The sequence below is a fragment of the Vipera berus genome (assembly GCF_964194415.1).
Source record: "Vipera berus genome assembly, chromosome: 10".
NCBI classification, from domain to species: domain Eukaryota; kingdom Metazoa; phylum Chordata; class Lepidosauria; order Squamata; family Viperidae; genus Vipera; species Vipera berus.
In genome coordinates, this window is record NC_138213.1 from 4,570,012 (window position 1) to 4,713,702 (window position 143,691).

At 41.2% G+C, this 143,691-nt stretch overlaps 4 protein-coding genes and 1 long non-coding RNA gene across 15 annotated transcripts; 2 read left to right on the forward strand and 3 right to left on the reverse strand.

The window, feature by feature from the left end:
* Positions 1–13,030: 13,030 nt before the first annotated feature.
* On the forward strand, positions 13,031–30,886 carry AKTIP (AKT interacting protein). 3 transcript variants are annotated; one of them, XM_081335953.1, is made up of 10 exons: positions 13,031–13,221; positions 19,538–19,655; positions 20,177–20,382; positions 22,667–22,731; positions 22,822–22,922; positions 25,275–25,363; positions 25,458–25,556; positions 25,908–26,015; positions 26,945–27,005; positions 27,715–30,886. In XM_081335953.1, the coding sequence occupies exons 2-10, from the start codon at positions 19,614–19,616 to the stop codon at positions 27,823–27,825; spliced, it is 882 nt and encodes a 293-aa protein (XP_081192079.1). In that variant the 5' UTR covers positions 13,031–13,221; positions 19,538–19,613; the 3' UTR covers positions 27,826–30,886. The 3 variants fall into 3 exon arrangements, with proteins under 3 accessions (XP_081192079.1, XP_081192081.1, XP_081192080.1); XM_081335955.1 differs by having other exon boundaries at positions 27,718–30,886; XM_081335954.1 differs by lacking the exon at positions 13,031–13,221 and adding an exon at positions 13,350–13,447.
* Positions 20,417–27,004, reverse strand: LOC308672783 (uncharacterized protein). Its single transcript, XM_081335956.1, has 4 exons — positions 26,850–27,004; positions 24,148–24,263; positions 23,101–23,155; positions 20,417–21,822 (listed from the first exon to the last, which is right to left on the reverse strand). Exons 1-4 carry the CDS (start codon positions 26,924–26,926, stop codon positions 21,693–21,695), a joined length of 378 nt encoding a protein of 125 aa, XP_081192082.1. The 5' UTR covers positions 26,927–27,004; the 3' UTR covers positions 20,417–21,692.
* An 86-nt stretch (positions 30,887–30,972) lies between the features above and the next one.
* On the reverse strand, positions 30,973–50,015 carry RBL2 (RB transcriptional corepressor like 2). 2 transcript variants are annotated; one of them, XM_081335952.1, is made up of 22 exons: positions 49,654–50,015; positions 45,439–45,569; positions 44,576–44,776; positions 43,741–43,805; positions 42,022–42,150; positions 41,235–41,395; positions 41,073–41,137; positions 40,696–40,882; positions 39,960–40,126; positions 39,452–39,561; positions 39,039–39,142; positions 37,728–37,865; positions 37,191–37,355; positions 36,913–37,024; positions 36,185–36,463; positions 35,652–35,920; positions 34,739–34,915; positions 34,569–34,640; positions 33,702–33,804; positions 32,665–32,870; positions 32,001–32,165; positions 30,973–31,453 (listed from the first exon to the last, which is right to left on the reverse strand). In XM_081335952.1, the coding sequence occupies exons 1-22, from the start codon at positions 49,960–49,962 to the stop codon at positions 31,283–31,285; spliced, it is 3,486 nt and encodes a 1,161-aa protein (XP_081192078.1). In that variant the 5' UTR covers positions 49,963–50,015; the 3' UTR covers positions 30,973–31,282. The 2 variants fall into 2 exon arrangements, with proteins under 2 accessions (XP_081192078.1, XP_081192077.1); XM_081335951.1 differs by having other exon boundaries at positions 40,696–40,912.
* A 1,407-nt stretch (positions 50,016–51,422) lies between these two features.
* On the reverse strand, positions 51,423–100,306 carry CHD9 (chromodomain helicase DNA binding protein 9). Of its 8 annotated transcripts, XM_081335753.1 has the most exons (42): positions 100,077–100,306; positions 94,756–94,853; positions 93,152–93,240; positions 90,462–92,038; positions 82,452–82,786; positions 79,526–79,637; positions 79,243–79,389; positions 79,012–79,080; positions 78,862–78,917; positions 78,245–78,362; positions 77,830–77,916; positions 77,212–77,349; positions 76,630–76,751; positions 76,157–76,400; positions 75,255–75,431; positions 74,216–74,359; positions 72,837–73,092; positions 72,221–72,431; positions 71,374–71,569; positions 71,107–71,274; positions 69,976–70,155; positions 69,381–69,491; positions 68,809–69,005; positions 68,124–68,323; positions 67,826–67,985; positions 66,981–67,070; positions 66,666–66,769; positions 66,465–66,582; positions 65,325–65,382; positions 64,326–64,368; positions 63,994–64,213; positions 63,689–63,891; positions 62,053–62,964; positions 60,236–60,399; positions 59,418–59,708; positions 58,265–58,433; positions 57,013–57,152; positions 56,418–56,639; positions 55,819–55,947; positions 55,287–55,391; positions 54,696–54,929; positions 54,350–54,604 (listed from the first exon to the last, which is right to left on the reverse strand). In XM_081335753.1, the coding sequence occupies exons 4-42, from the start codon at positions 91,869–91,871 to the stop codon at positions 54,578–54,580; spliced, it is 8,067 nt and encodes a 2,688-aa protein (XP_081191879.1). In that variant the 5' UTR covers positions 91,872–92,038; positions 93,152–93,240; positions 94,756–94,853; positions 100,077–100,306; the 3' UTR covers positions 54,350–54,577. The 8 variants fall into 8 exon arrangements, with proteins under 8 accessions (XP_081191878.1, XP_081191877.1, XP_081191876.1 ...); XM_081335752.1 differs by having other exon boundaries at positions 51,423–54,929; positions 58,265–58,406; positions 59,466–59,708; XM_081335751.1 differs by having other exon boundaries at positions 51,423–54,929; positions 59,466–59,708.
* Positions 100,307–116,467: 16,161 nt separating this feature from the next.
* On the forward strand, positions 116,468–129,695 carry LOC308672523. Its single transcript, XR_014027443.1, has 4 exons — positions 116,468–116,944; positions 126,135–126,263; positions 127,984–128,147; positions 128,418–129,695. It is a non-coding gene; the product is annotated as an uncharacterized lncRNA (long non-coding RNA).
* The last annotated feature ends 13,996 nt before the right edge of the window (positions 129,696–143,691 follow it).

Here is a 143,691-nt window from a genome sequence, read left to right on the forward strand (position 1 = left end):
TCTGGCTCAAACGCCTGTAATGTCAAATAAAAACGAACCCTGGAAGCCCTCGACAATCCACGTATGGCTTTGGACTTGTCACAATCTCTAATTTGAAATTCAGGTATTAAGAAAATTGGATCCTTTTTCGAAAAGAAAGGAAAAGAGGGACTTAATAAGCATTTTCATAATTAATCAGCAGGTTCTTTGCAAAGAAGAATGTAATGAACTTCTGGACGACAATAGCCTTAGATCTATGTATGCAAAAGCTAGGAGTTTTGAGCCCAAAATTTCTCTCGCTTCTTTGTGACTTGTTAATAATATGCAAGTTGGAAAACTCCCCAAAGAAGGAAGAAGGAAAAAAGCACTAATGAAGCAAATATCTTTTCTAAATAGCATTCTAAATAAGACAATCCCGGGCACCAAATCTTTATTTGGACCCACAACCTCAAGACCACCCATTGTTGCTAAACTGGCATTTTTGAGGGATATTTAATAATAAATGATTGGAGAATAAGCTTATTCACTATATTTAATTGTAATTACAAGCAGATGAAATGAGTTTTTCTTTTTCTTTTCCTTGGCTCCAACTCTTACCTTTCGGAACACAGCCCCCATCAGCCACCGATGGTCAAATATGTTCCTCTGCTTGGAAAAATAACCCAACTAAACCTTTTGAGCAAGCTTTATTTAAAGAATTTTTGTAGTTTGTGATTTCTCTTACCATCCTTCCCCACACTAGGGACAAAGGTTTATTTCCTTTTATGGATTCACATTATTTCAGCCATTTCAATATTAGAATCTTGGTCATCATAATCCCGATCAGCACAACCGGTGCTTTTGTTAAACCAGGTTGAATCCTGAAGCTTCTGAAATTGCTCCTCAAGCATAGAGCAGTTTTCTTTGAATCCATGAAGAGAAACGTGTTGCCTCGTTTTATAGAAGCGCTTAATGACCGCCTTGACCCAGTTGTCTGGTTGTGAAGTGGGAACACCAGAGAAACCAGGAAGGCCCCAAAAGAGACTTCTGTTTATTCAGCTCCTTTTGGTAGCCTAGATAGACCCAAGGAGTCAACGAAGAGTGAACTACATCAAGGCTTCTTCTGCATTGCTGAGGCATGCGTCACGCTATTCAGTTCAGCGTCAAGGTTTCCATCAGGATGCACAGCCAAGAACACACAATTGCTTGCCAACCCCTGGTCAGCATTATGGGAAACGTTGTGAGATTATGCTCTGGAGTCCCATGCTAAGTAGGACTGGCACCAGTCCCTGTTTTCTACAAGTCTTCACATTCCTCCCAAACCAGATGCAGCGGATGGATTATTTGACAAACAGTCTCTGAGAACAAGAACATCTTGCTACAAGATGTCTTAGTAACTCTGAAAGGACAATGTAAGAGAATAACAGAAGAGTTGGAAGGGACTTTGAAGATCTTCAAGTCCAATTCCCTGCTCAAGCAGGAAACCCTACATCATCCCGGATAAATGCTTGTCCAATCTCTTCTTGAAAATCCCCAGTGATGGAGCACCCACAACTTTTGGAGGCAAGCCATCAATTATTTGTTCTCACTGTCAGGAAATTCCTCCTTAGTTCTAGGTTGCTTTTCTCCTTGATTAGTTTCCATCTGTTGCTTCTTGCCCTGCCTTCAGGTGCTTTGGAGAATAGGTTGACCCCCCCTCTTCTTTGTGGCAGCCCCTGAGATATTAGAAGACTGCTATCATGTCACCCCTCATCCTCCTTTTCATTAAACTAGACATACCCAGTTCCTGCAACCAGTCTTCCTATATTTTAGCCTCCAATTCATAATCAACTTTGTTGCTCTTATGCCCACTGAAGTCAGTTGCATGATTGGACCTACTCCTGGATAACAATGCTTTCCCAGCGCTTTCTACCGCAGGGCAAGGCAACGCACATGTCATGTCTGCCTCCAATTTATCCCTTCAACAACATACCTGGGAAGTATGCTGGGCTGAGAGCAAGTGGCTGAGTTCACACAACAGCCTAGACAGAGATTCAACATGTTGTGAGAATACAGCCACTGGCTTAACATGTTGGATGAAGCAGCCATTAAACCATGTTTTATTTGCTTTGGGTAAGGCCTGATAGATGAACATTGTACAATGGAGTTTTGTTAACTCAGATTTATGATGAAAAGCATGATTTCATGGCTGAGAATGTTTTTTAACTGAAGCCTCTCTAGTTTTAGCTTCGCATCAATATCTAAATATTCCAATGGAGAAGGATGCACATGAGAGGAAGGGGAAAGAGAATGATCTTTATTTGAATGTCACTCTACAATCTTTACTTTCCTATTTAATGAAACTCAGGGCGGTGGTTTTACCTCTTCATTTTTTAAAACCAGCAAAAGCTGAAAGGTTATACTCAGGCCGCTGAGAATAAGCCTTGTAACGGCGTGACTTATTTCTGAGTGGACATGTAATAAAAATGGCTCGTGTAAATAAAAAAATGGAGTGCAGTGCCGGTGGTGACAATAAAGACAGGAAGATAGAGAGAAAGAGAGAGGTCATTTACAAATTTAGATCTTGGCAAGTTTTTGTTTTTGTTTTCTTGATCGCACATGAAATATGTAATGCACTGCTCTAAAGAATTAGCGCATGGCTCCATCTACAGTCTGGAATCAAATGCATGCACAGATCCCTTGTAGTCTGCTTGAAATTCCCAAATCAATATCTTGTCTATCTGTCTCTCATCATCTGTCATGTATCTGTCTTTCCATCCATCCATCCATCCATCCATCCATCCATATCTATCTATCTATCATCTATCTATCTATCTATCTATCTATCTATCTATCTATCTATCTATCTATCTATCTATCTATCTATCTATCTATCTATCATCTAGAAATAAGTCTTATCGCTCGTTTTCCAGGAAGTCCATTGAACTCAAGGTGGCTTATGAGCAAGTAAGCGCTGCTATTTATTGCCCAACAAAGCAGCTTTCTCTTACCCTGATTATTTTTTTCCATCCAGAGGGCTGAGAAAACTCTCTGAAGGATTCGTTTGGAAAGAAAGAAGGGAGAAGCATCAAGTTGCCCACAGCTAACGCTGACTTCAGATGAGGTTGATTCTGCAGACTCTCCAGAGGGTGAATAACTTTCTGAAAATTATGATCTTCCTGACCTCACAAAATTGATTCAATAGAAGAGAATATTTGTAGCTCGGGGTTGAAATGAGGGGTCCATGGTGCTGACTTTGTGTTTTTCTTGCAAATATTTCAGGACCCAAGGAGGTAACATCATCCGTGCCGGAAGGCTTTGGGCTTTCCTCTCTTTTTCCACGGACATGGCTTGCCCTGTCAGCGTTGATGGGAATCAAGGTTGCTTGATTACGCTGTTGTTTATCCAAATTGGTAGTTTGTTGTTCTGTTTTTTTTTAACATACCCACACACATCTCTGTCTAGAACTAAAGGGGATTCTCTTTGCAGGGAACATTAGTTTAGGAAAGGACTTTTCAAAATATTTATTTGAAGATGCAAAAACTCCCCTTCACCATAATTTATAGTTTACATAGGAATAAAATTACAATACTATAATTCTCTCTCTCTCACACACACACACACACACACAAACACATATTTTGATTTGTATCTCCTGGCATCTTTATTAAACACGATTTGCTTTTGAAACTAATAGCTATATTTCTATCTGTGGACCACCTACTGTACGTATACATTCATCTCCTGTCGTATCTCATCTTTCTAATATGCAGTGTTGCAGATTTTCAAACTCCCATCATTTTTAAAAAAAAAAAATAGGTAGGGCTTATTACAGGCGGAGAACTTTTAAAATCAAATTAAGCCACAGAGAAGACAGAGGCCTAAAGTCCTACAGTGATTTCAAAAATGAAAATGAAACATTCCCCCTGTACATTTTCGAAGTACAATAACACAAGTTGTAAAATTACCTCTGATTAATATCAAGCACACGTTTTAGGCGAGGCGATTTGATTATAATTTGATTACCTGACCTTGTAATTAAAGTTTATCAGGGTGTCCTGAGCCTCTATATATGTAATAGCTTATTTCAGCCCAGTAGGAAAAGCGACAGGAAATCTCAAGTCTCCAGTTTTGCATTTAAATAGGTGGAAAAATGTAGTAATAACGTGACAAACAGGTCTGAGTTTTTTTTGATCATTAATCGTGCTAAGCAATATTCATAAATTCAATTTTGAAGAAGTTGGATACTTTTTCTCCCCCTTTTATTAGTTTCGGGGTTATTAAATGAGATTGTTTCTGACTAATATATTTCTCGACTCAAACGGTAGCTCCCAGCTGTTATTCAAATCAAATAACATGCCCCTTACTTGTGCCTAGCACTCATAAATGCCAAGTTGTGATACATTTCTTGGTGATGGTCACGAATATTAAAGGAGGCAATAAAGCTTCTAATATCTCATAAGTAAGCTGATTTTTCTAAAGGACTGGAATCAGCCGCTGCGGGAAAGGCTGGAGGCATGGGGGACCTCTGGACTACAAGGCCTAAAACAAAGTCTTTCTCTTTTTCTTTCTCTCTTTTTCCTTTCTTCCTTCTTCTTCCTTCTCCTCCTCCTCCTCCTCCCTTTCTTCCTTCCTCTCATTCCTCCTCTTCCCCTCCTCCCATTTTTGCTTTTATCTCTGAACAACAATTTAGCTTACCATGATTTAAGAATAGGAAAATAATTTCAATGTTTGAACAGGAGGGAACAACTACAACTACAGTAGATTCTAACTTCAGACTGAAGGGAAAAAAGGAACAACAAAATAGACATGAAGACGGGTTTGGACAACGGGTGAAAAGCGTCACAGGGTGCAAGTGTTGTGTGAACCTCAGCCAAATATGGCTTGTTCCATAAACCATATTTAAAAACCTCATTGTGCAACATGTATCTTCATCCAAGACAGGAGGAGGAGGAGGAGATGATCATCTTTGCATAGGGTTTGAGATATATTGAGATAAATTTATCCAGCTGATTTCTATGGGACAATTGTAGAGAGGGAGTCTGTGCAGCTGAGTTTTTTAAAAAATTTATTTATTTGTAAAATCCATTGGCCACCCATCTTAATAAGGGCAACTCTTGAAAGCTTGCAATCTTAAAGAGCTGAACCGCTGGGTTCAGTGTTTCTCAACACCGGCCCCGCCATCCTTAGTCACCTTGGCAAAGATGTGAGCACGGCTGGCTGGGCAATCTGTTGCAAGTCTACGTATCTTAAAGTTCCAAGGTTGAGAAACATCCGTTGGGTTCTTAGCCTTTGTGAACATCAACGCAAACCAAGACTGGAGGAGAAGGCTACCTCCACCACACACCCAGGACCTCGGAGACTGCAAATAACGATTCGTGAGACATTTTCCCTCTCCTGTTATTTCACTTTATTTAGTTATTCAATTTACCTGTCACCCATCTCACAGCTGAGCGAGTCAGCGTCATTAAAAAAAAAAGGCAACATGAAACAATTAAAAATTTAAAGCCCTTTTATGACTTTTCCTGCCACGTTTGTTAAGTGAAGTTGTCACCCGGTTGTTAAGCGAATCTGGCTCCTCCATTGACTTTGCTCGACAGAAGGTCGCAAAAGGGGATCACATGACACACACCCCCAGGATGCTGCAACGGTTGCAAATGTGAGGCAGTTGTCCAGCATCCAAATGTAATTCATGTGACCGTGGGGATGCTGCAATGGTCGAAAATAAGTGCAACAAACGGTCATAAGTCACTTTTTTTTCCCAGGGCCCTGGTAACTTCGGTCACTAAATGAACTGTTGTAAGTCGTAAGGACGACGCATACCATTATGGTGAGGAAAGGCACAACTAAACAGCCAGCTGGAAGTTGGAATTTGGTGTTCCTGGGCGAAGAGCTGCTTTTTAGACATTCTGCTTAGGACTGGGCGTAAATTGGGCGCCTCTTTGCAACAAAAGGCTTGAAATGGGTCCCTTCTCCCCCCTAAAAAAGCTGCCTCACCCCCCAATTCCTTCAGTCTGCAGCGTCTCTTTTGTTTTCTTCTCCACTTCTTCATAAAAGATGTTGCTGATGGAAATGCGGAGCTGAGGGAGCTTAACCGTTATGTGCAATGACCTTTACTTTTCTTATTAATATATTATTGCCAGATCTGTACGACTCGCGAAGGCAGTTTGAAAATTCAGATGAAATGCCAACATGCCGTGGCGTCTTTCATCCAGGCCCTTCTCCCACCCACCCATCGACACTCCCCGTCACCCGGCTCGGGCATCTAGTGGTGGCAAACCTGGCGAATTAATATGTATCCTTTCTGTCTCTCTTTTCTCCCTCCCTCTCTCCCTCTCTCTCTCTCCTTTCTCTTTTATTGACTCGGCGAGGTTTGCCCAGGCAACTTGATCAAGAGTAACATTATCAAGAGCTTTGCAAGGCGCGCTTCTTTGTCATTTCCACACCCGTGTCGGCTCCACACTCGTCACTGTCAATCAAACCGCAATAAGACGCAGATGAGTTGCTCATTTGGTTTAATAAAATCTCCCTGCTTATTTGCAGTGCAGTCATTATGCCACATAATTGCCGCACCACCGAGGTGAACAGCAGCCAGTTGCCTGGGGATATGGGGAGGGGGGGGGAGAAATCTGCGATATGAAGGCGTTTGCTCCTGTTGTATCCCTCCCTAGTCACTCATATCCCTAAAATTAATATTGTATTTGAATCTGCTCCCCCCCCACACACACACATACACAGACACCCGTGCCGATGCAGGCTAACATTGTTATTACTTATTATTTGGACGTGAAGTCATTTATTTTGAATTGCCTTGGCAAGTCTGCCAAGCTCAATTGCATTCAGGAGGGCTCGGTGCCATTTTTAATGGCCGTTGGAAAGTGAGAATCCAGAATTAGGGAAAGAATTCTGTTCAGAAGTTAACCTGCCATGCCGTACCTAAGCCGGAGAAAATCAAAGCATCGGGCCTCTGTTATTGTGCTTCCATGGACACCATCTTAGGCTGAGTGGTCACTGGAGTTTGCAAAAGGAAACAAACTAAGATAATTCCTTTGCTTGAGAAGGGAACTTAAAGGTGCAATGTTGAAAAGAACAGGTGTCCAAGATGGTTGAGTAGGGAAATTAATTCACTGGTCTACAAAACTTGGTTTAAGTCAGGTTTGCACCATCTGCTAAGGAGAGCACCAAGGAATTCTCAAATTAAACCTTGGTTCATGGAAACAATCCTAGCATACTGACAGAAGCTAATACTCAACATATTAACAGTTATGGATGTCCCAGTGTAAAAAGGACAGGTGGAAATTGGAGCAAGTTTCTGAGTAGGACTACTAAGATGGTGAAACATCTGGAGAACAAGCCCAATGAGGAACAACAAAAGATTCGGCCTATCTCGTCAACCCCAAAATGACCAATTATAACAATTTTCAAATATCTAAAGCAGGCATGTCAAACTCGCGACGTCACGTGACGTCGCGCGGAGTATCGGAACTTTTTCCCATTGCCGAAAATGGGATGGGCGCGGTTTCTCTGTGACGCTCCGGCCCATGGGCCGGCAGTTTGACACCCCTGATCTAAAGGATTAGCCCATCAAAAGGCAAGACCAGATCCAATACATTAACACTGCAAGTAAGAAGCTGGGTCAACCATAAGGAGAACAGCTAGATCAAGTTGACATATGAAGCAGTCCATTCTCCTTTGTTGGAGAGTCTTCAACCAGAGGTTGGACGGTCATGTCAGAAACTCATATTGACAGAAGAGAATATTTGTAGCTCGGGATTGAACTGTGAGGTCCTTGGTGCTCTGTAAGTTTGTTTTCTTCAGATGTTTCATTGCCAAACTAGACAACAATTACCAGAGGTAGGTAACATCTGATGATGTTACCTAGTATGGTAATGAAACTTCTGCAAGAAACAACCAAGCTCAGAGAGCTCCAGGAACCCCACATGCCACATTGAGTCTTGCACTGAGCAAAGAGAATGAACTAGATGCCTTCTACTTTAAGATACCTTGCAACTAATTCTTTGCAAACAATTCCCACTGAAATCCAAATTACAGGAGTACCCTCACATTTTTAAATGTGACTTTTGGATACCTTTGCCCTCTGACCTTCTTCCCGAAAGGAATACTGAGCAAAACAACAACTCTAATTTGATCTAAATTTCATCAGCAAAGTAATTCAAGCAATGACATACTGGAGAGCATTTTATTCTTGCTTTTAACTTTAGCTTGCAAAGAGGAATGCTGCATTTGAAGTGTCGTAATATTAGAGCACAAGCATTTTGAAGAGAGAAGGAGGGGGAGGGAGGGAGGGGAGAGAGAGAGAGAGAGGGGGAGAGGGAGAGATGCTTCTTTATCATGAGATGAATATTATTTTTGTCCATAACAAATGTATGCAAATTGACCTGATAGACTGAAACTCAAATGATTAAGTGATTCATATTTCTTTAATTGGGATGAAGCCCCTTGTGGCTGCTTCAAACACAATCTTTTTCCAGACTTGGTTTTTCCCCCCTCCTATCTGTGTGAGAGCTGCTGAAACAAAGTCTATGTGAGTCGTTTTTTTACAGGGGTTCTGTTCTAACCATTTGGTTTCCTTGAAGGAAACACTTGCTTGTTCATCAAATCTTCATGCAGCATTTCTGCATCACACTGACTGCCTCGGGCAGTGTAACCTTTATTTATTTTTTTGCCCATTCAGATTAGCAAGAGGATGTCTGCTGAGAGCAAAATGAATATTAAACCCACTCTGAAAAGTTCCACCCAGAACCTTGATTTTTTTTAACAAAGAAGCTGATGCTTTTTTTTCCTGAAAAACTTCTAATACTTTATAAGGTTTGTCAACTGATTCGGATGCATCTTTGCTAATTAAGCAGAAGAGTTTAATAGATTAATTCATTGGCCGACATCTACATATCTGGTAACCTACAAACAGGACCGGTGCTTGGAGTCATATAACTGAGTTATTGTAAGCCGTAAGCCGGAAGTTCACTGAGTTTGAGGATAACATATTTTGCCTGTAAGACAGTGTGGTTTGGAAAAAGTTGATTGGGTGATGCACATTCACAGCTAGTTTTCATCTTCTTCTTCTTCTTCTTCTCCTCCTCCTCCTCCTCTTCTCTGTTTCTGATAGTAGCCGACATACCAGCAGATGGGCCGGGCTCTGAATATCTCCACATTCACACAGCATGTTGTTATCCACTAAGAGCCTCCACTTGAGCATGTTGGTTTTACACTTAGGCACTCTAACCATCAGCCTATCCAGGGTCCTCCAGGTAATATGAGAATTCAGATCCTTCAGCCAGATCCTCCTTTAATGTTATTCCTTGTTCGATGGTCTCCATCTTTGAATTCAATTTTGTTCTTGTGTACCCTCAAGAATGTCTGTTGGTGCCATAAAGCTGTTCCTAGCTCTTGGCTTGGGGGACATGTCCATTCAGAGGATGTTGGGGATCATTCTCTTGGTTTAGTTCTCTCTCGTTGACTTGGGGAATCAACCACACAACACAAACCGTGCTAGCGTGAGGAGACAGACAGTGGGATTTTTTACTAGAGTTTTGCATGCACAAGAAGAAACAAAGGAATGGAAGAATGCACGTCTTTTCTGCTTTCTCTGTTTTTTTTTAAAGGTCCTGTTAGCCCTTGACTTACAGTTGTTTGCTTAGCGACCGCTGAAAGTTATGACACTGAAAAAAAGTGATTTACAAATAGTTTTTGCATGTTGCAGCATCCCCATGTTATTTTAAGATCCAAATTTGAGCACGGCAACCGAGCATGTATTTACAACAGACGCCCGAAATTTACATTGCTAAGCGTGATAATCGTTAGGTGAGTTTTGCCCCATTTTATGAGCTTTCCTGCCATAGCTATTAAGTGAAGCACTGCAGTTGTTAAATTAGTAACACTGTTAAGTGAATCTGCCTTCCCCCTTGACTTTGCTTGTCAGAGGATCGCAAAAGGGGATCACATGACCCCGTCATAAATATGAATCAGTTGCTAAGCATCCAAATTTTGATTACGTGACCATGGGGATGCTGCAACAATCATAAGTGTGAAAAACAGTCATAAGTCACATTTTTCAGTGCCTTGTAACTTCGAAATATCACTAAATGAACATTTGTAATCAAGGAGTACCTGTGTTTGGAAGGACTACCCTTCCAAATCAAACCAAACTGGGTTCTTTGAATTGGTTTGACAATGGAATGTGATCCAAAGGGATATGCCAAATACATTTCTTTATCAAACTGAGCCTATTTTAGGTAAAGATCGGCTGCTTTAATGGAGGCAATTATTTTCTGCCAAGGAAAAACCGGTGGAGGCCTCCATCTAGTGGTGTCTTTTATTTCCCATCACGTATCAGAAAGTAATCAGGCTGGGATCTCGTAACTGGTACCCACCAGAGATCCGGGGCCTATAAGAGTAATGATTGGCAAGGCAATAAGTCTACTGATTTGTGGCAGTGGTCTACTGATGCAGTCTGAACGATAATGTGGTTTGATTAGCATGAGCTTAAATGTGTTTTTTGCCAATCCAAGCATGCATAAACTGTAAGCTGTGATACACTGTTGTGTCAACCAGGTTATTCAGCTTGTTCTAAAAATCTTGATTAAAGCACCTTATTGTTTAGGGCAATGTGTTTTTTTTAACTTTGGCAACTTGAAGACATGCGGACTTCAATTCCCAGAATTCCCTAGCCAGCTTTGCTAGATGAGGAATTCTGGGAGTTGAAACCAACACATCTTGAATTTGTCAAGGTTGAAAAAATACAGGTTTAGGGCAAAGAGCGACCTATAACAGCAGAAATGTAATTATGCAGCACCACATCACTAAGAAAGGCAGAAGAAAAGCACCTTTTTTATGTCTTTCTTCATAACAACTACTCAAAAAGCTTCATGTTGTTCTTGTTGTTAGCTGCGAAGTCGTGTCCGACCCATCGCGACCCCATGGACAACGTTCCTCCAGGCCTTCCTGTCCTCTAACCATCTTCTGGAGTCCATTTAGGCTCACGTCTACTGCTTCAGTGACTCCATCCAGCCACCTCATTCTCTGCCGTCCCCTTCTTCTCTTGCCCTCGATCTTTCCCAGCATTAGGCTTTTCTCCAGTGAGTCCTTCCTTCTCATTAGGTGGCCAAAGTATTTGAGTTTTAGCTTCAGGATCTGGCCTTCTAAAGAGCAGTCAGGGTTGATCTCCTCTAGGACTGACCGGTTTGATCGCCTTGCAGTCCAAGGGACTCGCAGGAGTCTTCATACTCCGACATAAGTCACCCAGACCCCATCGCACCACACAGTCAGCCATAGCATGGAAACAAACCTTATCATATGTCAAAGGAGTGTCAGAAATGGCGGCCAGAATTCTCTTAACTTCTGGGAATAATGGCGACCCACAAACCAACATCAACACTCTGACAAGAACTGTCCAGAACCAAAGTACAGAAATGAGAGAATAACAACGTAATCTGCAAGATCAAATGCAACAACTGCAACCCATTCTACGTTGGACAAACAGGACATCCGAGCCCAAGAAGCCACAAAGACTGACCAGCGGTCAATTGACGTGACCACAAATCCCTGATCTCGACTCACATCGACACCGAACGACGTTAGTTCGACGGAACAAAAACCGTTAGTCCTGTTACTACACCCATGCATGCGAATTTGTCGAAAGGCGATATTCAACGAACGATGGATCAACAAACACATCGATCTGCAACCAACCTACAGGTCTGTGAGAAGCGGGATCAATTGAGCAACCAACCGATGACAGCGCTGACCAGCAGCCAGCTCGCATGACCTCCAGGCAGGATGACCTCGGCACCAGGTGACCCTCACCTGGCGCAACCAGTCACATGACCAACTGACCCCCTAAGACCTATACAGGTATTCTTCGACTTACAATTCATTTAGTGACCATTGAAAGGTACGACGGCACTGATAAGTGGCTTAGGGCCATTTTTTTCACACTTTACGACCGTTGCGGTCACCTGATCAAAAATTCAGACGCTTGGCAACTGACTTGTATTTATGACAGTTGCAGGGTCACGCGATCCCCTTTTGCAACCTTCTAACTAGCCAAGTCAACAGGGGAAGCCGTATTGACTTCACAACCGTTACTAGCTCAACAGCTGCAGTGATTCACTTAAGAACTGTAAGAAAGGTCGTAAAATGGGGCTTAACAACTGACTTAACAACCGTCTCACTTAGCAATGAAAAATTTGGCCTCAATTGTGGCCATTAAGTCCAGAACAGACCCGTATTAGACATTAATGTGCTAGCTAGAATATCGTTCCCCTCAGAATCAGCACTTTGAACGCAGAAACGTTCTTTCTTCTTGGGGCCTGGTCTGGCATTTTCATTTTTTCCCCCTTAACCGTTTCTTCTTTCTTCCCCAGAGGTTCTTATAAAGCAGGGGTGTTCAAACTCGGCCCTTTTATGACTCATGGACTTCAACTCCCAGAATTCCTCAGCCAGGCATGCTAGCTGAGGAATTCTGGGAGTTGAAGTCCATGAATCATAAAAGGGCCGAGTTTGAAGATTCCTGTTATAAACTGTTGAGTTTCATCGGCCTGGCTCCTGTTTTATCGGCCGTGAAGAATAATTCTGAATAAATTGTGGCCGTAAGTCGGGGACCGCCTGCACACACAGAAGAGAACCGGGCCAAGACGCCACAAGCGCCGAGGAGGCTCCCCGGCCTGCTGAAGAAACGTTCCGAAATTAAAGAACGAGCCACCCTCACCCTCCACCGCCCCGGCTGCAGACATTTTCCCGCTATTTCGGAACGGGAATTAATTTGGAGGGGAGGGAATCCTTCAGGCGTGAGGAATAGGCTCCGCCAACCAGCGCCAAGGACGGTGGGATATGTAGTTCCATCCCGTCCGCCGAGTGAGGCAAAGCAGCTCCTCCTCTTCTGGTCCACCAATCAACGTCTCGCTCTGTTCAGCCCGAACGCTTTCATTGGCTAATCAGCCCTCTCTCCCTCCCCCCCCCAGCCTCTGGTAAGTCATTTCCCCGCGGTGGCACGATTGGTGGCCTTCTCTCCAAATGGGCGGCTGCGCCATCCAATGCGGATGCCCCGGTGGGCTACGCCCCTTAGCAACGGGGGCCGCGGCCTCCCCAAGCGCTGGTGGAGGCTGCCGCGGAAGTCACAAAAGCGGCTGTGACGAGGGGCGGGGCTGAAGCAGGCGCTGGCCAATCGCCGCGTCCCCTCCCCGCCAAAGAGCCTCGGCCGAGATCATCGGGAGCAGTCCAGATGGGGGTGGCGAGGCAGGCAGGGCGCCAGCGGGGCCGGTCGAGGTGAGTGTCGCGCCGCGGCGGCAGCGGCGATTTGGGGGAGGCCAGGCCGCGAGCGGGCGGGCGGGCGCCGGGGCGGCCTGCGCATGCGCGCTCCGGCTTGCGCGACGGCGCCCGGCGAGGGCCAAACTTCCCTCGCCCTTCCCTCGGGAGCGGGCGCGCGTTCGTTGGCGCTGACAGCCGGCCTGCGCGGATGCGGCGCCGAGGCTCTGCGCCCCCCGGGCTGAAGGTGCGCGGAGGGTCCCCGCCGGGGGGCTCGCGGCGGGCGGGAGAAGCGCCGGGCCCGGCTCGGCTGGCCGGCGTCTGGCAGGCTGCCCTTCGCCGGGTCGGGTTGCTGGCGTCCAGCTTCACCTGGCGGACTTCCAGGGTGGAGGAGCGGCGGCGGCAGGGCCTGTCTGCATGGGCAGACGGCAGTTCGCCCGGTGAAGCGCTGCCTGGCAAGGGAGGAGAAGGGCGGGGGTGGGGGGGGGGAAAGGGGTTCACCTGTTGAGCGTCTGCCTGCCCTGAGGGTGAGGCTCCTGCTGAACCTTCAGACGTTCGCCAGGCGAAGCTGCTGCTTCTCTGCCTTGACAGGAGCTGCTTGCCCCCCCTCTCTCTCTCTCGTGTGTGTGTCTGTGTGTATATATATATATATATGTATATGTATGTGTGTGTATATATACCGGTATCTATATCTGTCTCATGTATATGTATATGCATGTATATATAGTGTGTGTGTATGTATATATATACATATATAATATACATGTAGGTCTTGGCGTATATATACACATACATACACACACATACATACACATACACACACACACATACATACACACACACATACATACATGTATATATGTGTGTGTGTATGTATATATATGATACACACACACATATACCCACACACAGAGAAATACCCACACAGAGGATAAAAATATAATAGATATAAATAACATAATAACCACCCAGCATGTGTGTGTGTGTCTGTGTATGTATATGATGTGTATGTATTTATACACAACAACAACCTTGTTAGGTGGGTTAGGCTGAGGGAGAGAAACTCGCCCAAAGCCACACCGCCCAATCTACAGGGAATGTATTATTATAATATGGTTGTGAACTATTATTATGTTTCGGGGCATAGTCAGCCAAAATATTATGAGTAAACTGTAGCTAGGTTTACAATCTCAGGCTGCTGAAAACTTAGGAATTGAAGTCCTGACCCAGGACCTAAGACCTAGTAAGGTAGTGCCTAAGGGTATAAGAAGTTCTAAAAAAAGAGGTGTGGGGGGGGGGTTTGGGGGGGTTGTAGGTCCAATAAATTCAATTTTTTCAAATATTGAAGGAGTCCTTTAGCTAGTGCCTAGAGGACTGTAATCATGATGGGTATAACAGATTATTATGTCATAGTTGGTCACACAATCTGGATTTGGTGTTTTTTTTCCACCGAGGGAGTGTTGTTATATTTTTACCCACTTTCTAAATTAATTTTGATTTTATTTATTAAGAAAATGCATAGGGCTGCCCAACTCACTCACCCTACCAACAACCCTGTGAGGTGGGCTGAGCTGAGAGAGAGAGAGAGAGAGAGAGAGAGAGAGAGAGCGCAGCTGATCCAAAATCACCCAACTGGCTTTCGTGTTGACTGTCTCTTGGTTTCTAGCCAGCACCTTCATCGGTGTATTGTATGTTTGCCATCCGTTATAGGAGGGCAGGCAGGTTATTACGACCCTGCATGGCTAAAGGTGACTTCAGAAAAGGACCGTCTTTTTCCTTCCTATTAGTATAAAGAAGAAGTGTCAAATGTCACTTGAAGTTCAGAATGCCTTTCTTTTCCTTTGGTTTATATGTACAAGTTAGTCAGTCACTGGGTTTTAATCGTCTGTGGTTTATGGCCCTGCATTGTGACCTAGCCATGGTTAAAACATTACAGGGAGTGCAGAATTATTAGGCAAATGAGTATTTTGACCACATCATCCTCTTTATGCATGTTGTCTTACTCCAAGCTGTATAGGCTCGAAAGCCTACTACCAATTAAGCATATTAGGTGATGTGCATCTCTGTAATGAGAAGGGGTGTGGTCTAATGACATCAACACCCTGTATCAGGTGTGCATAATTATTAGGCAACTTCCTTTCCTTTGGCAAAATGGGTCAAAAGAAGGACTTGACAGGCTCAGAAAAGTCAAAAATAGTGAGATATCTTGCAGAGGGATGCAGCACTCTTAAAATTGCAAAGCTTCTGAAGCGTGATCATCGAACAATCAAGCGTTTCATTCAAAATAGTCAACAGGGTCGCAAGAAGCGTGTGGAGAAACCAAGGCGCAAAATAACTGCCCATGAACTGAGAAAAGTCAAGCGTGCAGCTGCCAAGATGCCACTTGCCACCAGTTTGGCCATATTTTAGAGCTGCAACATCACTGGAGTGCCCAAAAGCACAAGGTGTGCAATACTCAGAGACATGGCCAAGGTAAGAAAGGCTGAAAGACGACCACCACTGAACAAGACACACAAGCTGAAACGTCAAGACTGGGCCAAGAAATATCTCAAGACTGATTTTTCTAAGGTTTTATGGACTGATGAAATGAGAGTGAGTCTTGATGGGCCAGATGGATGGGCCCGTGGCTGGATTGGTAAAGGGCAGAGAGCTCCAGTCCGACTCAGACGCCAGCAAGGTGGAGGTGGAGTACTGGTTTGGGCTGGTATCATCAAAGATGAGCTTGTGGGGCCTTTTCGGGTTGAGGATGGAGTCAAGCTCAACTCCCAGTCCTACTGCCAGTTTCTGGAAGACACCTTCTTCAAGCAGTGGTACAGGAAGAAGTCTGCATCCTTCAAGAAAAACATGATTTTCATGCAGGACAATGCTCCATCACACGCGTCCAAGTACTCCACAGCGTGGCTGGCAAGAAAGGGTACAAAAGAAGGAAATCTAATGACATGGCCTCCTTGTTCACCTGATCTGAACCCCATTGAGAACCTGTGGTCCATCATCAAATGTGAGATTTACAAGGAGGGAAAACAGTACACCTCTCTGAACAGTGTCTGGGAGGCTGTGGTTGCTGCTGCACGCAATGTTGATGGTGAACAGATCAAAACACTGACAGAATCCATGGATGGCAGGCTTTTGAGTGTCCTTGCAAAGAAAGGTGGCTATATTGGTCACTGATTTGTTTTTGTTATGTTTTTGAATGTCAGAAATGTATATTTGTGAATGTTGAGATGTTATATTGGTTTCACTGGTAAAAATAAATAATTGAAATGGGTATATATTTGTTTTTTGTTAAGTTGCCTAATAATTATGCACAGTAATAGTCACCTGCACACACAGATATCCCCCTAAAATAGCTATAACTAAAAACAAACTAAAAACTACTTCCAAAAATATTCAGCTTTGATATTAATGAGTTTTTTGGGTTCATTGAGAACATGGTTGTTGTTCAATAATAAAATTAATCCTCACAAATACAACTTGCCTAATAATTCTGCACTCCCTGTATTTATGTATTACCTTTGTATCCTGCTGCAGTGCAAAGCCTCTTGGCGGCTTAAAAAGGTGATTTAGGGTTATTTTGATGCCCAGTGGTTAAATGAGGATGTTTATCTTTTGCCCATTAGGGATTTTCCACACTAATTCTGCTCCTGAGCTGGACTTTGTAAAAAAAAAAAAAAAGCATTTAACTCCGGTATACTTCTTTCAGGTTTTAGACACAAGAGGAGGAATGTTAGCAAACAGGTGGCAAACTTGAGATTAGAAACAAACAAAAAGATGCTGTGACATTAAACATTCAGCTAAACCAGCCTTTAACCATAGTTCCTACTGTTAAGGTATAAATCACCTTAGTAGAGGGCGAAGGACCGTGCTTCAGAGGATGCATGATGTGCATGAAGGAAATAAAACACGATGCATAATCTTACTAAATACCTTTTAATCACAAAAATATAAAAACAAACGTGCAGTGACACCTACTTTAAATCATATAATCTCCAGCTAATTGGGCTGATAGAATAGATATTTCTGGGACTGGCTGGTTAAAAAAGAGTGAGAACTGGTGCAAAGGGAGATGATTTCTTTAGAAGGTTTATAAAAGGCTTCGCCCCCATAGGCTTTTAGGGTTATACAGGTAGTCCTCAACTTATGGCCCCAATTGAGCCTGAAATTTATGTTTCTAAGTGAGACAGTTAAGTGAGTTCTGGGAATTGCTGCAGTTTGTTAAGTTAGTTAACCCGGTTGTTAAATGAATCTGGCTTCCTCATGGACTTTGCTTGTCAGAAGGTCGCAAAAGGGGATCGCATGACCCCGGGACACTGCGACCGTCATAAATATGAGTCAGTTGCCAAAGCGTCTGAATTTTGATCACGTGTCCAGCGGTTGCATGTATAAAAAAGAGTCTTAAGTCACTATTTTCAGTGCTGTTATAACCTTGAATGGTCCCTAAATCAGGGTTAGGCAACCTTGGCTCTTTTATGACTCGTGGACTTCAACTCCCAGAATTCCTGAGCCAGCATGGCTCAGTATGGAAACACTCCCTGTCCCCTCAGCATGGCTGGCTCGGGAATTCTGGGAGTTGCAGTCCACGAGTCATAAAAGAGCCCAGGTTGCCTACTCCTGCCCTAAATGAACTGTTGTAAGTCGAGGGTTTACCTGTATGGAGAGAAGGAGAAGGGTAAAAATTCCCGCTTAAGCATTATGGGAAACGACTTTTTTCGGCTTGAAGCTTCCTGTAAAACTGCGTCTTCCCGCAGCCAGCAGAAGAATTTCACATGTAGGAATGGATTACTAGCACGTAAAATCCAGTACATGCTTTGGCAAAGGTGCAGAGTTGATGAGATTGTATAAAGTTCAGCAACAGTTATTTTCTTATTTTCTCCCAGTGAATTTCCTGTAGGCATCTGGTTGGTTGCAGCAGAAAACCAAATAGATCTTTGGAATTTGGCCTTGCGCGGCTCTCCTTAAATCACTTCCTGATTTCTCGACTAAACGTGTTTATGACGGCTTCTCTGGATTCTTCTGCAAAGCCGTTCCTGGTTCTTGGCTGCCCCTGACATTGTCTATGACGTGGTAGGCCTTATGGACAGGAATTCTGTCTGCTAAGGCAAGGACTTTTCTTGGACATAAAGAATAAGCTCACTGCTTAATCATAACCCTAGGCTTGTAGTTCTGCATCTCTCTTTTTACAATAGATTTTTCCCCCCTCCTATTTCTGAACTCTTTCCTTGTTCTCTGTCGACTGCTTCATCCAGCACATTTCTGCTTCTATTTTGTGCGGCCGTCTTAAATTGGGTTGAAGTCGTGCACCTCCTTAAATTTCTTAATCAGATAATTTGAGGATGGAGGAACAAAAGTATCCACAGCCTTTCAGTGGCCATAGGAGCCACAGGAAGTTGTTAGGTGTTCAGAAAAAGGTGCGCTGGCATTTACAACGGAGTGGGCAGACTAGTCTAACCTGCTGTTTGTTCCTTAGCTGGCCTATTTTTGTTTCACGTGCTCTTTGGGTGAGATCACATCTCCTGAAGACGGTATTGGGTCCCTGATTTCTGAATAACACCTGGGAGAGGGCGGGGAAAACCACATTTATTTCTTTGTTATTAAAGATAATTAAGAATATGCTAGCAACAACAAAAAAAATTAGCCTCAACCAAATCTGCTGGAATCTGATTTCAGAAACCAGGATGTTAATGACTCTGTGATACTTCGAGTTCAGTCCATCCTGTAAACTAAGCAAAATCCTTGTAGCGTTTTTGCCATTCTGATACCCTTTTTTTTTTTACATTTTATAAATGGAGCTTCCTGTGACTCATGCAGGCAAGCATTGCCTTAGCATGCCAACCTCTAGCTAAGAACATCTGGAATTTCTCTGTAGCTTTCAGTTTAGCTCTATTATTATTTTTTTAAATGATGGGAATCAATTCTGAAAAAAAAACATCCATGAAAAGAAAAATGCTGGGCATTGGATACTGATCATACCTTTCCTGTAGTGTTATATACAGGCAGTCCTTGACTTATGGCCATGAATTATCTCCTTGACTTTATGTCTTTATCTCCTGTTCCAGATTGTTGCAAGGGTCCTTCCTTAGCTGGCCAATTTTTTCCAGCAACAACCTTGTTTCCAGCATATTTGTTATATTTCCAAAAAGGGATTTGGAATATGAGTTTGCCAAGAAAGCTAGTTGAGTTCTATTAATTCATATTCATAGGTTTGATGAGGTTTGTTCTGTGTGAAATATTGGAGAGTTAAAAGAGTTAAAACATATAAATACGTGGGTAATTACACTAATACCTCTCTTGATTAGAGCAAGAGGGAGCCGAGTCATTAACTTCACTTTCCTATTTCTAGGTCAGAAAGTAACTGTAGAAAATCGGACACTTGGGAAGTATAGTACAATTCCATCTGGTGTTTTGGGCTACACGTTATGAACCCTTTCTGGAGCATGTCTGCAAATTCTACACGCAAGGTAGAGTATGTGCTATTTTTTGTTGTTGTTGGTTTCATCTGTCCTGAGCGATAAACTTCACTAATTTTAAAAATTGTAATTCCCGTGTAATTAAGTAGAAGCATAATAATAAAAAAATAAGACTCTTCAATCCTATAATCCCAGAATGACCTTAAAGGAGAATTTGCTTATTTGTGCTTTTCCCATCCTTTAGAAGAGGGGTCTTCAGACTTGGCCCTTTTATGACTTGTGGACTTCTGCTTTAGAACTAGGCAAGAGTTATATTTTTTTTAAAGGATCTGAGAAAGCAGATAGATTGATAGTGACATTCTTATTAAAAGTCAACTCGGGGTGTCTTGTTTAGTTAACAGTCCTATATTTGGCTGTAGTTATTGAATTTGTTTGATCTAAGTCTTAGAATCGTTGGGACAAGCTGGATGCAAATCTGCTTAATCGCTACGGGAGTGAGTTTGAATGGGGTTTACTCCTGCTTTCTGGGTGCAAGTGGAGTTCAACTTTTCTGCTTTGCCTCCCTCCTGCAGAAACCGGAAACGGAAGAGAAGACTCTGGTTGGTGAGCTGAAGACTAGTCCTCCACGCTCCGCTCCCAAGAAACAGCTGCCTTCTATTCCCAAAAATGTCATGCCAATCAACAAGCCTGCTTCTCCTGCCCTGTCAGCTCAGTCTACGAATGGAACCCACGCCTCCTATGGACCTTTCTATTTGGAATATTCCCTGCTGGCAGAATAGTACGTCCGTCTTTCAAGGCAGCGTGCGGTTGTTGCTTGGTGGCTTAATTTGTAATAGGATCATTTTGTCTGGGAAGAAACACCCCATTGCTGAGTTTGCCTGTTGCAGTCGCTTTACTAGTGGGTGAATCAGGGCAATCCCGGGCCTTGATCTTCTCTCTCGAGCTGATGGGCAGATCTCTGAAGAGTTGGAAGACTTTCACGGAGCTCTTGAAAAGCCAGGGATCTGATAGATCAGCGATTGCTAATACTGTACTTTATTTTAGGGGTCCTCATCCGCTAGTTCAAGGCTGACAAAAGGAAAATTTCTCGTGCTGCCCTTAGCTTCCCAAGATGCAGTTGGATAATGGTTAGGTTGAATCTCTGTTTTGCATTCTGCGGGGTTGTGATCAAAAAAGGTGGAAGTGAGACAAGGCAAATGAGAGAGAGTGTCCTAGGCAGATCAAATCTGGCTCGGATCTCACTGCTCTCCCACCACGTCTGTTGGAAGGGCTGCAGGATTGGTGAGAGTTGGGCAGCATACAATTTTAATAATAATAACCAACTCTCTTTAGCCTCCAGTGGGCAGAAGTCAACTTCAGAAATGTCTCCTTTGAAAGTTGTATAGCAAATTTCCTTCATGTGTTAGATTTAACTTCCAGAATTCAGGGCAGCACAGGGAGAGGTCGGACTAGCTCAAAATTATGTTCTCCAGGAAGGGAAGGAGCGCGTGATCCGACTGGGAAAATCTCTTATAATTAAGGAAAATCCACATGGTCTTTTCTTTGATCATCTGCTAATCTATATCCTAAGTATGTGATTGAAAAAGAGAAGGAATTGATCAGCAGAAGTTCAAATCCCTTCTGAAAGGCGATTTCTGAATATGCCGCTAACAAAGAATGCATCAGGGTAATTTCCCCCCATGACATAAGTTCTTATACTTTTTATATAAATGAGTTTATTTTAAGATGGGCTGCCATGTAACAACAAACTAGGTGAAGGCTGCTCTCTGCTTTTGTTGTGTCTTTGTTGCTGCCATCGTTGGCTTAAGAAAGACTGCAAGTTGGCCCATTTTAAGAAATTTGTTTCCAGGTCAATGTATTCTTGGCTTAGCTTACAAAATTACTCATTAACCTATCTGAAAATTACGAGTTGGCCTATTGAGTCAATGTGAATCTATACAGGCCTTGACCCTGTGTGGTCAGTGAAAAAACTAAGTTTCTCAACTAGCTTTGTTCAGGCGAACAGACGTGCATTTTAGCTAATCAGAATCTTATTTATGGAATCTTTTTGTCTCCTTGGTCTGGCAAACTGTGCCCCTCCCGCTCCTGTTACTCGATGGCTGGGTCAGATTCTGCTGCTGTGCTGGGAACAGATCTCCCTCTTGTTCTCACAAATGCCCTCGTCAAGAAAGCATTGGGCGTCCTCTTCTCCAGCTGCAACAGGATTACGTGATGTAATCTGCTCCCAAAAGTTTAAAAAAAGAAATCAGAAATGTCATAAGTCATCCTTCTGTATCAGGCAAAGGGGTTACAAAGGACTTTGAAATTTGTTTGTCTCCTGCAACCGTTCTTGTTATGCCTCTGGTGTTTCGTGCAAAATATTATGGGCTGGGCAGGAAAACAAGATTTTCTCCTCTGTTCTCAGCTAAACGACAAAGGACCCCCTTTGTCTACAGAGTAGCTATGCTAAAACTCTTGTTCCTTCATGGAACTCAAGCTTGACCAGTATTGTTCATCAGAAGCAGACCTGGTTAGTCTTCAACAAGCCTGCAGGCTTTAGGAAAAACATCTATTTTTCTCTGTGGTCATTTTCATCCCTTATTCCCTTGCTGAACTTCAGATTTTCTTGGCACACCTGCTTTTTATGTTCACTTTGCTAGTCCTCAAAGCCGGACTCACAAAGTTTTACTATCTATCTCAGTTAATGCTTTGGGTAACTGGGCCCCTAGTGTTGAAAGTATATCCTGGTTAATAGTGCCCTCTGTAAATTTCTGTAGCAGTGTTTTCTCAGCATTGGCACCTTGAAAATATGTGGACTTCAACTCCCAGAATTCCCCCAACCAGCCTTGGGGATGTTGAAGTCCTGGGAGTTGAAATCCACACATTTTCACATTGCCAGCATTGAGAAATACCGCTCTAGATTTGCTTGTAGCAGATGAGCAGAATGTAACATCTCTGCCTTTGGCTTTTAGGAAGAAATTTCTTAAAGGGAAGTGCAAATAGTGGCTTTATTCCCATGAAGGTGTAGTTGAAAAAATTTCTTTTGAACGCCCTCCAAATCCTAATTGTGCTTTTTATTTCAGTACTTTAGTTGTGAAGCAAAAGCTGCCGGGAGTCTATGTTCAACCTTCTTACCAGTCCGCATTAAGTAAGTCTGACATTCCTGATCTGTTTCCCACTATACAGTGTTATTTCAGTGGCTCATTTTCCTAACTTTTTTTGTGTTTTTTTTGAACAGTGTGGTTTGGAGTAATATTCATAAGATCCGGGCTATACGAGGACGGTGTGTTTAAGTTTACAATCTACATCCCTGACAATTATCCTGATGGAGAATGCCCAGTAAGTAGCCCCTGTGGGATGAATCCTGAATATTACTTGAACGTGTCCCTGACCAGCCTCAATATTCATCTTGTCTCAGTTGAAAGCACAGGAAGAATCCTTGTGTTTATTGTGTTCTTTATTGACGGACAGTACCCTATCCTACTCTTCAGCCAAAGAAATGTCAAAATCGGCTTACCTCTGGCTCCTGAAAAGAACACCTCTCTCTGTGTTTCCGTGCTGAATGACACAGCCTAAAAGGAAAAAGGGATGCGGAGGGAAGAGGAGGAAAAATTAGGTGGCTTGGAGAGTAAAGTCGGGTAACAATTCTTAAAATGTAATCACAGCTTCTAAAGAAGCGGACTGGGAACTTTGTGGAGACTGGAGATGTGACAAGGGTAACTCTAAATCACTTGTGCGCCAATAAATGTTGGGTGGCATCTGAAGAAGGGAAAGTCTGGTGGAGCTGATCTTTCAGTAGAATAGATAAATAGGAGATAAGCAGTAGCCTTTCCAAGCTATAACTTTATTTAGGAAGCAGGCGAATAAACTACCAGCCACAAATATTTTCCTGTTTATAAAGCACTTGGCAATGCTCAGTAAGGGAGTGGGCTACACATACTCTACCTTACCTAAATAAATAATTAGATATTAGAGACACAGAGATAATGGCTTATCTAAGCTAGGCCATTTTTGTAAATTGGTGGCCGAGGTGGGATTTGAACCCGTGATCCTGTACATGAGCTGATGAATATCGTTAGGCTGCTATCCTATTAAAATCCTTAAGATTCCCAACCCAGAAACTTACTAGTTAATCCTTGCTGAGACTTAAAAGCATTCTCAGTTCAGGAATTTGTTCTGCATGCTAGCCTCAAAGTATTCATATAAAAATCTGTCCTTGTTTACTTGGCGCGTTCTCCATCTTAGGGTGGGCAAAAGGACAAATGTTGTTTTTCTGCATTTAATTATTAAGAGTCAGAAATCCTGGTGGATTTATTGTAGTCTGGCAAAAGATTCTGATATTCTCTGTCTTTTATCGTCAGATGGCATGAATTTTAAAACTCAGTTACCTGTAACAATTCTGGCTTTTCCGGTGGGGCCCAAGTCCAAACCCATTAATAAGAATATTTTGAAGTCACCCACAACAGATGGCAGCCATTTACCTTCCTTCTTGCATCGCGTAACAATGAAATGCATTATAGTTTTTTCCCCTTAGTTCCTGAGCTTACAGCACTGCCTTGTTTACCATTTCTGGGTTGACTCTGGCAGATCTCGAGGGACCAAGAAATCCAGCCAAACTTGGAGACGTTTATGGCAGCGAAGTTATTGTCAAAATGTCTTTCGCTTCCTGGAACTTCTTTGCTGGGAAAATTAAATACTTTTTAATTTAGAACAATACTGGGCGAGAACCAAGCCATATGTAAAACATGAATAACTTAAAAAATATAATTAGAAGAGTTTGGGACAATAACGCATCTAAACTTTTTTTAAAAAAATAATACTGTAACTCAACTTGTGACCGAATTATTGCATAGTCGTCTTGTGGAGCTAAACTTTTAAAGGTACTGAGTTTTTTAAAATATTTTTTGTCTTGTCTGCCTATCAATCATCTATCTATCTCTACCCCTCGTCTGTCTGTCTGTCTCTACCTACCTACCTACCTACCTACCTGCCTACCATCTATCTGAAAATAAGTCTTATCCCTCATTTTCCAGGAAATGAGGAATAAGACTTATTCTGGCTTATCATGCTGCACATCTCGCCCAAGACGACTCTAAAATATTCCTGCCTCTCTTCTCCACACCCTAAGGAAAATCCGGGATCCATTCCCAAACTCTTAAGAACTCCTCAAGTTTGTGTTTACTCACAAACCAGAAAAATACAATGTTGTGAATTTGATTGCAATCTGCTCAGAGTGCATTTGTCTAGGAAACTAGTTAATGCCTGACTTGGTTGCCCTTTAGTGAAAGGCAGCACAATAGCCTGCTGAGAAATTTTAGTCTCTAGGGTTGACATTGATTGATTGGTTATACATGCCATCAAGCTGTTCTTGACTCTTAGTAAGCACATGGACAGATTTTCTCTTTGATGAAGGTTGACGGTTCCACTAACCTGGCCTTTCAAATCTTCCAACAGCACATTTCTTAAAGGCTCAAAAAAAAAACAGTCCAAAAGGGCTCTTAACAGCCAGTGTGCAACATGACCCTTGCACCTAATAATTGTTTATTGTGTCATGCACACAAGAATCTTTCTTCTGGTGAAGGAAGGAAATGTTTTTTTGGGGAAAAAAGCTGGCTCCTTTGAATGGACTTCGTAAACCAATTTGCATGTTCGGCATCTGTGTTCTTCTCTCCCCCCCCGCCCCCCTTTCAGCGCTTGATTTTTGATCTGCCCATTTTCCATCCGCTGGTGGATCCTGTCTCAGGTGAACTGGACGTGAAAAGAGCATTTGCCAAATGGAGGTGAGAGCGATGGGCTGGGTCTAGAAGCTCGGTATTGAGCAGAGAGATGGGCCTCTGACGAGGCGTCTCACCTGCCTTTCTCTTTCTGCCAAAGGCGCAATCATAACCACATATGGCAAATACTGATGTACGCGCGCAGAGTTTTCTACAAGATTGACACAACCAACCCTCTCAACCCTGAATCTGCTGTGCTGTAAGTTCCTTTTTCTTGAGGGGAAGGGAAGGTTAGAAACTTCTCTGAAAGCTGCAGTCCATCGTATAAATTGTTTTCGAGTAGACATGTAAAATGCCTTAAGCCAAATGTCACTGGTTTATTTTCACTAACCATGATAATGTATAGTTATGCCTTTTTTTTTATCCTGTCAAATGGGACATTCAGATTTCTAGGTATTCTGTTTATATAAAACAAATTTTGTGGCAGGTAAAATGTGGCAGTAAATCTGCTTATGGTTTTTTGTGTTTTTTTTAAAAAAAAGACTTGGTGGAAAGCTTCTGTCCCTTCCAGGAGCGTTCTAAGTTGCATTCTTCCTCTTTCTCTTCTTAGGTATGAAAAAGATATTCAACTCTTCAAGAGCAAAGTGGTTGACAGCGTAAAATTATGCAGCAGTCACTTATTTGATCCCCCGAAAATTGAAGACCCCCATGCAATCAGGTAGCTTAATAGTGGCTATCAAGTCCCATGATGTCATTTTGAACCAAGTACAGAGAGCTCCATAGGGATGCGGTGGCTCAGTGGGTTAGGACGCTGAGCTTGTCGATCAGAAGGTCGGCAGTTTGGCGGGTCGAATCCCGAGTGCCTCGTAACAGAGTGAGCGCCTGTTACTCGTCCCAGCTTCTGCCAACCTAGCAGTTTGAAAGCACGTAAAAATGCAAGTAGAAAAATAGGGACCACTATGGTGGGAAGTAACAGCGTTCTGTGCACCTTTGGCGTCTAGTCATGCCAGCCACATGACCACAGAGATGTCCTTGGACAAGCACTGGCTCTTCGGCTTTGAAACGGAGATGAGCACCGGCCCCTAGAGTCGGAAACGACTAGCACACATGTGCGGGGGAACCTTTACCTTTACAGAGAGCTCCAATTTAGCGATAGCCTCAGTGACTGTTCAGCTACGGTGGTGATGGAAAAGTAATGTTGGGATCTATCCTTGCATTTATGACCTCCACAGATCTGTAAAGCCATGGAAGCTGAACTAGGACCGTAAGGAGTTAAGGTTTCACGTAGTGACTACTTCACTTAATGGCCAAGTTACTAATTCCATTTTGCCGCTAAAAGAGAACTTCCTGTGTTTCTCTTAATCCTATGTAGATTTAGGCTTTCTAGTGTTTACAAGCCCATGCAAACTGGAGGGTTTCCCCCCCAGTAAATTACATTCATAGATGTCCTGTGTGGCACCCCAAAAAATATTGCCAAGTTTTTAATTCTTAAGACATTGTAAATGTCCAGTAGATGTGCTTAGGACTGTGGTTATTTAATTTCATGTTTTACCTCTGCTGGGCTACTGTACTTCCATTAAATAGATGTTCTGTCTTTAGCTTTGGGAACTTGGGAAGCCTGGGTGACATTTTGCTTGCTTCTTGCAGCTTTTCTCCCTGGAATCCAGCTATACACAATGAAGTGAGAGAGAAGATGTTGACTCAGAAGGTATGGGAGATATATCTTAATTTATAGAAATGGGTAAAAAGTAATGGGGAGAAATAAGTCCTATTGCATTGAAAGAAACTTGAGGCAAGCTCCTTATTCTGAAAGATAACCAAGCAGAAAGTTCCTTGTGTAGCCTTGCTGTGAGATAAGAGACATTGTTGGGTGGGGGTGGGACATCTTTGCACAGCGGGTAGGATGAAACAATGGCTAGAAAAGCACATGGCTGCACATTGCTTAAACCAGGGGTGTCCCAACTTTGGCAACTTCAAGACTTGTGGACTCGCAACTCCCAGAATTCCACAGCCAGCTATGACGTCCACAGCCAGCTATGAATTGAAGTCCACAGCTCCTGAAGTTGGCTATGGAATTCTGGGAATTGAAATCCGCAGCTCTTAAAAGTTGGCTGTGGAATTCTGGGAGTTGAAGCCCACAAGTCTTAAAAGTTGCCAAGGTTGTGCATCCCTCGTTTAAACCATATTTTGATACTGTAGCTGCAGAGAAGTTAAAGCATTTAACTTTTAGGACCCAGCTGCATTCTGGATTTCTCAACTGAGCAAGGACGGGCGAGTCTCTTTCGGGGTGTGGGTGGTGTATGTTTCTTTAGAAGACAAAAGAACGGAGAAAGGAGACTCGCCAAAGACGACAAAATGACACAAGTTCGCAAGAAAAGCTGCTTTCCCCCCCCCTTCTTTTTTATGTTCCCTCATAGAAGAAAGGAGATGACCAGCAAGGCAAGAATATGCAAGTCTCTGGCCTGTCCTGGGTGAAGCCGGGCTCCGTTCAACCTTTCAGCAAAGACGACAAGACTCTTCCTACTTAGCTAGCGAAAAGGATGGAAACACTCCCAACACTTTTGACCGGAAGGAGGAGCGTAAACACAGCCCGACAGCGAAAACTGTGGTTCTCCTCCTCGACTTTGGATTAGTAAAGAGTAAATGCTAGCGATGACTAAAGTAGCCCTGTTCAGTGGGGTTACTTGGGCTCTTCTTGATGTTTTACGTGCGTTTTAATTGCAGCCGGCAAGTAGGTTTTTATAAGGCCGGGCTTCTGTACGGAAGTCCGTCGCGTGTGGGTAACGAATGGCTCAGGAGTCAAATGTAGCTTGAGGTTCTCAATGGGTTCCTTTTTAAAGTTTTTTGTTTTTTAAATGTAAAGAATCAGGCCAGAAAAAACTCATTCCAGAGATAAATCTGTCTTTGTGTAAACTAATATAAGCAGAGTAAAATACTATATTTAAAAACTTTTAAATGCATTGGTTTCTATTGTAAATATATTAGGATATGGAGTTTGTAAATACTTGGTTCCAATCCCTTCTAGCCCTTTTAGGGGCAGAAAGGCTGAGACTGATTATGTATGATGTGTACCGATATTTTTTTTGGTTCTTTTTCTCCTTTACAGATGTTGCCATTATTGGCTGCTTCTAACATAACTTGCCCCATAATCTTTAGGGCTACAACCAAATTGCCTGCAAGAATCATACAGGAGGAAAGATTTTACTGCAAAAAGGGGACTTAAGTAGAGAACTCTTCCATTGTGATAGTTGCACGCATCTTAACTCAAATAGCCTTAAGATGTGTCAAAGTAATATTAGAGGCAGCCCTAAATAGTACATTAGTCAGGAAAGGTGAGGGGTTTTTTTAATGAAAAAAGAATCAAAATCCTTTAGAGTTCTTGGTTTTAATAAAATCTTAAAGAGAACCTAGCGTAGGTTGACTTAGGAATCATGCTTGAGATGGCTTGACTAATGTGTTAATAGTGACATCTTAAAAAAAAAATAAAGACCAATCATGGCAGAAAGTCTGTGTTGTAGTTCTCTTCTTTGGATAAAATATTTGCAAATTAAGTACGATTTCTTTGGAATTCTGATTTTACAATTAGAGTTAAGCCTCAAGTTAACGGGCCATTTAACAGAAAAGGGCTTCTATTATGCCCCCCATTCTGTTAAATCAGGAAATACACCATCTGTATAATGGTATTTTGAATCCAAACTCTACTAAATGCAGGAAAGATTTCACAGTGTTTAACAATGGCTTAATCTACGGGTCACAATTGGGTTCCCCCCCTCCTTTTGAGAAGCTATGATAGCAAGAAGCAGAGCTGCCGATAGTGCCTGAAGGCTGAGTTAGCAGGGTTTGTTTTTCCTTTTTGAAATCAGACCTTTGCGGTTTTGTTCCTTTATAAAACTTATCACACAAACGGGCCGAACTTGCCTGCACCAAAACATGCCCTGTTTCATGACCCTGTTCCTACCTTATGTCTAGTCCATCATTTCATAAAGCTAAAATCACTCTTCCAATGTTTACATTTAGATCCTCTTGGAGCAATTTTAAGAGCAGCACAGCATATCTGTTCTAAATGCAATCCAGGCCATAAAGCTCTGCACAATAACGGCGATGTTCAATAGGATCGTATCAGTCTTCAAAGAGATTGTCCAATTGCCCGAACACCCATTTTGCACTTCTCTACACACTCATTTGATCCTTTATGGCAGGAGTGTCAAACTCAATTTCATTGAAGGCCGCATCAGCATTACGGTTGCCCTCAGGGGGCCGGGTGGGTATGGCCTGGGTGGGCGTGGCCTACTGGGTGGGCGTGGCTAGAGTGCGTATGGCCTACTGGGTGGGCGTGGCCAGCTCTACATCGTTCACATCAAGGGTGCCTATGGGGGCCTGGGCAGGAGTGGGACAGATCTGAGGGTCTCTGGCAGGAGGAGGGTCTTTGGGCCAGGGCCAAGGCAGTTCCCTCACTGTTTCCAGGATGGCTTCGCGGGCCGCATGAAACCTTCGTGGGCCGCATGAAACCACTTCGCGGGCCAGATCTGGCCCCCGGGCCTTGTGTTTGACATGTCTGCTTTATGGGGTAAAAAAAAATATGGATTTTTTCAGCATGTATTAGAAACCACATGAAAGCCGCCGTCCAGTGGCAGAGCACACATTCTTTGAATGCAGAGAGTCTTGGGTTTAATCCACGGCACCCCTAAGAAGGCTAGGAAATGGTTTTATTGCATGCTAGTGAACCACTGTGATCACAGATAAGACAGCTAGGCTAGATGGGGGCCGGTTCAATAACAGGTTTTTTTCCATCTTGTACATCATTCTTCCTGACCTCCATTTAAAGCAGTTAAACGCTGCAATGGACCAAAAAGCTACACCGATAATCCAGGATGGCCAAACTTTCCCTCATTTTGAAAAAAAGACCAGTGGGAAAACACAACCAACTGCCACAGTAAAGCGAAGAAGCTGGGAAGGCCAACAGTCCTGTCTTAAAATATTCATACACGAGAGTTCAGTATGACTTCTGTGCACTTCCAGAATAAATATAATTCAAGCAGTTTAACACAGCTTTTCATCTTAGGGTTTGCTATTTATATATATATAAATATAAATAAATATATATTTATATATTTATTTATATTCATTCAAAAGTGCCATTGCCAAGGTTGCAAGACTAATTTGCATTTCAAAATGTTTTGGGAACTAGTGAAGTGCTACCTGCTGATAGGAGATTACTTGAAACATTGCAGAGCTAAAATACAACGAAAGTGTAGTATATATACATAATATTTCCATATCACCTGAAGGGCATAGAAGGAGAGGAGAGGAGAGGAGAGGAGAAGGAAAGGGGGGGAAGGCTTAAATCCTCCCCTCCATTTCAATTTCTCATCTGTCTCCAGTGTGCTTTAACTACTGCCTGACAAATGGGCTAGAATCTTCACTTCTAATTTAAAAGGAGGTTCACAGCAGTTCTAAACTGGGTCAGGTCATTAATTACAGAACTGATTCTATCACTGCTGACTGCCTCATTTCCAAATCCGTAGTTAAAATACTGCCAATTCTAAACATGACACTGGATGAGATACAACTAGCTAAAAAAAAAAGAAATCTTAATGGGCTAACGTAAAAATGTACTGGTCTTCCAGTTCTGAGTTTAAAACCAACCCCTTCTACCAAATAAATTAAAAAGGATGTAAACAGCATCCATCAATGCTTTATGGGATACATCCAAGCAAAGCTGGTGTGACTCGCAGTGTGACTGGCAGGAAATCCTCCTCCTTCTCAAACTTTCCGATTGTCTTTGAGCAGAAGACGTCAGTGGTATATATTATATATATAAGCAGAAGATTCCTCTTTTTTGATGTCAGGAGCATCAGATTTTTTTTAAAAAAGTACTTCATTTCTGCCCCCAAAGTGCCTTGGAGATGTGGAAATCACAGCTTCTACTATTACTGGTCAAAGCCTCGATAGCAATAAAAAAAAAATCTCGGTGAGTCTTTGACATCAGTGAGAGCCCCTGTCGTTTGCCACATCTTGCAACCTTCTCAGAAGCGCTGTGTGGTTTTCCGGGCACATGCGCTTGGCTGGTGATTCCGCCCCCTCCTCTAAGACGATGCCCCTCTTTTTTGTGGAGGTCTCGCCAGTTCTAATCATGCTGTTAATCTCTTCAAGTCTCTGAAACATGCAACGAGCAAGAAAAACTGGTCATTTTCCTCCCCATTCTCCTGAAAATCCAGCTGCAAATAACAATCTCCTCGTCGCTCATTTAAGCCTCTGACATCGTGTTGAACTTCAGTACTTGTAATCCCCGTTAAGCAACATGGCTGAGGTTGCTTCAGGTCCCTACTCTGTAAATTAATATTTCAAGATTACATCTCAAATCCCCACAGTTCAAATAATACCGTTTTTGTCTCAATCATTGGACTCATTTCTAAAGAGGCTCCAATCAACACTCACCTTGACAAATACAGCTTTGGAAAAATATTAAATACTTGAATAATACGATTGAGAAACAAAACTTTGCATTTTGTCTTCCAAATATTTTCTGTGTGTCATATAAATAATGACATTCATTGGCAATCTAGTCAGCCATAAATATTTAAAAAGAAAAAGGATATAGTTTGCTAAATCATGTAGTTACTGATTTATTAAAACGACATATAAGATTTCGAAACAGTTAATGGGTAATAGCACCACTGAGTGATCAAATGGCAGCTCTTACCTTAGATGGGCTGCTGCTAAAATAGTAGAATATTTTCTCACGCCGAGAGGTTGCACATTCATTTTTGTGGGGGGAAATGTAAATTGGGTGGTTTTGAGACAGTTGGATTCTGCGTGGAGAGCCACTTCTCACAAACGGATATGGAGACAACGGAGGAACATCAGTCTGATGCAAACAGCAATAAAATGTGTGTACAGTTAACAAGCAAGCACAAAAAGAGAGAGAGCGGAATGCATTTGGCAACTTAAAAGCACCACAACACATCCTCTTGATTTTTATATTAATGGCCCTGAGCAATTTGGATATTCTATAGTAGGAGAACCGTAACAAGTTTTCAGAGTTATCAGTTTTAAAAATTTAGCCTACAGGACACAAGAATCCCGTGTCAAATACAAGACGGTTCCATTTTTTTGTAAAGGCAGATGATTTGGCTTTATTCATCTTTAAGATTTATTTGCAACACTTAGGTTTAAGAGAATCCTTTTAATTTCCAGTTTCTGCCCAGATCACAAGTCAATATGCACATGCCCAAAAATAAGTGGTTGGTTTTTTTTAAAAAAAGCAAAATATTATAATGGCAGGACAACCTGAGTAACTCCAGTTGTTAATCAGACAAGTAGTAGCTTAGCTATTGCCAAGAAGGAAGGCAAAAAGGGCTACTCACTCCATTGGCTGAGGAGTACTTCAGGGCAAAGTCTTTGATCCGGTCTGTGTAGACATTATTATAAAACTGAATCAGGTCTCCACGCTCCTCTTCCTCAGTGTCACTGCTGGCTCCCGTGAGTCGTGTGGGGGTAGGAGGGGCGCTGCTAGGCTGCGGGACAGGCAGGGTGCTACTCGACCTCATGACTGGGCTGGAATCTCGGCTTGCTGCAAAGACAGATCGAAATGCACCGAGTCAGTTTTATGAAACCACTGTTTATTCCAGCCTTTTTTTCTCTTTTTGTCTAGCATTTAAGGCACCAGGTGAGAAAGTGGTAAGACTCTTAAGTCTTTGGGCCAATCTCCAGAAGTTTGGGAGTTCTACTCCCTCCCTAGCTATGAAAGCCAGCTGGGTGACTTTGGGCCAATCACTAGCCGAGTTCTTGTCCCCCTTAGGCATGAAATCTGGCCAGGTGACTTTGGCCAATCACCGGGAGATTGTGAATTCTAGTCCAGCCTTAGGCATGAAAGCAGGCTTGGTGCCTTTGGGCCAGTCAACCTCTCTCAGTCCAACTCCCTCACAGGGTTGTTGCGGTGGAGAAAATAGGAGGGAGGGGTGTGGGATACGTTCGCCAGGCGGTATTTGGAAAAATAATAAAGGCGGGATACAAAGAAAGAAATGAACAAGAAGTATTCTTCTTTCTTAAAAAATATCTTGCAGGGATTTATCGTCTTTCTGCTAACTCTTCCGTCAGCGATGTCCTGATGAGGCTGGGCTCCCTTTTGCTCGCCGCCTTTGTCTGAAATGGATGTGCTGTGTTCCCGAAAGCTCAGCAAACAAGGCCCCTTTTTCCAAATGTACTTTTGAGATAACATCTGTAACCCAGGAACTGAGGTGTTTTGACTTAAGCACTAAATCCACACTTGATATACCATCTTGGGCCACAAAACTGTTACACTGTTTAGCCAGGTACAAAGTCTGATGAGTATCTTGCCAGAATTTTTCACCCAGGTTCGCTTATTGCTCCTTCTAGTGTTCTACTAACTACATTCGCTTACTTCGGTCCTTATTTTTCTCCACCGGGGAAGTCTGTGGATTGTTGGTCTCGCTGGTGCCAGAATTCCTTCGTCTTCTGCCTTTAATCAACACACTACGGTACACCTTAAAAAAAAAAGAAAAGAAAAAAGGCAAAATTATTTCAGAAGAGAAAATGGCCTCGCTGGATAAAAAATAAGCTTTCCACGGGAGGGTTGTTCTTGGGATACTTTTCAAGGACAGCGCCAAGCCCCGCTAGATGGAACCCCTGCAAGTCTAAGTGGCACCACCAATCTGAGATGCCTTGCAGGATCCTTTTACGGAAGGCTCTTTTTTCATTAGGTAGGACATATCTGAAGGGACGCGGTGGCTCAGTGGGTTAGGACGCTGAGCTTGTCGATCAGAAGGTCGGCAGTTTGGTGGGTTGAATCCCGAGTGCCACGTAGCAGAGTGAGCGCCTGTTACTCGTCCCAGCTTCTGCCAACCTAGCAGTTCGAAAGCACGTCAAAATGCAAGTAGAAAAATAGGGACCACTCCGGTGGGAAGGTAACAGTGTTCTGTGCGCCTTTGGCGTCTAGTCATGCTGGCCACATGACCACGGAGATGTCCTCGGACAAGCGCTGGCTCTTCAGCTTTGAAACGGAGATGAGCACCGGCCCCTAGAGTCAGAAACGACTAGCACGCCTGTGCGGGGGAACCTTTACCTTTAGGACATATCTGACCTCCTTTTAACAGAACTGGGTGCTAATCTTGAACACTATGCCAATATTTGGAATTTTCTGCCTTAAGGCTGAAAGTACTTGGACTGAAACAGCTGACTGAAGAAGGAAACAAAATCAGTAAAACCACTGGATGCAGCATGAATACAGGAACAAAGAAAACGTTCTCACGTGGCTTTTGGCCTGTGGCTGCATACGGTAGTGGCGCATGATGTTCTGAAACGACGTGTCTTCCTTTGTAACCTGGAGTGCAAAGGCATCCATTAGCTGGCACGTCAGCACTTTAGTTAGCGCTAGATATTTTTTACCTGACAAGTTAAATGGGATTTGCGAAGCTTTACCTTGGCAATGACATAAATGGCACACATTAACAGCTGATCTAGATGTCGGTCCATCATGAGCTCCGCGCATTGCACCAGTGAAAATTCAAAGCAGGTCCAGATTTTCTTCCTTAGCTCATCGGAAATATCCAGCCTGATGCAGAGATCCCGCAAACGAACACTTGCCAAATAAAACACCTGTTGAAGCCAGGAAATACTGTCAGAGCCAGAAGACATAACTATTCATTCGTAGAACAATGTTTTTCACCTCGGAGTGAAAAAGGAAATTATGAAAACGCTTCACAGAAGTTCAGCATTCAAGAAGAGACAAGGAGATGAGTTTTCCTGGGAAAACATCATAAAGTGACATGTCCTTTGATTTATTTTTACCAGTACAAGAGAATATTTGCAGCTCAGATTGAACTGTGGGGTCCTTGGTGCTCTCAGAGCTTGGTTGCTTCCTTGCAGACGTTTTATGACCAAACTAGGTAACATCATCAGGGCTCGAAGGGAATTGGGGTTGGAGGAGGAGGAGGAGGACTGTGGGGTCCTTCGTGCTCTCCAAGCTTGGTTGTTTCCCTGCAGACATTTCATGACCAAACTAGGTAACATCATCATTATGTTGGTGGGCATGGTCTTGGTGGTTCCTTGATTGGGCTTAAGGTATTTATTTTTATTTATTATTTTACTACCTCAACTTTATTGTATTTCATAAATAACTCAAGGCGGCAAACCTACTTAATCCTCCTTCCTCTTCCTCTTCTCCCCACAGCAACAACCCTGTGAGGTGGGTTGGGCCAAGAGAGAGTGAGTAGCCCAAAGCCACCCAGCTGGCTTTTATGCCTCAGGCAGGACTAGAACTCACCGTCTCCTGGTTTCTAGGCCAGCACCTGAACCACTAGAGCAAATGGTCTCTTTTCCAGGGGCGATATACCTTTCTAAAGAAGAGGGAGAGCGAGCCGGCTTTTCGGCACCGGCTGCCACTGCTGCTGATCTGCTGCTTTTGCCGCCGTTCTCCAGGATGGGCAGCCTGCTGGAGCTGGCCTTGCAACTGAAGGGTGGCGCCGGTCATCTGTTGAGAACTCAGCGTGCCCGCCAGGGCCTGCGCACTGAGAGGCGGGATGGAACTGGTCAGGGATTGAGCCTGTCCACCCACGACCTGGACCGGAATGAAGGTTATGCTGCCATTTTCATTGGCAATGCCTGACAAAAGAAGTGGTTAAAATACATACATATATATATATATATATATATATATATATATATATATATATATATATATATATATATAGAGAGAGAGAGAGAGAGAGAGAGAGAGAAGGAACAGATTAGCTGATTGGTATTTCCCCCCTTTGGACAGGAAAACTCCCCAACTTATTTTACATTGGAAGATTAGATGTCTCGGGGGTCCTCCCTTAGCCACCAGCTCTACCGTGGCTGAAGGAGCCGTGCATCGCTCCGGCTCACCTTGCACTGGTATGGTAACCGTCTGCCCGTTATTGGCAGTCACGGTGGCGGTTGCCACGGTTACCAAAGTCTGTCCAGGCACCGGAGTGACAGGGATGGTTTCAGAGGAGACGTTCTGTACAGGCAGGGTGCTGATCACAGGCGGCTGACAGAGCCTCACAGGGGTCCGGGGGGGCTCCCCGGGAGCGTCGCTGTTGTCGACAAACAGCCTCCTCCTAGTCGGATTGCTGGTGGGAGAGCCGTACCGTTCGTGGAGGGGGGCTGGAGAAAAGGAAACGCCTGCAGAGGTTGCAAAAGGAAAGATGCCACAACATCAAAAAGATGGGTGGTGTTTTTTGTTTTTTTACAGGTGGGCCTCACTTAATAATCGCTTGTTTTACAGCTATTCAAATTCAAATTACAGTGACCATGGAACAGCTACTCCCCCCCCCTTTCAGCCGCCCCCCCCAGGTGGTCCTCGGGCCGCATGTCAAGGAAGCCAGTTGAGGACCTCTTGATATATATATTAGGGCCACGTAGGTGCCTCGATTTACAACTGTGAGGATTCACAACTGTAATCTGGGGCTCAGTTGTAAGTCAAGGACTACCTGTATTAATAATGCACATTTTTCTCAAAACAGGATAATTTTAAAGATAAGCTTGTCATGTTTCTACACATTGGGATTCAACCTTCAGAATTTGCCATTTCGGCTCCGCTGCTTCTCTTGTGTCAATCTGGAAAGGCTTACCTTTTCCCTGTGTTCCACTTTCAGCGCGAACTTCACTTAATCTCCTCGGAGTTAAAGGGGAACCGGCCATGCTGTTCCCATTCGATCTTTCAAAATATTGAGGTGGCATTACCTGAAAGCGCAAAATATTTTGTCATGATATTATAGGTATTTAGTTAGGTATTGCTGCCTAAGAATTCCCACTGCTCCAAGTCTTTTGGACATTTCTAGTTTTTGGTTTTTTTTTAAATCTTTGTACTAGTGACAAAGAAGCCAAAGAAAAGAACCTTGTCTTTTACCTCTTCACAGGTAGGAACTTTATTTTCATTTTCTTTTATTTTGTCCCAGAGCGGAGATTCCATTTTCCACGCCAGACTCTCCAAAATCTGTTCTTCAATGTGATTGAGATGCTTAACCACCTCCCTGGAAAGGCCGTCTTCTGCTCTGATTAGGATCTCTATCACCTGATCAATATATCAAGTCAAATCTTTATTATGGACAAGGATCAGCATGAGGATGCCAGTCAATTAAAAAGCAGAGAAAATACACCAGTCCAAGAGCCATCGTTAGAAAAAGCTGCAAGAAAGAAATGCACAAAAAAGACAAGGGAATGTAAAAGAAAAGGCCTGAACGTTAGATGGTTATAGGGTTAATATTTTCCCTGACCGTTAGTAGACCAGGTAGCATGTCTATAGGCAGTATGAAATAAACTCATCGTAAACTCCATCCTGGCTCCTGATTTCTTGCGCCGGACTTATGCCCCTCTGTTTCCACTGCCTGTGCCTTCCACAGCAATTACGCTAATTTGCTAAGGGCACTCGACTCAAAGGATTTACCTTATAAAATTGGAAGGCAGGAACCTCAAATACATCCGTGATGAATGGGAAACAATCCACTGCCTTGTAGGAGTAAATAATTATTTCAAGGCAGCAGGCCATGAGAGACTTGTGAAAGACATCGTGCTCCAAGATGGCCTAGAAAAAGAGGACAATTTCAGTACAAAAATCAAGATATTTCTTGCTTGCTAACATCACTGTGTGACTAAATCGCCAAGCATAGAGAGTTTTAAAATGCACGTGCAATGCTATCCGTCCACTAAGAAATGTCTACAAAGCGGCCTTAAGTGGAAGGGGACAATGAAAAGGCTTAGTAAAATGTCCTGATTACATATTATGGTGTTCTAAACCTTCTGATGATCAGGGTGGAACTTTTCCAAGTTTCTTTTTCTGCATGTTTTTCAGCTGTGGGCTCCTCTGCTTTTATCTGATGGTTCCCTAAGCAGAATCTCTTACTCTCATCTCCATCACAGTTGGTTAAACTCTCTACATGGGGCTGCCCTTGAGGACCACTCGGAGGCTTCAGCTGGTGCAGAATGCGGCCGCACGAGTAGTGATGGGGGTTTCCCGATACTCCCATGTAACACCTCTACTCCGCGAGCTGCATTGGCTTCCGGTTGCCCTCCGGGTGAGATTCAAGGTGCTGGTGATGACCTATAAAGCCCTACATGGCTTGGGTCCGGGATATCTGAGGGAACACCTGCTGCCGGCATCAAGCTCCCTTCGTCCAGTGCGCTCCCACAGGGAGGGTCTTCTCAGGGTGCCGCTGGTAAAAGATTGCCGGCGGACGACACCCAGGGATAGGGCCTTCTCAGTGGGTGCGCCTGCCCTTTGGAACCAGCTGCCAGTGGAGCTTAGGACTGCCCCCGACCTCCGTTCATTCCGCTGGGACCTGAAGATCTGGCTCTTCGAGCTCTCTGGCCCAAATTTTAACTGGTTTTTTTTTACTTTTTCAGGGACTGTTGTAATTATTTTTAATTGTTTTTAACTTTTGTATTTCTTGTTTTAAACACCCTGTAAACCGCCTTGAGTCCTGCGGGAAAGGGCGGTATATAAATCCAATAAAATAAAATAAAATAAAATAAATAAATAAGTGGCCCTCTCGACACTAACCCTTTGTCAAATTATTGTGTTCGTTGATTTTTCTGTGGAAAGCAGTGGATAAACTGAAGGCTCAATGCATTAAATTGGTGTAGTTAGGTATCAGATTCTGGGCAGTTTTGCATCTTAACTCAGGTGTTCTATGTTGTATTTTCCTGTAGATTCTTTGTTTAAAGAGAACATTTATGCAAATCACTGGACAATACGTACAGATAAGTCAGCTTCCTCCAGTCTTCTCTTTTCCTGTTTTATGACAGATTCCAAAACCTTATAATAAAGGACCTCAGCGAGACGGAAGTGTTTACCAACAAGATCTGAAATAATTGTGTAATATAAAATAAGCACTGTTTTCCCATAATAAAACAAAACAGAATTCCTATTATACATTATATCTCTCTCACACACATATATATAGGAAGCTGCCCAGAGTTACTCTTTGGTAAGGTGGGTGGCCAAATGTAATAAATTATAATAAATGATAATTCTTATACTGTCCTTAGATGTAAGAATATACCAAGCAAAAATGTTAAACTAAATACTTAATTTAATTCTAAATCTGGAGTCTTTTTGGGAACACAAAACATAGCAAAAGCGCTTTTACAGATAGTAGATCACATCCTCACCTTTGGAGAAATTCCCAGACTCTCCACAAGAGGGCGCCTTTTGTAAATAAACTTCATACATTTCTTTCACTCTATTAGCAATTGACAGAGAAGGATCCTTGGAACACGCCCTGTCAACGAAGAAGTGAATTACGTAGATTTGCCATTTTTGAAAGCAAATTGTCTTTGTGTGTAGTTTTATACGGGAGGTTTTTAAAAAGAATGGCATTATATTATCCAAGCACTTATCACAAAAAGAAACTGAAACCTGTGCTTAAAGTGTCGAAGGTTTAACTTCATAGGATGACGCATTCTTCACAAAATTGATTTGTTTATTATGCACTGAACAACTCTAGAGAATAGATGCCACTTTGGGTTGTTTTTTTAAAAAAGCACATAGAATCACAGGGAATTCTTAAAAGAGTGCCACTTCACCAGCTGAAGCCTGAGAAATTTCAGCCAACTGCCCAAATTTGAACCATCCTATAGCCAGCGATTTGCAAAGTGCATGGAGGGCGATTCTACCGACCTCAGAATTTGCTCCAGATTCTCACTAGGGGCGTTCTTCAGCCCTGCCAACATTGTGTGAAGCCGTGTCAAGCAGTGGGTCGCGATGGAAATGGGGCTCAAGTAAGGATCGCTATCCTTGATGTATTTTCGGCCAGTAAGAGGCGTAGATATTCTAAAAGATTTTGTCTGATCAAAAGATACAAAGATGAAAGATGTTTCAAGAAAGCTCCTGTACTTTCAACCAAAATTTGGATTCAGAAAATCACCTACATTAACTCCAACAAGGCTTATTCCTGGTTATTGCCTTCTTAGGACTGAAATCTGCCTCTTCTTCTAACCCAATAGTCTCCCTATTAATATATTTATACAGAAACAATGCCCCTATAAATTAAACTTTGAGGGGTCTCTTAGCCGTTTTCCTGCAGACATTTCATTACCCAACTAGGTAACAACAATACGATGATACCTAGTTTGGGTAATGAAACCTTTGAGAGAAAACCAACAATCTGAGAGCACCAAGGACTCGTCATTTCAACCCTGAGCTACAAAGATTTTCCTTTACTGGTAATTAAACTTTAAATTTTAATAACCTACATTTAGAATATTGAATGTCAACAGATAAACAACTTCCTTGGAATAAGTGAGCTTTTTCATTTTGTCCCCTTGGATGGGACCTAGATTCTGTGTTGGATGAAACTTGAAATAAGGCTGAGCATCATGGAGTTAACTTCAAACCAGACCGTGTTTATACTCACCCGTTCAAAGTGCTCCTGCAGGTTATATTTCATTTGTACCCTTTCGGCTGTTTCCATCTCCGAAGCTGTGTTTAAACATCTTCGCAAGGTTCCAATTTCCTCGTCTGCATCTTCTCCAAGAAAGATCCGCTCATCTAGATTTCCAACTGACAATATGTATTCCTCATAGGCTTTGTTGATAGCCTTACTGGAATGAAGAATGGAAGAAAGCCGAGGGCTGATCGGAGTATAAATGTTTGCAAACAATTGCTAAAAGCTTTCATAAAGTTACGAAACCCAATGGCAAGAGACTGAGAGTTATAGAAGCTATAGACTAGTGGATCCTTTGTACCCAGAAAATCCTGAAATTACTAGTATCGTTGTTTTATGGTACTTACAAGTTTTCTGTAAAGTTTCCAGGATCCAAAAAACCTGTCAGGTTCTCCTCTTTTCCCTTTAGAATCTACAAAAAGGAAGGAAGGAAGGAATTGAAGTTAACCATAAATAATGGAGCTGTAGCGATTCTGAAGGTCGGTTAGAATTGTTATCCAATGACATACCTTTTTCTCAAAGAGTTTTTTCACATAGGGCTTCCAAAAATGTTCTTTTATTCCCTTGGCTTCCAAAACCAAGCCATCGTGCAAGGAGCAGAGTTTTTCAATGATGCATGGGGCTTCAGACGAGAGCTTAAAATCCTTACTGTGAAAATCTTCAGGCAGCCCTTTGTAATGGTTAAAGTGGGAAGGGGATGAGAGAAAGTGAATTGGGAAAGAAAAAAAAACCCCAACCCACACACAATCAATTTCCTGTTGTATGTAAGATCTGTTGTTCTTTTAAAAATATGAAAAACTGGTCAAGGAGAGAAGCAACCTGGAATTAAGGAGAAACTTCCTGACAGTGAGGACAATCAACCAGTGGAACAGCTTTGCCTCCAGAAATCGTGGGCGCTGCATCACTGCAGATTTTTAAGAGGAGAGTAGACAATCACCTGTCTGAGATGGTGTAGGTTCTCCTGCTTGAGCAGGGGGCTGGACTAGAAGACCTCCAAGGTCCCTTCCAGCTCTATTCTATCCTGCCCTGCCCTGCCCTATCGTATTCTTTCTTCAATTTTCATTAGGTCAATTTTGTTTTCTCTTAAGTCTGAATACGAATAATTTTGCTCTATGGCATTCTACAATTTTCTATGATAAACTTTTAATAAATGACTGGATAACACAAGAAAGCAAATGGGCGAACCCTTTAGCACAATATTTATACAACATTTTGCTAACCACATTTTAAGGTTTAAGTTCATTAAAAATAAATAATACTTGGGGAGCAGCATAATAAAAAGGTAATTAAATTTACCCTTAAAACTTGGATTCAGAATCTCCTTACGGTTAGGGCACTGCAAAGAATTCCCATAGACTAGATCAAGGACGCACAGTAAGAGATGGTATGAATTTACCAAATCATCACTGATCATAGGGAAATTGCCTGTGAGAGTCAATATGGAAACACATTATAGTATTCAGCAGAAATTGGTTTTTTATCTAAACTAATAAATTTGCATACCACAGATGCACATTTTTTAACAATAACCAGATGAAATCTTGAGAGCGTATGCTTACAAAAATCAAAATTAAATCAATTCTTTAGTTTGTGGTTTGTTTGAAACCTGTTGTAAAAATATATTAAAATGCTAGGATGAGTATTATGATGCAATGCACAAATACTGTTATGCGCTGACCTCGATAGAGGGGAAAGCAGTAATACGGTAAATTTGAACAAAGCCATATTCTGTAACAATTCTTTTCTTTTAGCATCAGAAGCTTGAAATGAAGTCTTTCACTTCTTAAGTGAGCCTGTTTCCATTCAAAATAAGTAGTCAAACTAGAGTATCACATCTATTTAATACTGGTTTCAAACAGCGTGGGTTCTAAGTTTAGGCAAGCTGAAGATAATGATATATTATTTAAAAGGGGAAAGAAGAATACAGAATTGATCGTCAACACTGCTAAAAACTGGTTTATGGGATGTTACTGGTTGTCCTACCGTGTGCCTTCGTGGAAAAAGCAGGCAAAGCATCTGCAGATTTTCCAAGCAGAAAAAAGGAACCTGTGATATCTTCCTTTAAGCTAGAAAGCCTGTCACTCAAACAAGCCCAAACTTGCCCTTTGAAGTGTGGTTGCTACGATAAAGAGAGCACTTCCCCCAACTAAAGAAACAGAAACAAATTGAGCCCGTGTGTATCACATTTTGAATTCCTGGGCTTACAAGCAGCATAAGTCACTTTTCTCATGTTAAGGCACTGCTTATTTATAAGGTGGGCTTGTGCTGTTTTTGTGTTGTGTTGCATTCACAGGAAAAAAAAAGTTAGTTCTACGCTTCTCACTGACAAGAAACCTCTACAGTAAATTTTTGCGTGGGTGTATGCCTTCAAGTCAGTGCCGGCTTCTGGCAGCCTCTTTAATATTACTGGGATTTCTTTCTTAACTGAGGGAAAGGATTTTTCTAACTGTCCATTGATGCGTTGTGTTTCACCCAATTGGAACATCATATTTTACTGGTAGTAACTTTAACAAAACCTTATTTAAGTGTTTCCCCCCCACCCCAAAGATATTTAAATAAAAAGCTTGAAATTGTAGAGAGATGTTTTTCATGCTTAAAACCTCTAGGAAACTGCTTTGCAGCATTGTGTGACGTGCTTCTTTTCTAATACTTACCACTACAAACTTAGGAAAAAGTCTGCAGAATATTTATTTTGCATACAAAGGCATGTAAAGTGTAAGTTTGTCAACGTAACAATTTGCAACGGGTATAAAGCCTGTTCTATAAAATCATAGAAACATTTTATACCAAAGAAATTTCATGCTGATAATAAAAATAAAACTGATGCGCTCGTTTAACACTAAAAGGATTTTTTACTAATTTATCAAATCTATGTATCTGTCCTATTCCAAAAGATGTTTTATTCCAATCTTTTTGAAAGCAAGGCAGAAAAATAATGGGCTGGTTGCTACCCTGCATCAGAGCAAATGCATTACTGTTCTTACATTCTGATTAATGGGGAAAAAACATTCTTACCTTTTGCATAAACAAAAAGCACCCAGCAAAACTGGAAAACTTCAGAGACAGTGCAAGGTTGTCTCCTTTTTAGAAATGTAGCCATGAAAAAGAAAGAAGTGTATTATGTTTCAATTATCTAATAAAACATTTCAAAATGTACACCCCAGAAGATGCTTATATACATTCGGGCTGGACCACGGAAGTGGCATACATACACATTTCCTCTTTAATCTGAGAGCCTGGAACCTTTAGGCTAAAAAAAAATGAACTATTTGTGCAGATATTGTAGCTCTTGCATTTATTAAATAAAGCAATAGTAATAGGCCATTAATGAGCATGTAGTCATCAGTTACAAGCCTAGTGGAGTAACAGCAGAGTGATCAACGGAAATACAAACTAGCACAGATTAATTCAGCAAGGACATTTCCTAAGGAAACAGTTATAAAGGAGACAAACTATGAATTGCAATATAGTGCAAATACCCCAAATCAGAAAGAAATGAAACAAAGTCTTAAAACTATAATGTTTGGAATATGTCAAGGAAACATATGTTACAGGTGGTCCTCCACTTATGACCTATGACTCTGGAATTACGGTCATAAATCATAGAGGTCCTTAAGCTAGAACACCCACACACTCTTGGCTCTGCCCATTGTGGTGGTTACAAAGAGTATGGAGTGCTTAAGGGGTGGGGGGGGCCCTGGGTTGCTGCATGAATGGCCATAAGTCGAGAGGTATCTGCACTTTCAATCAGTCTGGAGTAGTTAATAAAGACTAAGAACTCGCTTGTGCTCAAAGAATAAGAACTGAAATCTCCTCAGTGGAATCTGGAGTGATCAACTTGAACACCTACCTTTGTTTTCTCCCTCTCTGCTGTCGTGGTTGGTCATCTTGAGGGTACTTGAAAATGTCCTGAAAAATGGGTTCATACTTCTTAAAAATTACAGCAGAAACTGTAAAGTTTCTTTCTAATCTCGTGGTACGTTCTCTGAACTGGGAGGGTAGGTCTGCCATATCTTCCCATTTCTTCATCTTGTTAAAAAATTCTATCAAACTGAAGACATTGGCAATTATCAGAAATTTAAACTTAAGAAATGTTTACATTCCAAAACATTTTGTAGAACATCGATTCTAATTTATCTGTCTCCCCATGTCTATTACTTCTGGAGAACAAGAATAAGGGTAGAGATAGTCCTCGACTTCCAACAGATCAGTTAGTGACCGTTTGAAATAATAGTACTGAAAAAAGTGAGTTATGACCATTTTTCATACTTACGACCGTTGCAGCATCCCCATGGTCATGTGATCAAAAGTCAGACGCTTGGCAACTGACTCATACTTATGACGGTTGCCGTGTCCCGGGACCATGTGATCCCCTTTTGTGACCTTCTGAGAAGCAAAGTCAATGGAGAAGCCAATGAATCACTGCAGTGATTCACTTAACAACAGTGGCAAGAAAGATCATAAAATGGGGCAAGATTCACTTAACAAATGTCTCACTTAGCAACAGAAATATTGGGCTCAATTGCAGTCGTAAGTCGAGGACTATCTGTATGCGATTAAGATGCTCTCTAACCATCAGGAAGTATCTCTTAAGGTATGACAAGATTTCACTAGTAACCATAGCAATTTACACGTTAAAATCAAAATATAATGTTCTGCAGCAGACTTTCTAAACTGGACAATCTCAGCACTTCATAGCATTTTAGAAGTTACCTTTGTCCTGAACAGCGTAGTATCCTGATTAAAGACACATAATTTCCTTCAACAGTCCCTCTGCTAACTGTTGGGACGGCTTTCCTGCAAGCCACATATAACGAACATGCTAACCAGTGCAGATCATTTCCCTGTTAATTGAAAACAGTAAAATAAGTTCACCCATCTCCGAAATCATACAATTGCAAGAAATTTGTTCCTGGCTGGGAATTAGCTATGTAAGCTAATTAGTTAGCTACTAACTTAGGTATTATGAACATTTTTAAAAAGTTTGCTCAGTTTAAAACAGTTATCATGTTCTATTCTATTGGAAGAAGAAGCTGATCCAAGGAAACAAGTGATTAACATCTTGGCTCTGCATAAACTGGAGCAGGACTTTGTGACCTCCAGTTTACATATTCAGAAAGGATTTACAAGGCTCACATTCACATGTGTCTAGATTACTTTTGCAACAAGCAATCTGATTTAAATCTGTTCCAATAGAACTAATAGCCACTGGATTTCTCTAAACTCTACAATTATATTTCAAAGGAAATATTTATCCCTTTGAATTTTATGATTGCTTAAGTATAGGCTTTTTTGTTTAAAATGTTTTTCCAGCATGTAGTGCGTTATTACTCTCTTACCACTGAAAATGTCTACGCTATATCAAAATAACTTCAGGTTCAGAATAATAAGTCTGGATTAATTAACAATGTACTAAACTAAAAACAGTATACAGGTAGTTCTCGAGTTATGACAACTGAGCCCAAAATTTATGTTGCTAAGTGAAACCATTTGTTAACTGAGTTTTGCCCCATTTTACAACTTTTCTTGTCACAGTTGTTAAGTGAATCATTGTGTTAGTTAAGTTAGTAACCAGGTTGTTAAGTCAATGGCTTCCCCATTGATTTTGCTGGTCAGAAAGTCGCCAAAGGGGGTCATGTGACCCCGGGACACTAAGACTGTCATAAATATGAACCAGTTGCTAAGCATCTGAATTTTGATCATGTGATCATGGAGATGCTGCCACAGTCATAGGTGCGAAAAATGGTCCTAAGCCACTTTATTCAGTGACTTTGAACAGTCACTATATGAACTGTTTTAAGTCGAGGACTACCTGTATATTCTATGAGACACAGATGGAGATTTCAAGAAGGTTACAGAATGATAGGCCATGAATTCAGGCAGCCATTCCTGCTGGTAAATTGCAGTGGAAATTCAGCCAACTCAATTCAATTCAAAAAACAAAGCATTCACACTAGTCTACCAAGAAATGTATTACTTTTAGTTTGTTTATCAAGTGGCCAAATATATAGATCTATTTACCAAACAATACTATAATTTAATCATGATACATATCCTGTCAGCCTAATTCACCAAGCAGAAATAAAAAAAAACCTTGTCTTTCATATAGATTCAATATTTAATTAGGCAAAAACAGGCAACCAGCTTATTTCTGATCAGGTGCATCTTTTGGCAATTTAAAAAATTAAATACTATATTTAAAATTACAGTATTCTGAACACATAACTGCAGACTATGTGCCTCCACAACTGAGTGCACGAATGATGTATAACTGATTTGTAACTATACCAAAGCTGTTACGTAAGCTTTAAACCCTCAGGCTAAAATCCATCATTCTCACTGCTCACTGATTACATGTTTTTTATACATCCTTCTTTCAGCACTGAAGGCCTTTTATTTTGTTCATTACTCTTGTCTCTTCGATGCTTTACTACTGTCTATCAGATGTATTGGTGGTACAATTTGCTAAAGGGAGCATTTATTTATTTCAATTTACAATAAATGATATGATTTAAGCAACATCTCCGAGAACATAATAATAAAACTCATAAAAATAAAACAAATCCAGGTGGATCAATCATCCCCTTGAGATGCAACACGACCAACTCCAGACATCCTAGGAGTTCTAGCCCCGCCGTAGCTATCAAAGCCAGTCAGATGACTTTGGCTAGTCACCAGGAGACTAGGAGTTCTAGTTCCACCTCAGGCAGGAAACCCAGCCAGGTGACTTTGGGCCAATCACCAGGAGACTGGGAGTTCTAGCTCCGCCTTAGCTAGCAAAGCCAGCCGGGTGACTTTGGGAAAATCACCAGGAGACTGGGAGTTCTAGCTCCGCCTTAGCTAGCAAAGCCAGCCGGGTGACTTTGGGCCAATCACCAGGAGACTGGGAGTTCTAGCTCTGCCTTAGCTAGCAAAGCCAGCCGGGTGACTTTTGCTAGTCACCAGGAGACTAGGAGTTCTAGTTCCACCTCAGGCAGGAAACCCAGCCAGGTGACTCTGGGCCAATCACCAGGAGACTGGGAGTTCTAGCTCCACCTTAGCTAGCAAAGCAAGCCGGGTGATTTTGGGCCAATCACCAGGAGACTGGGAGTTCTAGCTCCGCCTTAGCTAGCAAAGCCAGCCGGGTGACTTTGGGCCAATCACCAGGAGACTGGGAGTTCTAGCTCCGCCTTAGCTAGCAAAGCCAGCCGGGTGACTTTGGGCCAATCACCAGGAGACTGGGAGTTCTAGCTCCGCCTTAGCTAGCAAAGCCAGCCGGGTGACTTTTGCTAGTCACCAGGAGACTAGGAGTTCTAGTTCCACCTCAGGCAGGAAACCCAGCCAGGTGACTCTGGGCCAATCACCAGGAGACTGGGAGTTCTAGCTCCACCATAGCTAGCAAAGCAAGCCGGGTGATTTTGGGCCAATCACCAGGAGACTGGGAGTTCTAGCTCCGCCTTAGCTAGCAAAGCCAGCCGGGTGACTTTGGGCCAATCACCAGGAGACTGGGAGTTCTAGCTCCGCCTTAGCTAGCAAAGCCAGCCGGGTGACTTTTGCTAGTCACCAGGAGACTAGGAGTTCTAGTTCCACCTCAGGCAGGAAACCCAGCCAGGTGACTCTGGGCCAATCACCAGGAGACTGGGAGTTCTAGCTCCACCTTAGCTAGCAAAGCAAGCCGGGTGATTTTGGGCCAATCACCAGGAGACTGGGAGTTCTAGCTCCGCCTTAGCTAGCAAAGCCAGCCGGGTGACTTTGGGCCAATCACCAGGAGACTGGGAGTTCTAGCTCCGCCTTAGCTAGCAAAGCCAGCCGGGTGACTTTGGGCCAATCACCAGGAGACTGGGAGTTCTAGCTCCGCCTTAGCTAGCAAAGCCAGCCGGGTGACTTTTGCTAGTCACCAGGAGACTAGGAGTTCTAGTTCCACCTCAGGCAGGAAACCCAGCCAGGTGACTCTGGGCCAATCACCAGGAGACTGGGAGTTCTAGCTCCACCATAGCTAGCAAAGCAAGCCGGGTGATTTTGGGCCAATCACCAGGAGACTGGGAGTTCTAGCTCCGCCTTAGCTAGCAAAGCCAGCCGGGTGACTTTGGGCCAATCACCAGGAGACTGGGAGTTCTAGCTCCGCCTTAGCTAGCAAAGCCAGCCGGGTGACTTTTGCTAGTCACCAGGAGACTAGGAGTTCTAGTTCCACCTCAGGCAGGAAACCCAGCCAGGTGACTCTGGGCCAATCACCAGGAGACTGGGAGTTCTAGCTCCACCTTAGCTAGCAAAGCAAGCCGGGTGATTTTGGGCCAATCACCAGGAGACTGGGAGTTCTAGCTCCGCCTTAGCTAGCAAAGCCAGCCGGGTGACTTTGGGCCAATCACCAGGAGACTGGGAGTTCTAGCTCCGCCTTAGCTAGCAAAGCCAGCCAGGTGACTTTGGGCCAATCACCAGGAGACTGGGAGTTCTAGCTCCGCCTTAGCTAGCAAAGCCAGCCGGGTGACTTTGGGCCAATCACCAGGAGACTGGGAGTTCTAGCTCCGCCTTAGCTAGCAAAGCCAGCCGGGTGACTTTGGGCCAATCACCAGGAGACTGGGAGTTCTAGCTCCGCCTTAGCTAGCAAAGCCAGCTGGGTGACTTTGGGCCAGTCCCTCTCTCTTTCTCTCTCTCTCTCTCTCTCAGCCCAACCCACCTCAAGGGATTGTTGTTGTGGGGAAAATAGGAAGAGGAAAGCGTGTTGGCTACGTTTGCTGCCTTGAGTTACTTGCAAAAGTAGTAAAGACAGGATAGAAGTAAATGAAATAAAACGCAATTTTGCCAGCCAATGGCAGGCGTTGCCTTGGAGGCATCCCGCAGGGCCCCCCTCCTCACCAGGAGGGAAGGGCGCTGCGAGGCTTTGCTGCCCCCTGGCGGCGGCGTTCCGTCGGCCAGCCCACCGCGCAGGCCCGGCCCCGCCCCTGGCCCCACCTCCAGGGTGTAGTTCCTCCTCATACTCTGGTAGCTGAGCCAGGCCTCGGCTCGGGCGCGCTCGTCCATGTTGAGGCTGCTGCACAGCTCCTCGTAACGCTGCCGGGTGGCTCGCTCCGCCTCGGCCGCCGCCGCCGCCTCCTCCTCCTCTTCCGCCTCCTCTTCTTCCTCCTCGGCCTTTTTTTCCTCAGCGTCGCGGGCAGCGGCGACGGCCAAGGCCGGCGCCTCCGCCTCAGTTGCGGGAGAGGCCGCGCAGACGGGAGCGCCCCCTCCGGCCGCGGCCTGGCCGCTCTCCTCGCCGCCCAGCATCACCTCTGAGGGGAAAAGGAGACGAGACAGGAGGATGGAGGGGAAGGGCTCGCGCGACCAGGCCCGCACTGCGCCTGCGCCGCGGCTTGTTTGTGCGCGTAGGGGCAGCTCGGTCTCTGCCTGCCTCGTTCGTCGCCTCCGCCGGCCCCGCCCCTCGCGGCGTCTCCCATTAGGTGGGAGGTGAGGCGTCCGAGCCAATCAGCGGGGTCCTGTGCAGTGGCGTTAGCTCTTCGAAGGCGGGGCGTGGGAGACTCCGGAGTCTCTTGTCGACCTTTCGGGTCGAGCCTGCTCTCGCGGGGAGTTCTGGGAGTTGAAGTCCACACGTTCGAAACGCTGCTCAATGTAGTTTATTTTATTTATTTATTTGATTTGATTTGTATACCGCCCTTCTCCCGAAGGACTCAGGGCGGTGAACAGGGACATAAATACCAAAATACCCAAAATACAGAAATTAAAAACAAATTAAACCCTAGTGCCCAAATACAGAAAATAAATTACATTAAAACAATAATTAAAACAAAACCCATCAGACCTGTTCAAGGATGCTTTGAAATAAAGCAGCGGGCTGGACTAGAAGGACCTCCCAGGTCCCTTCCAGCTGTTCCGTTCTGTTCTAAACACCTGGCTGCAAAACTTCATCGTGATTGAGTGTAACCTGCAAGGTTGGCTACACCTGCATCAAAAGCTGCTGGAATCTCAGGCCGTGCAGAACAAGGCTAAATCCACCCCACCCACCCACCCCCATGGCTGAAACGATGCTATTATATTTAGGCCTATTAAACGTTAAAAGTATTACTGATGATGTCCTCTACCTGGTGTACTGCTTTAATACAAAGATGGAGATATTTTGCCCCTATGGGATGCAGTCATGTAATGGACGGTACAGCTGCCTATTTATCTATCTACAGTAGGAAACTTACATGTTACATCTGTCTCGCCCTTCTTCTGAAATTATGCCCCAGGGGGGAGGTTTTGCATGAAAGGATCCTTGAGCAGCAGCATCATGTCCGCTGCAGTTTAATTTAATACAAGTGCTAAAGCTGCTTTTCCTAACGTGCAAGGTTCACTAAATGTTCAGTCTTCCAGATGTCCCTAACTTGGGAATTTTTCAGCCCCAGCGGATGTGGCCAATGGAAAGGGCAGTTATCCTGGGAGTTGTAAAATCTAGACATTAAGAGTAAAAAAAAAATCAGATGTTGCCCAACTGATTTTTATGATCACATAATTATTTTCAATATATTTCTGGAAGTTTTTAGCTAAGTGTTCCCTCTAGCTAAATCTCAAGTATGTAACTAGAAACTCACAGAACATACACATTTTGAAGTGACGTGTCATGAATTTGCAAACATGATTTGTCAAGAACCTCCTTCAAAATTAATGCAGAATTGTCTCATTGTCAATTTTTGTTGTGTGACAAGGTGTCACAAAAAGGTATTTTCAATGTAGTGAGACCAACATCGTGGGTTGTCAAAGAATATGTTTAATAAAAAATAATTAAACTTCCATTTGCTCTATAGAACATCATAGAAAGTAATTCAATAAATTACAAATAACTTTTAAGACGCTTGTTCAACTACAAGAAAGCAAATTCAGACTACACAAAACACAACTGGCAAATATTGCAAAATGTTCAAGAAAAAAAAAACAGGACTAAGACGGATCATGAAGCCTGAAACAAGGAATAGGAATACAAGGCAATAACAACTAAAGTTATTTTAGTCACTACCAACATACACTTCTTCACCATCCTGGATGTTTGTACTGAAATTTCAGTATTGTAATTCTAATGAAGATTCTTACAATTCGTTGTGCAGCCACACTTGCATATTGTTTTAGCTGACAAGAGTACGTATTTCTCTTCTTTCAACTGATATTGATTTAAAAACAATCTTTACTTCATATTCAAATCTGTACCAGCCATACTGCTGAAACTGTAAAATTGCCTTATTATAGATAAAGATCACTAGACTGGTAAGTAAATTCACTTCACCATAATTAGGAAAATACTTTATTTCATAAATTTATTAAAAATTATGCTTAGGGTTTTCTTTTGGGGGGGCAGGTATGTTGGGGGGATGGTACAAAGTGGTATTGTTGAAATACTCATTGACTAAGTCAACAATTGTGTTTGGAAAACTTTGGCTATATTGTGGATACATACAAGAAACAAAAGTGCTATATTACAAAGGGCAAAATATTAAATATGTAGTAATCATGATGAAAAATTGCTACCCCTTTCCTCGTGACATGTTTTGACTATTGCTAAGACACTGTATGAAGGACCAGACAAGTACTATTCTGAGGAGGAAATACAATAACCAGCACAATTCAAATGATACTTTTATAATTGTGTAAATTACATGTAATACTGCCTTCTACCCAAGGGAGTTACAATTTTGCATGTACAAATTTTATTTTTATTGATAAAGATTTGGTAAAAAAAACAACACAGTCTTGTTTACTGTACAAGCAAGCAAATAGAACCATATCAAAATACAGCTTTTGTTAAATTATTCCCTTTTGAAGAGGTTTGTCATTGACTATACTGCCGGTACGTTTTATCCATTCCATCAACATTTTTGCCTATTTTGGACCGCAAATGAGATTAACACAATCCCACACTTCATCTCAGTCAGTTCCACCATGTGGTGTGAATCTATGATTCTACCATGTCAGAGTAATAGCAGCTTCAGCAAAAAAATAATAATAATAAATCCTATCACACTTCAAATGTTAAGATTAATTCTACTAGTAAGATTCTAAGGATTTATATTAAAACAGACGCTTTTAAACACTGTTTATATCATGGTTCCATGGTATTCTTTCCTCACATTATAATTAAAAGTGCTTTAAAAGTTACAGGGCAACTCAGCATTATTAAAATTATCCAATATACCCTAAAACTTGATTTTGGGGGATATGTATATATACACACACACACGTACACACACACACGCACATATATATATATATATATCTGTATATGTGTGTGTATGTGTGTGTGTGTGTGTGTGTGTATATATATATATATATATATATATAAATCTGTAAAAGTGAGATATTTTTAAAATGTCTACATTTTCCCTTACCATTATGAACTAGTAACTACAAGAGGTTACATGACAAACACGAAATAGAAACCTGGACAAACAAAGCAAACAGTGTAACTTTGCAAGGATCTAATCCTTATATGTGAAGTATGCAGTGTTTAGTGTGGCACTTCTGAGTTATTTCAACATGTGGATACAGCTCCTCAACAACATGAATGCTGTAGATGGAGCGAAACTTAAAATCAGTACCCATGGTGCTGAAGACAGGAAAGGGATAATTTAAATAAAAGCTTTCCCTTTGCTAATAGGAAAAAGAGTGCAACTGGTAATGATAACTTCCCTTGCCAAATTTAACACACACAGGATGCTTTTTAAAAAGCGAAGCATATAGGAAAACAAGCAGAAAAATCAATGTAAACTTTCTAAACTAACTCAGCTGAGGTAACAAGTAGCCAATTTAATTGGCCGAATGGGAAACTTTTTATTTCAAACACAGTTGTACCTGAACTGGGAACATCAACAGTGCATTATAACACCAGATCATTTCCATACAATTAAAGCAATGGATGGTGATGTAGATTCTACAGCTTTCATGACATTCATTAGCTGCCCAAATTATTGCTGAGTTTTGATCTGTAAATTATAAGTGTCAAGGAGGCTGTAAAACTATATTCAGATTAAATCAATAATGCGCATAAAGAACTGTGTTCACCGCAAATATATTAAATATACAGCTCTTACTAAGCTTTCTTTTAAAAAAATTCCCCCCCACCCAAAATTATAATGCCTTTTCCTGTAATTTTTGTTTTTGTTTTTACACCATTGTGTATTTGATAGTACACAGAATTTCAGGAACTAAGGAACCTCAAGAAATATTACATGCAAAATGTTTTTTTTTTGAAAGCAGTTTGCACTCCTAAACAATACTGAAATGTTCGGTCAGTAAATTACTGATGCACTCACGCAACACTGTGTTATTTACAACAAAATAACGAAAGAACAAATTGAAAACCAGTTTATAATTTAAGTGCAGTCTGGGGGAAATCAGTCTTCATCGCTGGAGTCTGACTCCTCCTCCTCCTCTGAGGAGGAAGAGATACTGTCACAGCCGGAAGAAGCGTCTGCTTTCTCCGAAGCTTCGTCTGTGCTGTTTCCGTTGCGAGAGCTCGGCTCCGTTTCCCCCTTGCCGCCTTCTTCATCTGCAACCCTGGAATTCTCTTCTTTCTCTCCCAGAGGCTTGGTGAAGCCTGTGCCATGATTTTCACTGTTCTGTACATCAAAAATATTCGACTGGGACAAAGCTGGGATGTGGAGATTAAGGCCTGGCGTGAGAAGCATTCCTGGGTAAAGTATATTGGACAATAGTAAAGGGTTAAGAGCTAAGGAGCTGGCCGTGGTGCTGGCCGCCGAGGATGTCGAAGGAGAACCCGACACGGAGTTTTCTCCGCCATTATGTGCATGTGGGCTTTCTGTCCTCTCTCTCTTTCCATCCAGCTCTCTGGGGTCCTGTCCTTTCTTCTCCTCGGAAGCAGATTCAGTAGACTTGGTTAGGAGTCCTCGCATCCCTAGCAAATTTGGTAAACCAGCCATTCCTGAAAGCAACATGGGAAAGACAGCGGCCATGTTTTTCGCATCACCCGCTGTGTTCAGACCAGCAGAAATCCCCATTAAACCCGTGGTCACCTGTAACGACTGAAAATTTTGCAGGTTTTGCTGCAAGGCCTGCAGGGTTGAGAGATCCACCCCCGGGAGCAGCCCGTTGGTCAGCAAAGGGGTGACTGGGACGTTTGCTGCTGATGTAGCTGCAGCCGCTGCCTTGGCAATTTCGCTTTTAGGCCGTCTTCCTCTTCTGCTGACTTCTTCTCGAACGACGGGTCCTGTGAGAATACGGTCAAACATGCTTTCTGGAAGAAATCCCTGGTGGGAAGAGAAAAAATGAGTAATTTTATGCTGTGTAATTGTCTGCTCTGCATCACGATTCAGTGCAATTAAATGCAACACTACCATGAATTAAAACAAGCAACACTAAGCTAATACAAAGTCACATCTATTATCTCGGTAATCTTTGAGGAAAGTCAATGTCATTTCCATGTACTTCAATTTAAGACCTAAAAGCGCTTTTTATGTCTGTTTGTTGCTTTTGTCAGCAGACCAAGTGAGCCCCAGAATTTTTTTATCAAACTCCTAAAAAAAACCCCCAAAACCAAGGATTTACAATGCTTCCGTTAATCTTCTACTTTAGCTGCTGAAACACCTATTAATTATTATACTCACCGACTGCTTAACAACGTCTGCCCATTCAGGAGCTACACCATATTCAGAATTTTCTTTCAGGAATCTGCAGAGGTCTTTCAGAGGTGGAGCAAAGGCACCACCTACCTAAATCAGAAACAAGGAGGATATTTCTCAGTTTACTTGCATTACATACAGGGAGTCCTTGACTTACAACAGTCCATTTAGTGAGCGTTCGAAGTTACAACAGCACTGAAAAAAGTGATTTATGACCCTTTTTTCACACAACGGTTGCAGCATCCCGGCGACAAGTGATCACCTTCTGCTACCTTCTGACAAACAGTCAATGTGTAAACCAGACTCACTTACCAACTGCAGGGATTCACTTACCCACTGTGGCAAGAAAGGTCATAAAATGGAGCAAAACTCACTTAACAAATGTCTCACTTAGCAAAAGAAATTTGGGGGCTCAATTTTGGCCTAAGTCGAGGACTATCTATATTTAGTTGAACAAACAGCCTAACAACTATTTGTGGTCTATGGTAAAATAGTTACTCTAGCAAAGCTATATTACCTTTCTTGCATTTCTTCGGTTTATCAACTGAACACGTTCTTCCCCAGTAAGGCTATTGATGTCCAGTTTATTAGGATTGCGGCAACGGTGCCTTTTTTGTTTCGGTCTTCCTTCGTGAAGCTGCATTTTCTGTTATTCAAGATTTTTTTTTAAAAAAATAGTAATAAAAAAGAGTCACTAAATGCTCTTCAATCTGTTTTCAAGTATTTATGCAGCATAACATATTTGATATTTATTTTATTTTTATTTTATTACATTTATATACCGCCCTTTCCCGGAGGACTCAGGGCGGTTTACAGGGTAATTAAAAACCAAAAATACAAAAGTTAAAAACCAAGTTTAAAAAAGATTAAATTTATCCCTGTATAAATAAAACCCCAATTAAAATAAATTAATCCTCATAATCTTGCATTTCATAAGTTAAATAGTTCCAAACTAGGCAAAATCCAATTATGTCTATACATGCCCACAATTAAAAATCTACATTAAAAGATGTGACTCACACAGAAGGCAGGGTAAATTCTCAAGACCACCATCAGAGGTGCAAAAAAAAACCAAAACAACCCACTGTTTTCCATTACACCAATAAAACTACTCACAGGGATAAAGGCTCCTAAATCTTCGACGTAGTCAGGATGTTCATTAAGCCATTTTTCCAAATCTTTTCTCTTAGGGGCATCGTCACCCGCAAGCCTTGTGCCATCTTTTAAATTAATAACTGGAACGGGGCTTTCTGCATCACACAGGCCTTGCGATGGTGGAAATGGAAGAGGGGGCATTAGGCCTAGACCAACCTGAGGGGTACCAACACCATGACAAACCTGCAAGAAAATAGAAAGGTGCCTTGTGAGGAAAGGCAACTACTGTAATTACACATTCGGCTTTTAGTTCTGTAAAAAATCTCCTCTCTCTCTCTCTCTCTCTCTCACACACACACACACACACAGAGAGAGAGAGAGAGAGAGAGACAAACACCAAGTTGAGGATGAGGCTGGCTGAGGAATTCTGGGAATTGAAGTCCACAAGTCATAAAAGGGCCAAGTTTGAAGACCCCCGTTCTAAGGGTTAATGCCAAAATTAATATGACATATTAGTTTTGCTGCATATTACTAAATTCCTTCTTGTTGGCCTTATGATGCCAAAGCCCTCATTAATATTTCAATTTGCTTCAAATACCAGCCCAGATTTACTCACATGGTTAGGCGTTTTGCTTCTATTTAAAAATAAGATATCAACTCCTTCCACATTTTTTCTTCTTCCTCTCCTCTTTTTCACTGCAGGCTGATCACCGGCAATTACTCCATTTGCACAAGCTATCGACTGGTTAGAGGTTCCTAATGAAATTGAACATAAAATTATCAGCTGAAGAAACAACAACGATCAAACCTCTAGACAGAATCTAGGACAGCAACAATACGCCTTGGTCGGGCTCTACAATTGATTTGTCAAGTGGCTGCCTAAAATATAGAAATGTGAGTGTTGCATTTTTCTGCAAATTATTTTATCAGCCCAGCCTTTTCCCAGAGTGATCTGACTGCTGCAGGGCTACTAATGAAGCAAGACTATAAATCTAAAAGTTAAAATTAACGTTTTCAGAAATTACTTGTAGAATCAACTTTTTATTTTTCCAGTTGCTTTCTGGGGTGCCAGGCTTGGCATAACACTAAAAATAATAATATCTGACTAGCTGTTATGGGATAGATTGATTCAGTGCCTCTTATCCCTGGTTTTTATGGGGGGAGGGGGACATGGGAGGGTGGAGATACATGTCAACAATTTTAGCCACACGAAGGATTTTTTCATCACCGTCAATACTTGGCTGTCCTGGTGGTGTGGCTTCTATGCCAGCTATGTTACAAGCATGCTGACTCATATAGCGCTACGAACACTGGTAGTTACATCAAAAAAAGCAGCCAGTGCAGGAAAAAGTAACCTTGCTGTGACCCATTTTTAAAACTCGTAAGGAAGTACAAGGCAGAGAAAGAAAAGCTATTGCCTGGCCACATGAAAGAAGCTGAGAAAGTTCAAAGAAAGGTTAGCCCTGACACCAAAGTAGCACTGATAGGCACCGAGATAATAAACCCATTAGCTGGCTACATGTAACAACACTGGAGAGCCCATGACACCAGTCACCTCCACTTTGGCATTTTCTCTCTCTCTCTCTCCCTCTGTGTGTGTGTGTGTGTGTGTGTGTGTGTGTGTGTGTGTGTGTGTGTAAGAACATGCAGCACTTTATATTGCCTGAAACACTCTATGAAAAACCAGTGAATCTGTGGGACTTTCCAAAATGCTATGAAGTCTTTGAAGCTATCAGAGACTATGACTCAGCGGAGCTTTCTGAAGCGTCCCTTCCCCATCTGATAAAGCCATCCTATTAAACTACTGTAAAAATGGCAATAAAAAGTTACAGGCACCATTTCCTGCAATTTCCTGAGTTGGTCCTTACCCGACTCTGACAAAGACTTTGGAAAATTGGCAAGGCTCGTCTCTGAAGCATTCTGGAGCTCGTGTAGCCTGGCGAGGTACTGTTGCTGTCCTAATAGGCCATCTTCGCTTTCAAATGGCCTTTTCTGAGGAAGGCCCTGCTTCTGAAAAATTAATTTCAAACCACCTTCCTGTTAAGCAAATGTCAAGAGTTAGCCGATTTCCTTGGGAAGAAAAAAGGATTTTTCTCTGTTTAGGATTTACATGCAGAATTTCTTCCAGGCCCCTCCACATCCCCACAGGACAACACAGGTAGTCCTCGACTTAAAACTATTCGGTTTAGTGACCGTTCAAAGTTACAACATCACCGAAAAGACTTAGGACTGTTGCAGCCTCCTCAGGGTCGCGTGATCAAAATTCAGTCGCTTGGCTACCGACTCACATTTATGACGGTCGCAGTGTCCCGGAGACACGTGATTACCTTTTGCAGACCTTTGACAAGCCAAGTCAATGGGGAAGCCAGATTCACTTAGCACCTGCAGTGACTCGCTTAACAACTGCCTCGCTTAGGAACATAGATTTTGGGCTCAGTTATGGTCATAAGTCGAGGACGACCCGTATTAACCATTGCACTTAGCCAGTTTCAGTATCAAATGCATTAGGTAACTTTTATAGATATGCATCGAAAATGGAAATCCATAGCAATCCAGAGACCAAGCTGGAAGAGGTTGAATTATTAATGAGTGTGTTACCTGCTAACTCCAGTGTACAAACCTAAGGAGCTACGGAAATTATTCTGATGGTTTGCTAAGGGTACTTGAAATTATAATTAATCGAAAACTCCCACCCACCCCCCCTTTTTTTTTTAAAAAAAAGGTAATTCTAAAATAAAAGATGCCATACTTTGGAAAGTAACTAGTGCCAGAAAAAGCATTGAGAAAGACTGCAAAAGAGCAAGAAACGATGCTAGGCTGTTGCTAGGTCTTGAAAACGAGATTCTCAAAAGAGAAAGAGAGAGATAGAGGGAAAAAAAATAATTCCAAAATTGCTGCTTCAAAACACCCGCAAGTATTTAGGCCAAGGAAGTAAGATTGAGAGCAGGCAGCCACTTATAGATAAAGCATGCTGCACACCGCAATCGCAATCAGGTCCTAAGGCGATAAAAATAAACATACGTCATTGATTTTCACTGTAAACTCCTTTTCCTGCACATGCTTCTTCACCTTTGACATCTGTGGTGATTGGTCGCTTTCTTCTTTAATGTCTGCGCTTGGGGGGGTCGGGAGGCCGGGCTCGTTGTAGTCAACAGCAGCAGCTGCTGCCCCCGCCGCCCCTGGGCTGTCTAGAAGCTTGGTGGTGTAGAAGGAAGCCACAGGGTTGGTCTCGTAATTTCTCCTTGCTAAAGGCCATTTACCTTTCAGGACCGTTTGGCAAATGCTATCCAGGCGGTTAATCATAACCCGATCCTAAAAGAAACAGGAGGCTGCTTAGGAATGTCATCTTCCCCTCTCTCAGGACTAGCGCGACTTGCAAACCATCAGCGCGTTAACAGCACACGGAAAAGATGCCTCTGAACAGTTTAGATCCGGAAGGAATTCTTTCCCGTTTTACACTCCTTACTCTAGCACTGATGATGTTACTAGTTAGGCTCAGGAAACGTCTGCAAGGAAACACCAAGAACCCCTCATTCCAACCCTGAGCTGCAAATATTCCCCTTCATTTCCTGTTTTACCCCAAAACTACCCAGAGAGAAATTACAGACTGTACTCAGTCAAAGGGACGAAAGCACACACCTTACTAATAACCGTTTGTCTGAAATGTTACAGGTCTTCTCGCTTCAGGAAGCGGTTGGGCTAGAAGACCTCCAAGGTTCCTTCCGCTATTTTTTTATTTTTATTTTTTTTTTTGAACTACGACATGATTTTTAACCTGAAGTGGAAAAACGTTTCAATTTTCATTTCATGGCAGTTAAGCATTTGGCTACAACTTTTACCTTGGGCCAGTAGGAAGCAGCTAACATGTATCCACCTTGTAAGAGACAATTAGAATTTGGTGTTCCGTTATTCATTTGGAAACTGTCCTGGGTTTCATCCTGCATGGTGCTTATGGAAGCTACGCTTTCTTCATCGTACACTTTCAGGTGAGCCGTTCCTTCGCCTGGAGGAAATGTTTAAGATAATCAGTAACAACAGTACACTCCAAACCTATGCAGAGGTTTGACGGGCACCACTGTACAACACGCTTCCTCGCCCTCCCTGCCCACCAAATTCTGAAGGACATACAAATAGTCCTCAACGTCTACGGAGGCGCTCAGTCATCCAGGCCATGGTTCTCCAAAAAGGTGCTTTTTCCCAAAAGGCAACTGGACGTCTTTACTATTTTCCTTGGAAACGTTTCACTTCTCATCCAAGAAGCTTCTTCAGAACTTTGGATAAAGCACCCTTTGGGATAGATAGTCCTCGATTTAATTAACATTGGTTCAGCAACCAGCCAAAATTACGTCGGCACTGAACGAGTGGCATTTTTCAATGGTAGCACCAGGGCCAGGCTGGAAGAAGATGCCTTCCAGGGCCTCCTTGGCCAAGGCATCCCTCGCGCTCCTTACCCGACGCTCCATCTGCTTAACAACCTGTGAGATGGCTTGACCACCAGGAGTGCAGTCACTGAGTGGTCGCTAAGCAAGGTGCCAATGGCCACCTTGCTCAATGACCGAGATTCTGGTGCCAACTGAGGTCATAAGTCGAGGGCTATTGGTAAATGCATTTTGCTTGACAGATGAGAGAAATTAAGTTAGAAGGAATTGGTTTGAGATGCAGGACAACAATAATACTGGTTTTTAAATCATAGGACAAATAATGCCTGCTCCGCTATACACCATGTCACAATTGCAAGAAAAAAAATGAGAATCTGTTCACCAAGCACATAAAAATGAGCACAGGAACATTAAAAAGTTGTACCTAAACAATTAAAGGAGATTAAATTGCACTGATGAATGTTTCATGCTAGCCACAAAACGTTCTACCAATTTCTTTTGCAAGCCATCAAGGAAAGCAGAATGTGGCTTAATGGCATAAATTTCTGGTGATCGTATCAGAAAAATCTTAGCTCCATACTTAATTTTTTTCTTACTGGATGGAACTGTAAGAAACGATTAACTAGCTATTGATATATTGTCTTTGTAAATACATAATTACCTAACCTTTTTTGTTTTGCGCTATAAACGTTATTCTTAAAGAGTAAAAATAATAATAATTCCGGAGTAATCTGGAACTTATTTTCCCATCCACAAACACTATGGAAGATTACAGTGCAGATACATTTTCTGACTGTGCAGCTTTCCCGGATTCACACTGCAACTTTTAAAGACGTGTTTCTATATCCATATTGAAAATGTACCAATTTTCATGCAAATTAAAAGAACAACCTTACATCAAAAGAGAGGTCAGCATGGAACAAATCTGAGAATGAGCAAACGACATATTGAAAATATTCTGTACAAATAGGGAGACATTGGGCAAAGAGAAAAGGGAGGCCCGTAATGCAGAGTTGTTCTCTGTATGGAGTACAAGACTAATGACAGACCGAACTCTCATTCTCTTCTGACTATAGACGACTTCATCAGATATTTTCCTTGTTCTTCAAGCAAGATTAATTTCCCCCCAGCCAGTCTGGTTAGATAATTTCTTTGTCCTTCTAAAACACATTACCTATGACTCAAAAGACCACGCTTCATCTGAAAATCTGTGAAAAGGTAGTTTATGTCTTTCTCTGAATCAGCTTTTGAGGGCTTTTTTTTTTAAAGGCACTTACGTCTCTTTTGTGCCTCCTCTTCATCACTGTCACTCTCTTCCGATGAAGAGGAAGAAGAGGAGGAAGAGGAGGAAGAGGACGAAGAGGAGGAGGAGGACGATGACGCTGAAGAACAAGATGAAGAAGATGAAGAGCTGGATCCTGATCTGGAACGAGAGCAAGAGGAAGAAGACGACGATGAAGACGAAGAGGGTCTGGAAGAACAAGACGATCTATCTGAATCGGAGTCTGAATCAGAGCTAGAGTCCGATCCTCTCTTCCCAGATCTTGGCTTTTTGGAAGCAGCGTTTAGCGTTAAGGGTTCCGTCCTGGCCGCAACCATGCGCCTGTCGCTATCTGCCTTCGGAACAGGCTTGTGGTCTGCAGCCTGGAAGGGTGAGCCATTCTTTGGACTCGGCGGTTCTGCCTTCACTCCCATCGGCACGTTTTCGGGAGACGCGGACTCTTCGTCGGAAGAATGAGGTTCTTTGTGGTTTTCATCATGAGGTTTTGCGTCCTCAAGCACGTTCCCTTTCACGTCAGGCAGCCTGGCTTGAGGCACGAGAGGAGATGCAGACAACGCCGCCTGGTACTGCTGTAAGAGCGGAGTAGGAGTCCTCGAAAGCGCTACTTTACTGTGGCTGTAGTTCCTCTGAGCTGACATGAAGGAAAGTTCAGGATCGCGGAGGATGTGGTAATCCGTCCTGCTAACGCCGTGTTTCGCAGCGCCAACCAATAAATCCCAGTCATGGGTCCCACATTCCCACCAAACGGGCAAGTCTGGATTTGGCTGACAAAGTTTTAATCGCTCACAGAGCTGAGGATGGCGGACAGCTTGCTCTCGTACCTTTCTCAGGAGCTCAATACGGTATAAGGTTCGAGATGCACGTTCTTCTGTTATTGGCTGAAGGAAAAGATTGGAATCCACAAAGTCTGCACAGGAAACACACCAAGAATTAGACTCGTAACAGGATCTTCTAAGTTCCCTTGGAACCTTGGACATTAAATATGTTTTTTTAATTTATTAGGAAAATATTACTTATCCATCCAACCCACCCACCCCTCCGATCTTTTTTTCTTTCACTGAAGACTTAATGCTATCTTCTAAGGTTAAAAAAAAAATCTAGGATCTAGCATTTGCTTTGGGGGAAGAATTTCTAAACATTGCAATATATTAAAATATGCATTTCATGATGTAGGTCAGGGGTGTCAAACTCAATTTCATTGAGGGCCGCATCAGCATTGTGGTTGTCCTCAGGGGGCCGGGTGGGTATGGCCAGGGTGGGCGTGCCCTACTGGGTGGGCGTGGCTAGAGTGCGTATGGCCTACTGGGTGGGCGTGGCCAGCTCTACATCATTCGCATCAAGGGTGCTTATGGGGGCCTGGGCAGGAGTGGGACAGATCTGAGGGTCTCTGGCAGAAGGAGGGTCTCTGGGCCAGGCAGTGGGGGCCGTTCCCTCACTGTTTCCAGGATGGCTTCGCGGGCCACATGAAACCACTTTGCGGGTCGGATCTGGCCCCCGGGCCTTGAGTTTGACATGTCTGATGTAGGTTTTCTGTCTTAGGGCAACTTTTCAAGCATGTGTTTTATGTTTTTACTGCTCCTAAATCAGTTTTATTTTCTTTTTTTTGGGGGGAGCAATTATAAGCAACTCACCATCTTTTGAAGGGAGGCGACAAACTCTTCTGCACATGGCCATGAATGCGTACAGATATTTCTCTAAGCTTTCGTCCGTTTTTTTATGTAGCCTCGCCATTGCTCTAAATTTTGTCCAGTCAAACTGGGCTCTGTCTGGATCAAATACTACACCAAAAGTAGACACCACTCTGTAGAAGTCAGCTTCTTCTCTTCTCGTCCATCTATATGGAACGGCAAAGGGGAAAATTGATCACAAACAAACCATATTTCCAGAACACCATGAAGGAGTCAGATTTTTTTGTTATCTGCAAAATTCAGTCTACCTTTGTTGTCTTTCAATTTTGGCAGCCACTTTTGGATTTAAAACAGCTTCTTCAAAGGCAGATGGCATCACACATGCCTGGACAGAAAATGATGCTTGAATTGGCTGGCTTTGCCTGTTCTTGCTGGTACGTTGATATGCTGTTATGAGGCGACGCAACCGTGTTGTTAAGGCAGACTGAGTTGGCCAGTAAAGCTTGTCTCCTTCAATCAACTGACCATCTGTAATTGACAGAGACGACTGTAATAATTGGTACTGTATCAAACAAAGTGGAAGGTTGTATTTCAGAAGTGCAATTGTTGAAGAAGAAAGTTAAAACCATGAGATTTTTACCTCCATCTCCTATTACAAGATCCCCAGGCGATGAGGCATCATCCTAAGAAATAACATTTAGAATGCAAAATGAACAGAAGCACCAGTTACAATATATGCCGCATTTTGAAGTTGACTCAACCCACCAAAAAAAAGCACCAGTAACTTAAGTTAACTAGGGATGACGGACAACTCTCATTTAAACATAAACTCATGAATTCTCTTTACAAAACCCATGATTTCTCTATACAAAGTAAGAAAAAAAGCATCATATGAAATGAATGCAATTGTAAATAATAGAGCAATGAATGTAAATATTTACAGGGCTTATAGGCTGCTCCAATCAGAGCTGGTGTGAATGTTGGGGAAAATATTGTCCTGGGGGGGGGGAAGCATTCTTCCTTGATTTATTGGGGAGGCAGATGTTATGGGCAGAAAGCTCACCTACAGATGTTCAGACCCTGAACTATGCTGAGCTTTAAATGTGCAACCAGCGTCTGGATTTGCACCTGAAAGGCCACTGGTAACCAGTAGAGCTTTCACACCATTGGTGTTATATGGGAGTAATGAGAGGAGTCCATAGCTACTGGGACTGCTGTACTGGATCAGCTGTAGCTCTGCATACTCTTCAAGTGCAGCACCAAAGTGGTCACACTGGAACAGACCAGTCGAGAGGCGATTATGGCCTGAGTGACTGTGAGCAAAATCTCCCGTTCTAGGATAGGTCACAACTGGCACATCAGATGAAGCAATGAGAATGGCCTCCTAGCCATTAATAGCCACTCAAGTAGGAGTTGTGAGTCCAGTAGGAGTTATAAGCCAGTTCAGGACTGGGGGGGCGGGCGGCATGACCCCATCCAGAATTAAATTAGGAGTTTCCTTGGAGTCAGATGCCTTGCAAACGTGGAGTCATTCTATCTTGCTTGGATTAAGCCTTAACCTGATCCTCCCCATCCAGATCCAAACAAATTTACCCAAACTGTAAAGAAACAAATGAATGATGAACTGCAAATGTGTTACCTCCATATCGTCTTTAAACAAGGCTGGGGCTGGTTTGTATTCTGGGTCTTCTACATCCCTAAGAAACACGTTCAACACAGAAGTGTAAATGATATGAAACTGAAGAACTATCTTTTAGTTACTAAAAAATGAGAATGATAAAATGAGTTTATTTGCAGGGAAAAGCAAAGTATTACCTAAAAAGTTTGATTCTAATAATCTGATTCCTTTGATCTTGAAATTGTTCTTTGAAAAAGACCACTTGCTGAAGTTACATGTAAAATGTTCAAATTATCATAATTATCAGATTATGGTCTTAAAGCCTTCTGTTTTGCGAAGTATATCATAACTTGATGACACAGTACTAAATGAATCAACATAATTGTTAATATAATGTTTATGGATTTGCAGGGCTGATTATGTGTCATCAAGTCATTTTTGACTCCTAGCGACCACCTAGATTGCAGGGATCACCCAGACAGAGATACAGAGAACTACTCAATGATAATTCCTTAAAATAACCGGCTACTGAATTGCTTTTTCATTTAACAGCGTATTGTTAGTTTCCCATTAATCTCCTTCTTACACAAATATTTATAGAGCATGATAAACGAGACAAACTTGACTCCTAAGGACCATGCAGATACCTTCATACAGTTTCTTGGAAACCATAATTTGCTGTTGTCTTCTTCCAATAACTTTTTTTCAACTCCTTAATCTATAGTCTACGGCTTGACTAGGCTCAAATGATCCTATTTCATTAGGCAAACTTGCTTTCTGGAAAGGAATGTAATGCTGAGATAGATGAAAGTAAAGGAAGGAGGACGAGCAGAAACAAAGTGGTATTACAGTGCTGATGGGTGCACAGCTGGAGGACTTGAAAGATCAGGTGAGCGACAAATTGTCATGGACAAAATCTATGGTTGCCAACAGCAGACAATACCTTAAGAACACATGCCCAATCAATAGCTAAAAGCTTTGGTATCTTCCAGGAAAGTAATCTAGCCTGTTTTTCCCCACAAAAATCTAGCTATCTTTTCTTATAGGTCCTAAAGGGTTTGTCTCAGCAGAGTTAAAATCAGATTAATTACTAAACGGATAGTATTTGCATGGCCACTAAAAATGGCAACCAGCTTTCAAACGTGGTTTAAAACTTCATACCCATCCATATAGTCATTCGCTCTCTGCTCAGCTGCCACAGCCTTATCATCCGGTTTCCCCACTCTTTCCAAGAAGCAAAGGGCGGCGTCTGCTCGAATTGTGTTGTATTTTTCATAACCTGGAAAGAAATGTATTCTGAATATAAACTCAAAAGACAAACTTCACCAAAAAGGAAAAAGAGACAATATCCTCATGGCTTACCATGTTTAAAAACACCTATCAATAGAGATTTATCTGCTTCTATATCCCACCATTCAGCTGGCACTTCAGAGTGGTCTGGTTCTGGGATCCAAATATCAATTTCACTGAAAGGTTTACCCAGAAAGCAGGTGTTAAGTCTTCCCATCATGAGATATAAACTTTTCCCCCAATACAGAAATGTGACAACATATATAAATATCTAACTTTTAAATTAAAAGCATCAAAAATTCTGTTAAAACTCATCTTAATTCAAAAGCTACTAACGTTACTTAATTTTGACCAAGAAGTAAAAGAAACAATCTCAGTATCATTTACCTGGCATCAACTCCTTCAAAAACTTTTTGGAATTCATTACCAATGACTTCTTGCTTCAAGTAATACAGCATTCTAACTCGAAGTAAAACCCTAAGCATGCACATAAAAATAAATATAAAGCCATTTGTTACATTCAGATTGCTTTCATTTGAAACAGTTCTTAATTTAAAATATGTATTAGGTATGTCTAACCATATCCTACGATCACTTATCAACTAATACCACAAACGTCTGATTTATTTTCCTTGGCAAGATTCTAGATTGCCTTTCTTTAAAAAAAAAATCCTTAAAAATTAATTATGTATTTTTTTCCCTTTGTGTGTTTCACCTAAACTTAGCTGAACAGACACATAAAGTCAAGATATTTTGAGACATCCCCAAAAGCCTACAGGGAGAAGCTAAACCAACTGTGCTTCACTAAATCCAGAAAAATGAATGGACCACTTTTGAAAATATATAAATACAAGAGCTTCTGGCTACATAATGCTCTCTGCTAATGTTTTAAGATAATACATGGCTGTTATTAAAAATTATCAGCTGCTTCCAAACTGGGAGCTGAAAACAGGTCTTGAATGAGTAGAATATTTCTCCCAAAAGATACAAGTCTATCCTTCTTCTCTCTCGCCATCTCTTAGATACTAGTGCCATTTCAAGATATACCTGCACAAGCAGAAGCTACTGACTCAACAAAATCATTACCATTAACACTTATTTCATTAAAAATGTCCACATTATTTAACTCACTAGGTTTAGTAAAAGGATTGTTTGTATTTCTAGAAAATGTATTTTAAAATCACATTCACAATTACTTTTTATAATAACCCAAGGCTTACAGTGACACTTACTTATTACAGTGGTGTTTTATGTGCTTTTTATACCCATCATCTTGCAACAAATGTTCTGGATTGTACTTGCGAAGCCACTCAGCTTTATGAATATCAAATGTGCTTGTTTGGGTCTTAACTTTTTTTCCTTTTCTGCCCCTGGGAACAGGGGCTGACAAACCTAGGCCAAACAAGAATAGAAGGCAGGAACTTATATTTTTATCATGGTTTATAAGAATCATGTTTGAGTAACAAATTCTTCTTTTTAAAATGAGCTTTTTGTTCCCTTGCTCGCTAACATCCTTAAAAAAAGACTTACCTAAGTGATTCTGTAATTCTCGAGTCTGTCCGTTCTCAGTTGGCGTAATAAGATCCCAAATAAAACTTTTAATCTTTTCATCTCCTCTATAATGGACGAGGCAATATGCTAGGAGGGCTCGGCAAATTATCTCCACATCTTGTTCGTTTAGCTGTCGCTTGAAGCGCCCGTGAGATAAAATTTCTCTCCAACGACCCCACCTATTTCATTTTAAGTTTGAACATTTGAAACAAAAGTGACATACGTCAGACGACTTTTTATGCGTTAATGCCCAGTGTTCTTAATTAAATGCGTAGTCTGGATTCTTTCATTTCTATCCATAGATGACAGGATTGGCAATTCAAGTTGTCAATCATTCATTAGGATGCCATTAAGGATGCAAAGATCTGAATAACTGTTATGTGCAACACTTTATTTAAATTCTATGCATTCTACTCTGCCATTATTAACTGGACTTTTTTTTTTACTACGACCAAGGACAATATAGTTTGAATTCAGTATTTGCTGAAAGATAAGGTTTTGTGATCAGTACAATCTACTCTTACAAAACTTTACATTATTTTATTAAATTACATTATTGGAACCACAAACGCCAGAAACAAAGAGTGTAAAGTGAGAGAATACTCTTTTTAAAAGATGCATTTTTCTTTCACTATTCCAGAGTAAAAGGGAAAAAAAATCTTACCCATAAACTAACAGGTTTTTTTCCACCCTAAAGCATTCTGTTCTTCCATATCCACTGGAGCGATCACAAGGTCTTCTAAGTTTTGGTTTATCCTCTCCTTCACTTTCGATGTCAGACAATTCGGCAAGTTCATCTTTTGTAGCATTAAATGGCCTTGTTTGCTTCCTAATTCTTGGGGTGTCAATAACCAAGCTATTCTGAATAATATAAATAAAGGTGTGTTTCAAATATCTCTGCGGATTAAGACAGACAGGTTCCTACAGCTCAAATTTCCAAAGCCTTATGGTTATATAAAGAGTACTACAAGAGCCTATATAAACCAGGATAAAAGTGTATTTAATCCATGCCTTTCCCTTAAAACTGTCTAGCTCTTCAAAAATTCCATAAAGTCCAGTGTCTTTTAGATGGTTATATAAACAAAACATGTACATAATTCTAGCAGTAGACCATATTCTAGTCAGAATTTTTTATCCATAAAAATTGCTCAAAGTTATTATAAATTGTTTTTAAAAAAAATTAGCCATGGTCACTCAGCAAAAACACTGGTAAATTTTTATTGAAAATGTACTTACTCTACCACTGAGGGCATCTATGTCTATTTCAGCTTTTTTGGCCCATTTCTGCCAGAAGTTGGGATCATCTAATGAAATATCTGTTCTGTTTCCAGATGCAACAAAACTAGCCTGAAATAACAAACAGTAAAGCACCATAATAGAGCAATTCTTTTTAAGGTATGACGAATTAGGTAACAGTGTACCTTAATAGCAGGAAAGAACCCCATTTGCAGGATCAGATACTTTATCAATTGTTAGTTACATATGATAAAAATGTATATAAGTGTTCTGTAGTTCAGATTCAAATTAGCCACACAGATTTATTTAGAGGTAACATCTCAATTTTTGAACATAAAGCTTTTCCCATTCTGAGCGCAACTCCAGGGGTCTGAAAACAAAACAGATAGCTCCAAGCATTTTGGACAGGTTAAGCTCAACAAACATAAAGAGAGGGTTCTTGAGCTCAAATACTAACAACATATTCAAAACAACCCATTCTGTACTCAGAGCAATTCAAAACAAAACATTTTGTACATCTTTAAGAACTCTCAGAATTTGCTCAGTGCCCTGTGGAAAAGGCACAATTTATATGTGCCGAACAGTTTCTAACTACCTTAGCGAATGTGGAACCCCTTCCTTCAGATTCAATTGTGATTGTTTTTGTGCGGCGCTGCAAGATTTGATCAATGTCTTCTTCACAGAACTTAGAGCCTTCATCCTCTTCATCCATGATGGCGCCATACGCACCTCTTCGAAGCAAGTCCTCAATTTCCTTTTTAGAAAGTTGCTGGATCTAAGGAAGTAGGATTTGGATACATTTAAAAAAAGCAAGAAAAATAATTTTGTTTACTTATGGTCTTGCATAAAAATAACACTTTTTGTTTAATCATATACGTAATTTAATGGGCGAAAAAACAATTTCTTTATATCTTTATCGGAAATGTTCCAAAAACATTATATGATTCTGGTTTATTTTAATATGGGCAGTCCTTGACTTATGACTACAATGGAGCTTAAAATTTTTGTTGCTAAGTAAGAAAGTTGTTTAAGTGAGTTTTGCACCATTTTACCACCTTTCTTGCGACGGTTCATAAGTAAATCACTGCAGTTAAGTTAGTTAACCCGGTTGTTAAGTGAATCTGGTTTCCCCATGGACTTTGCTTGTCAGAAGGTCACAGAAGGGAATCACGTGACCCCCAGGAAATTGCAACCGTCATAAACCTGAGTCAGTTGCCAAGCATCTGAATTTTGATCACGTGACCCTGGGGATGTTGCAATGGTTGTTAAGTGTGAAAAACGGTCGTCACTTTTTTCAGTGCCGCTGTAACTTCGAACGGCCACTAAACAAGCTGTTGTAAGCCGAGGACTTATCAGGATTGGGCTTTTTTAGCCAGGCAACTACAAATAAAACCAACCCCCGTTTTCTTATTTAAAATGGATGCACGGTTTTAAGAATCCCCAGGCTGTATTTTGTAGGCTCTCCTTTTAAGTCAGACACCTAAGGGCAGAATGCAACATCCCAACAAACAAGACAGTCAAGTATCTAAAGGAAGCTTTTGTTGCAACATGAATAGGGCTTTGAGATTGTAATGGAAGCAAAAGAGCAAGAAATGGTGCAGAGTTTCACGAGATGCTTCGCTTTTAAAGGTTTCCTTTGGAAATTGGTTGGGGGGGGGCTTTTTTTTTCCTTTCCCGTTTTATGCTTCTAGCTTTTTTTTTTTAAAAGGAAACCAAGGGTACGTACACCGCCCACACTGTTTTCTCTGCCGCTCATGCTCTGCAAGACAGCTTTATCTAAACCGAGCTTCAGGCTTGCTCGGTCAAACATCTCCCTTTCGTAGGAGTTTCTTGTTATCAGCCTGTAGACTTTCACCGCCTTGTTCTGACCAATCCTATGACAGCGCGCTTGAGCCTAGGGAGACAAGGACAGCGATCCATCACAAAGAGGCGGTCATAATTAATTCATTCAATTTCCGGGAGCACGATCGAAATTGACATTTTGACGTTCTACCTGCAAATCGTTCTGAGGATTCCAGTCTGAATCGAAAATGATACAAGTATCGGCGGCTGTTAAATTTATGCCTAAGCCGCCAGCTCTGGTACAGAGAAGGAAAACAAAACGATCGGAATCCGGCTTGCTAAATCGATCGATGGCAGCCTGACGTAAGTTTCCCCTCACTCTTCCATCGATTCGCTCGTACAGATACCTTTGAAGTGTAAAAAAAAAGAGGGGTCAAAGAGGCCGTCTACGTCACACTTGAACAGCCCTCTCAGAAGGGGAGGGATACGACATCATCTATCTGCAGTCTACAACGCAGTCCTTTCAACAGTTCCATTTGCACCACTTGGGTGACTCTGAGGACACAGATAAACCTCCAGGTAGCATTAACGACTCGCTAAAAGAAGGCAAATGACCAGCTGTCTGCAAGGAGTACAAATCCTCCCATTCCCCCACCATCCAGTCAGAGCTGAAGAAAGCTTCTGGGATGAGAAGCGAAACGTCTTCAAAGAAAAACAAGGAATCCCAGTTTGCCTCGTGAAAAAGCATCTTAGGGATAACTATGACCTGGATGATGGAGAATCTCCCTAGACATGTAAAAAAAAGGAAGCAATTTAAAGAAAGCCCTCTTAGCACTAGAGTTAGAATTCAATGGATCAAATAGTTAATATTTGATATCTAAATATCAGTAGGCTTGTCAATTCAAGCTCCGAGGGTTGAAATCCACACACCTTCAAGCTGTCAAGGTTGAGAAACACAAGCATTAAAGTTAAATCCACAGCCAAGAATTCATGCACAACTCAGCACATTAACCAAGTACTTGAGGCGAACTCGGGTATTTGCAATAGGGAAAGCTCACCTTTTATGTATTAGGTAATCTTCCAGGATATCAAGACAGCGGACCATCTGAGAGAAGATAAGCACCTTGTGGCCTCCTGCTTTCATTTTTGGAAGAAGCTTATCAATGAGGACTAGTTTCCCAGCAGACTGGATCATTGCTTGCAGGTGAAAATCAGGAGCCGTCAGACTATAGGTTTCCCTAAATTCTCCTAAGATTTTTTCCTCAGCCCCTGTTCAGGAAAAGCAGAAAAAAAAAAACAATTTGCATTATTCTTTTGTTTCCAAGTACAGAAATATTATACAGTTCTGGGTCTGAACTGCATCAGAAGCATTACGTCAGAAATTCTCCACAATTAGCATAATGAAATATTTACTGCCGTTCACCATCCTTGGACACTTTTATGAATGTTCCTCATACAAATTCTCAGGTGAAATGACAGCTGTTACTCAACTGAGAAACATATTAATGTTAAATAAAGCAACATTGTTCTAAGTGTGTTGTAAACAAACGGATTCTCGAGGAGGCTTTAAGGAACTGATCCTAATTGTAAAGTCAGTGATGATGGCCTCGCTATGAATGAGGCCTAAAGTAAATAAAAAGGGTGGGTTTTTTTAAAAAAAATATATATACCTACCTTTGATAAGATATGGGTGATTGCAGCATTTCCTGAGTTCCATCATGGTATTAACTAAGTTAGGCACATTAGCTTGCCCTGCCCCCTTGGACAAAAATGCAAAGTTTTTCTCTAAAATAGCTCGATAATATTTCTTCTGGATATTTGTTAACTCCACTTCAATAATAGTCTCTTGCTTGGGAGCCAACTTCTTCTCTACATCTTCTTTCAGTCTTCTTAGCATCATTGGTTTCAGGATAGCCTGCAGTTTTTGCACCTATATAAAACATAACAACTAACTAAACGCCAAATAACTAGAATTTACAAGCTATTCAATCACTATGCAGGGCTGCTAAAGGCTGCTTGATACTTTTTGATAAGAGTCGCAGACTCCCCATTTTATATTTTTTTTTTTAAAAAAACTATTAGTTGTAGAAAATATGAGTTTTGAAGGAAGTACAAGTCCCATAACTGCCATCTATGGATAACACAGCACAGGGGAAAAAGAGAGCTAAAGATTCAGGCAATTAGTTCCACATACAGGCAGTCCTTGACTTACAGCAGTTCATTTAGTGACCCTTCAAAGTTACAACAGCACTGAAAAGTGATTTATGACTATTTTTCACACTCGCAATTGCAGCATCCGCCTGGTCATGGGATCAAAATTGGGGCGCTTGGCAACTGACTCATATTTATGACGGTTGCAGTGTCCTGGGTGGTCATGTGATCCCCTATTGTGACGGTCTGACAAGCAAAGTCAATGGGGAAATCCAGATTCGCTTAACGACCATGCCACTAAGTTAATGACTGCAGTGATCTGCTTAATGATTGTGGCAAGAATGGTCATAAAATGGGTCTTACAATTCACTTATCAAATGTCTCACTTAGCAACAAGACTTTTTGGGCTCAATTGTGGTCATAACTTGAGGACTACCTGTACTGTAAGAGCCTGCAAAATTCTTGGCAAATCACTGAAAGTGAAAGGAAATCTGGAAATTGGAGGTTGCAAGGTTTTGCCTTTTAAAGAAAACACAGTAAAAGCCAACTTTTCTAGATTTGTTCCATCTATGGGTGGAGCTGATGTAGCTTTTTGAACCCAAGGCAATATATTTATTTGCAACAAACTATGTAAGAAAGTAGGATTCTGCACATATAAAAAACTCACATTTTCTATCCGTGATTTTTTTTCTGCCCAAATCTCTTTGTATTTATACAACTGAAATTAAACAACAAGAACCCAAAGAAATTAAAGTAGCTAAATTCCTGAATAACCGTGACATTCTATAAAGGCTGCTGGGGAGGCCATGAAATAAATTAATTGACTGGCCTGTATTGAAATGGGTAACTTGATCATATTCTAGTTTCTGAATGTGTATGAACGTAACACAAAATATTCATACCTGTTCCTCTGTTTTAAGGTCTCCAAATTCCTGCATGAATGTAGATTCGGCTGGGAAGCGCAGAGGTTCAAGGAAGTGAAGAAGGCTGAATAATTCTTCTACGGTGTTTTGCAGTGGAGTGCCGGTCAATAGCACCTTATGCTCCTAAAGATGTACAGAAAATACATTTGACAAGAAGTTATAAACCATCTTTCAATGTAACCGGAATGACAAGAGAAAAATGCAGAATAAGCCTATACCATTCCAGACAAATGGCTGTCCAGTCTCTTCTTAAAGAGCCTTAGTGATGGAGCACCTACAACTTCGGGAAGGAAACTGTTCCACTGATTAATTGTTCTCACTGTCAGGACATTTCTCCTTAGTTCTAGGTTGCTTGTCTTTGATTAGGTTCCATTCGTTGCTTCTTGTCCTGCCCTCTGGGGCTTTGGAGAATAGGTTGACCCCCTCTTCTTTGTGGCAGCCCCTTAGATATTGGAACATTGCTATACTGTCACCCCTAGTCTTTCCTGCAATTGTTCTTCCTTTTTGGCCTCACATGCCAATTGATAAAATAGTTATTTTGGTAACTTTTTTTATCTTTTAAGTAATTTTATTTAGCACTAAAGATCACAAAATACATTTTGAGCAATAAAATAAATGGCATGTAATAGAAAAAAGATGGCTTAATGAGTTTAAAGGTCAAGAGAATCTAGCTATATTGCAAACACAGAGTTTCATGCAAGATATTATATTCATGTTATAGAGGGGCAAAGTTATAAAATAAAGTTAAGCAAGTAGAAACACACATCCCTTCCTGATGTGTAAGCTGCAAAGTAACAATAACTCTTTTGAGGGTGCGTAAATTCAACTTCATGAGCATTCCATCTCCCACAGGACATACAGTTTTGGAAAGAAGAAAAGGTGAGCAACAATAACACAACCAACTCAAGTTAAGAATCAAATATATTCCTTTATTTGGAGTTTAGCATTCTACTTTCTGTGGGTATTCATCTTTCTTGACATGAGTCATATCTCATTACATTAAAAAATGAATACTCACAAGATTCATGAGTTTGAGTCCCTCCAGGAGTTTGCAGTTTCTATTCTTCAATCGGTGTGCTTCATCAATAATAACACAACGCCATTCAATTGCGTTGAGCTCAGGACAGCCCCCAAGAATCATTTCAAAAGTGGTGATTATGGCCTGGAACTTGTAGGTGTCCCTAATGATGCGGCCCTAGGAGAATATAAATGAAAGCAAAAGACAGTTTGCAAACTTATTGCGAACTTCCCATTTTTCATTGCATCTGCTTGTGAAGTTAATGGCAGGATGAGCAGGGATACTTTTTAAAATAGGCTGCCCTATAACAAAAAATTCAAAAGGAAGTTGGTATAATAAATTGTCAGGTACTTAAGAGCGAGGACTTGGCAGTATAAGGAAACAACAGCCAACGACTTAATAGCTGGCCAATCAACAACTAAAAAGCCATACACAACGAAGCACCACATAAATACTACTGCCCTAAGCACACATTCTGGTTGTTCCCCGAGGATGGGCTCCAGTATGAGTCCGAAAGTTCAGAAGACTAAAACCTCTGGTCCGGCCGACCGACCCAGATTGGATCCTATAAAAAATTATCTCCATTTAAGTGCATCTAAATTCTCAAGATGTCAACTATCTTTGTAATATATTTGGGAAGCATAATCTGATATCTCTAAATAAAATTCTACAGGTTTTCAGTACATTCCTATATTTCTCGAGTGCATAAAAAATCACCTATGTCACATTAAAACGAAACCAAAAAAATTGCTCCAAACTGGGAAATTTTAAGACTTGTGGATTTTAACTCCTAGAATTCTGGGAGTTGAAGTCCACAAGTCCGGCTTGGATACCCCACGCTATGCAATACCTATATATCAACTCGCCATGTTTGCTATGCAGAATTCAGTGCAGAAAAATACCTGTGAATCCCTGAAGTACATCTCATACCGCTGTATCATTTGCCTACTAATCATGCTTCCGTGATAGACCACAACATTAAGATCGGTCCAGGTCCGGAACTCTCTCTCCCAGTTGGTTATGGTCGAAAGCGGAGCAATGATCAAGAAGGGTCCTTTGATCCCATTCAGAAGGATTTCACAGAGGAATGTGATCGACTGGATGGTTTTGCCAAGGCCCATTTCATCTGCTAAAATGCAGTTTTGTCTGAAAAACACAAGTACACCTGTTGGTAGGGCCATTAGGAGGAATATATGCAGAATACAGAATAACACAGTTGGGAGAGACCTTGCAGGTCTTCTGGGTCTAACTCTCTGCTCAAGCAGGAGACTCTGTACAATTCCAGAAAAATGGCTCTCCAATCTCTTCCTAAAAACCTCCCGGGATGCAGCACCCACAAGCTGTTGAGGCAAGCATTGGTTTAGAGAGAACATACCTATTATACCAATTGAAAAGAAGCCAGTTGACACCTTCCAACTGGTATTCCCTGAGTTGGTTGCCATTTTTATATTCCCTGGACTGTTCTATTTTCTTCCATGAATTAGGAGGAGGGCGATCCTTGGAAATAAAATACGAAATCTTTGAAATTATCCACTTGAAGAAAAACAGCAAAGAATGGCTACGAAGGGCTACGAAGAATCTATCCCTGTAAATCTGGGACCCTGTAAACTAGCTTCTGAAATACAGTTGCTGAAATATGCATATTTATAAGAATAACTTGTAAGAAATTAACCTGAGTTTTTGTTTTCATCATGCAGAGAGGGGGGGAGGGGGCAGAGGGTAGCCATCAGGCTTCCAGGGTCTTACAATCCAATCCAATCCAATCCAATCCAATCTAATCCAATCCAATCAAACCCATTCCTTGTCTTATCCCCATTGTCAGAGATCAGACAAGAGATCTCTATATTTTATTTATATGAAGGAGCCGAGATGGGATTTTCCTACTCAAAGGAACCTCATGATACTATTTCTAGTAATATTTCTCAGTAGAATGGTTAGTTATTTCTAGTTATCTTACCAATCGTCTTGAATCAAGCCTTAAAGCTTGCAGCTGTTCAAATTCTTCTATTTTTCCTTGGTCTACGTCTTCTTTCAATTCCCATGTGCTGTCTTCATATGGCAAGGAGCACCACTTTACTAAATAGTAAGTAACGTGCTGCGGTGGGGGGGGGGAGGGAGAAAAAGTACTTGGGTTATCCACTCAGCCATCAGGAGTCTCATGTATAATTACTGAGTATAAATCTTCATTAGATTCATGCACTGCGCTTCCTTTCCCCATCGTTTTTCTTTCCTACCGTTCCGTTCTCGATGTTCTGAATATTGAATTTGTCATTTACCTATTCGTTCTGTCCTACATTTTATTTCTATAGCTCAGAACTGACAATCTGAAAATAAATATATATGGGTCATGTCAGTGGTGGGATTCAAATAGGTCAACAACCGGTTCTCTGTGTGGATGCCGCTTCCAGATGTCCATTCCGGTCCTGGGCAACAAAAAAACGAGCTATCGGCTCTGCCGAAGCGGTGCGAACCGGCTGAATCCCACCACTGGGTCATATACTGTACATATCGGTGTATGTGTGCTTTAGTTTCAGAGCCCCTGGTTTATATATGACTTTTTATTTTCAAGTTATACCTCTCCAGTGTCTTTATCTTCACAAAAGGAGACTTCTAAAACCCGGTCTACTTCAGTATAATCAGGATTAAAAGGTTCTTCCTCCATCTAAAAATTAAAATATGTATATTTTAGATACCTGAACAAGCTAACACAGTGACGAGCTTGAAATACAGACCGTGATGCATTGTAATTGATTCATATTACTGGCTGTACCTAAATTATTAATAGCAGGCCTTGAAAAAATTGTTCTCTTCCCTTTTAAAAAAGAAAAATCCATTTATATAGCATTTGACTACTAAAAATGAACAAGGCAAATATATTCTTTGCAAAACAACACCCAAACTACAACATGACAAACAGCAAATTGTATAAAGCCCTAGTAATCAATAATTAGTTTAGCAAGATTTCTGTGTAGATTTTTATACATACTCACATCTGCAAAAAAATGGGCTCTCTGTGCTTGCCTCAGCTTGAAACGTTTGATTTTCTGCTGGATTCTTTTGTCCTTTAAAAGCTGTTGCTCTGTGGCCCATTCACAGTGGAGGTAGGAGCTAGCATTACAAAACGGTGCGGTACGTATTATTGCAAGCATAGGTTTTTATATAGGCTTTTATGACATTAGACAACTTGTGCAATGAAAAGTGAACTTCAGTTTTTGTTAGAATTACATTCTAGAGATTTTATTTAGAGCATCTATTTCCTTGAAGTCAGGAATAAAGTCAAAGTGCATACATAAAATAGCACACCCTTATTATTTTAGAATTAGATCTCTACAACAAGCTATGGATCTGACTCATAAGCAGAAATAAAATATTCTCCTTCTACTTGCTAATTGCAGCAGAGACAGTTCTACATGGGCAAAGGGATTTCAGAACCAAGGACAATGCTGTTCTAAGGTTGTCTGACTTTTTTTAAAAAAAATGTTTTTACAAACTCAAGTAGAAAGTTATGCTATTAATTTGGATAAACACTCCAAAATGTAGAACTCCTTCATTTAATTAGATATGATGAGGTAGTTAACCAAAATAGCATTTTAACTACAATACTTACTAGTTTTTGTATTTAACAAAAAATTCTTCGGCTTCCACTGACCCAGTCCCTGGAATCTGAAAATGTACATCATACCCTGTTTAATATGCATTGATACACTTTATTTTAATTGTGAATTAAAAACTCATGAGTACCTCCATTTTTACTCACTTCTTTTTTTACAATTCTGGAAGATAAAATTTTATCTACAATCGCCGCATCTTCTTCACTTGGATTCTCCTGTTTAGATGAAAATATGAGCTACATTTTAATCATCTAAGAATTTTTCCCATACAATTTCACGCTACAAAGATGCTTTGACGAAATATATCTGTAATCATTGCTAGCTAGGTAGGAAAAACCCAAAAACTTGTCTCTTAAACCCGATACGATTTTACTTACTACAAATAACTGTAAAGGTTGCTCAGCAGGCAAAGGAGCAGAATTTTTTTTTATTTTTACAGAAACTTTGGTTTCTTCCTCAGATTGCTTTCCTTCACCTTCTTCGGCATATTTCTTCCTTTTAACTTGCCGATTAGATCTTCTCTTCTACAATAGAATGACATAACCTTAACCAATCGTTTGCAATCTTTTTCTTTCTCTCTCTTTTTTTTAAGGATTAGGGTAAGACAGGTTGATGACCCTATGTTAATAGCTATAAAAAAAAATTGCTTTTTTAAAATACCTGTGAACTTTCGTCTTTGAAGGGTTGCTGAGTGGTCTGTTTAGCATCGGACAATTCGTCTGAGGAGTCATTTTTTCGCTTCTGTTTTTTACCCAGTGTAATAATAAGCTTGCTGTTTTGAGACAAAAGACACTGTTACCAGTGCAGAAAACTCAAGCCAGGATGGGAATATGAAACATCAAGTCACATACAAACTTTTCTTACTGTTATCAAAATTAGAGTGCTTGGTGAGTTTAATCATTGAAAGTAGAAGTATTATTTTGTGGAGAACAAATAGAAGCACTAAATATTTTACATATAAAAGATACTGAAATGAAAATAAATGTAACGCACATACATTGTATACGAATATTTACTCACAATCTAGAGTTAGCACAGCATAACATTTCAGGTTGACAAGTTTGGATTTCAGATAATCAAGAAACACAGAAATGATTTCATTACTAGCAACTGATGATGACTCCATGAATGTAGGAGAAAATTATATTCTAATGCAACAGCATTAATTATATCTCTGCGTTTATAGTGAAAAGGTTACAGAAAAGAGAGCAATATTAATCTCATCCCATCTTGCTTTTAATCAAAGGGCCACAGAGACATATAATTTTCCATATTTAAAATCCGACAAGCACTGCTTTTCACTGCATTTTTAAAATATTCACAATGTGATTACAATCCAACCCCAATTTAGATAAAGAGATGTCCTTAGATGCATACTTTACATATTACAGATTGGATAATTACACACCATGTAGAACTGAAAACTGCTTTAGAACAGACTTTTCTGTTGATCCAAAGCCCTGAAACCCAAACAATTTGGGCTTATTTTATATACTGTAAATGAATATATGATATTCATTTGTTGCAACTAATACTGTAGTTGCAGCAAATGAATATCATATACAGTATAATGTATTTTTATATACTCTCTCTCTCTCTCTCTCTCTCTCTCACACACACACACACACACACACACACACACACACACACACCATGGCTAACCACTGGAAGTTAATTAAAAATCATGATACGTAACTGGCTCAATTTCGGATGCACTACATTAGAAGGAAGAAATGCTGTCTTAAATAAATGTGACCTTCCATGTCTGAGTTAATAAACTGCAGGTAATATTAGAGTTAAGCAACAATTCATCAAGCTTACAAATTTTGCCAATTAACATTAAATGATATCTAGACACAGAGTACCCAAAATCAAACATGCAAGCAAAGAAACAAAAGGCACGATCCAATTCTATTTTATAACCTGACGAGCATGAAGGTTTTAAGGAGAGAATCTTATACAAAAGACCTTAAGCCTGAACTGCACTTTTGAGTTCCTAAGAGAGTCCCAAATGTACATCTCCTGTGGGAGGGAGTATTCATGTAGTCATCCAACCATATGTCCCAAGAATCATGTATCTCTCCAACTTTTAATTTGCAACACAGAGTGCTCTCATTTGGAAATTATACCATAATTGGATGTTGAATCAAATAACATGTGACATATATGTAAGGTTATAAGGCTAAGTATTGCTAATTTAAAATACGTGAATAATTAGCATTTGTAACTTCAGGAATCAAGGTGATGTTTTTAACCAAGTGAGACCCGTAAAGATTTTGAATTGCTGTAGTGTCAAAGAACAAAACACTAATTAGAATTTAAACAGATTGCACAAATAATCTTTTACTTCCGTTTTTGCAGGGGGAGGGGGAACTATGGCTCTTTTATGATCTGTGATCTTCAACTAGCTGAGCATGCTGACTCGGGAATTCTGGGAGTTGAAATTCCCAGATCGTAAAAGGGCCACAGTCCTCTTCCCCCCCCCCCCCGCAGTAGTGAATCAGTTTGAGCAGTGGGCAGAAGCTGGAGGCAACTGGGAATTGGGTTTTGTGCTACTGGTAAGCAGGCTGCATGGATGTGCCTTTCGAGTAGTTCATGAAATCCATTTAAACAACAAAGTAAGCAATTAATCAGCAGACAAATCCATACCTGAAAACATGCTTTAAGCCGTATCCTTTATCCTTCCCTTTCTTTTTTTAATAAAATAAACGTCCCCTTAATCATCAAACTACAGCTGCTGCAGTCAGACCATTCTGGCAAGCTTCCATATTGCACATGATTCATCCTGCCAACTTCATGACTCATAATTCTGAAAGCCACCTAAGATTACATAGATCAAATCCATGTCTGTGTGCCTCAAACAAACATGGACGCGCCTACCCAAAGCAGAGACACTTGTGTTACCTTGCAAAAATGGACTAAGATTGGTTCATGTCCACTTTTAGCCATAGAGTTTGCTGGGTGATTTTGAATCAACCATTTTTTTCTCAACTCAATTTGCCTCTGTAACCTGATTGTTTTTAGATAAAAGTGATGGTGCTTCGGGGTGTTTAATGTATGCTATGTTACCTCCAGGAATAACATGCAATATAAATCCATAACCACACACACACACACACACACACACACACACACACACACACACACAAAAATCACATAAGCTAGATTTTTTTTTAAAAAAAGTGTATTGATTAATACCTGATTAATACCTAACTCTCTCTCTTACTAGATTGAGATATGGACAAAACTAAATTTGAGTGACAAATATGTCAATTATATTAGTAGTTCAAACACATTCTGTGGTGATTTATTTGATCTTGGGATATATATATTTTTTTTGCATACAACACCATAGAGAACATTTATTTATTAGTAGATTTATATCCTTCTCTAATTGGCCAGACTCTGGATAGTTCAAAACTGGGCTACAGGCTTAGTCTACATAACGTTTGTAGAATATATCTAATTTTTCACTGTTATTTGAAATCTGCAACATTGTCTCGGCTCCACCACCTGAATTAAAGTCCAAATGAAAAAAAAAAAAGTACAGGGATACGGCATAAAGGAAAAATATGGGCCAACTTACCCGATTTTTGCTCTTTCTTTAGTTTTAGAAGAACCAGTTTTGGCCTTTTTGCTTTCTCTGTCTTTTGGTTTGGATTTAGCCTTTCTCCCCTTTTTTTCTTCTTTCCCCTCTGCTGAAACACTTGGGAAATTTTCCGGGCTCATGACACGCGGGATGTTTCTCTCCCCTCTCTCTTTTGCTTTGGCGATTGCCTCGGATATGATGCGGTTGGCTTTTTCTTGCTTACTTTCGGACTCCACTTTTTTCTTCTGTTTCTTTTCAAGCATCGACTTCACCTGGGTATTCTGCAACTTAGTGTAGACCCCGGAACCGTCTGCTTTCTTGGCAGAGGGGGGCTGCATGGGGGAAAAAAAAATATAGGTTACTCATCTCAGATAAAGCAACCGAGGCAACTCAAAATCTCAGAGCAAGCAAGTAATAGTCAACAGGAACTGCTCCCAAATACAGGTAGTCCTCGACTTACGACCACAACGGAGCCCAACATTTCTGTTGTTAAGTGAGACATTTGGTAAGTAAGCTTCAGCCCCATTTTACGACCTTTCTTGCCACAGCTGTTAAGTGAATCGGACACCCCCACTGACTTTGCCTGTCAAAAGGTTGCAAAAGGTGATCACACGACCTTGGGACCCAGCAATGGTCATAAGTACGAGTCAGTTGCCAAGCAGCCGAATTTTGATCCCATGACCATGGGGATGTCACAAAGGTCGTTCAGTGTGAAAAACAGACGTAAGGCACTAAATGAACTGTCGTTAAGTCAAGGACTGCCTGCACATGGTTCCAGCACTGAACAAAAATTCTACGCACGTTTAACCCAGAATAAATGTGTTCTAAGGGACATGCTTGCTTCCAAGTTTAGAAGCGCAGCTCGACAAAGCTGTTTGCAGTGGAGGTGAGGAAAAGCCGTGGATTGTTTTGACACCTCCAAAGCTTTCCAAACCTGAATCCGCCAAGAAGGGAAGAGTGGTTAGGAATATATCATCTCTTTTCTGACGGCTCTTTTTAAAGCCTCCTTCTCTCATTCACTGTATTAAGAGGAAAAAAACCTCTATAGCAGAAAGGCCCAATTCTGGGGCCTTTTAAAGGAATACAGGATTTTCAGCAGTGAAAGAATATTTTGTTCTTATTTTCCTTCACGCAGTGGATCTGGTATTGCTTCTAGAGGTTAGACATTCGATACTTTCATGCAGATTCAATAAAAAAGGAAATGCTTGAATCATCTCACAAATTTGCTAAAAATCATTTTTTATTGATCGTTTAATTATGATCAAAAAAAATCATAAAAACGGCAATCATATTCCTCCTGAAGGAAAAAAAAATCCAATACTCTTGACTTCTCTGTAACACTTAGAAGAAAGAAGGATACCTAGCTTCATTTACAAGAAAACTGCTTCATATTAGGCCCGATTTATTTTGTGCAATTAAAAACAAAAACAAGCATCAACATGTTAAGAGACAGATAACATGTTTAAGTACTTTCTCCTCCGTTGCAATTGGTAGTCATACTTAAATATAAAAAGATAGCATACTTACAAACCGTTAAATCAAAACAATGACGCATACTTTGGGTTTTACAATTCTTGACTTTTGAATCCAAAGATTCTGTTGCATAAAATGTGCAGGGGGCTGGGGGATTAGTGAGCACGCACAGATTCGGAGCACAACAGAGGATCACCAGCCTTCCAGACAAGGGTTTCCAGTCTTCAATCACAAATGTGGGTGGGCCAGTATAGCATTCCTGCTGCAACTGCATTTATCCATAGTCTCCATTTTAATTTTTGTTTCCTTCTTTTCTGCTCTATTTCCCCTGAGTCATAAATTTACCTCTGCAGGCCCAACTCATATTTTCATCACTGTGCATACAAATATTTTAAATAGATTTTTTGTATAACTGCTTCTTATTACTCTCATTACCTTCTCTCTTGAATTTTTAAACGGAATAAGATTTCTTAACGGCACTTTTTTTTTTCCTATCTGAACAAGCAGAATAGTGTAAAGAACTCCATGGAAAGGAGCAATGTAGTACATTCTCCACTGCTCTACGCAGAGTAAAGTTGGATGTCAAATGATGTACTGATGAAGCATCAAGAAAAATCTTACTTACATAACACGCAAGTTAACGTCATAACAAAATCTGTACGTAAAGCATTGTTTTACAGTCAGAGACACAAGGCATTTGTGTAGAATAGACTTTCACTGCAACGCTACGCCTTTTCACACTAAGATGATCCCAATCAATCAGTTATGAAAATACCCTTTGTTTAAAATTTCATGTATAGCTGATTCACAGGAAACAGTTCAACAGTCCCTTTTGTTTGACCGTTGTTTCTAAATGTACTCAGATTGAAATTCCTGATTGCAGCATAAACAATTACAGCAGCTTTTCTGAGACTGCATGGAAAGACAGTTTTAAAAAGCACAATGCAAGGAATGGAAAGAATTTCCTATCCAAACCCGGGGGGGGGGGGGAGGGAAGAAGGAAAAAAAGAGAGAGAAAGAGAGACAGATAAAGAGATAATAATTATGTTGTGTTCTCACCCATAAATGTGCGTCTCACTACAGCAAGGGGGAAAGTCAGGAATTTCCAAGTACATTTTCAGGACAATTCTACTTTGCTTCCCTGGATACATTTTTTTTCTAGGAGAGCCTCATCAAAGCCCTAACCCACAGTGCTGCGGCACCAGGAAGAAAAAGCAGGGCTTAGGATAGCTCAGTAAAATGCCATCTCAAGGCCAGCAAGCTACCACAAATCACCGAGATTCGAGAAAACAGCAACAAGCTCAAGATGGCGATACAGGCACGACTCCCGTAGCAGCAGCAGCCAGTAATAAGGAAGATTATTCAATCCCATTAGCCTTTTAGCCCAAAGAACCCCTCCTCCTCCCACTCATTCAAGCTTTCACTTACCCTTCCTCTTGGCCTCTTCACTGAAGACATTTTTGGCATGGACAAAGGTTGCCCTCTGGTTTTTCACCACCCGAGGAGGTAGGTAGCGTTCAAGAGAACAGCATTGAAAGAAGATTGCTAAATGGCCTATTTAAGGCAGCCCAAAGCCAAGGCAGACGCAGCCTTCCGCAAATACACATTATGATTTATCAACATATTTCTTCCTGGACTGGCATTAAGTCTCCTTCCTCTGCTAGACAAGTACACCCTTCGGCCGCTCCGGGACGACTTGGCTTTCAAAAATAGCTGCTAAGCGGAGAGCTAGCTTCCCACAAAACACCAAAAGAAATGAATGCACAAAGCATCAAAATGCATCGGCGGAGTGAATATTAGAGATGTCGTTAAAAATACTGACTCCTTCTGCGGAAGTAGGCCAGCAGATGGTGCTACCAGTTATTATTCCATTAGACTCTGCAATTTAACCCTCAATGGACTGTTCTTCCCTACATGTGGCAGAAGAGTTAACTCTTAATTCTTCCACCTTCTGCAACAGCTCAAATAACACTTTTATGGGTGACGTACTCGAGGAGTGTTTAAAACCTGACAAATAACTTTTTTCCAAAAGAATCCTGTCATGGTTTTGCCAAATGAATTATTTTTGTAACTGTTGTCAGAAGCTCGGGAACGGCACAAAGATTTTAACATGATGCGTTCAGAAAGAATAGGAACGGTTTATACAGGATTACCTTGAACTGGTGTTTAAACTCAGTGCCTTATACCTTGTCTAAACTAGAACTAATCTTCTATCTTCTTTTCATTCTACGATATTTGGGGGGATAAATTAGGTAATCAAGAATATTTCCTAAAACATCATCCTCACATTTTTGTCAAGAAAGGAAACAAAATATTTATAATTATCTTAGTGGCAAAAAGAGTCTGAAGCTATGAATGTATTTACATATTAAAAGCAAAAGGTTTTTTAAAATTATTTTGGGCTTGATCAATATTATGTCTTATTAATATGCAATTGAATTAAGCATCATTAATAGCATCTATTTGCTGATTTGTTGTTGTTGTTATTAGCTGCGAAGTCGTGTCCGACCCATCCCAACCCCATGGACCACGTTCCTCCAGGCCTTCCTGTCCCTCTACCATCTTCTTTAAGCTCACGCCTCCTGCTTCAGTGACTCCATCCAGCCACCTCCTTCTCTGTCGTCCCCTTCTTCTCTTGCCCCCCATCTTTCCCAGCATTAGGCTCTTCTCCAGTGCTTTACTGGTTTTATTTACACATAACTGAAACCTAGAATTTATGAAGTTTGGCTTAGAATAAATAAATGAACCCCTTTCCTCTGCAAACAAACCAGGAAAACTCCAGGTTTAGTTAGCATAATTTGTTACATCCTAACTACCTAAAAATCAAATCCAATGAACAAACCACAGGTTCGGATTCCAACTTGCTGGAGTAAGCACAAGCCAGAGATTCCAATTTAGATAACACTAAATGTCGGTTTTACACATCGGAATATTGTGGACAAGGATCATATAACATTTCTGATGAGCATCGAAATCCTTTCTTGTTTAGCCCAAAGTAATAATATGAAAGCAGTTATGCTCTTGCTTACAGTCTTGGAAATCTACCACAAAACATGGCATTGTCTACTTTGAAGAAATATTTCTTCCATAATACTTAGGATAGCAAAGCCACATTTAAATATGAAATCTCAAAGATGAAAAGAGTGGAAAATAAATGGCAAGATCATACCACAGAGAGAAGATCACAAAGCCCAATGCAGAAGAAATGCTGTAAATAGTATTTAAATAGTTATACACACTATTTATGAAACCAGTGGAACTATTGAAGTTAACATATTTTCCTTAAATGGTTGCAGTGACAAAGAATAAGGCTAATGAACTGACCAAATTACATAGAAATACATAAAAAAATAAACTTTTCAAGTTCCCAATTGTGGATGCTGAATTTGTTGAATTAAGAATGTATAACAATCTTAACAAATTCATTCTTTTTTAAAATAAGACAGTTCTTTCTATTCATTGCTTATTAAATACTTCCAGAGAATAACAAAATACATTCAGATTCAGAGAATTCTGAATTATTCTCAAGCAAAAGTTTAATGAATTTTAACAGGATTTTCTTTCACGTAATTGTTTCAGAATTGTGGTAGAAAACAGGTTCAAGGAATAAGAGAGACAAGACAAATTCAGAAAAAAGGGGGAATCAGAAATAATTAAGGGATCATATCTGATGGTTATCTCAGCTGAACCCATAATTGGCAGTCTCAAGAGGGCTGCCTGTCCTGGCCTATTGATTCTCATGAACTAATTTTGAAATTAGTCATGTGCAGATTAAAACACAGTGCAATATATAGGCTTTATATACCTCGGTCAAATTTCATTTAGTGGGAATTTTAACAGGGGTTTTGTTTTGTTTTGTTAAAAATAAAATGTACTGTAAAACTTTTCAATAAAAAAACAACAAACAAAGCTACCAGTCAGCATTACTTCATTAAGTAAGGGACAAATGACTGACTTCAACTGGACTCATGATAAACAATGGCTTGTTATTAAGGAAATATACTACAATAACAGGCTCACATACTCCCCCTTTCTCTTCTCCAGTGAGCACAAGTTCTTCTACACGACAAACTATTTTCAACTTTAAGGATGGTTTCAGACTTAAGCTGGCTTGTTTCAATACATCATAATTAAGATTCAATACAGTTCAAAGTTCTGTTGTAGTCCAAAATTATGATTAATAAAAATTAGTACTATTCACATTAGAGAAAGAAAAGCAAAAAAAAGGAGGTGAGAAAGAAGAACCCAAGGTTTGTTAGGAATTGCTCTCAACACTTCCTGGGCATCCTTCAGCTATGTGGACTTCACCTATTAGAATCCTCAGCAATTACCATGTTGGATGGGACATCTGGCAGTTCACACATCTGACGTATGTTTTTTACATCACTGTGCAAAAATTGTTTTTATATCACTGCACCTCTGTTTCAGAAAATTATTCTTCAACAGAATGGTTAAATCTCAATTCAGAGGCAACTTTGACTTGTGCTTAATCTGACTTTGAACCCAAAGCATTACTCCTTAGATAAACTGTCATGAACCACGAATTCCAATTTACTACGCTCCCTTTTCCCACTGCTTCCTGGAATCCACTTCCTGTTTATACTTTGCTTTAAGGAGGAACAGAGGACGCCAAGAGCACGAAAACTACTGTTAATGACTTTGCTTTCAGTTACCGAGTTTCCTGGCAGTGCAAAGCAGCTTAGCTAGGATCATATTTCAATTCTGGCTGCCAGTTCAGGACAAGAAAACTTTCTCCTAATGCATAATTGGTGACAGAGAGAACCAATGTCCTGAGAATTCAAAAAGTGATATATTCATAAAAATCCATGTCAATGTTTTTGCAATATATTTATACTGGAATGGCTAACTTGTACGTATCAAGAGACTTTGGAAGTCGGTATCTGTTCACTTTTGAGCAAAGTAACATTATGCAAATTATGCAAATTTATTTCTCTCTCCCCTAGCTATCCTAGACCTTTTTCTACATATCTTCACAATAGCAACCTGCTACTAAAAAAATTACACACATTTTAAAATTCTTGACATATAAAGACTTATATTACTAATAGATAACTTAAGTCCCATTAATTTCAATAGTCCTACTCTAAGTTTGACGTAGTCTGGATCCTATATATTCTTAATGATTTATAGGCCATCTTGTCCATCCTTCTTTTGCAAGAAGTTTTAAGCATTCATACTACATTCGTATATGATTTTATCTAGAGGCATTGTTTGCTTAATATTTTTATTCAAGTCTTTAAAAAGTACATGCATTAAGACAGTAATATTTCACACGCTAATTAAATCATTAGCTCTGCTTATCTGATATTCAAAAGAAATCAATATAGATGCTAATGCCTGCTCAACAGTTATTTAATAATTAGAATACTTTTAATTTGTAGTGGCCATCAAAGGAAGAGAAAAGCTATATAATTTAAGACTTCTAAAAAATCATACCCCTGATTTTTAGTGACAAAGCATTGCCTCTAGGACAAGACTTCAGTCATGTCCTCAAGATATCCTGTGGCATATTTCAAAGTAAAACTGTGTATACAATACTCCATCTGTATAATACAATACTACCCAGGATTATATTCTGTCTAAAAATGAACTATTGATACTAATGGAAGTATTTATTTATTTTATTAAATTGCACGAGTAACTGACTGAAAATCAACATAAAGCAGGCTAAACATTCTAAGATCAACCGGAATACTGGAAAGACAGCATTTCAGTCAATTCATCCACACGTACAATCTTTTGATTCTTATGTGTTAGCTAATATTATGGTTAAAAAACTGTATGCACAAAATTAAAAAAGCATGTACCTGAACAAAAGTATTTTTTAAAGAGACTTGCTTGGGAGGCATCTAAAAACTTTTAATATATATGATTATAATATGAATTTGTTGTTTTATTTCTTTGTTTACATCCCAAAGCTCAACAGTTGGCAAAACTGAAAGTACAAATAGTAACTACAGTCTGTCAAGTCACATAGATCAAATTTAAAAATGTGTGTTGTCTTTTGCAAAATATAGAAGAAAACTACAGTTTCTGAAATGGACATTCATTTTAATTTCCACCAAAAATAATTGAAATCTTGTTTAACAAATCCCTTCTGTAGATTTACACATGCATAAGTATCTTTCAAGATACAGTAGTTACTAATTAATTCTGATCTTGTTAGCTAATGTTGGCCCACAATATAGTAAAGAATAAACTAGTCAAGGCACAACACTGTTCTACAACAGTCCCAAAGGTGTTTTTTCAAAAGGCAACTGGACTTTGTTCTCCTTGAAGACGTTTCGCTTCTCATCCAAGATGCTTCTTCAGTTCTGACTTTCAGCTCAAGCACTTCAGTGATCCTGGGGTCTTCCAATCAGAACTGAAGAAGTTTCTTGGATGAGAAGTGAAACATCTTCAAGGAAAACAAAGGAAGTCCAGCTGCCTTTTGAAAAAGCACCTTTGGGACAACCATGACCTGGATGACTGAGAATCTCTCCATAGGCCCTCTAAAACAGTATTGCTACTTACCTGGGCTTGAGCAGTGACGTTCGTCTGCTCTGCCTGATGTAGATGAGAACCAGGAGGATACCAAGGATGGTTGCAATTCTGAGCCTGAGCCTGAAGAAGGTTTGTTTGTGGGACAATGCGTTGTTCCAGCTGATGTTCTAAATCATTACTTGGGGTGTCCTGAACAAATGCAGTTTCATCAAACTGGGGAAGGAGATCTTCCTGCAGAAGCGCTTCTGGGTCCAGCTCTGTAAATGACTCACTTTGAGACGCCACCTGATGGAGCAAATTCTCATCCAAAGACGAGAAACCATTACCCTCTATAGGATCACTGAAGTGGCTTAGCTGAGGACCCGAACCAGGAGGGGTAGAAAAATTAATGTTCACCGCTGATAGTTTTGAACTGCTGAAGTTGCCCTGAGGTTGTGCTGAATGCAACACGTGGAAATTATTTGAAGTCAGTGATGTACTTGAATTAAGGAGGCTGTCTGAATCTTCTTGTTTGGTCCCTCTTCGAGTTGCGAAGGCATCGCTTCCCGAAAAGTCAGAGAGAGGATGACCTTGCTGGCTAACAGAAAGAGTTGCAGAAGATTGAAGAAGACTGGAAGGAGAGATCTGGTTGCTATGATAGGAAAAAGGAGGAGAAAACTGCGTGTTAATAGAGCATGACGTTATCGTAGGAGGTGGCCCGTCATAGTTTCCTTCTTGATTTCCACAAAAGTGGGGCGAGTTATTCCTAGTCTGAGAAAAGGATGGCATAGAGATAGACTGTTGTGATTTTGATACATCAACAGCTTGGGATGGATGGGGAACATTAGTTCTATGTGAAACAGATGCATTCACCTCCATGAAACCATCAGGCTGATTCCGAGTGTTCTCTCCTGCATTTATGCTTTGCTGCAACTGCAATGAGGCACATGGATGATGATGCTCACTGGCCTGAAATAAGGCAAAACTGTGGTGTGCTACAAAGCTTTTAGTTTGCTGCATAGACTGCGTAGGTCCTTGATGGAACGGAGATCCATTCTGATTAGGAACACTGCTCGAAGTCTGGTGCCCCCACATCGGACTCCCATCTGCTACATCAGGAAATAATCCATTAGTTTGATTTTGTGGATGGACAGGAGAGCAACTGAACTCAGAATGTGGGGATAAAACGTTTTCAACAGGACTACTGAAGGACTGACTTACTTGAAGTTTCAGAGAATCATACTGGTTTAGATGTTCGTAATCGTTCATCTTTTGCTGAGTTTGCGTCTCCTGCACGTGGTTCAAAGAATCAATCTGCAAAGGCTCAAACTCTGCACCCAAGTTCAACTCATCAACCAGAGAAACAGGCCCAGTTTGTACAAAGGCATCATCTGACAAGCCTTCCAAGGTATCACTAAAAAGATTGGCATCATCAAAAAAATCCATCATAGGGTCTGTCATCTTGACACAGTTGTGTGACTATGCTACTACCACAAATGGAGTTAGCGAGGCTCGCAGCAGCACACACCAACAAAATATTTTTTTTCAGTGGGAAGCACTTCATCTAAGCCATGTTGACATCCACCAGCATTTTTGTAGAAATAAAATCTTGAAGTGTTTTAAATATCCTAGGTAAGAAAGGAAAAAAGCAGTTAACAATTTGGAATATCTTTTAATTCCCATGTATTATATTTTTAATCATTATATCTATTGTATATCAAAGTAAAGTAAGCAAGCTCAGTTAATTTCCCCAAATTCCCAGAAAAAGTAGCTGTTGATGGGATAAAAATATATATTTTTAGGGACCTGGAAAATAAATGTCCGTGTGGTTGAAGGAATGTATTTGCAATGTACATAACAATTCATACAACTGAGTAATATATTGCTTTACCTTTACTTATCATGCTTGATTTCAGTATTTTGCCCCAGTTCATTCTTTTCCACAGTGATGTTATATGTAACTGAAATACAGTCACTAGAAAATATATGTTCAGTTTAAGGAGAGTAGGTTCGTACACAGTACTAAGCCATAATACAGTTATTTGGTTTTAGCTTTGTGTGTTATATTAATTCACTCAGAATACAAACGTTAACACTGTAATTGAAATTCCGTCATAAACACTTTCTGATATCTTCTTACTGATATGTTTCTAAATATATTTTTATATATGAATATATGTATTTTTCTTTTTTGCCCTTTCACTGCTTTGGCGGTCGAGGGAGATACAATGTTTTGGCTTTTATTTATTTATTTTATTTATTTATTTATTTGTTTGTTTGTTTGTTTTTATATACCGCCCTTCTCCCGAGGGACTCTTTTGCTCTTCTGGCAGCCTCAACCATTGTTAATTGATGTTGTAACAGTGTGTGTTTGATGTTGTCTCTCCATCATCTTCTGGGTCTGCCTTGTGTTCTCTGACCTTCTCCTCTTTTTATATATGCCTCCTATGGTATGGAATCCCACAACATCCTCTCCAGGTGAGCAAACTACTCTATTTGCTGTTTTTGTATGTAGTTTGGTTAAGATTGGTTATATTGCCAATTCTTCCTCTTATGGTCTCATTTTTTATTTTATCCCTTCTGGTCATTCCAGTAACTTTCCTCAAATATGTATTTATAAATGTAAAAATTAGATAAAATTATAACATTGCCCAGCTTCAAACATGGATTAAAACTTTAATAAGTGAAGAATTTAATTATAAATTTCATAAATAGATAATAAGAAAAAAAATCATCCTTACCCATTAATACATAGCACATTTTGTTACAAAAGTTTTACTTAGTCCTGGGAAATATTTGGTCCCTGATATAATTTGGTAGCATTACAGATCTGAAAGATAAATATTTTTAAACAATTTAGTTCCAGCATAATACCTTTTTTTGAGCCCTGCAAATTTGCTGGTATGAAAAATGTTAGGCGGAAAATACAAAATCTGGATAGGAGATTGAGGCATCAAGGTACTGCACACTTCTGCAAATACAGACAATTCTGAAGTATTAGTTCTAGTATCATGTTTTATCATATAGCACTGGTGGAAAAGCTATTACTTTAACCTCATTAAAAGCACATGTCCCAGTACTACCAATCTTAAATAGTTCTTAATTAGAGCATATTTTAATTAAACAAAGCAAACATTGCTTCCAGCAAAACTATCTTAACACCATGGGCCAAAGAAGATTTAAGGCACAATTTAACTTTTAACACAGATTTAGAGCTCCCATTAGAGTTGTTTGATTGATCTCTCACTCTAGCTTTAAGGCCAGGTTGTGGAGCTACTATAAATTCTGGTAAAAAAGCATCCATTGGCTAATGCTAAACTCAGTATAATCTAATACTACACAGCAAGCCAGTGTTGAAAACTGGATGGAATGTGAAAGAATCTCTAGGCAATAGCATAGGCAGGGCTCAGAAGCCAATGATATCTGCTCAAGGCATATCAACTAGATCAGTGTTTCTCAACCTCAGCCGCTTGGCTGGCTGGGGGCATTCTGGGAGTTGAAGTCCATGCATCTTAAAAGTGGCTGAGGTTGAGAAACACTCCACTAGATCATTCTTTTCCAGCAAAACTTTTCATGATTTAATTGTGCACCCAACAGCTTAAATCGGGAAGGCACCTCCCATCCAGAGTTCTGCAGACATTACTCCCTTGCTTCATGCCTCTGCTGTTCCAAATCATTTTCCTAGTCCCCAAGAACCGAGTCTCAGGGGCTGCAACAAGAATTATGGAGAAGGAACTCTGAATAACCCACGCTATTCTCATTTTGTTTTATTCTCTCCAATAGCATATGTCATGATCTGATCTTAATCTTAATAAAACTTCAGATAAAATATCAATATTTTACCAGGTAATTAAATGATTTATTAATTAGATAATTAATAGATTATCTGAATCTTAAATAAATATACTCAGGAGATAAATCTGTTTTGGTGCAGGAGGGATTTGTTTTCGATCCCCTCAGAGACAATTTTCAGAATTGTCCCAGAATAAGGCTTCTATCAAAACTAGATTTTGCAGCTGGAGGGATCATAGAATTGGTGTACCACGGTTTGAGATATCTCAAGTCTATAGTGCTTTTTTGTCAAAGGTGAACATTGATAAACATCGCACTGATCCCTTATAAGCTCTGCCCCTCTGAGGAGGCAGTATTTGGCCAACTGCTTAAAGGAGGTAACTGAAGACAAAGAGCAAATCTATTTCATTTTGTGACAAACAAAATCTGTACACGTGACAGTTATTGACATAACCAAAGTAACTCATAAGTCCTCTCAGTAGGATTTAAGTCAATTATCCAGAGAACAGATATTTCATAAATAGGTTCTGGAGCAGAACACAAAAACTCTTACCATTTGGTACACAAATTGATTCCCTTTTGCAGGTTGCACTGACACACCAGTGTTGACTGAAAAAACTTTCTTCTAGCAATATTATTGGGACAGCAGAACTGAAAAGACGAGGAAAAAAAGCATTAATAAGGCAGAACTGCCACAGACCCAGCTTTAAATGAGTTAAACTGCTCCGATAAACTGGAATCTGCAGTATGTTAATGCTATAAGAAAAAGTTCTTTTGTTTTGTTTGCATTTACTTTTACACTTGCAATAGTTTTATACTCTTGATATGGTCAAATGACTACATCAAAAAGGTTTCTACTAGTAGTACTGTAGTAAATAAATAGTTACACCTGTTATAAGGCATGCAAAAAGCATATCCTAGATATATCATTTAAGTTCAAAAGAAGTTAAGATAATAACTTTTTTCACTATGGTAGACACTATAGACTCTACTATGGAACACATTACAATGGGAGTTTTGGGACAGAAAAAAAACACTAAACCTTCATTGAACATTTAAAATATAAAATTTATTCATTCAAGATATAGAGATGACAATCTATCAGACAGGACTGAAGAGAAATTAAGACTAATTCATAGAGAACAAGAATACAAAGGTTACCAGGATATACTACTAAAACTATCCCACTTGTCTGTTTGTAACCTTCAATTGGGCAAAACAGGCCATTATAGGTCAACAATTTTTCAATCAACATGCCTCAAATGGGCTAACTTAAAAAATCCGCTCAGAATCCATTATTCCCATGGGATTAAATTTTGGCGAAGTTGGGGCCTATTTAGTGCCACTGTGTGCTCATCCATGGTCAGGAGATTCTCATTTCAAACTCTCCCTGCCAGTTACCCACTAGGAAGGTTAATGGGGAAGCTGGCAGGAAATTGGTGGTTACCCCCACTCCCACTGCTTTTTTGCCTGCCTAGGTCATTCTATTTCTCTATTTACTGTTAGTTAAAGCAACCGCGATGAAGAAATATTGATAAGGAGGATGAAAGTGAGGTACACAGGGAATAGATGGCAAGGATTATTTCTAAAAATTACTAGTATGATAGTAGATTACACATCCTAGACAGTCATTGTATTTAGGCTCTCCAAATCATCTGTATTGTATGTTTTTATTCTATACTTTCCCAATTCGTGTTTGTTAAAAAGGATCTGAAAACTGTCAGTTACTAGCCTTTCTGACCTAAATGTTTTCCAATATAGTATATCTGACTAAAAGATCACAATAACGTACATATTATTTATTATAAAAAATCACAGACAAAATAGAGCAGTCACACTGCTTATAGTACAAGTATTATATTTTATAATATATCCAATGCTGGAAGTTTTGAGAAAATAGGTTAGTCCAATAGGCAAACTTAGTAGGGGCATGCAACATATCCCAACTTCAAAACAGGCTGTCCTGATCTTATTGGAAGTGCTTCAATCATTCCAGAATTATACAACAACAGTTTTGAAATGGAAACACAACCATTTCAAGTTTGAAACATGTCCAATAGGACACTTGGCAAGAATGAAACAGCTGTTTCAAACTTTTTGAAATTGGAACAGATTACTTCAAACTCAAAATGCATTAATTTTGAGCTTGAACGTTTGTATTATATTTAATGACATGGTAAATATGCTAACTACTTCACAGCACACTGATCAATCAAATGAAAATTCACCAAGACTATGATAATGGCAAGCTGCAATGAATTTAAAGAGGACTTGTTTGACCTTTTTTTTACCAACTGCAAACTAATTTGCATTTATTAATGAAATAGCAACAGTCTTGTATTAATAGGAACTAAAGCAAAACTATGCAACTTTGACTTTAAAATGGTGATTCTGCCTACATTATGCTCTATTTCTCAGAGATCTTTTAACTTCTACAACTTACAGAACACTAACCGTGGTTTAGAAAAGGACCAACTTTTTCACTGTATATGACAACTTACAAGAAAAAAGTAATTTAATATGAAACTGATATGTGCACACACACAAACCAGCAGCCCCCCAATTATTTAGTGATGCACAAGACTATATAGGTTTTCTCTTGTTCTAATAGTTCTGCAGCCTTTCAGAGTAGCCTTTAGTTTGGCTCTGCAGTCTCTGGTCTATTGATGGTATGGCCACAGCCATCACTAGATAGCTTTGAAGGGTACAGTAATTAGAAGATTATTATTCATACTTTAAACAATCATTTTTAAGGAATCATCTCCCAGTTAAAGTAAGTGCATATATAGCCAAATATCCAACTTCCAGATAAGCTAAAATTATAAAGCATAAAAGGTTGCATCAGACAAAATAAAAGGCCACAATATGATCAGACGTCTTAGAAAACATATATATTTATCAGAGCTCTGTAAAAGCACTAAACAACTGTAGATTCATTTGCTCATTTAAAACATGAACAGTGTACAGGTTACCATACGCAAGCAACTGTAAAATGGAGATATACATGAAGTACATTATATAATTTTCAGTAAAAATATTGGAAATATGAATCATAACAATTTCACTATTTCCATACAATGTTCTTGAGCAAATGTCAGATTTTACACTTTTAATACATTATCAGCCATAGTTACCATTATGTAAAAAAAAAACCTGCACATTGAGAGATGACAGAATTAAATCCTACATATTCCAACTGGTTCACTTTGATACATCTTCTGTAAGTTAAAGCATACCCTCTCATTTTTTGTGTGTACCACCCAACTTTTACAAAACTATATCCTAGTCACTTCTCTGATGCTTCTCTCGCAAACTGGACCAAAATAAATCTCTTCAGTCTCTTATTTTTGCTTAACTATATTAAACAATTATGAAAAAAAACCTTAATTCCCCCTTTGATTTCTGAAAAGCAAGATACAGCACCAACATGCAAGCATGATGTATACTATAGCTCTTTTTTTCCTCAACATTTGCCTTTGTCTTCTGTTTAGATAATTCACTGAATCAATTTGTGGCACCCACATCTGTATTCCATTAACTGCTGGCTTTTTCTATCTATACTGACAACAATAGAGAAATGGGGAACAAGTCACAATGAAGGAAAAAGCTATCCTACTGTAGTAGTAAAGGTCCTGGACTTAGACTGGGGAAACCCAGGATCAAGTTCCCCTTCAACCAGTTCACTGGTGATGTTAAGCAAAATGTCTCCAAAGTCCTGTTGACTCCTGAAAAAGCACCTTTGGGACAACCATGACCTGGATGAGTAAGAAACTCCATAGATATTTGGGGCGAGTCATAATCTCTCATCCAACATCCCTCATAGGGTTCTTTCTGTGGGGATAAAATTAAGGAAGATCTACATATAAGATACCTTGACCTGTCCGAGGAAAGTGCAATAGAGAAAGAACAAAAAATTGCAGTAGTGCAATTTGATTTAAAAATAATAAACTTGAACAAACTATTATAGCATCAGATATGCTAACATTTAATAATAATTTATAGTACAACACAGCCCCCCCCCATCATATTCTGTTTCAAAGACTGCAGACCACACATATCTGCTACCTTTCCTTCTGCAGAGGAATTACATCTGGTTTGATCTGAGTTTAGTTCAAATATGGTTTGGTGACCATTCCAACTCTAGTTGGCATTCAACACAGGACTAAGATTACTACTGCTGCTGCTTTTTCACAAACTTCCTAGCAAGCTGGCAGAGAGTCTTTTCTCCTTCCAGCCATAAGGGTAACCCCACCCATTGCAGTGCAACTATCTGTTATTTTATGTAGAGACCTTCTCTGCTTCCACTTTAAAAAACTGAGCATATATTGGGGGTCAGCTGTTTCTCCTGCTCCTATTGGCCTGGAGGGAAAAGGACCTCACAGTACATCTTCAGAAGAGGCACTGCTCTACACGCCTGCTCGGCAACTGTGCTTCAACTATAACTTCTCTCTCTCTTAGACCAGCACGAGCCTTCATCACAGAGCAGAATATGATCTTCTGCATTGGCTTGAGTGCCCCCCACTCCCAAACATCATTTCAAGACTCTACAGTATTTCATGACTCTACAAGTCACGATACGAGGAATATTGAGGCGATGCTTATTGCAAACTGCAAGTGAAGTGATGCTCCTTCCAAAATTAAGCACCTGCTGGGTCAGGTCTTCTTCTGTGCACATGACTCTGGATCTACAGTGAAGAAGTCATGAACACTGAGCAAGCAACAAGTATGGCATGAAGCTGTCGTCCACAGCACACCCGCCTCGTACAAATTCTTTCCATGGCACCTGAACGTGCTTCTTTCTCTTGAAACAAATTGCTTTTCGCCTTCTGCCCTATGCACAGGAGCCCCCAAATGCAGATATTCTTGCAGCTGGCGGGTTACAGCTAGGACTACCCCACCCACCTTCTACTGTAGAGGAAAACCCTCCTACCAACTCGCCAGCTATGGGGCTGAAGAGTCAAGGCAGCCTCGTGCAAGAAGAACAAACCGGGGTTGCCATCACCCCCACCCACCCAACATGGATCCCTTGACCATGTTTGGTGGCAGCGTCCCCCCCAGCCTCCTCTTTCCTTCCCCCCCAACCACGGCCAGCAACTTAGGAAGGGCCAGACCTTTCCCTCCCCCTCCTTTCCTTTTAAGCGGGTCTGGGGAAAACCCCAGATCTGAGAAGTTGGGGAGGGTGTGTGTGGAAGAGGGGGACCCAAAGTGATGAAAAAAAAAAAAAAGCTAGCAGCAGCCGTCCCCCGCCCCTCTTGCCCCCCCCGCCCCCTCCCCCCCAACATTTTCTGCCGGCTGGCATCGCCGGATGGGCCACCTGGACAGGAAGTCCGAGGCTGGAGCTGGGGCGGGGGGGGGGAGGCAGAGAGGAGCCCCCACCCCTCGGGCAGGGAAGCGCGCGTGCGCGTGTGTCAGTCGCGCGGCGGCCGCCCTGCCGCTGCTCTCCCACGTGGGCGCGGGGTGGGGGAGGGGAGGGCAAGCCACGGAGGGCGGCCGCCTCCCACGGACGGGAGAGAGGGAGGAGGAGGAGGAGGAGGAGGAGGAAGGCTTCCCCGAGGTACGAGGCCCACCCACCTGCCCCCTTCTGAGGGGAAGCCTCGCAGGGCATCCCGGCGGCGGAGGCGTGACAGGCCAGGCCCCGGGGGCGGGAGGAGGGTCCCCGCGACGAGACCGGGCGGCGGCTGCTCCTGAGGGAGGGCGGGGGGGGGCGGCGTCGGGACCCCCGCCTCAGGGCGCCTTGACAGCTCGTGAGGGAGAGGCGCGCGCGCGGCGGCGCCGGCCACTCCCCTTCCCCTCAGGGAAGCCCCGCCGCCCGTTTGATCTCCCTTCCCTTCCCCGCCCGGGGCTTCCCGCCCACCCGGCTCGGCCCCGGCTTACCGGCGGGCGAGGGCAGCGGCGCGGCTGGCGAAGGCCCTGCCCGAGGCGGAGGTGGCGCGGCGGCGGCGGTGGCTGAGGGAAGGGGGCGGAGCCTCCGGGGTGGGCGCGGCGTGGCCCCGGCCCGGCCCCGCCCACCCGTCCTGCCGCGGCCTGCTCTGGCGGCTGCCAGCAGGGCCCTCTCCCCTCCCTGCCGCCCCCTCGGCCCGCGCCTGCGCGGCCCTCTCCCCTGCACGCGGCCCTGGAGCGCGGGGAGGGGGAGAGAGAGGCTTTAACGGCCGCGCCAGCCAACCCGCGCAGGGCACACATGCTTTTTCGGGCGAAGGGGGCGGGCCCGTCACGAAGCGGTCTGCGGGGCTGGAGAAGACGGGAGGGTGGTTGTATTTGCATATTTGTTAGCCGCTCGAGGATTGGTCGGAAGAGGGAGGTCCGCGCCCGACGGGAGGAGGCGGAGGAGGCGGAGGGAAGCTACAGAGTCGCGGGGCGAGGGCGCTCTGCGGAGAAGTTGGACTTCAACTCCCAGCATGCGCAGCGAGGCGCGCTGTGGAGTCTGGGAGTTGAAGTCCAGGGGGTGGAGGCGTGGCAGGTAGAAGAGGCAGAGCGAAGGAAGGTGGGCGACCTGTTTGTTGTACCCGTCCGGCTTTTTGCACCTTTTCTTTTTTTTTTGGCACTCTTGACACTCCCGTTTTTATTATCTTGAAGTTATATTCCTCCTTTAATGCTGTGTTTGGGGAAATTGTGCTTCCTATGCCAGCGTACTTGGTTTATAAGCCATGATGAACAAACCACGATGGCTAGCTTTGCACAGCCTGCTAATCCAAAGCAAACCGTGGCTTGCTTGGGCATTGTGGCTAATAAATACGCTGACCGTCTTTTCTTGAAAAAATGAAGGGCAAACCTGAAAAGGGGGAGAATCCGAAATAGGCTCCTAACAGATAATGCATTTAAACTGTTTATGCTTAAACCAGATTTCTCTTTGCTAAGGAAAGTTCCAGAGCAAAAGCAAGAGGGGGAAATGCGTAGCCTAGTAATAAAAAAATACCTGAAATCAGCAGATGTAAATTTATTTTGGAAAAACAATTCCGCTTCTGTATTTACAGGAACAGGTTGGTTCTTTGCTCCAAACCAGTTTGTACCACTTAAGCCACTGCCGTGTGTCTGAGCCACCTTTTAGGGCTACATGCATTTCCAGCAACCCGGTGAGTGGTGGTTTAAAATCCTACTTAATGGCTGAGCATGTGAAACGCGCCAGATATCGTGCTTATTGCTCAGGATATCGTGGCTTAATACAAAGGATACATCAAGCCCATCTCTTTGTCCTGGAAGAAACTGGACAGCCATTTTCCAGAATGGTACAGGGTCTCCTGCCTGGGCAGGGTGTTGGACTAGAAGACCTCCCAGGTCCCTTCCAACTCTCATTATTCTGTATACTAGCTAGTGAACCTTGCAGCTAAAATATGCAAGATCCCACAAGACCTAATCTGCAATTCGTCCTAGGATATTTCCTTGCCAGCTTGCCTGGTTCCCCTCTTGTCTTCTCAGTGCCAGCTGTGACAAGTAAGGGCAGGATTTCTCTCTTTTCACACTGATACAGTTGCTTTATTAATGACAGTGGATGTTTCTAGAAGATGCATTTCCAGTTGTAAAGGCTGAATAACCAAGAAGTAAGGGACCAGAAGGGGCCATCCTGGTACCACTAGGCTGGACACTATAAAGGATGACCCCGGGATGAGCATGGCAGATCTGAAGGAGACGGTGGGAGACAGAGGGGCGTGGCTTGACCAGAGTGGCCGAGGGTCAGATATGACTGAATGGCAGACAAAGGTGACAGTGGACCAGACAGGAGAGGTGATCTTGCTTGAGTATTTACAGGTGGTCCTCAACTTATGACAATAGCTGGGACTGGAGCTTCCTTCGCTAAGCATGGATAAGGAATGGTGCCTGGTTTTACGGTCTTTTTTTGCCACAGTCATTAAGTGAATTGCAGTCATTAAGTAAATCTGGTTCGCCCCCATTGACTTTGCTTGAAGAAAACCCACTGTGAAGTTTGCATATGGCGATGACATGGACCCTGGGATGCTGCAACCCTTGAAAATATGTGCACTGGTTTCCAAACAGCTGAATTTTGATCATGTGGTGGTCACAAATGTGAGGACCAGTAGAACGTATTGTGTGAGGATGAGCGTTAGGTGAGAATTGCATGCATTCTTGGAAATTGGATTCTCCAAATCTAGGGGCCGGTGCTCATCTCCGTTTCAAAGCCGAAGAGCCAGCGCTTGTCCGAGGACATCTCTGTGGTCATGTGGCCGGCATGACTAGACACCAAAGGGACACGGAACGCTGTTACCTTCCCACCGTAGTGGTCCCTATTTTTCTACTTGCATTTTTACGTGCATATGTATGTATGTATGGTCTGGTCTGACGGGTTTTGTTTTAATTATTGTTTTAATGTAACTTATCTTCTGCATTTGGGCATTAGGGTTTAATTTGTTTTCAATTTCTGTATTTGTGCATTTTGATATTTATGTCACTGTTCACCACCCTGAGTCCTTGGGGAGAAGGGTGGTATACAAATCAAATAAATAAATAAATAAATATACATGTATATACCGTATATATATATTTGTATGTATATATATATGTATATACGTATACACACACATACACATACAGAAGATTAATTTTGCATTTGAATATTAGTAAAGTGTATTACCCCCATCCTTTGAAACATAAACCAAAAGCTTTGCCCGTCAGTTTAATGATTTTATCTTCGTATTGCGCTTTTATCTCAGAAGTCTTATTTTTTGCATTAGGCATCCAAAAACAAACACAGATGCATTCTGGATAGCCAGCTGAAAAGGTCAGCTCTGAAGAGAGAGAAAAAAACAAAGCTTGTAAATAAATGGAGCTTTCAGTGGTAAATTCAGACTATTAGACCTGTTCAGTTCCCTGTATAAATGCTGCATTTCTGTGGGGGAAAACCCCCTCTGGACATCGTAGTTGAAGGAGAAGGTGGCAGAAGTACAAGGATTTTTGGGGAGGATAATTTGTTATTTTTATAGAAGCAATTCACCCATTCTACCTGATGTAAGAGAGCTTGCCTTGAATTATTTTTGATGGAATTTGCTTGGGTTTACATTCTTCTTTTTGTATGATGATCGTTGTAGGATAGCAGTGTGTACGCCAGGAAATAAATCCAGACTCCACCTCCCTATGTTACGTGTGAATCCTGAAACTCAACGCTGCAGGTTTTACGCACCTGAACAAAATTATAGGCAATTAATCCAGGCAACAATAACCAGGCCTACAGCATAATACATATTTACCTGGGAACTCAACTTCCAAGTAGACATGTTAATTAAGCCATGTGCTTTTTCCATTCTAACATCCCAATTATGTGGAAATAAATTCTAATTAAATTAAGCTTTATTTTCACAGAAATTAATTTAGGACTTAGAAGCGCCAATGATTTTTTTCCCCCTCTGCCAAGATTCTTAACGTTTCGTCCAACAGATGTTTTTGCTTCGGCGGCACCGAGCATGGATGAAATACCAATGTAGGAAAAAGTATGTTGCGTTAAATGAAATGCTATAGAATACTTAAGCCTGATGCTCTTGTGAGTAAAGAGCTGAACACAGGTAGTGCTTGGGCTTTCAACCATTTATTTAGCCACCGTTCGAAGTTCAAACGGCATTGAAAAAAGGTGACAGCTGGTCCTTGAACTCACCACCACAAGAGCACCCACATGGTCAGGGGATCAAAATCTGAGCGTTGGCAACTGGCTTGTATTTATGACGGTTGAAGCATCCTGGAGTCACAGGATCACCAAAGGGGATCTTCCCAGGAGTCTCCCATGAGCAAAGTCGGTGGATTTGCTTAAGAACTTTGATGATTTGCTTAATGATTGCACTTAACAACCGTAGCCAAAAAGGTAAGATGAGGTGCATTCAAACAACTGCATCACCTAGCGACAATCCCAGCTGAGGTAAGTCGAGAACTACCAAGGCCTTGGCATGATGTATGAATCCAGCCAGGGTGGCCTTTATTCCTCCATCCTTTCGCTGTCAAGGGTGCAGAGAAGAGCAACAAAGATAATTAGGGGACTGAAGGCTAAACCATACGAGGAATGGTTGTGGGAACTGGGTACGTCTAGTGAGGAAGGACTAGGGGACAGATGATAGCAAATGTTCCAGTATCTCAGGGGCTGCCCCAGAGAAGAGAGGGGTCTTGTCCTGAAGGCAGGACAAGAAGCAACGGATGGAAACTAATCAAGGAGAGAAGCAAACTAGAACTAAGGAGAAACTTCCTGCCAGTGAGAACAATTAACCAGTGGAACAACCTGCCTCCAGAAGTTGTGAATGCTCCAACACGGGGATTTTAAGAAGAGATTGGACAGCCATTTGTCTGAAATTGTATAGGGTTTCCTGTTTGAACAGGGGGTTGGACTAGAAGACCTCCAAGGTCCCTTCCAACTCGGTTATTCTGTTAAGAATGAAGGATTTATTTATTTATTTATTTATTTATTTATTTATTTATTTATTTATTTATTTATTTGCTAGCTACAGAAGGCAGACCTACAACCCAAGCTTCTGTCTACTAAAAAATAAGTCCTGCTGGGTTTAATGGAATTTAACACCAGGTAACTCTGCGTATAGAAGTGTTATGTTTGCAGTGCTGTATTCCTAACACAATTCACAGCTTGCTCTGCCAATATATGAGGAAAGGCTGTTAGGCCTAGGAGAGTGTGGAATTTATTACTAAGCTTGTTTTCTGAGTAGCCACTTATTCTGCAGTGCTTCACTACTTGGATTTGATCATGCAGGGACAATTTTTAAAGGACTTGGCTCCTGTCAGAAGTGATGAGGGAGTTTAGCTTCACCTGTTGAGTGCTTTTTCTTCATAGGTGTGTGTGTGTGAGAGGGAGAGGGAGAGAGGATATATATATATGTATGTATGTATGTATGTAAAAGGGGAGAATTTACTGCATATATATATGCAGTAAATTCTCCCCTTTTACATACATACATATGTGTGTATGTATATGTATGTATACATATATACATATACATACGTATGCACATAGAAGTGTGTGTGTGTGTGTGTGTACTGTAGGATCCACCCTGGCTGGGTGCTGAAAAAAAAGAAAAATAAATTCTCCTCCCCTTTTACACACAGACAACACACACACACACACACACACATATACCCTCTTGTACACTATTTTTTTTCTTTTTTGCTGTTAGTGTTGAATGTATGGCTTTGTTTTGTTTCTGTTTATTTCTGTGTTTACTTATCATAAGACAATAAATACTAAGTACATAAAACAAAGAAGCGATGAGGGGGAAGACAGCAGGTAACAGGTAATCCTTGACCTAAGACTGCCGTTGGGACAGAATTTCCATTGCTTGTTAAATGAGCCTGGTTTCTTACAACCTTAAGCGGTCCTTAAGCAAATCCACCACCCCCACCTTGACTTGGCTGGTCGCAAGCCGGCTGGGACGGTCGTAAATTGTGGTCAGGAGACCGCTGCAACCGGCAGGAATGTTTTTAAGGTTGCAATATATTTTCGGAAGAGTTTGCCGCCCAGAGTCGTTTGCAGCTACAGAAATCGAATCAATCAATAAATACATGCCGGCTGCCGAGTGTCCCCATTTTGACCCTGTGCCCCTGGGGATGCTGCGACGGTTGTAAGCGCCAGAACCGGTCCCTTTTTTCAGTGACGTCGTAACCTCCAACAGCCGCTAAGCGAGGACTACCTCTACCCCATTGGACGGAAACCTTGCTTAAAAATTTAGCCTCAGCTCCCTGATCTTTGCATTTCTAGAAGATTAAACAGAAACACAGTTTTCTCTCCCTCCCCCCCACCCCGAGAGTTTCAAGGAAGGGCAGAGAGAGCTGCAGCCTGCCGTTGACTCCTCATTGTCAGGCAAACCTGCGTGGGAAGGAAGGCTTAAAATAAAAGCTGTGGGAAACACTGGAGTGTAAAAAGCTCGCCTGCCATCCCCGGGGACTGGCGACCTGCACGAGCAACGTCTATTAAAAGAGAGAGAGGAGAGAGAGAGAGAGCGCCCATGCAAAGCTGGCCAGGAGGCGAAATTAAAAGTGGGGGTTTTCCCAGGAAGAAAACCCCGGGCTGTAGCAAGGCAACACAGGTAGACATAGGGGTTTGTTTCTTGCCTGCGAGGAAGAAAGCCTCAAAAGAGTCGCCAGAGCTCTGCCGGAGGGTTTCCGTTCACACGATTCACGAAGCCGAGTTTGGCTTAACCAGCTTTGCCACGTGGCCCGTCATCGGCCGGCTTCACCCAGCATCCCAAACTATAATCTCTTGTCCCTTGAGTCCCGCACAACACACGCCCAACCACCAATAAGCTTTGGATCCATAGCTTGTGCGAACCCAGCTGAGCTGCATGATTCTGTTTAATGCAACAGGCTGCAGCGAGGTTACTGTAGTTCCCCGACTTAACAGCAATTTGCTTAGTGACAACGGCACCAAAATACGCAGCTTACCATCATTTTTCAAACTTACGACCATTGCGTGTGGTTTACATTTGGATGCTGGACAACTGACTCACATTTATGACGGTCACAGTGTCCTGGGGTCGCGTGATCCACTTTTGCAACCTTCTGACAAGCCAGGTCAATGGGGGAAGCCAGATCCACTTAACAACTACTGTGATTCACTTAAGTCCATGAGTCATAAAAGAGCCGAGGTTGCTTACCCCTGCACTAAACCATAGGCAAAACCTTAAAAAAAATAAAAGCAGTCTCCGGGTTCCTAAAGTATTCTAAACTACCAACAAACCAGACCGCGGCAAGATTCAGCCTATCGTGCAGACTTTGTTTCTGTTAGGAATTTAATCACCACCACCACCACCACCTGTTTTTATAACAATAAGCAAAACGCAATCCTGAATCTCATTCTGGATTTATTTTTATTTTCATTTTCATTTGGCAGCCATGAAAATAATGTAGCGTAGAGCTACATTTTGGGATTTCTAATGTCGTTCTGTTGTTTTTTTGTTGCTGTTGTTTCCTGAGACATAAATACAGAGGAACAGATTATGGGGTAAATTCAATTGTCTGGGCCCAAATTAGATAATTTCCAAACATTACGTCCTTAATGCTTGGCTTATGGGAAACAGCATACGCCAGTCGGTTGAACGATATGGGCATCCAGGTAAATGTTGTTGTTGTTTATTTCTCTTGAAACAAGAGAGCCACTTTCAGCAGCAGAGAATATGAATTTTTCTTGGAAATGATTTCTTTGAGAAACCTTTTGACTGTTTCACCTCCTCTCCGTATATACATCACAAGAACTAAAATTGTGATTGTCAATGGAGATTCTCAGTCCTGGGCAAGGTTGTCCCAAAGAAGTTTTTCTTGGTTTTTTTTCTTTGAAAACGTTTCACTTCTTATCTGAAGGAGCTTCTTGGACGAGAAGTGAAACATTTTCAATGAAAAAAACCCAGGGAAGTACAGTTGTATTTTGGAAAGACATCTTTGGGTTAAATTGTTATTTGAAGCACCAAACTCGCCGTATCAACGATAGCTAGGTACATTATGCTCAGCCAAGGTTAACCACAATGGCTTGCAAACAACAAGGGCTGGATTCAGACAACACACCTAATGTAACCAAACTGTATTCATGGCTTACTTTAAGGCAGGGGTGTCAAACTCAATTTCATTGAGGGCCGCATCAGCATTGCGGTTGCCCTCAGGGGGGCAGGTGGGTGTGGCCTGGGTGGGTGTGGCCTACTGGGTGGGCGTGGCTAAAGTGCGTATGGCCTACTGGGTGGGCGTGGCCAGCTCTACATCGTTCGCATCAAGGGTGCCTATGGGGCCTGGGCAGGAGTGGGACAGATCTGAGGGTCTCTGGCAGGAGGAGGGTCTCTGGGCCAGGGCCAAGGCAGTGGGGGCCGTTCCCTCACTGTTTCCAGGATGGCTTTGCGGGCCACATGAAACCACTTCATGGGCCGGATCCGGCCCCCGGGCCTTGTGTTTGACATGTCTGCTTTAAGGCAACGTTTCTCAACCTTGGCAGTCCTTCCCCCCACTCCCTTTTTTTTTGGCTCACTTTTTAACCTTTTCCCCTTTGGCATTTCCTCTCCTCCCTTTTTTGTAATTATTTTGTACTTTAATTTTTTTTAAAATTTATTAAAGTTGTATTTTTTAAAGAAACAAAACAAATAGAAACTAAATACAATTGGCTGCAAAACTCCATTCTGAGATCCTGGCGCCCCCTTGTGGTCCAACTGCACATTTTATGAACCTGATTTGCATGGCCCCTCCCCCTGCTTCCCCTCCCCCATATCTGCTGATTTCTCCCTGCCTGCAAAACAGGTTTGCACCTGACTTTATGCATCTCGAGGTTGGTGAATAGACTGCAAATGACTGAGTTCACAGCCTGCTGCTACAAACCATAGTTTTTGCATAAAAGCACACTGTGCTAAGCTAAAGCCTAACCAGACTTCACCTTGGTGTGCTGATGAAATGCTACGTATTAAGACAGTATTGTGTATTTGACCCTTGAAAGCTGCTTATTGTTTGAAATTTGCTGATGTGTTCATCTCTGTGCTTAGCATATGTTTGCATAATTCTCCATCTCACACATCCAGTTCAAAAGAGGGAGCTGCTTTTTGCAAACACAATTTCTATGCAACACCAAATGGTGCTTTCAGAATGTTTCTGGAATCCATTTAATGTCTCTTTGAAAATTTAGGATTTTTTTTCTTTGGGCTAAACCACCATTCATGTGGACCAAGGCTTATGTCCATAACCTGGAGAAATTTGGGGTAAAAACCATGATGGAATTATTCACCACCATTATTCACCACCAATCCTGTTGAGGATTTTACCTGACCAGCCATGATTAAACAATGCCATTGTTGATTGCAAGGTATGAACTGGAATGGTCCTTCCACAATAGAGTCAGAAGAACAGACCTCTTCTGAAGATTTTTAAAAATATAAAAATACACATTAAAAAGAAACGCTGTTCTCTTTTGATGTTTCAGCAGCAGAAATAAGATTTGATGCCTTGGTGATCAGCTATTTCAGTATTCACCACCAGAGGGCGTGCTTGCATTGCTTCCCTAAGTATTTTTCCCGGTGGAAAATTCAAGGTCCAGATTTAAATTATAATCTGAGTTTCTATAGAAAACATCTTGTGCAAAGAGACAATGTCTCCTTAAAGCGAATGTTAAAGGAATCAGAAAAGCTATGAACATTGCTGAGACATTGTTGAGTTGAAGCACTGGAAAACAAAGCAGGAGGGAAGGAAAAAAAGAGCCTCCAAAGTGAAATAGGATAGTAAGAAACTTTTAAAAGTATAATGAGCAAACGCTATGATATGGGAAATAAGTAAAACTAGCCAGAGTTCTTTAAATGAATGGAATCAAAGAGGATGCAAATTGATATCTGCGTGAAAGCAAATTCTTCTATAGAATGTAAGATTTATTTGGAAATTTATTTATTCTTATTTAACATATGCAGCAAGATGAAAAGAGAAACTACATATACACGGAAAGGTGTACATTTATAAGATGTATTTAATAATAATAATAATAATAAGTTGGAAGGGACCTTGGAGGTCATCTAGTCCAACCCCCTGCTCAGGCAGGAAACCCTATACCATTTCAGGCAAATGTCTGTCCAGTCTCTTCTTAAAAACCTCCAGTGTTGGAGCATTCACCACCTCTGGAGGCAGGTTGTTCCACTGGTTAATTGTTCTAACTGTCAGGAAGTTTCTCCTTAGTTCTAGGTTGCTTCTCTCCTTGACTAGTTTCCATCCATTGCTTCTTGTCCTGCTTTCAGGTGCTTTGGAGAATAGCTTGGCTCCCTCTTCTTTGTGGCAGCCCTTGAGATATTGGAACACTGCTATCATGTCACCCCTCACCCTTCTCTTCATTAAACTACACATACCCAATTCCAGCAACCGTTCCCGATATGTTTTAGCCTCCAGTCCCCCAATCATCTTTGTTGCTCTTCTCTGTACTCTTTCTAGAGTCTCGACATCTTTTTTACATCGTGGTGACCAAAACTGGATGCAGTATTCCAGGTGTGGCCTTACCAAAGCATTGTAAAGTGGTATTAGTACTTCACGTGATCTTGATTCCATCCCTCTGTTAATGCAGCCTAGCACTGTGTTTCCTTAAGTATTTTATGGATTTTTCAGATATATACCAGCTCCTCTTAAAATGCTGTATTAAAAAGAGCAGCTTTCTCCCAACCTGACCTCTTCTAAAGGCGGTAGAGTGCCCGACCCATTATCCCCAGCCAGCAGCAAAAGAAAGCTGGCATGGCAGCAGTACTGCCTGAAGTGGGTCCTCACACGAATAGAATAGAACCTTGCTTGATAGTTTCGACCCAGTTTGCATTAGGAGAAACCTAAAACACGGAGGCTTTGCTTTCCTCCTCCTTGCTCAATCCACCTGGCAACAGGTGTATTCCCAACAGTAGCTCTGGGTCACCTGGATATCTCTGGTAAAGGAAAAGGTATCAGCAGCTGGCCTTTTAATTTCACACTCCCAAGCGGTTGGTTTGGGTTCACACATTCTTCTTCTAACCCAGGGGTAGGCAACCTTGGCTCTTTTATGACTCGTGGACTTCAACTCCCAGAATTCCTGAGCCAGTCCACAAGTCATAAAGGAGCCAAAGTTGCCTACCCCTGGTCGAAGCCTTACACAGGCCTCCAGTTTGGTACAGCTGGTTCATTTAGTGACGTTCAAAGTTACAACAGCACTGGAAAAAGTGACTTTTGAGCGTTTTTTTACACTTATGATCTTTGCAGCATCCCTCTGGTCACGTGATCCAAATTCAGATGCTCATATTTATGACGGTTGCAGCGTCCTGGGTGTGTGTGTGTGTCACGCAATCCCCTTTTACGACCTTCTGACAAGTAAAGCCAATGGGGAAGCCAGCTTCACTTAACAGCCGTGTCACTAACTTCCCAACTGCGGTGATTCACTTAACAACTGTGGCCAGAAAGGTTGTCGGTGGGTGGGAGAGAAACTCGCTGAACAGCCGTCTTGCTTAGCAAGAGAAATTTTGTAATCCAGGAAAGCTGAAAGTTGCTCACTTTGCTCCAAACCTACAGGTTGCTGAGGCCATTTTGCTCCTGTTTCCTTTTGCAACGGCACCCCGTTGTCAAGATGAGTCATTGGAACAATTAGTAACCCGTATCGGAAGCTTATTTTCTTGGCTAGCAACATGCAAATGGCAGCAAAGAAATTGTTGCTCACACCCACCCACCCACCCCTCTCTCCCTCCCTTTCTTCGCTGCCTCCCTGCCCAACTTTTAAAGTTGACCATAGAAAACGCAATTTATTTCCCGGGTTATCACAGGCCTCTCCTTGGAGACTTGGAAATGCAGAACGGAAGGAAAAAAAGTGAGTTGTGTTGCTAAGGAAACAGGCTGGCCCGAGCTGGCTGGAGCTGGCTGTTGCTATGAGAAGGGTTTGCAACGCATTGCCACCCCAAAGACTGTTTCCTAGGTATAACCACAAATAATATTCTGCCAAAAGTAGCTGTAGAATGGAGAGGAGAGAAGGAAGAAGCTGGAGATGTATGACTTCAACCTGTTGATTTCTAGAGAGGTTGGGGTCTGCCTGGAGAATCCCGGAAGACGTGATTCTCACAATTCGAGGTGAAGACCAGGGGCAGAAGTCAACAGAAAGACACACGGACTGATTGGATGGACAGCATATTGGGAAAGATAATGAAGCTCATCGCTAAGTATGGGTTAGAGCAGCATTTCTCATGGTTGGCAACTTTAGGATGGGTGGAGATGATGGTTGGGGAAATCTGGGAGTTGATGTCCACCCATCCTAAGGTTACCAAGGTTGAGAAACCCTGCGTTAGGGCATGAAATGGTAACTAGGTGTCTTGCTCCACTAAGTTTTATTAGTGTTTTAAATCTAAAACAAGCATGCTATAAAGAACCTAGAACAATGTTTATAGTAATAATTCTCATTCTCTCTCTCTCTCGCTCTCTTGCTCTCCCTCTATCTCTAACTCTCATCTATCTCCTTCTCCACCTCCTCCTCCTTCTGTCTGTCTGTCTGTCTGTCTGTCTGTCTGTCTATCTATCTATCTATCTATCTATCTATCTATCTATCTATCTATCTATCATCTATCTATCTAATCTCTCTCTCTCTCTCTCTCTCTCTCTCTCTCTCTCTCTCTATCTATCTATCTATCTATCTATCTATCTATCTATCATCTAGTCTATCACCTCCTTTCCACAACGGACACAGCCTTGATGTTTTTCAAAACTCTTTAATTATTTTTTAGTTTTGATTGGATTGGATTTCAGATTGTTGAGCGTGCTTGTCTGAGAACAGAGTAAAACAGCTTCCTGTATGAAACTCCACACAAGAAGAATATAGAAATAACATCTTGTTCCATAGATCTAGTGATATCAAGAATATAACTAATCACAAAACAGGTCCATGAAACAAGGGGTTAAAAACTGCTGTTTCATAAATTTGAATTCATTTTAGGATAAATTCAGTGGTCTGGAAACACATACTTGTAGGATAAAGCAATGATGTATATTTAATAATGCAAATAATGACATTCAGCAATCCTACACTGAGGTAAATTGGCCTCAGGAAATGGATGGTCCTCACCAATTTGCATAACCGGCCTTCGGATAAAAATAAAAGAAAGAGAAAAGTTGTGTTGCAACTCCAAGTAAGGCAATCAGCTGCAGCAGTGGGATTTTCTCTAACCACCTGTGAGGAATTAATTCTGCCAAACAGTGAAGCCCTTCCTGGTTATGATAAATATACTTTCATAAAAGAAATGTTTGAACTACAGATTGCATGGAAAGAAATCATAGCAAATATTGACAAGGCCGGTCAATGTGTTACTATGGCAACAAGGATTCCTTCACTGGATCCACCAGTCCTAGGCCAACCTCAAAGGTTATTGGAAAGTTAACAGTCAACATCACTCTTCTTTGGGAATCACTGGGCCAGAACGTGTGTTGTCGGCAAGAATGCTTCTTTGCTTTGTAGGAGAGGCAAAGCCTTCTAGCCCTCTCTGAACAAGGGCTGATTGGCAGCACCTAAAGGTTGTCAAAGAAACCCAAACATCCTTCAGCTCCGTGGTTCCCAGCTAGAAAGGCTATTTAGCTCTGGAGAAGAAGCTCTGCAGATGCCCTCAGCTTTCAGATTCTGCCATTTCTGAACTTCACTGACCTGAAGAAGGAAAGTTGGCGCTGGCTGATTGAGACTCTGAAGAGTAGGATGGGTTGCACAGTTGGCAAGAGCATCAAAGTGGTGGAGGCAGCTGATAATTCTGGAGAGCAGCCTAATGCCAAAGAGAACGACCAAGCTGTGGATTCAGAAGTAAAGTCAGATTCCACCCAAGGCTCCTCCGCTAAAGATAAGACCCATACAAGCTGAAGCATGAAAGCTGTCGGCTCCAAAACAAGGTGATGAAGCAAATACATTTGTTAATCTGCATCCGAGATGACAAAAACCTTCTATTCTTGCCAACTTGAGTCAATGACTTAATTCCTAAGGATGTTTGAGGAATCTTTCTGTAATTCAGTTTATATTTCCACATGTGTGCATGTGTCACTTTGACTCAGAGTAAGTAGTCAAAGAATATTTGGCTACTATAAAAATGAATTAATTTCGGTACCAGGTTTACCTTAAAAAATGAAATTTAGAATTGTGCGGAAGTTCCTGAACAGAGAGACGACATGAAGAAATTCCCAACAAATGTTGATGTTCCTCCTTGAGCAGAAGATACAAAGTTTTCCAAGGGATTTTCCAAAATGACTAGAGTCCTATCTCAAGACGGTTTCATGTATCTCACAATTATTCCAATTAAGGTTTTTACTTAAAACTTAATTTAAAAGAGAATGGAGTTATTTGTTTTAGGAGAACCTAATTAAGGAAATTTGAGAGAAGTTAAAGGACTGTTGGTTATATTAGGGCAAATAATTCAGCTAGTGCAATCTTCTGGATTGGGTTTGATAACTGACTTGAAAAGGTGCATATCAAATATAAATTACTATCTTTCATCAAGGATGGAAAGTACTTTGACGTTCTTTCTCAAGTTCCATGTGTGCCAGTTGTAAAATTAGAAGTATATTTGTTCAGAGAAACAATGTGTTATTTTGGAAAACCAATTTAGTCTTTGTTTTCTTTTTTTCCTAAGTGTTATGATTCAATTATGTCTTTAAAGAAATGTATATACTGTATGTGAATGAGAAGGTTGCTAATCTTTAATATTGTGCTTAAATAGTTTGGGTGAATCTCTACCTTGTGTTGCCTGAATTGCTCCAAACTTTGAAACTAAATCATGTTCAATAGCTAAATGTCTGCTTGGCTTTTTAATTAATGCACATCTACCATCCCTTGTTAATAATAAAAAAAACCTTGCAAATATCGATTATCAGGACCTTTTCCTAGTTCAGGAAAAGCTAGATATGATTTGGCAAGTCTAGAACAGTGTTTTTCAACCTTGGCAACTTTAAGATGTACGGACTTCAACTCACAAAATTCCACAGCTGGCCTTGCGGGTTGAAATCCTGGCAGAAAAATGGTAAGATCCCAAACTTATTTACATTTCTCTGATTATAGCAATAATTATAATTATAGCAAACTGTCTCTACATTGGTCACTAAAGAAGGGTAAAAGTGGGTCAGCCAAGTAGGGATCTCCCAACAGGCAATAGAGATTTAGGCCGAAGCAGATCCAATCAACAAAGAGACCATGGTTGAGTTCACACATCACACAAAACCAACATGGTATGAACAACGTTATGACTTGGCATATAATGGAGACCCAGCCATGATGTGTGGCCAACCTCAGTTTATGACTCAGCATTTTAGCAAAGGCAGACAAAGGTGGCTTCTTACAAAGGGGAGAAACCAATTTCTGTGGAGTCATTTGCAGCTTGTAGGTTTCCTTAATGGTTTCACTGACCATGATTGCCGAAAACAGACCCTGAGGAGATACAACTATAAAAAAGTGTTATGCAACTCTTCAAAGATACCACAGTCAAAAGCAAAGAGATATCCTAAAACTGCCCCTCAAATTCAGTAACCAGCTTTGCTAAACTCAGACTTCCAGCTTTGCTAAAATTTGGAATATATCTCTTGGACAATTTGCCCATACCTGGTTTACTTAATAAATAAAAGTTCAATATGGTTTAGCAACATATAAAAAAAACAGTTTCTCCATGCAGTTTTCTCTAAAGTAGACAAACTATGTTACTTTCCTTTCATAATTGACCAAGAGATCCATCAAGCTAGGGGGCAGCCGGTGACCATCTGCAGTTACTGATCCACCCAAAGGTGGGACACTCCATCTTCTGTTGCATGGTACGTACTGAACTCTTCAGAGAGAAATGCATATTCTGATCAGAAGCAGAAAATGTTTCACAAAAAGAAAAGCTGGTTTTAGACAAAGGTGTTCTATCTGGAACTATCTGGTTCTATGAAATTTTGGGTTGTGTGTGTTTTTGTTTTCTGAGAAGAAGCAATTGTTTGATAGGTTTCCTCCAATCTCAGAACGTTCTCACGATTCCTAGCATACAGCCTTCTGTAACCTTCCCACCCAAGTGGAAGAGTGATGGCGAAGTTTGTGGTCCCTTGCCAAGCGTGGTTCTTCCCACATCTGCTATTTAATCCTTTTTTCTTTTCTTTTTTTTAATTTTAGTGCATCAAACCTTGTAACCAAAGGTATAACCTTCTACCCCTGATCTGTGGGTTAGCTCTTTTTTCCCCCCCAATCCAGGGCACTTTTCAAGATAGTAACTAGAACTTCTCCAATCTCTGATATATAAACAAGTCTGAATTCTTCTGATGAGTAATTTGGTATCATGTAACTGCTCGGAAGTTGGAGAGTTGTTAGATTCCCAGGCAAATGTAATGTCCTGGGCATTCACGTAGCGGCATTCTTCGTGTCAACTGGACAAGTTTTGACAAGTCTCCTAAGTCAGATTCATTTGGCATCCAGCCACTCTTGTGAGTAATGTATTGAACAGTAACTCGTGCGTGACCAAGAGGGAGCTCTTAACTCTACGCATAAACATTGTTGATTCTAAGAGTAAAAATTACCGCACCAAAGAACTGAAGATATATATATGTATATGTATATGTATATGTATGTGTATGTGTATGTTCATTAACTATACACAGACATATTTCTAGGGTATTAGATATCATATTTAACCATTTTAGATGGAGAGAAACTGGAGAAGCCTGTGGGGTCATAAAACCTTAAATTTGAAAAGAAGCATTGAGTTCCTCAAGTCCCACTCCCTGCTATATGTAGGAATCCAGATTAAGCCGTACCAGACAAATAGTTGTATAGCCTCCACTGAACCACATCTAGTGAAACAGAGTCTACTGTCTCTCTAGGTAACTGATCCTTTTGCCCAAAAGTCGCTTGGTTCAAGAGGACCAACTCAATGTTTCCAGAAAGGCACAAGGAAGGGAAGACTTGAGCAACAGGTGGAAGATCACTAAAGAGAGATACTAGAACTAAGGAGAAATTTCCTGACAGTGAGAACAACTAATCTGTGGAACAGCTTGCCTCTGGAAGTGGTGGGTGTTTCATCACTGGAGGGTTTTTTTTTTGTTTTTTGCTTTTTTTACAAAAGGCTGGACAGCCATTTGTCCAGAATGTTACAGGGCTTCTTGCTTGAGCTGGATTAGAAGACCTCCAAGGTCCCTTCCAAGTCTGTTCTGTATTCTGTTCAAAAAATGATTGTTTTGATCATTTTGAACTGGGACACTAGATGGCAGTGATGTAAAAGAAATCAAGGACCCAGAAGCAAGACTTCCAGGAATTGTCAAGCTCTCCAAAGGGGGAGTTAGATCCATCACTTTTCTAAAATTGATTCTATAAGGTAAGTTTCAATATCCCACTCTTGTCTTCTCTAGAAGCTCAGTTTTCCCACCAAGGATAAAAAAATACTGTACGTGTGTTGTTATTCTTCCAAGAAGTCCAAGAGGGAGTGTGTGTGTGTGTAAGAGAGAGAGAAATGATTCTAGATTAGAATTAGATTAGAATTCCCTGACCCTCAACAACACAAAATATTTTATTTCCCCTGTCTTAACATTATATACTAGCAAATAGATGTTTTTATGGCCTTTCTTTAAACTATTACATAAATTATCATAGGGTGTGTGAATAAAATATAAGTCATAAAACATTACTCTTGAATGTATAACTAATTGGTGGATCTTTTATAATGTATTCATCTATGCATTTGGTAAAAGTTTCTTGATTAAAAAAATAATTTTAACAGTGTTGACTGCTGGTTGGATTTGAGTATGTTTATAATAAGAGGTTCCGGAGTCGTTCAGTTTAAAAGCATTCAGTTTATGCAAATAACTTGACAATTTAATTGTTCTTTGCATATTAGGCAACTCTAAATCATGTTGCCTGTTTTAAAAATGAGAACTTCCCCCCCCCCTTTCAGCCTGTAAAAATACTCCCCAAAACTAAGTCCCCTTCCCACCACTAGCCACATGGAGTAAATTAAAAAAACGTAAATCAATTTTAATTTGAATGCATTACTTTCCCCTATTACAGTTGGAAAACAAATTACTTCTAATGTGCAATAATATGGTGTGGCTAGACTATGTCATTAAGAAGCTAAAATTTTCTTGTATGAAATAGATTTATGCTGCAGAGGAAAGGGAAAAAATTATGATGACTTATTCATGAGTATTTTTTTAAAATAGAGCTTTCTCCAGATCTCTAACTTTATAAGTGTATTTTGGCTAGAAGGGTTTAAAATAGACCCTTGACTTAGGGCTGTTTGTTTAGCAACCATTTCAAGTTACGACTGTTGCAGAAGCAAAAAATCTAAAGCAACATTTTGATGACTGTAGTTGTGTTTAGCATGTATGCACGTTGATTAATTGATTATGTGTCATCAAGTCATTTTTGGCAACTAGTGACCTTATAGATAGATTTTCTTCATGATGAATGCATAGAAAGAAAGAATGAATGAAAGAAAGAAAGAAAGAAAGAAAGAAAGAAAGAAAGAAAGAAAGAAAGAAAGAAAGAGCAAGGCAATTAGACTTACATACCACTTCACAATCCTTTACAGTCCCCTCTAAGTGGTTTTACCAAGTCAGCCTGTTGCCCCCAACAGTCTGGGTCCTCATTTTACTGACCTCAGAAGGATGGAAGGCTGAGTCAACCTTGAGCCAGTGAGGCTCGAACTGCTGGCAGTGGAATGCACAGTTAGCCTGCAATACTGTATTCTAACCACTGCGCCACCACGGCTCTTATATTATCCATAAGGATAAGCGTGACGATCATTGATCCTCTAAGAGTTCAGATTCAGGACTGTATCGTAAGTCTTTTAAAATTTGCATTAGCCCATTATTTATAGTAAAAAGGTAAAGGTAAAGGGAAGTGGCAGAGAGAAAAAAAGGAAGAAAAAAGTCCCTTAGAATTTGTTGAATGGAGAACTATTACGTCTTGAAACGGGAAAGAAGCTCCTTCAGAGATGAATTATTCACTTCTGAGATGAATTATTCTGTTGACAACAGGTGGCTGCCCATCTGAATGCAGTGGAAACAAAGCTAATAATTCATTTTAGCAGATAAGGGACAAAAGGAATGTTACAGCTTGAGAATATGTGTAATATGGCACCTCAAAGCAATAACCATGTTTATCTCAAATATGCATATGGGTGACATCTGCTAGAGTGTTTGTTCTGCTGAAGAGATTTTATTTGATTTAAGGAACCTGCCTCTAAAGGTCAGATTTAATCGGAGCTTTATGGTTAACAGATTTCAGATGGTATCACCTAGGTGTGAAGTACAGCGTTTTGTTGACAAATATATTAAACAATTAGGGAAATTGCAGGAGTCCAGGGACAGGATGTATTTTTCTGGAACCGGTTAGAATTTCTTCCATCTGCAGGTTGGACTGGGAAAAATTTTTTTCCTACTGCAGCCGCAGTAAGGCAGGTTCCAAAATAGTAACCTTCCCCTCCCCCCCAAAAAAAACCAAGCAGAGTTATTAGATTCCTTAATAATTAATGCATAATGTATGACATGCAATACATTCCACCCAGTGTCCAAAATATTATCTTGCATTATAAGCATTTCAGATGTTGACAGAAGATGGAAACTATGGCTAGTTTCCCACATCACATCAAACTCAGCCACGATTCATTTTAGTCCTGGCATTTATATATTATTTATAAATTTAAAGGCCACCCAAACTCTACATGTTTTGTCTGTGTATTGTAAAAGCAAACATTCTGGGGCAGGAAATGCACACTTCCTTAAGCTCTGAAGCAGTCTTAAGCCGGCCTATAAAGGAACACTTCAAAATGGCCCCATCACAACACCCAGGAAATGAAACGAAAGAAAAAAAAATCTTCTCATGTTCCTATTCATTGACCTAATGATTGGTTATTTTGAATTATACTATGCCTAGAATGCAGAGGCCTAGAAATCCACTAGATGGCAGCCCAGAGTAGACAACATTCTAACTCTCTGCTGCCATCTAGTGACCATCTGGAGCTATGCAAGCTCTCTAGGGTAAAAATGTCAAATGGTTAGAAAGTGTTAATGTATCGTAACTAGGCAAATGTTCTCAGAACTAATTTCTTTTTAAAACAGCTCCGTGAACATATCCCCTCTGTACCAGTTATAATATTGATTAGATAAATTAGTATCCCCTGCTGTTAAAAAGATTAGTGTCAACATATATCTGGTTTATTTAAACACAATGGCTGTGAGTCTCTGTTTTGATTTTTTTTTTATTTGATGAAATGAAGAGTAGTGCATGAATTGATTGGAATCGCAGGAAGCTGGATGCATGACAGCACTGGGAATAAATCAGGATGTAGCTTATTAAATAATTTAATAAATGGTCTCCCCCTCCCTCTCCATTCCATTCTACTCCAAGACTTGGGCAATTAGGGCCACCCGAAAAATTATTTAAAGGTATCTGAAAGGGTCAAAACCCATTTAGTTATAGTTCACTACATTCACACCCACACCCACAACCTTAGGTCACCCTGTAATTAAATAACCAAAAACACACTTTTCTCATGAGTCTTTCTTGAAAATTCTCTCTCCTTTTTTGTCCAAATGCCCCAAATAAATTCTGCTCCATCAAACTGAGTCAGAAGCAGAGCAAGGGAAGACAAGCATAGCTCTTGAACCCAACACAACTTCCTTCTTCATGAGTTTTAGTTTAGCTTTTGAGGCGTATTTTCCTGCCCTTCTTTTCTAGGCTTCCTTCCTAATGGAACCACTCAAAGTTGTCATCTCTGTAGAAATACAGCAGGAGAAGAGAGGGGGAAAAAATTCAGCATGGAATTACGGAGAAGATAATACTATCCAATTATTGGGCCTTTAAGGATCCAGGATCACAATGCCAAAAACCAATTTCATCTAAATAGTGGGCTGACTGGAATCCATCGACATATCCTCTGGAAACCGTTACGGCCTGAAATAGCAAACGCCAAACCAATTTTAATGTTCATTTATGATCCCCTCATTAGAATGCTATTAACATATCATTATGATTGGAGGCTGCAATGACCTCTTGGTTTTAATTCAGCTCTTTGGGATGTGTTATTCTCAAACAAGTGCAAGGCATTTTTCTCTCTCTCCTGGTAGCGCCACACTTTCTAGAGATGAACCATCTGAATGTACTTCTGATATCCATTTGAATAACCATCAATCTCTCTTATTGGTTCGACTTCATAGCTGGAATGAGTTCTGTCTTTTTTGTTGTTGTTAAAGCTGGATTCTCTCATTCTGGCTGAGAGACAGCTTAGGCCAGCCACCTCCTTCCTTAAATCACCTCCCCAGCCAATTTATCATTTCATTCTCCATGAAGACAAAGCAATGCCTCATTTAATGAGATTCTTATTGATAATATGAATACCGGCACGAATCCAAATCAGAAAGCTGTTTTGTTGTTGTTGTTGTTGTCAATTTGACCAATAGATTGGACAGGTCAGATGACCTGGAATTGAATCGGTTCTTAACACAGAGAGAAGCCGGTGTTGGCTCAAATTTGCAAGTTGCTTGCTCCCTGTGTCCGTTCATGATTCATCTGTGTATTCAAGGAGTTCCAGATTTCATAATTGTTCACCACATGGCGAAGTTCCTGTAGCAAATGACTGGGTGTGTATGTGTGTGTTAGGAGATGGAGTGATGGAATATCGAAAGCTGAGCTCCGTATTTATTAAATTAAAGATATGGGTTTTTTAGCCGGTAAATGGACAAAGCTAACATTGTAAATTGAATATGTGAGTTTTAGCTGATCAATGGATTAAGGAGGAGGAAAAAAAATCTCATTTTGAAACAAGAAGCATGTTCTATTTTTAGAAGCCAATTCATCAGTACGGTAATTGCTTCAGGAGAAGCATTCTCCCTTCCATTTTCAGCAAGGAGCATGCCTCTTTTTAGATGGCACTTCAAGTTGCAATTTTTAATTTATTTTTTTTGAAAGCATTCGTATTGAATGAATACTTTTAATTTATGGTATTAAAAAAACCTCATCACAGTAACATGTTCTTTATGAATAATCAAATTAATCATCCATTAAGGGTTTCCTGCTTGAGCGGGGCGTTGGACTAGAAGATCTCCAAGCTCCCTTCCAACTTTGTTATTCTGTTATTAATGTTATTTATTAATAATTACTATGTAAATTCTATTTTATGAATAATTATTAATAAATAAGTAAAAAAAAGCATTAAGAGAGATCTACCGGGAACGAGGGAGAAGCAGCCATTTAGAAAGTGAAATTAAAATAGAGTTTCTCTGGCTTTTACCAACTTCTGGGCCAGCCTACTAAGCGATGGAAGCAGCGCGACTTTTGCAAGAAATCTCTATTCTGTTTAGGCATTCTTTTTAGACTGGCTCCCTCTCCAGAATAAACTGAGCAATGCACACGCGCATACAAACACACATACACACAAACGCACAGAGAGTGGGGGGGGGGAGAGAGGGGGGTCAGCTGATGGATTTATTAGCAATCAAAATGCTTTTCATCACCAATTCATCTAACGAATGAATGAGCTAACCGTTCAAGTCAAAAACAGAATTCCAAAGCCGCCACTATTCGAAACATTGTGCAATTTAATTATTTTCTTTTCACTGTGTCTTTTTACACAGCTGGCTTTTGAAAAGTAGCATATGTATTGGATAAACAAATAAGTACCCACTTTAAAAAAAAACAACTAACAAAACTAAAATCACATCAATTTAGTGTAACTCACAAGAAAGGGTTTCTCCCGTTTTAGGAACTTCCATTCATTTATTCCCACAGTTGCTTCAGGCAGAGAAAATGGTGGTGGCATGTATGCATTGCAATGTCTTTCTTTGGAAGGAACGAGGGAGACCGCTGGAAGACTTTGCTGCCTAAAAAGATTTGAAGTATACCCATGTACTTGGTGTATCAGGCACTGAAGACTCTGTCTAAGGCCTTTAATTCACCTCTAAGTCGCAAATAAATTGCATTTGGTTTTTTTAAAAAGCTTTTTTATCTGAGCTCCACCTTGTTGGGGAACAGATTCAGTGCAACAAAGTAATTTCCTGTCCTTTAATCTGTGCTTGTGACTTAGCTTTTTAATGTGGCGGGAGAGGCTGCTAAAATTAAAATCTATCAGTGTTCAAATTTACGCACAAAACACACACCGTAACGGCTTCGCTTCTGCAGGTAGGCCCTGTGCATCTTGAAGCTGTCAGCATATTTTTTGGCCATTAAAATAAATCATGTCACATTAAAAAAAAGCAGAAATCATAATGCAAGCCTAGATCAAATCAGACAATGACTTTAAAAAAAGGGGTGTGTGCTTAAAACAATCACACAACAACCGTAAGTTGAAAACCAGCCTGGGTTTTTGAAATGAGACTGGGGTGTATTTGACTGTTTTTTCACTGTTTTCCAAATCAGTACAAATGACTGTATGGGACATACGTTTTCTTGATCTTCAGCTGCCATGACAACAGCACACAGAGAAATGGATTTCCATAACAATTGTGGACAATGTTTAGCATCACAGTGATTCTCTGTGTATCCGTGCCTGCATGCGAGTGTGCGCCACAAAGCTGGCAGAAGAAAATGGCATCGTTTTCTATAGCTTGAAAGGTGCCTTTGTTGAAATAATTGGAGAGAAAGATGTCTCCCCCCCAAATAATAATAGAAGCCCCTCAGCAACTTTCTTGCAAATTTTCTTTGCCGGTGAAAAATCAGTGAAGTGGTTTCTTGTCGACAGGGCAAGAACTTGGAATATGCAAAGTTGGTGTGTTTTTTTAAAGCTGTTTTAGTGTACAGGCGTGCATCTATGTGAAGATTTAATAAGAATGGTTTTTATAAAATATCCTTGGCTTAATGAAAAGATGAAACAGTAATATCAGCTTTATTACTTTCAACAGAGATTTGAACCACCAGGAAGAGTTCAGATCTGATCTTAAGCTTTCTAGCGTCAACTGGTATCAACTAACTTGACGAGTAGACAATCTAGAACTGGCCAGGTAGGCTTACAGGATTCCCGAGCTTTCAATGTAGTGCTAAGGATTCTGGGAATTGTAACTGTAATCCAAACCAATCATCCAGATTGTAGAAGAGCTTGGAGATAAATTAGCAAAGGCATGCAGGTACTATTCAGTAAACAACCACCCAGTCCTTGGAGAGATTAGTATAAAAGGGGCCAAGGGATACTCTGCCAGGCTTTCCAAATTCTGCTATTATATCCTATGTGAGTCAGTTCCTGCTTCCTGGCTTGGATAGTTTGAGGAGCTGACATAGAGTTATCGACTGGTCTGCTCTTGGCTTCTGCTGTTTTTAAATGCTTTGGAAATACTTTGGAGAGGATACTTCTAATGGTAGGTTTTTGGGGGTGCTCTGTGAAGAATTATTAAATGGTTTCTAGAGCAGAGGTCCCCAACCTTTTGGGCACCAGGTAGAGAAGCTTTTCTGTGGACCAGAGAGTGTGTGGTTTTGTGTGCTGCCTGCATCCCAAGGATGGGGCTTTGTTTGTGCGGACCGGTTGCTGGCGTGCCGCGGCCCAGTAGTGGTCCACAGAGCAGGGGTTGGGGACCCCTGTTGGAGAGCATTTCTGCACAAAAAAACTCCCTTCCTTCTTTCTCCCCCTTCTTTTTCTCCCTTCTTGCTCTTTCTCCCTCCCTCCCTCCCTCCCTCCCTCCCTCCCTCCCTTCCTTCCTGCCTTCCCTCCCTAATATTTCTAATGTAAGGTAGACACCTAAAACATCTTCTGTGAAAATAAGAGCTGAGAATGGATTGCTGAGAGAGGGAGTAATATTTTCCAGAAAGCTGTGTTTTGGATACCTTTTCTAGAACAGAATGAAAAGCAACTGGGTGTACCATTACTCTTCAGAACTGAAGAAACAGCAGAAAGTTAAAATAGTATTCCCTGAGGACTTGTCAGCAGTAATGAAAGGACCTGAACTTTTAGCATTCTTGGCTGGCCTGTATTTAGGCTGTCAATATTCAGAGACAGATATTGCAGGCAACAGATCGTATCCGAGAAGGATGCTAGCAACATGAGATTAATCCTAAATTGAAGGTATTTAACTCTGACCAAAAACTGGTCAGACATCAAGAGGAAACTTTTCCATTTCAATGTTTAAATATCGGTTCTACTGTACTACTGGAAGGTACTACATGGATTGTACTGCATGATATAAAATGCAGGAAATGGAGCCCAGAAATTAAAACTTGTCCATCTGGAATGGCAGCTGTTACTTTACATCATAAGAGTAGCCAACACTATTTCTCTGTTGCCACTTATTTGCTGTATCCTTCTTGTTTTTGTTTCGTGTTTAATATTTAATGCTCTTTTGCGGTATTTTGCAGTTCTATATGTGATTGGTCAATGTCCACAAATGAATTTTATTAAGTTGGTTTGGAGTTCTAACGTGGGACTGGTTATATATATACACACAGTATATATATATATATTAATTGTTTTAATATAATTTATTTTTACATTTGGGCACTAAGGTTTAATTTGTTTTTAATTTTGTATTTTGGTTATTTTGGTATTTATGGCCCTGTTCACCGCCCTGAGTCCTTCGGGAGAAGGGCGGTATACAAATTAAATTAAATAAATAAATAATATATAATATATATATATATATATATATATATTGAGTATTTTGAACACCTTGTTGGCCCAAATACGGGCCAAATCTTTTTGCCTGTATCAGCCCAAACTCGGGCCGTCCACAGACGGCAGTCGCAACTGCGACAATCATTATTTGCCTAAATTTTTTTTGCATTGCTAACAAAGAATTAAAGGGAGATTGATATAGCTATTTCAAACTTATTTGTTCTCAAATAAGAGAACAAGTAAGTTTGAAATAGCTATATCAGTCTCCCTTTAGGATTCAAAAATTCTGACTGGTAGACACAGGAGAAATTTCATGTTTGGAAAGCTGGGAAAAGGATGGGAACTCTAATCCTTTTCTCCCCTTGTCATGCCCTCAATCAAAAGGGTCTTTTCAAGGTTTGTATTTGTACAAAGAATTAGGCTGTATTGCCAAGCCAGAAATATTTTAGACTTTGTCTTTGTCTCCTGTCCACTTACTCATTTCCATTCTCCATCTTTCAGGCACTTAATCTTAGTCCATCTTTTATTTAAAAAAAACAACAACGACTACTGCGCATCTATGCTCCTCCTGATAATAGAGAGGAAATATTTGTATTATCAGTCATCATGTTCCACAACGTCTGGTTAATTTCCAGTCTTCTGTTCCATCTTGTCAGATTTGCATGAGAATGAAATCTTTTGAGCAAACGTCCGGGGCAAAGATGTAGCTCCTTATCTGAATATCCACAATATGATTATTATTTTTTTGCACCAAACGTAGTGTGTTCCTTCTTCTCGCTTTCTCCTGCTGTATATTTAAACCATCGATGTCCAAAACTTTGATCTTGAATTTTCCATGGTAACTCTTTTTTCCCCCTCCTTATGAAGGTACTTGAAGGAAAGGCTGGCAATTTCTGTCCAGTCAGAGTTTCCTCAACTACAGCTTTTCTGAAGAGTGAAGCAGCTTTTAAAGTCTCATTTGATCTCTTAACAGAAAAATAGATTTGGAAGGGACCTTGGAGGCCTTCTAGTCCAACCCCTACTCAAGCAGAACACCCTATATCATTTCAGACAAATGGTTGGACAATCTCTTCCAGTGTTGGAGCACCCACCATTTCTGGAGGCAAGTCAACCTGATTGATTAATTGTTCTGTCAGGAAATTTCTCCTTAGTTCTTGGAAATTTTTTCTTAGTTCTTGGAAATTTCTCCTTAGTTCTAAAACAAGAAAGGCCTCTTTGCAGATAGGAGTTGAACATTCTGTATTTATATCTTCCTTCCTTCCTTCCTTCCTTCCTTCCTTCCTTCCTTCCTTCCTTCCTTCCTTCCTTCCTTCCTTCCTTCCTTCTTCTCCTTTCCTCTCCTCTCCTCGTTTTTCTTCTTCTTTTCTTTAAAAAAAAAGACTTTTACCCTGCTGCAAAATGATGAATGTTTTCCAAGGCAAATCCATCACTGGTCACTGGAGGGAGGAAATGTCAAGAAAAGTTATGGTTTGTTAGCTTTTACCTCCTGACATTATACAAAGAAGGTAATTGAAGTACAACAAACGCTATGTATCACCTGAGCTACTTTGTGCTTCTCCTGCAGTTGGTTTGACTTCCCTATCTATTTATTCAGCAATATGACAAGATGAATATGTGTTAAAGCACCTTGGGAGATATTGACACAACCGGTATCCTTCTTGGTTTAAAAACTTTATCAACACAGCCAAATCCTCTCTGTGCAAAAAACAAAAGGGTGTGTGTGTGCTGTAAAAAAAAGTACTAAAAGTGTCCCTTTCTCCTAAACTCTCTGCAGCACAGGATGTCACAATGACCCCCTGTTAAAAAAAAAGTGTGAAGGCAGAAGCCGGAAGTGAAAAGCAAATATTTCAGCGGAATCTTCTCCAATGAGCAAAAACATCTTCCTTCCTTCCTTCCTTCCTTCCTTCCTTCCTTCCTTCCTTCCTTCCTTCCTTCCTTCCTTCCTTCCTCCCTCCCTCCCTCCCTCCCTTCCTCCCTCCCTCCTTCCTTCCTTCCTTTTTCTCTCCTATCCTTCCTTCCTTCCTTCCTTCCTTCCTTCCTTCCTTCCTTCCTTCCTTCCTTCCTTCCTTCCTTCCTTCCTTCCTTCCTCCCTTCCTCCTTCCCTCCCTTCCATCTCCCTCCCTCCCTCCTTCCTTCCTTCCTTTTTCTCTCCTATCTCCTTCCTTCCTCCCTCCCTCCCTCCCTTCCATCTCCCTCCCTCCCTCCCTCCCTCCTTCCTTCCTTTTTCTCTCCTATCTCCTTCCTTCCTTCCTTCCTTCCTTCCTTCCTTCCTTCCTTCCTTCCTTCCTTCCTTCCTTCCTTCCTTCCTTCCTCCCTTCCTTCCTCTCACCCACAATAGAGGCTTTCGGTTGACTCAATGAGAAAGCTCTATAAATTTCTCCTTAGCTAAATTTGACTTGCTTTTTGCCTTCTTTCTCATTTTAATTCTTCTTCACAAAATGCCTGGCCTGACCAGAAGATGGCAGCTTAATCAAATTTGTGTTGCCTTCTTTGCCTGCCACTATTCTCCTAAAAGTTTTAAATATTTATATAGTTCCATCAAGCTCTGTTTATTGGGTCCTCATAGTTCTTCAACCTGCAGCATATGGCAATGTAATATTAGCTAGCACTTTTACTTCTATCACTGCCAGGAAGAGGCTACTTAGGTAATTTAGCAGCAGATCTAAATGTTTTATTAATTGTTCCTAAATGCCAGAGGCTGTGTAATTGCTATAAAGTTTTCAAGAATTGTTCTAAGACTTTAAATTGATAAATGTTTGATAGATACAGAATGATCATGTTCAGATGAGTTGCATTTAACTCTTTTGTTTTTCTGTTCTCAGTTTTACTTCTTTATTATTGTGGGTGAAGAGACAAACCTTTATTTGAAGAAAGACAGTTTGGACTAGTGGTTAAGCACCAAAGTGGAAAACAGGATGACACGAGTTCTAGTCCCACCTTAGCAAGTAAGCCCCCTGGGTGACGTTGGGCCAATCACTAGGAGACGGTGAGTTCTAGTCCTGCTTTTAGGCATGAAAACCAGCTGGGTGACTTTGGGCCAATTGCAGGGCTGTTGTTGTGGGGAAAATAGGGAGGAGGAAGGAGCACTAGATATATTGGTTCCCTTGAGTTGTTTATAAAAACGTACAAGATGGGATATAAGTAAATAAATAAATAAAGAGTTCACTTGAGCATATTTGAAATGTTAAGAGCGTGTCATGCCGCTCTCGCAAAATGGCTGCCGCACCGTTCAGTTTTCTTTCCCTGTTGATTGTAGGTCATGACAGCATTACAGAACTATCAGAAACGAAATGATTGAAGAAGAAGAAGAAGAAGGGGGAAAAAAAAGTCCCATCTCGCAAACGATAGTGAGAAAGTGATGGTTAAAAATTGGATTTACCAGAACGGGCTGTCAGTCTGATCACAATAACAGTTCACAACCTATGATTCAATCAAAGCAGTGTGAGACAAAGATAACACCACCAACCTCTGCCTGCTGACTCCAATGATATTTCTTCAAGTCTCTTAGCTAACAGAAAATCAATCTGTCACTCACGGTGGATAACAAGCCAGTAAGTGCAAAATGGTAACAACCATTATCTATTGGTCCCTATGAATACAAAAATATACCAAAAAAAAATATGCAATAACAATCTCATCTACTTGGTCACCTTGTCCCAGAAGTAATAACTGGACAAATTCTGCTGGATCTGGACCTTCTTAATGGCCAGTTGGGACACAGAGAAGGATCTCTTTTGGGAGGCTGTAATAATCGTATCAGTTAATCCCAAATACTAAATGGTCGAATAATTGTGTTTGGTGGAAACAAGTTTTGGAATGTATGACTAATGATCAAGAATCAAAGATAAACAATGCAGTAATCCTACTTACCTTTAAAAAGTACACCAAGAATAGCAAAGCTCAGCTACCTACTTTGTCAAGCATGAAAGATCGTGTCCAATTAAACTGATTTATTGCTAATCAGGCCTAAGAACAGCTATATTCTCAACCAATAGTTAGCACCTGCTTAGAGTTAGATAAAGTTCAATGAAATTCGTGGAGGGTTGGACGGTCTGCTTCTGGCTACATAGGGATTGTAGGCTGATTCCTCTTTTGACGCCACCCCAAGGTTCTGCCACTCCATCTCCTACAACCTGGCACAAATCCTTGGGAAACAACCAGGTGTTCAGTATCTTGTGGAACAGTAACAGGCCTTACTCTGTAGGACTGACATATACAGGGAAGCTATGCAGCTCACAGTAAATGATTCTAGAAAAATCTCTACATCATGGTTGTCATCAGCCATTCAGTTCCGTCCAACCCTCGGCCACTCTATGGATCAGCACTCTCCATGCCTCAACATCCATATCTCTACATCAACCTTGACCAATTAGACATCCTTCAGATATGTTGGATTAATTCCTAACTTTGAGAACTTTAAAACCCGTAGATTGACATGTTGGAATGTAGTAATGCATCATATTTTTTTTTGTTTCCAAGGCCCTGGTAGCTTTGAGTTCCAGTGCTTCTCACTGAAGAAATAAAATATGGGCTGCTATTAGTATCGTCTACTGTGTTGTAAAAATGGCTGTTATTTGTGTGCAGGGTTGCATTATACCTTGGGCTGCAAAAAGAAAAAAAAAGTAAGCCTTGCACCGAGAAAGTCATAGTTTTGATTTGTGGTCCTAAAAAACTTATTTCCAATTAGCAGATTGACAGGGGAGGTTAATGCTCTTTATGAATCTTTATGGCCTATTATGGCACCATCCCTTTCTCGATTGCCAGTTTCACTCACAAATACGCAGCGCCAAATAATATGCTCAGGTACAAGCTTGGCATGTTAAGTAATCTGTAATATCCTAACATTTCAGTATCATGTTAGTGGCGAATTAGGCTAATGTGACACTAACAGACAATGACAGGGGGGAAAAAGACTAACACAATCAAACTTCCCTGTAAGCCATGATGGTTTCCAGAGGTGTCCATTTCAATTCACCTGAAGCCCTATTGTCGGAGGCAGTCTATTCATCTGAAACCGAGGCCGTGAACTTTTGCAAAACTACTAGAAAATAAGAGTGTAAGGATCATTTGGGGGAAGGATTAGGTTTTCTGCAAATATATATGATACCAATAGAAAAGAATATTTGTAGCTCAAGGCTGAACTGTGGAGTCCTTGGTGATCTTTGAACTTGGTTGCTTTCTTCTAGATATTTCATTTTCCAGCTAGCACTGAAGATGTTACCTAGCTGGGTCATGAAATGTCTGCAAGAAAACCTCCCCCTTCTCCTTTTCCTCCTCCCCCTCCCCCTCCTCCTGATGAGATGAAGATTATTTTGCTGGTTCCTGGAAAGTTTATAGATAGGCAGAAATGACACCGTAAGAACTGACCAAGTTTAGAGTCTCTGTGAGGATTTGAAACCAATTTTTTTAACGTTAAGATTCAAAGGCCTTTGTTCATTTCTCTCATTTCATCGTCTTGGTTGAGAGATGCTGGTTGAGATATGCTGTGTTGCACGCTGGATCTAATCTACTCCCAGAAGAATTAATCTTCTATTTCTATTTAGGTAATATGATGTATACTTTGTACCTGATTGCAATTTAGAGAATTAAACACCCGTGGCAATGGAATTGCTTTACTAAGTTTTAATCAATCAAATATTTTTGAGAAAAAAAAAGAAGAAGCACACTTAATATTCCTTGGGGATGGAGCGTGAAAGAAAAACAAGGATTCTGAAATTTCATCTCCCTCTTTTAAGCAAATCTTAATGTAGCTTGAATTAGGTTGCATGTGTACGTCATACAAGTGTTTGTAAGTTTCTTGTAAGTCTGTCATGCTTAATGTTCCAGACAGCTCAAAGTCTACTTATCTCACCATGTCCAGGATGAATACTTGTTGCTTCCTGGAGTGAAATTGTAATATTTCCAGAAGCTGAAATGCAGCTATATGGTTCTGGAGCTACCAGAATTTCCTTTAAATCAGAAAGATGAAACACACATTGCCTGAAGATCAGCATGTGTGAATAGATTGTCACAGAATGTAATGTCACAGGGAGACCTGCTGTGTTGTTTCAAATTTTACAGCTGGCTAATAGACTGGCTGGTTTTGACAACCACACTTTCTTTAGTTGTTGAATTAAACTATGTTCTGAATTCTATCCAGGACATAGCATACAGTATAAGCGTTGCTTGAGCAGGGCCCGCAGGATTGTCTGGGATGCTGCACATCCTCTCCACAACCTGTTTTCCTGGTTACTTTCTGGGAGGAGGGGGCTTCATGATCCAGATTCAGCTACAGTTTTGTTCCATACAGCATCAGCCTTGTGAACTTTCAAGCTTCCTATATTTCTACATCTACATCATCATTTCTCTCTCTCCTTCTCTCTATCTCTCATGTGTCTATGTGTGTTATGTATGTGTATGGGTAGATAAATAGTTTCTTTTGAGAGCAAGCAACAGAACCTCATTTTTAATGTGGGCCAGTGTGGTCACAGTAAAAAATGACAATAAAGGTTATCTTATCTCTTTGGCTGATGGGATCTGCAGCATGTCTGACCTGATTGAAGAAAGTGGAACTATGCCGTTGAGTTCCTAGGAGCAATAACTGCATGTCCCCTTCAAAGAAAAGATTAGATATTATGGGAAACCAGAACGACTGACTGATACCCAGAAATATTCCAGTTGTAACCTTTGGAATGAATTTCCGCTTAGGTTTCTCAAAAACCATGGATCAATGTGGTATCAGGCATCTGTTCAGCCTCTTAACTTCCTCACCAGCACCCTGAAACACACTCCAAAACTGGGGTGAACATTTCAGCCTGATCTGAGTAGCTTTGAGGACCACCAAAAGAATGGTGGTGGGCCACACTTTTTGTGCTCTTGACATACAAATAGGAAAGCTCAAATAATCCTTGTAGGGTGCTCCATCACTGGAGATTTTCAAGAAAAGATTAGACAGCCATTTGCCTGGATATAGAAGGGCTTCTGTCTTGGATAAGGGGCTGGACTAGAAAACCTCCAAGGTCCCTTCAGCCCTAGGACTTTATGGTTTCCATCCTGAAACCTTTGTTGCTGTTCTCATGCAGTTTGGCTGTGGCTGTTTTTGTGTTTAGAAGAAAGAGGGTGGAGTTTCATTCTCCGAGCCTGTGGGTTGGTTTCCAAATGTTTCATTACCTGGGTAGGTAACATCTTCAGTGCAACACTGTCAGTGTTCTTCAGCTTATAAGGGCTTCCTGTGGTCAGTAGGTCTTGTGATGTTGAGGTCACATCAGGTCAGAGTCTTGTGATGGGTCCTGTGATGGGTCAGGTGTGAGTTGGGTCAAGTGAGGGTCTTGTGATGGGTCTTGTGATGGGTCAGGTGTGGGTTGGGTCAAGTGAGGGTCTTGTGATGGGTCCTGTGATGGGCCAGGTGTGGGTTGGGTCAAGTGAGGGTCTTGTGATAGGTCAGGTATGGGTTGGGTCAAGTGAGGGTCTTGTGATGGGTCCTGTGATGGGTCAGGTATGGGTTGGGTCAAGTGAAGGTCTTGTGATGGGTCTTGTGATGGGTCAGGTGTGGGTTGGGTCAAGTGAGGGTCTTGTGATGGTGAGGTCACATCAGGTCAGAGTCTTCTGATGGGTCCTGTGATGGGTCTGGTGTGGGTCACAAGTGAGGGTCTTGCAATGGGTCTTGCGATGGGTCTTGTGATGGGTCACAAGCGAGGGTCTTGCAATGGGTCTTGTGATAGGGAGGTCATATCAGGTGAGGGTTATTGGGAGGTGAACTGCTGGGGTGGGGGGCTTGCGTGGGTTGGTTGAGGGTCGGTACCGTCACTGGTTGGCTGTGCGGTTGATTTGAATTCTGATGGGTTGGTAGGCTGTTGTAGGCCGATGTGTCTGTTGATGGAATTGCCTCTATTTTTTAGAGGAAAGTTAGGGAAACTGAGGCAGCAATGATGGTGGAAAGGTATTAGCAAGGAATTGTCCCTCTCCTGCCATTTCAGAAAAAAAAACCCAAACAAAAGATTCTTGTCTGCTCCCGGATTGTTGTGCCTGTATACTCCATGCTCGATCTCATCGTCAGCACCAGCATGAATATTAAACGCATAAATTGCGTTTATTAATTATAGCATTCTTGAAAGGATGGTGAAGAAAAAAAATCAATAGATATAACTTGTACTACTGCATCATTCCGCAGCTATAATCATTTTCATCAGAGCCCTTCAGGAATTACAGTAACCCATGATTCATTCATAATTCACGGTGTCCATTATTTCCTTTCCACATTTAGTATGTGGCAAAATTTATAGCTTCATTTACATTGTGCTCTATGAATAATAGAAGGACTATACTGAAGAATCAGGAAAGCGAATTGGGTTCTGCAGATGGATTCTGAAGGATGGGAGAATCGCCTATTTTAATGCTTGTATCCACACAAGCTGCAGCTGCAAAAAAGAAAGGAGGATTATTTCAAATAATCTGAATTAAATGCAGCATCGTTCTTGAAACTTTAAGGTAGAAGAAGGAAGGAATAAACTTAGAGAATAGAAGCAGGGTTCAGAGTACAGCTCTGGACATTTAAGTCCATCCACCCCTTCTCCAGAAATGTTCTGTTCCAACAAATTACAAAGGCGGTATATTTTAAAAATGTCCTTCTGCAGATGCTCTCAGGGAGATGTTGATGGACTTCCTTGCAAGTTTCCACATAATAGGTTCCATGTAGGCTTCCCCCCCAATCCCTGTAGCTAAATATGTATGTTCACTTTTTTCAGAAAGTGGTGGCCATTTCTGCATCCTTGAGGGAGATGGGAGATGGTCTAGGGATATACTGTAAATAAATAAATGAAATAAAATTTATCACATCTTCCTTGCATTATGGTGACACAGCAGTTCCCAACAATGATTCTCTGTGTTCATTTGGTCTGGATTTGTTCTCAACAGGAAAGGAAGGGAGGGAGGGAGGGAGGGAGGGAGGAAGGAAGGAAGGAAGGAAGGAGAGAAGAAGGAAGGAAGGAAGGAGGGGAAGGAGAGAGGGGGAGGGAAGGAGGGGAAGTAAGTAAGTAAGTAAGTAAGGAAGGAAGGAAGGAAGGAAGGAAGGAAGGAAGGAAGGAAGGAAAAAGGGAAAGGAGGGAGGGGGAGAGGGAGGAAGGAAAGAAGGAAGGAAGGATCATTACCTCTTGTTCTGCATGTGAATCTTCCAAAGCTAAACATCCAGCTTTTACAGAAGTGTATTGACATGAAAAAAACACACACACTTTCTTAAGAATGTCACATAATGTTTAAAAAGGAATCTCGTCTCTCTGTGTGTGGTGCGCGCGGCCATGTTCATCCTTTTCTTTGTTCCATTGCCATAGACCTCCTATACCTGCTTTCTAATAAATCAAGATCTAAAGCTTGTTAGATGCCTCTATGAGCCTTTGCTTTGATACATCTATACATAAAGATAAAAATAAAGATATTGAGAGCATCCTGAAAGAAAGTTTGGCGAGCCACAGTAAGTTTCTATCATTTTTCAAACTTCATTGTAGGATGGACACGCCACCAACTGTTCTTTCCAATTTCGTGTCGCTGACATCAAACTGATCTAATCAAGATGAGCCAATCCTTTTTTCTTCCAGGTTTGTTCAGCTCTGATCCCCATGTTCTTTAAAGTAGGACACCTGAGAACTTTGAATCGCCTTCATCTGCCCTTCTAGGCGATACCATTTATTCTTGCATTCTAAGTTAGCCCTACGGAGACTTAGTTTTTTGTTTATTCCATTTAATTATAAATGTGTACAATATTCCAGCGAACCAGACGTATATAGCCAAGGAATGAAAAGTAGATCGTGTCTTGAAAAACAGGGTAACAAGCATGAATGATGAAGACCATGTTGGTGGTCCCAAAGACCATGTTGGTGGTCCCAAAGGTGCTTTTTTTCTTCTTCTTCAAAAGTCAACTGGATTTCATTTTGAAGACATTTCGTTTCTCATCCAAGAAGCTTCTTCAGTTCTGAAGTCCTGAAGCTTCTTGGATGAAAAGCAAAACGACTTCAAGGAAAATCGAAGTCCAGTTGCATTTTGGAAAAAAAAACCACACAAACCACCGTTGGGACAACCATGAGCTGGATGACTCAGAATCTCCACAGACAGGGTACGGTAGCTGGGTGAAGCAGAATTAGATTTAGAGTTGGCAACGTGTTTACACATTAGAGATTTTAGGAGAGCTTTCCACCGTGGCTGTCAACTTCCAAAGAGGAACTGCTGTATATAGAGATCATTCCTTGCTGTATTCCTTTGCTGTACATTCCAAGGGAGGGAGAAAGCAATACTTAAAGTTGAGTTCAGCAGTGAGCTTGGCAGACATTCAAAGCATTAGCCAAGCACACTGATGCTTTTTGCTTGCTTCTTTCCTCCTCCTCAGCAGTTCCAGGTTGTGACAGCTAGGCCAGAAGCTATGACAAAGTTGCTTTGACCGGCCCTTATATTTGCATTCCTTCTTTCTGTTGACATGGAGCTTGTTCATACGCCTAATAAGATCCAGAAGGTCTTGAGGAAGCTCAGGCATCCTGGATTCCTGAAGAATCTTGAGTTCCTTGGGAATCAAACCCATTGAACTCACCTGACCCACAGTTTAGTTTGGCCTATTGATGACAGTAGGAGAATCCTGAGAGAGGTTTTCCACCCACTGAAGTGCAGAAATGGGATCTATGTCAGATTCCTATCCTATTGTGTCTCCACTAGTGATGGTTGATAGTTACCTAAAACATATTGCTGTCCTCTTCGTTCATCCCCCTTGCAGATTATGACGGGGTTAAGAAATTAAATAGTGTGAAACCTAGAGGAAGGGACGCGGTGGCTCAGTGGGTTAGGACGCTGAGCTTGTCGATCAGAAGGTCGGCAGTTTGGCAGGTCGAATCCCGAGTGCCGCGTAACAGAGTGAGCGCCTGTTACTCGTCCCAGCTTCTGCCAACCTAGCAGTTCGAAAGCATGTAAAAATGCAAGTAGAAAAATAGGGACCACTCCGGTGGGAAGGTAACAGCGTTCCATGCGCCTTTGGCGTCTAGTCATGCCGGCCACATGACCACCAGAGATGTCCTCGGACAAGCACTGGCTCTTTGGCTTTGAAACGGAGATGAGCACCGGCCCCTAGAGTTGGAAACGACTAGCACGCATGTGCGGGGGAACCTTTACCTTTACCTTAAAACCTAGAGGGGGGAAAAGGCTTTGTCTGGCACAAAAGTTACAGTAATCTTGATCACATGAATCTGTTTCTGAAGAGAGAAGGACAGAGTTGGGACAGGACCACAGAGAAAGAGCTCATTCCTACCTCTACCAATTTGGCATTAGCTGGAGAAGGTGGAGACCAGTGATCCATTATGTTCTTTGTCCTCCAGAAAGGTTTTCAATTGAATTGAGTCTAGAAAAGGACCAGTCTTCAGAGCTCCGTGAGTCCAGTCTGCTGCTTCTCCCCTAGTTAAGGGAGACATTCAAAGGTTTGAAGTTTCAGAAATCAACACAGCCTCCTTTTCAAGAAAAAAAAACCTACCTCCAGAATGTTCGACCGCGCAGCTCTAATTAAAAGGTTTCTAGCTGACAAAGATAATCAAACACAATGCTGACTCCATTACCCATTTGTAAGTTGTTTTGCAGATGTTCCATCACTATACTTTGGAACGGTTCCCAAATGAAGTTATCTTCTATACTGGTAGCAAACCCATTCTCCAAATGGGAATGCTAATGCCACTACAGAAATGGCGCCAGGCTCTAAAATGTAATTGCTGATGTGAATAAACCAGCAGCAGAAACAAAGCAGCAGCCCCATTTGAGAGAGGCACGGAGAACAAGAACATATTTCAGAATGGGGGTAGGGAAGGTGAAAAGAGGAATACGAGAATTGAATTTTGTTATATCTGAGCTGCAAGGGCAACGCAAGGCGGTGGTGAGTCTAGTTGTTAAGGCAGCAAGCTAGAAAACAGGAGACCTTGACTTCAAGTCCTGTCTTAGCCATGAAAGCCAATTGGGTGACTTTGGGCCAATCAACAGGAGATGCTGAATTCTAGTGCTGCCTTAGCCTCCAAAACCTGCTGGGTGACTGGACCAATCACTAGGAGATAGGGAATTCTACTCTTGCCTTAAACATGAAAGCCAGCTGGATGGTTTTGGGCCAATCACCCGGAGAGCGTGAGTTCTAATGCCACTTTAGGCATTCAAGTCAGCCGAGTGACTTGGGGCCAGTTCCTGTCTCTCAGCCCAGTCCACTTCACAGGGTTATTGTGAGTAAAATAGGAGGAGGAAGGTGTATAATAATATATTGCATAATAAAGTGGGATATAATTAAATAAAAATAAATAAATTGAGAAATACTCTGAGATTGAAGGAATTCTATTTGGGAGCTAAATTCCTATACTTTCTATACTTTCTTCTTTTGTCTGGATTTGAAAACAGCAATTCTTTCTCTCTTTCTGAACTCAACAAATCCTTGAAATCTAAAAATATAGTTCTCCCATTGTTGCGTCTCCTAATAGTTACTTTTGATCACAGCTGCAATTTGAAGTAACACCTCATCCAAATGACAGCATGGTGCTGATTTAATGTCCAGACAGATCATTAGAGTATTGCCAGTGTAAAGATGTATTAGTGTAACACATCATCAGCACGTTAGCACATGGGTGATATATTTCTCATTCATGGCTTTGGTAGAAAAAGATGGCTAGTGGATTCGGGAGCTTTTCCTAGTTAATTTTGAAAGACTGTTGAAAGAATAAAAATGAATAGCATTCTTTCATGGGCCTAGAAGAGGGATTGATTAAGCAATCATTATGTCAAGATGGCATTTTCATCAATAATTTCAAAAATGGGAACTCAGTTGGATAAAGCAAAGTCAACTTTTGGGCTGCATAGACAAGTTTCTGAACATGAGATTTAATCATGTCATTTGTGATAAAGGCTACATATTTGGGCTGTGAAAATCAAGGGTGATCATTACATGGCAAAAAAGGACATACAGACATCTCTGTTATCTAGCGGTCATACTGACATAAGCTAGTATGGTGTTGATTGTATGTGTCTATCCAACGGAGGAACATCTTCCAGGAGCTTCAGTTGGCCCTAACCCTGTTAGCATTTCATAAAGTACTGAAGACCTAGTTATTTCCCCATGCATTTGTGTCAGAAGACTAAATGAGCTGTTGATTTTTCTCCCTCCCTCTCCTCCTCCTCCTCCTCCTCCTCCTCCTCCTCCTCCTCCTCCTCCTCCTCCTCCTCCTCTTCTTCTTCTTCTTCTTCTTCTTCTTCTTCTTCTTCTTCTTCTTCTTCTTCTTCTTCTTCTTCTTCTTCTTCTTCTTTTTCTCCTCCTCCTCCTCCTCCTCCTCCTCCTTTCCCCCCCCCCCGCCATTCCCATTTCACTGTCCTCAGGACACCATGGGGATCTCTCTCTCTCTCCATTTCTAGCCCTCTGTTTGCATCTGGCCAACCACACTGAGAGGATGAAAAAGGACATCTGAGGCATGGAACAGATCTTCGTAGGCAAATTGGCTTTTCTTAACCTTTATCTCCCAGCAATCAATGTTGCTTTGTCAGCCAGAGAAAGCCTGGGTGTTTTCAGATGCTTGCAACTGATCAAAAGTGGCCGGAAAGGCACAATTCATTTGGACGGTGATGAGCGCTCAGTTTTTACTCAGAGAGGCAGGTGCAGATTGAACCACAGCCTGAGAAATCTCCTGGTTTCCTAATATGCTTTGATAAATTATGCTGGGCTCTGTTTTCTAATAGCGAGTATTGGGGAAAACAGCCACCGATACATGTTGCCTTTCTTTAAACCAGACTGGCAGGGAAGTTAACTGTCTGAAGATGCAGAGAGGAACGGTTCTCTTTGCATCTGGATAGGCAAGAAGTATTTAGCATTTTTGTGCTCCAGGGGCTCCTTGACCTACGGCCACAATCCATAACAGCTGTGTCTTGTAACGACTTTATATATATTTTTTTGAGGTGGTTGTTAAGCGAATGCGCTGGCCGTAGAATGAACGGCACCACGATTAAGAGAAACAATGGCTTGTTATGGGCCCAGTTTTGCAGAAAACCAGAATTAAGCGGGTAAAGATGCTGAACTTGTCAGCTGGAAAGCTGATAGCCTGGGTTTGAGATCCGAGCGCCTCTTGACAGGGTGAGCTCCCGTCCTTTGCTCCAGCTCCTGCCCACCTAGTAGTTTGAAAGCATGCAAATGAAAGTAGATAAATGGCTACCACTTCGGTGGGAAGGTCACAGCATTCTGTGCACCTTTGGTGTGTACCCGTGACAGTTGTATGGCCATGGAAATTGTCTTTGGATAACACTGGCTTCCTTGGCTAAGAAACGGAGATGAGCACCCGGCCCATAGTCACACACAACTGGGCATCTTTACGTTTATAGTTTATGTATAGACATCGCCTTCCAACAATAGTTGTAGACCCCGAAGGCAGCATCTGAGGGCTTGACACTCACCACATCTTCAGCTGAGGTAGCTCTTTCATTCCACCCAATGATAAAAGTTGAAAACTGAAAGAAAATAGACCTTCACAGGCTGGTACCACCTCTTAGGTGCCTTTTTAAAAAAAACCACACTCAGTCAATTGCAAAAGGCAGCTTTACTTGGAGTGGCTTACATCCTGTGGCAAGGTCTTTAACACCATCAAACAATCACATCTCTTGCCCAGAATTGCTTGAAATGAGATGGCTGGCATACAAATTTAATAAATAATAAAATGATCATAAACATAAACATCTTCCTATCTCAGGGACTTGGAAAGGACTCAGTAGGTGGATAAAAGTGTTGATTCCAGTCTAAACTTTGGCTGATTGTGCAACTAACCTTAATAATAATACAGACTGTAGACCTGCAAAGCACAGTAATAGATTCCCACAAGTTTCTAAACATACCAAATAAATCACTAATTTTGTTAGGAATTATATATTCTTAGATCTCTCTCTCTCTCTCTCTCTCTCTCTCTCTCTCTCTCTCTCTCTCTCTCTCTCTCTCTCTCTCTCTCTCTCTCTCTCTGTGTGTGTGTGTGTGTGTGTGTGTCTCTCTCTCTCTCTCTCTCTCTCTCTCTCTCTTATTTACAGTGTAATAAACCTATTTTGAATCTTTTGTGGCACTGTGCTGTGCTAAATGCCCTTTCATGAATCCTCTCAAGTATTGCTGATTTTTCAAGTGCATCCCTGATTATTCATTCAAAATTATCTCCATCCATTTTTTTTCCATCTGTGGTTTGTCTCATTAAAACCGGGCACTTCAGAAACGATGTAGAAGTTTGAAACGCATTCAGAAGAGTCCTCCAATAAACCACGTTCTGAGCTTTTTGTTCTTTCATTTCAAAGGGCACCTCTAATTGTGTTCTTTTGTCCCTGGGAAAAAAAGTTGCTGCAGTTTTTACCTTCTAAAACCCCTGAGAAATGCCCTCCTATTGCTGTTATGAAGATTTTCGGTCATGCTGGCATTATGTATAATGTTGTGCGGGAAGCAAATCTTGCATGTATGATGATCAATTGTAAAACTGTTCCGTTTTTGAATCATTAAAAGTCCCACCGTTAGTTATTTTTTTTGTCCCTTCCCTCTTCCAACATAACTCTGCAAAGAGGTTAGAAGTCTGGAGTGAAAAATAATAGATATCTATTGTTTTATGAAATTGGGGCATTTTTTAAAAAAAAATATTGTTTAAATATATTTTTACCAAAGGCACAGCAGCATTTCACACCAACTTAAAACTTTAAAATGTGGATCCATTTTTTATTTTATTTTTATAATTGTGGAACTATAAATGGTCTCTCTTGATAAGTTGACCAGCGCAGAAGTTGGAGCTGGCGAATCTGAATATGATTATCTGAACATGATGATCAGATGATCATTTGATTGTGCTAGTCTGAAAACATTATTGAAGATCAGAAATATACATCTACATCTGCTACATCTGCATCTACTCTTACACCGAGAGCAGGGGTGTCAAACTCAATTTCATTGAGGGCCACATCAGCATTGCGGTTGCCCTCAGGGGGCTGGGTGGGCGTGGCCTGGGTGGGCGTGGCCTACTGGGTGGGCGTGGCTAGTGTGTATGGCCTACTGGGTGGGCGTGGCCAGCTCTACATCATTCACATCAAGGGTGCCTATGGGGGCCTGGGCAGGAGTGGGACAGATCTGAGGGTCTCTGGCAGAAGGAGGGTCTCTGGGCCAGGGCCAAGGCAGCGGGGGCCGTTCCCTCACTGTTTCCAGGATGGCTTCGCAGGCCACATGAAACCACTTCGTGGGCCGCATCCGGCCCCCGGGCCAGGTGTTTGACATGTCTGACCTAGAGGGTGGCAGATAAGCCTAAAATGCGATTGCTATTTATAAGGTTGAAAATGGGAAGAGGGGGGTCCTTGAAGGCAAACATTCTTCCATTTTCACCCTTAAAAAGTCCAGTGTCTCCTCAAATTGTGTTAATGAAGTTTGGGAGAAGAAAGGATGAATGTTGATAATAGGTTTCAAAAAGTTTGGGGTTTACTTGCAGTTTTAAGCCACTTGCCTCCCAGAAGTCTCATACTCCTATCTTTATTCTTAAACAAACTGACATTGTACAACACAAATAGGCCATTTGGCTACTGAATTATAGCACCACAATCTTGGGAAACTGGAAATCCCATCTTGCCCATTAGCTGCCAGTTGTCTTCTCCTCATTTACAACCAGCCATGCTTAATTACAACCAATCTAGTTAATTATGAATGAGGAACCAAGGGTAAGATGGAAAGAAATATTGAGAATCCATCAAAACGTCACCACTCAGTTATATTTCCCACAAATATACATGACCTTAGAAAAATCTAGAGAATTTGACTTTCAGTTTCTACAATTATGATTATAACAAGCATGCTGATCGATCTGAACAAACAGCTTTGTGTGCAGTTCTGCCTAAAGCTGTTATTGTTCTGTTTGTAGCTTGTTCTTGTACTTGTGTAATTATTTTGGCCTACTTACAGAAACTTCCTCTTATGTGATGTGCTCTCAACTCAGTTTGCAGAATTGTTGGATGGGACTGTTTGTTTGTAAAGCTAATCTTTGATCTCCCCCATGTTAGCTTTTCTATCATCAAATGATGACACCTTCGAGTTGGTCTTGACTCCTGGGAATAACAGAGGGTTTTTTTAATATATAGTTTTAGAACATGGGAATATAGCATCACAGGGCTGGAAGGAACCTTGGAGGTCTTCTAGTTCAACCCCCTACTCAAGGTAGGAGACCTTGAGCAGTGTTGCAATATCTCAGGGGCTGCCACAAAGAAGAAGGAGTCAAGCTGTTCTCCAAAGCACCTGAAGGTAGGACAAAAAAACAAAACAAAAAGAAAACAGTGGATGGAAACTAGTCAAGGAGAGAAGCAACCTGGAACTAAGGAGAAACTTCCTGACAGTTAGAACAATTAACCAGTGGAACAACCTGCCTCCAGAAGCAGTGAATGCTCCAACACTGGAAGTCTTTAAGAAGAGACTGGACAGCCATTTGTCTGAAATGGTATAGGGTTTCCTGCCTGAGCAGGGGGTTGGACTAGAAGACCTCTAAAATCCCTTCCAACTTTATTATTATTACTATTATTACTATTATTATTACTATTATTACTATTATTATTACTATTATTACTATTATTACTATTATTACTATTATTATTACTATTATTATTACTATTATTATTATTATTATTATTATTATTATTATTATTATTATTATTATTATTATTATTATTATTATTATTATTATTTCATCCTGGTCAAGTGGCTGTCCAGTCTCTTCTTGAAAACCTACAATGATGGAGCACCTGCAACTCTGGAAGGCAAGCTATTCCATAGATTAATTGAAAATTGCTCCTTAATTCTGGGTTGGATCTGACTTTAACAAGTTTCCACCCATTAAGTCTTGACCTTCCCTCTGATGCTTTGGAGGTTAAATCATTCCCCTTTACTCTGTGACAGCCCTTCAAATGTTGGAAGACTGCATTAGTGTTGTATAAAGCGATACTCTCACTTGTTGTGATCTTGATGCTATCCCTTGGTTGATGCAGTCCAGACTTTTTAACAGTAAGCTAAGTAAGCTAAGTAAGTACGCGGTGGCTCAGTGGGTTAGGACGCTGAGCTTGTCGATCAGAAGGTCGGCAGTTTGGCGGGTCGAATCCCGAGTGCCGCGTAACAGAGTGAGCGCCTGTTACTCGTCCCAGCTTCTGCCAACCTAGCAGTTCGAAAGCACGTGAAAATGCAAGTAGAAAAATAGGGACCACTACGGTGGGAAGGTAACAGCGTTCCGTGCCCCTTTGGTGTCTAGTCATGCCGGCCACATGACCACGGAGACATCCTCGGACAAGCGCTGGCTCTTCAGCTTTGAAACGGAGATGAACACCAGCCCCTAGAGTCGGAAATGACTAGCACACATGTGCGGGGGAACCTTTACCTTTAAGTAAGCTAAGCTATTGCCAGGTACGTATGGTATACTTCCCCCCGCCTGCCGCCCAGGTTTTGTTGGCTAATCTACAACCCTGGATTCCTTGACAGGTTCCCATCCAAGGCCTAACTAGGTCTGACTCTGCTGGGCATTTTTCAAGGT

Excerpts from the sequence above, each read along its gene's own strand:
- LOC308672783 (XM_081335956.1), bottom strand. The coding sequence starts at position 26,926 with ATGTCACCCAGGCTTCCCAAGTTCCCAAAGCTAAAGACAGAACATCTA. Across the intron at positions 24,264-26,849 it reads AGTACAGTAGCCCAGCAGAG|CAAAGAAGTTCCAGGAAGCG; the intron begins GTAAAACATGAA and ends TAATTTTCCCAG. Across the intron at positions 23,156-24,147 it reads CCAGAGTCAACCCAGAAATG|GCTGTGTCATTCAGCACGGA; the intron begins GTAAACAAGGCA and ends TTTTCCTTTTAG.
- RBL2 (XM_081335951.1), bottom strand. The coding sequence starts at position 49,962 with ATGCTGGGCGGCGAGGAGAGCGGCCAGGCCGCGGCCGGAGGGGGCGCT. Across the intron at positions 34,641-34,738 it reads CCATTTATGTCATTGCCAAG|GTTACAAAGGAAGACACGTC; the intron begins GTAAAGCTTCGC and ends TTTGCACTCCAG. Across the intron at positions 31,454-32,000 it reads TTAGCAGCAGCCCATCTAAG|AGACTTGAAGAGATTAACAG; the intron begins GTAAGAGCTGCC and ends TGCATGTTTCAG.
- AKTIP (XM_081335953.1), top strand. The coding sequence starts at position 19,614 with ATGAACCCTTTCTGGAGCATGTCTGCAAATTCTACACGCAAG. Across the intron at positions 20,383-22,666 it reads TATTCCCTGCTGGCAGAATA|TACTTTAGTTGTGAAGCAAA; the intron begins GTACGTCCGTCT and ends TTTTTATTTCAG. Across the intron at positions 25,557-25,907 it reads AACCCTGAATCTGCTGTGCT|GTATGAAAAAGATATTCAAC; the intron begins GTAAGTTCCTTT and ends TTCTCTTCTTAG.
- CHD9 (XM_081335749.1), bottom strand. The coding sequence starts at position 91,871 with ATGACAGACCCTATGATGGATTTTTTTGATGATGCCAATCTTTTTAGT. Across the intron at positions 76,752-77,211 it reads GGCTTGATTCAAGACGATTG|GATCGCCCTCCTCCTAATTC; the intron begins GTAAGATAACTA and ends TTTATTTCCAAG. Across the intron at positions 66,770-66,980 it reads TTTGAAGGAGTTGATGCCAG|TGAAATTGATATTTGGATCC; the intron begins GTAAATGATACT and ends TAAACCTTTCAG.